The sequence below is a fragment of the Coregonus lavaretus genome (assembly GCF_964263955.1).
Source record: "Coregonus lavaretus genome assembly, contig: HAP1_SCAFFOLD_581, whole genome shotgun sequence".
NCBI lineage: Eukaryota > Metazoa > Chordata > Actinopteri > Salmoniformes > Salmonidae > Coregonus > Coregonus lavaretus.
The window spans coordinates 118,341-262,519 of NW_028156328.1; the positions used below are offsets into that span (position 1 = coordinate 118,341).

A 144,179-nucleotide genomic window follows, 5' to 3' on the forward strand; every position below is an offset into this window, starting at 1 on the left:
TGTAAGTCGCTCTGGATAAGAGCGTCTGCTAAATGACTAAAAATGTAAAATAAAAATGATATCCAGTACATACAGTGGGGAGAACAAGTATTTGATACACTGCAGGTTTTCCTACTTACAAAGCATGTAGAGGTCTGTAATTTTTATCATATGTACACTTCAACTGTGAGAGACGGAATGTAAAACAAAAATCCAGAAAATCACATTGTATGATTTTTAAGTAATTAATTTGCATTTTATTGCATGACATAAGTATTTCATACATCAGAAAAGCAGAACTTATTATTTGGTACAGAAACCTTTGTTTGCAATTACAGAGATCATACGTTTCCTGTAGGTCTTGACCAGGTTTGCACACACTGCAGCAGGGATTTTGGCCCGCTCCTCCATACAGACCTTCTCCAGATCCTTCAGGTTTCGGGGCTGAGATCCCCAAAGCCTACAAGAATTCTGATAGTGAAACTCCACTCAGCTGGGATGGTGCTGTGCCTGATGTTGTTAACTTGGTTGAAGATGCTTTGTCAGTCTGGTCTGTGACAATCTACCAGGATTCTGATCAGTCGTCTGACACTACTAGTGTTGAGTCGGAAATTGAAAGTGTGCTGGCTCCGGATATGCCGATCTGTAGTACTCCCCAACCTGAGGTTAGACCTTTGAGCACGGTTGGTGCTGTCCGTGACATTCCTGCTAGGTTTTTGGGTGAGGGTGTTCGGACTAGACTAGGTAGATTTATTAACCAGTGAATAGGCTAATCCAAACTATGTCTACACAGGAAATGAAACAATTCTTGGTTTCTCAGTGACGGTAGGATATTGCCTACCTTTTCTTTGTTGTGTGTATGTGGTAATCTAAGTGGGTTTTAGAGTGATTTGTGGGTTTGTCTAATATTTTTGACAATTCATGTAACTTTGTGTGTAGTTCATCAGCAGAAAATGTATTTGGCATTTTTTGTATAGGGTTGAATAAGGGATTAGCTACCTCTTATTTTTCCTAATCCTTCACGGGATAGCTTTCCAGCTGATCGACCATTTGTGGGTCTAGAATTAAGGGACTACACTGGGTTACTCTGTCGCCCTGTGGGTGTGAAATGTTTTTTTTCTTTCTTTGCTTTGTTACCTTCGAGGTAATGTGTTTTGTTTTGTGTTTATAATCTAGTGTAAAACAGTAGGGGTGAATGTAGTAGTGTGATGTTGTTCCCCTAGATTATGCACCAAGTTGCACACAAGGACAGTTCAAGTAGGCCAGGTCAAGAGGGGATGTTAATAAGTTAATAATAATAATAATTCAATGTGGTTTCTTTATTTAATTACAGCTCCATTGCTAATGTTATTTTTTGGTGTACAAACATTTTTATGTATCTATATTGCAAATACACCTAATTGTAAAAGTTGTGTATATTTTGGTTTGGTCCATCGCGGTTATCTGTATTTATGTACCCTCTTATTGTTCTCTTTTGCCTGACCTTCAACTAGCAATCAGCCAGTCCTTCTCCCTGGATGACCTCAAGACCCCTTTTTTTATGAGCTCTGTCTGTGCCTTTGTGGCGGACGAGGTGAAAAGCTACTTCCAGCCTACTGCAGACACCCTGCCAGTTCCCCCTGTCCTAGTGGTGGCCTTCTCCGCCACACTACCAGCTGATATCCAAGCAGGTGAGTAGCACTCATAGAGAGCACTCTGACATATGCCTTTTGTCATGACATCCTGGTGCCTTGTAGTAGTAGAGCCAATCAGGATTTTAATTGTCACCCCTAACACAGATGCAGACCAGGCTTCTTCCCACCTGGAGGTTGTGGAAATCCCCCATAACACAGAGGCAGACCCAGCTTCTTCCCACCCGGAGGTTGTGGACATCACCCCTAACACAGAGGCAGACCCGGCTTCTTCTCACCTGGAGGTTGTGGACATCACCCCTAACAAAGAGGCACACCTTGCTTCTACCCACCTGAAGTTTGTGGTCATCACCCCTAACACAGAGTTAGACCCGGCTTCTTCCTATCAGGAGGTTGTGGAAACCACCCCTAACACAGAGACAGACCCGGCTTCTTCCCACCTGGAGCTTGTGGACATCACCCCAAACACAGAGGCAGACCCGGCTTCTTCCCACCTAGAGGTTGTGGACATCACCCCAAACACAGAGGCAGATCCTGCTTCTTCCCACCTGGAGCTTGTGGACCTCACCCCTAACACAGATGCATACCCTGCTTCTTCACTCTTGGAGGTTGTGGACGTCACACCTGAAGAAAAGCCTCTCATGGTGGCCGTCTACGCCACTCTGCCATCTGACATCCAAGCAGGTGAGTAAGACTTATAGAAAGCACTCTGACAGGTGCCGTTCATCATGATAACATGTAAAGTGTTGGTCCCATGTTTCATGAGCTGAAATAAAAGATCCCATTCAACTGGCCAGTGTTTAGAACCTACGGTTTGCATTTATTTACATTCTGTCCCGCTTTTGTCCCTTTCCAGAGGATGTTGCTGTGGTCACCCTGGACGTCACCCCACACGTCACCAAGGACGTGACCCTGGATGTTCCATGCAGGGCGAGGAAAGGGGCAGTCCAGCGTTTTTTTTGCAGGCTTTGGAGGGCAGTGTGCTGCTGCGCTTGCCACAAGGAAGAGGAGGAACAATATTAATTATTCATTAGACCAGAAACAGGATTGAACCATAGACCATTAAATTCTTTGCATTATAGTTGCCTTCAATTCTGATTTTCTTCTGTTTAATTCTTAATTAATTTCAGAACATTTCTCTAAACTTTGTGGAGTAGGTTGTATAAATAAGTGGGAAACATCCCAATCCCAATTTTAATGCTTTTAATAATTAACTTATTACATTTTTTTTTGATGTATTATTTGACAAAAAAGTGGAGGGCGCGACAAAAAAACTTTAATCATCATAGAAAACTCTTGCTCACTATTAAAAATGCATTGTTTTATTTAAGCAAGGTTAAAAGATAAACGTTTCGGCCTAGTCTATGATGATATGCAAGTTGTGTTTGCCCAGTTAAAGGGGGACCCAGACTCACCCTGGTTCTTGAGGGTTGCAGACACTGAATAATTATCATTTGAAATAAATGGCACTTTTCAAGTCTTGACTAAAAATCTTTAATGAATATGAATTTAAATACAATTGACTTGAGGATCAGAGCAGGCAGGCTGACTGGCTTTCCCTGAAGGCCCTCTACCTCTACCTCTGTGTGGTTAATCTCAGCCAAGAGGTTGTATGGGTTGTCTGTCTCTCTCTGGGTGTGAATCACTATCACTATGACCTCTCGCTCCGCCTGCCCGTTGGCCTGATTAGAAGGCTTCCCCTCTCATTCCTTGTTCACAGGAGCAGGGGTGATGGCATCCGGGGTAACCTCCTCCTCTCCTGTATCTAACCCATCTTTCTGGCTGTGAGTTCGACTGAGGTCACTCGTTCTCTCTCCCAGGGTGTTGGATAGTTTCTCCTCCTCTGTGTCTTGTGTATTTTCTACATTGTAGAATAATAGTGAAGACATCAAAACTATTAAATAACACATATGGCATCATGTAGTAACCAAAAACGTGTTACACATATCAAAATGTATTTCAGATTTGAGATTCTTCAAAGTAGCCACCCTTTGCCTTGATCACAGCTTTGTACATACAGAATAATACGAAATGTTCTGAGACCAGGTTGCGCTTTCACCTCCCCCGGTAAGAGGGGAATAAGGCAACCTCAGAGTTACATTCAAGGATACTTTATTGACACACACGGATGAAATGGACATGGAATGATAGTGGTCCTGTAATGGACAGATAACAGGGGTAATGAATATGCACAATAACTGATAGCACAAGTAGAGCAACAACGCTATTAACAAAGGAAGGGCTGTATTAATGGCATAATGCTACCTGCGGAGTATTACACAGCACAGTAAAACACAGAGAGGCAACTTACAATAGGCAATGGTAGTAAATATAAAGAACAACAAGTAAGAATGATATACATGTTACAAACTCACTTTGTGCACGTACACTATCCCACGGTATCTCTGTGCATTCAAATTGTCATCGATAAAATGCTATTGTGTTCATTGTCCGTAGCTTATGCCTGCCCATACAATAACCCCACTGCCACCATGGAGCATTCACAACGTTGACATCAGCCAACAGCTCGCCCATACGCTGCTTTACAAGTGGTCTGAAGTCGTGAGGCCAGTTAGAAGTACTGCCAAATTCTCTAAAGCCGCCTTGGCTTATGGTTGAGAAATTAACATAAACGTATCTGTTAACAGCTCTGGTGGACATTCCTGCAGTCCATAAGCCAATTGCACGCTGCCTCAAAACTTGAAACATCTGTGCATTGTGTTGTGTGACAAAACTGCACATTTTAGAGTGGCATTTTATTGTCCTCAGCACAAGGTGCACCTGTGTAATTATCATGCTGTTTAATCAGCTTCTTGATATGCCATATTTGTCAGGTGGATGGATTATCTTGGCAAAGGAGAAATGCTCGCTTACAGGGATGTAAACAAATTTGTGTACACAATTTGAGAGAAATAAGCTTTTTGTGCGAATGGAACATTTCTGGGATTTTTATTTCAGCTCATGAAACATGGGACCAACACTTTACATGTTGCGTTTATATTTTTGTTCAGTGTAGTTATTAGGTTGGGAGATTGGGATCCTATCTGGGCTAGCTAAAGCCATCTTCATGGTTAGTAGTATGACAGAGAAAATATAACAAGACAAATTTAAACATCACAAATCTGAGGGAGCAAGTGACCCTGTGCCCCCTTTGGGCATGACGTCTCTGCTATCAACCACATCATTCTGTCTCCGTGAATATTCAAAACAGACACATTCATTCAGGTCTGGTACTGGTCCTACCATATAGATCAGGGATGGACAATTCCAGTCCTTGGGGGTCGGAGGGGTGTCACACTTTTTCCCCATCCCTAGCAAACACAGATGATTAAACTTATTGCATTCTAAACTGAAACCCATGAGTACTTGATTATTAGAGTCAAACGTGTTAGCTGGGGCTGGGGAAAAAGTGTAACACCAATCAGGTCCCGAGGACTGGAGTTGCCCATCCCTAATATAGATGCTCTGTTTGCACGCATCGAGGGATGTGGTGACAGTGGAGACAAGGGAGCACACAGAAACAGCTTTGTCCTTTTAGAAAGTCGTCATAATCCTTAAATAAATATGATATGTATGCAAGAAATGCAGAGCCACTTCCAAAAACATATTGACAGAGTCTAGTATCTAGTAATCTAATCAATTAGTTGTCAACCCCTTTGTTATGGCAAGCCTAAATAAGCTCAGGAGTAAAAATGTGCTTAACAAGTCACATAATCAGTTAGATGGACTCACTATGTGTGCAATAATAGTGATTTTTGAACGACTACATAATCTCTGTACCCCACACATGCAATTATCTATCAGGTCCCTCAGTCGAGCAGTGAATTTCAAACATAGATTCAACCATGAAGACCAGGGAGGTTTTCCAATGCCTCGCAAAGAAGGGCACCTTTTGGTAGATGGGTACAAAAAAAGCAGACATTGAATATTCCTTTGAGCATGGTGAAGGTATTAATTACGCTTTGGATGGTGTATCAATACACCCAGTCACCACAAAAATACAGGTGTCCATCCTAACTCAGCTGCCAGAGAGGAAGGAAAACGCTCAGGGATTTCACCATGAGGCCAATGGTGACTTTAAAACAGCTGCTTTGATAGGAGAAAACTGAGGATGAATCATCAACATTGTAGTTACTCCACAATACTAACCTAATTGACAGAGTATGCACTCACTAACTGTAAGTCGCTCTGGATAAGAGCGTCTGCTAAATGACTAAAATGTAAATGTAAAAGAAGGAAACCTGTACATGCATTGTGTTTGCAATCAGGCACTAAAGTAAAACTGCAAATAATGTGGCAAAGAAATGAACTTTATGCCCTGAATACAAAGCGTAATGTTTTGGGCAAATCCAACACAACACATCACTGAGTACCACTCTTCATATTTCCAAGCATGGTGGTGGCTGCATCATGTTATGGGTATGCATGTCATTGGCAAGGACTAGATACTTTTTTAGGATAAAAATAAACGGCATAGAGCTAAGTACAGGCAGATTCCTAGAGGAAAACCTGGTTCAGTCTGCTTTCCAACAGACACTGGGAGACAAATTCCCTCTTCAGCAGGACAATAACCTAAAACACAAGGCCAAATATTCACTGGAGTTGCTTACCAAGACGACATTGAATGTTTCTGAGTGGCTTAGTTACAGTTTTGACTTAATTCGGCTTGAAAACCTATGGCAAAAAAAAAATGGCTGTCTATATAATGTATATTGCATATATTTTACAATCCAGTTGTGCAAAGCTCTTGGAGATTTACCCAGAAAGACACAGCTTTAATCGACTCAGGGGTGGGAATACTTACGTAAATGAGATATTTCTGTATGTAATTTCCAATACATTTGCAAAAATGTCAAAAGCGTGTTTTCACTTTGTCATTATGGGGTATTGTGTGTAGCTGCGTGAGAGAAAATATTATAATTGAATCCATTTTGAATTCAGGCTGTAAGAAAACAACATGTGGAATAAGTTAAGGGGTATGAATACTTTCTGAATGCACTGTATATCTGCAAGAAAGTGATAAATAAGTGACTGTTTGAAAGGGGGTCATATAAACATTGCCTTATTTATATTTTTACATATAACATAAAGTTAATTCTGTCTGAAATAGTCATGCTATAATGGGCATCGTTTCTCAGACCAAATTTCCATTCAGGCTCAAACAAAGCAATCTGATCATGCTCCAGTCAAAAACAGCTATAGGGAATGCCTATACATTGTCCAATCTCCTTCCACACATTGATTTCATCTTATTCAGAAAAAAACAAACTTGAAATTAAGTGTTGTTTCAGTGTCTTGTTGCAGGTTGTGCAATGTTCAAAAGTGTGTGAGAGAAAAAGCATTAACTTGTGTGTGTGGTGTCAAGTGTGGATGGTCCTATGTATGCAAATAGCCGAGATTGGATATTTCAGCACCATGGACAGCAGCGACATTGGGATAGCGAGATCTGTAATTCAGCAACACATGACACTGGATAGTGGCTGTCTCAGGTGAAGTTGGCATTGGGAAAATCCCATCTAATGGGAAACGAGGCATAGGAGGCAAAAAGACTGAAGGAGAAGACTCCCACAGGAACTCTTGGCTTAACTGTTCTGCCACATTCATTTCAAATGTTACATTTTTCGATTTGTAAATAAAAGGGAACACATCTGCAAATAATGTAAACTGACTTTTCTAACTACACTGTACAGCTTTAGTGTGTCTGTGCGTCATTGGTACAACTGCAAGCAATTCGCTTCTCAAATCCTTCTCAAATGTCTGTTTAATGTGAGAAATAAAATGAAAAACAACTGTTAGACTATTACAATGCGTACTGTCATGAATTATTACTATTCCCAACAAGACAACGAAGTGATGGTCTTTACCCGCCATGGAGACTTATAAAGGCTACTTCCCCCCCACCAAAAGATCCCACGCTGAGCGATATTGTTTCTACATCATTATGCATATAATTCAAGTCATACCTTTATTGTCATTCATGCTCTTATTTTTAACCGAGTAGCTTTGCAAAAGTGTAACCTGCGTCAATTCAGAGCTAGGAAATATTGAAATAACGTGCTTAAGAGGACCACACCCGTCGCTATGGGCGGGCCATAGGGGGCCGGGCCCGCCCCCAAAAATGCTTGGCACCCCCCACTTGAGGCACAGATCTCTTAAAAAGTGAGGTGGAACTTTCTGAGGTGGAAGTTGGGAGAGTTATATTTCAGTGAAACGTAAGTGAAGGAGGCCCCGCTCTCTCGCTTTCCCAGATGTTTAGTTCATTTCATTCCGATCTCCTTTGAATTATTGTAGCCATTTTCTGTAGCCTGTCAACTATGCGTCTGTCTATCCCTGTTCTCTCCTCTCTGCACAGGCTATACAAACGCCTCACACCGCGTGGCTGCTGCCACTCTAACCTGGTGGTCCCTGCGCGCACGACCCACGTGGAGTTCCAGGTCTCCGGCAGCATCTGGAACTGCCGTTCTGCGGCCAACAAGGCAGAGTTCATCTCAGCCTATGCTACCCTCCAGTCCCTTGACTTCTTGGCGCTGACGGAAACATGGATTACCACTGAAAACACTGCTACTCCTACTGCTCTCTCCTCGTCTGACCATGTGTTCTTGCATACCCGAGAGCATCTGGTCATTGGGGTGGTGGCACAGGAATCCTCATCTCTGCCAAGTGGACATTCTCTCTTTTTCCCCTGACCCATCTGTCTATCTCCTCATTTGAATTCCATGCTGTCACAGTCACTAGCCCATTCAAGCTTAACATCCTTATCATTTATCGCCTTCCAGGTTCCCTTGGAGAGTTCATCAATGAGCTTGACGCCTTGATAAGTTCCTTTCCTGAGGATGGCTCACCCCTCACAGTTCTGGGTGACTTTAACCTCCCTACGTCAACCTTTGACGCATTTCTCTCTGCCTCCTTCTTTCCACTCCTCTCCTCTTTTGACCTCACCCTCTCACCGTCCCCCCCTACTCACAAGGCAGGCAATACGCTTGACCTCATCTTTACTAGATGCTGTTCTTCTACTAATCTCACTGCAACTCCCCTCCATGTCTCCGACCACTACTTTGTATCCTTTTCTCTCTCGCTCTCCTCCAACACTACTCACTCTGCCCCTACTCAGATGGTAATGCGCCGTCGCAACCTTCGCTCTCTCTCTTCCGCTACTCTCTCCTCCTCCATCCTATCATCTCTTCCCTCTGCTCAATCCTTCTCCCTCCAATCTCCTGATTCTGCCTCCTCAACCCTCCTTTCCTCCCTTTCTGCATCCTTTGACTCTCTATGTCCCCTATCCTCCCGGCCGGCTCGGTCCTCCCCTCCAGCTCCGTGGCTTGATGACTCATTGCGAGCTCACAGAACAGAGCTCCGGGCAGCTGAGCGGAAATGGAGGAAAACTAGACTCCCTGCGGACCTGGCATCTTTTCACTCCCTCCTCTCTACATTTTCTTCATCTGTTTCTGCTGCTAAGGCCACTTTCTACCACTCTAAATTCCAAGCATCTGCCTCTAACCCTAGGAAGCTCTTTGCCACATTCTCCTCCCTGCTGAATCCCCCCCCCCCCCCCCCCCCTCTCTGTGGATGACTTCGTCAACCATTTTGAAAAGAAGGTTGACGACATCCGATCCTCTTTTGTTAAGTCAAATGACACTGCTGGTCCTGCTCACACTGCCCTACCCTATGCTTTGACTTCTTTCTCCCCTCTCTCTCCAGATGAAATCTTGTGACTTGTGACGTCCGGCCGCCCAACAACCTGCCCGCTTGACCCTATCCCCTCCTCTCTTCTCCAGACCATTTCCGGAGACCTTCTCCCTTACCTCACCTCGCTCATCAACTCATCCTTGACCGCTGGCTATGTCCCTTCCGTCTTCAAGAGAGCGAGAGTTGCACCCCTTCTCAAAAAACCAACACTCGATCCCTCCGATGTCAACAACTACAGACCAGTATCCCTTCTTTCTTTTCTCTCCAAAACTCTTGAGCGTGCCGTCTTTAGCCAACTCTCTTGCTATCTCTCTCAGAATGACCTTCTTGATCCAAACCAGTCAGGTTTCAAGACTGGTCATTCAACTGAGACTGCTCTTCTCTGTGTCACGGAGGCTCTCCGCACTGCCAAAGCTAACTCTCTCTCCTCTGCTCTTGTCCTTCTAGACCTGTCTGCTGCCTTTGATACTGTGAACCATCAGATCCTCCTCTCCACCCTCTCCGAGTTGGAAATCTCCGGCGCGGCTCACTCTTGGATTGCGTCCTACCTGACAGGTCGCTCCTACCAAGTGGCGTGGCGAGAATCTGTCTCCGCACCACGTGCTCTCACCACTGGTGTCCCCCAGGGCTCAGTTCTAGGCCCTCTCTTATTCTCGCTATACACCAAGTCACTTGGCTCTGTCATATCCTCACATGGCTTCTCCTATCATTGCTACGCTGACGACACACAACTAATCTTCTCCTTTCCCCCTTCTGATAACCAGGTGGCGAATCGCATCTCTGCATGTCTGGCAGACATATCAGTGTGGATGACGGATCACCACCTCAAGCTGAACCTCGGCAAGACGGAGCTGCTCTTTCTCCCGGAGAAGGACTGCCCGTTCCATGATCTTGCCATCACGGTTGACAACTCCATTGTGTCCTCCTCCCAGAGTGCGAAGAGCCTTGGCGTGACCCTGGACAACACCCTGTCGTTCTCCGCTAACATCAAGGTGGTGACCCGATCCTGTAGGTTCATGCTCTACAACATTCGGAGAGTACGACCCTGCCTTACACAATGGGACAAAGATCATACTTTTTGGAGAAATGTCCTCTGGTCTGATGAAACAAAAATAGAACTGTTTGGCCATAATGACCATTATTATGTTTGGAGGAAAAAGGGAGTACATTGCAAGCCGACGAACACCATCCCAAGCTTGAAGCACAGGGGTTGGCAGCATCATGCTGTGGGGGTGCTTTGCTGCAGGAGGGACTGTTGCACTTCACAAAATAGATGGCATCACGAGGAAGGAAAATTATGTGGATATATTGAAGCAACATCTCAAGACATCAGTCAGGAAGTTAAAGCTTGTTCGCAAATGGGTCTTCCAAATGGACAATGACCCCAAGCATACTTGCAAAATGGCTTAAGGACAACAAAGTCAAGGTATTGGAGTGGCCATCACAAAGCCCTGACCTCAAATCCTATAGAAGATGTGTAGGCAGAACTGAAAAAGCGTGTGCGAGCAAGGAGGCCTACAAACCTGACTCAGTTACACCAGCTCTGTCAGGAGGAATGGGCCAAAATTCACCCAACTTATTGTGGGAAGCTTGTGGAAGGCTACCCAAAACGTTTGACCCAAGTTAAACTATTTAAAGGCAATGCTACCAAATACTAATTGAGTGTATGTAAACTTCTGACCCACTGGGAATGTGATGAAAGAAATAAAAGCTGAAAAAATCATTCCCTCTACTATTATTCTGACATTTCACATTCTTAAAATAAAGTTGTGATCCTAACTGACCTAATACAGGGCATTTCTACTAGGATTAAATGTCAGTAATTGTGAAAAACTGAGATTAAATGTATTTTGTTAAGGTGTATGTAAACTTCCGACTTCAACTGTACATCATTTGATAATTTTTTAAAACTGATTTACAAAGCTAATGTAATGGATTTTAAAAAGGGTTTTTTACCCCGGCATAGCCCACGAGTATGACCCATAGTAGGGGAGAACATTTCCTTAGTGCAATTCGATCTGAATATATAATTAATTTAAAAGGATTTGCAATTTTGCATTAGCAGTCTTTTCGTCTTCAATTTCCCGGGAACCATGGCATGGTGTTATTTCCTGTTTTTGGTGCAAGGATGCGTCTCATTTCCTTGGCTGCTTCTCCTGTCTCTGACTGTGTCTTAAATCTCCATACTTTTCCCGAAGTTTTCACTAGTACTTTTCCCGAAGTGTGCACTAGTACACTCTCGCATGGATTTAAACTCTCTCTAGCCGATGCTTACACTATTCATATAACCAGGAATCAATATCTGAGGTGGGTACTTAGACTCATTTGAAGGAATGGCGCCGGAGAAGATGGCTGCCGTTTTACAGCCCTCTAACCAATTGTACTATTGTGTGTGTTTTTTCGCGTTATTTGTAATGTATTCTGTACATAATGTTTCTGCCACCATCTCTTATGACCAAAAAGAGCTTCTGGATATTAGGACAGCGATTACTCACCTCGTATTGGACGAAGATTCTTTCTTCAACGAGTCGGACGCGAAGGATATTCTACAGACAACCGACAAGGCCCAAATCCCCGTCATTCGCATGAAAAAGAGACAGAGATATCGTGGACGTAGGTCGGGGTGCCTTGTAAAGATCTGACAGCGAGCGAGTAAACTGCCTCTTCCATCAATCCTATTAGCCAATGTTCAATCATTTGAAAACAAATTGGATGACCTAAGACTAAGGTTATCCTACCAACGGGACTTTAAAAACTGTAATATCTTATGTTTCACAGAGTCCTGGCTGAACGACGACATGGATAACATACAGCTAGTGTTGATAAAACAAGTTTACTGGAGAACGGAGACCAAGTAGAGACTTTTGGACAAGGTGGATAATTGTATAATATAAGGCAGTTTATTCAGAGGTAAAGATATCTGGAATCGCGTGCACGGACCCGTTCGTCAATCTCGTAGGGAGATATCTGAGAGAGCCCCGAAACATTGTGTGCTGACATTTTATACAATAAAATGAAGTAGGTTGATTCTAGTAGTTCTGATCTTCTGATTGGTCCTGATGAGTTGGGCGAGGTCCCCTCCAGGTTAGTATCACTGTTGCATTGGCTCTGAGTCGGGTTCTCTGTCTTCAGATGTTCAGCCTAAGAGAAGGGGATTTTTGTGTGTGTGTGTGTGTGTGTGTGTGTGTGTGTGTGTGTATGTGTGTGTATGTGTGTGTGTGTGTGTGTGTGTATGTGTGTGTGTGTGTGTGTGTGTGTGTGTGTGTATGTGTGTGTATGTGTGTGTGTGTGTGTGTGTGTGTATGTGTGTGTGTGTGTGTGTGTGGGGGTGTGTATGTGTGTGTCCTCAGAGCAAGAACTCGTGAGTTGGAAGAACTGAGAGACCTATGGCGTGGGTGTTGTCCTTAGCCACCTGCTGATAAGGCTGACAAGATAGGACTCTTTTGTGCATTGTATTGAATACAAAGGCCCAACACAAAATGGGTCATGCACAAGATTTTAGTCAGACCAAGCTATAACATTATATATTTACTACGACAAATCCCTCTCTTCACGTCTCCCCAGAGACGTGACCAAGTAACAGTAAAGAAGGAAAACTTAAGACGTGACACAAGCTAACAGTGTAATTGGCAAAATAGGGAAAACTTTATCAGAAGATAAAGTTTTAATTCCCCCTCTTCACGTCTCACAAGAGACGTGACACAAGCTAATAGTGCAATTGGCAAAATAGGGAAAACTTTATCAGAAGATAAAGTTTTACATTCCCCCTCTTCACGTCTCACAAGAGACGTGACAAAAAGCTTAAATGCTGCAATTTGGCAAAATAGGGAAAACTTTATCAGAAGATAAAGTTTTAATTCCCCCTCTTCACGTCTCACAAGAGACGTGACACAAGCTAATAGTGCAATTGGCGAAATAGGGAAAACTTTATCAGAAGATAAAGTTTTACATTCCCCCTCTTCACGTCTCACAAGAGACGTGACAAAAAGCTTAAATGCTGCAATTGGCAAAATAGGGAAAACTTTATCAGAAGATAAAGTTTTACATTCCCCCTCTTCACGTCTCACAAGAGACGTGACAAAAAGCTTAAATGCTATTCATCATCCAGATATCCTTGGTCAGCATCGTCAATAGCAAGCAAAGGAAACATCTGACCGTTATCTGCAGGATGTGGATCAATAGCGGTGGTTATAATCCTGGTTGTCAGCGTCCGTATGCATGGAATGCAACAGCATCCACAAAGCACTAGAATTGCAGCAAAAACAGAGATGGATACAAGTATAGAAGAAACAAGCGTTTTATATTTACCAAACGCATCCATCCAAGAGTCCCACATTGAAGTATCCACCCCTGAGTGGCTCTTCATTTTGCCATTAAGAGTTCGTAACCCTTCCAGGGCGACAGTCAAGCTGCCATCTGAGGCTGTATTGTTGGGAATAAAGGTACAACATTGTTCACCAAACATAGCACATACTCCTCCTTTTTCAGCCAGGAGCATGTCGACAGCAATACGATTTTGGAAAGCCATGAGAGAGGTCGCAGCCAACTGGCCATGCACCTCCTCAAAACCTTGTTGTGTCCAATTGCCTAATTTTTGAACATTAATGTATGTAGTTAATTCTATCGAGTTTTTATTAATGGTATAACAGTCAGCACCCAAAAGACACTAACTGTACTCCATGTACACATGTTCAAGGACAGTTTCACAGACAACAAAGAGAGAGTGTTTTTATCAGCCTGTTATGTGAAACAATCCATATCAGTACAGTGCTCCTCATTAATGCATTCCTTCCAAGCTATTCATCACATACAAATCCAATTAAAAATAAAAGCCAACAATTTTATGGTGTCACTCTAAACAGAGTATAATCACCCTTAAGAATAACAGGATATGGAAATTAAATCACAACATTTAATGTTAATAAAAAATAAAAATAATAATTTTAACCCTCTATTCCTCCCCTACACCTAACATGTACCGAGTTGGCTACCAGCCACCCAGGAATCCTTTACCTTCACATCAGGAAGAATAAACAATCACAGTGGTTAGTAAAAACATAAGGTAATAAATGAGCAAGAACTGAAAATAAATGCGTGTATGTATTTTACTAGGCAAAACATGGATCATCCAGCTTGGTCTCAGAGTCAGTAGCAGAGTCACCTGCATCATCCTGGGCCGGTAACAACAGCATCATACCTGACGCCTGCACCACTCCTACCACTGACCTCCTGAGACAGGGGACGATGCAAGCAGCACAACACATTAACAGCAAAAACACAATTACTAGGGTCAGAAATCCAGTAACCACAATAGAAGAGTACTCACCAAACCAGTCACTCAGCCAGGAAATAAGGCAACATCCACAAAGAACAAGTATACCCATAGAGGCCATAAGTTCACCCAGAATAGTCACAACAATAGTTTTCCATTTACCAAATATGTTATCAAACCAACCGTCTATGGAGCTATCAATACCAGAGTTCTCAACCAGTTCGTTCTCCAGCGTGGTGATGGTCACTCAAGCGCTTTGGTCACGGGCCCGTCCGGTGCTATATTGTTGGAGATGAAAGTACAGCACATATATCCAAACAGAACACAAACCCCGTCCCGCTCAGCCAAAAGCATATCTAAAGCTATTCTATTCTGCCATGTCATTAAGCTAGTTGCCGCTGTCTGCTCAGCTAATCCCTTTATTGCATCACGAGTGTGGTTTATAAATATTTTGCTGGTTATATTAAATATAATTTATCCAATCTACATTTTTATTAATTGTTGACCACCAGAAAATACTTGATTCAAACCCAGCTGCGATCTGATTGTGGATCCCATCAATATATATCCTTTCATCAAAGAAACCTGGGAGGAGGTCCTACTTTCTATGTGACAACTCACCAGTCTCTGACACGTTTGATTGTTTGCGTATGTAGGTGAGTTCACAATCAGTTATCACCACACATCCATCAGATGTCAGCACGGGTCTGGTTTTTGGCTCCTAAAATCCTCTGGCTGCAACAAAGAGGAGAGATTAGTCATGGTCTCTTTAGGTGTGACATTCTCTGTGTGGGAGCAGGAGCTAAAAGGCCCTACCCTGTATCCTATCCTTACTAGTCCTAGAAAAACAATTAGAATCCCCTTTGACTTCAAACTGAGGCAACCCAGGTCGGGATGACTTTGTTATCGGGGGAAACAGATAGTGCAAGTTACCATAAGACTCTTTCACCACATTCCCAGGTGGCTTGCATGGAGGAAAAACCTGACAGAGAGTTAAAGCCTGTCAAGGGGAACGGAGTAGTTGTTAACCCTGGTTTGGCTGTCCCACAGGCAAAACAGTCCTCTTTAGACATCGTTTTTGCCATATACTGAATCCATTCCAACCACAGGTTAAGATTTCTATACCCCGTTTCCACCTGTACTACTTCCTCCAGGTCTATAGTTTTGCACTATCTTTATCACAGCCCCGGTCTCACTACCTCCCTCAGAGAGGTTTACTCTAGAATTTCCCCTTTCCCTACGTCTAGCTGTCTCCTATGCCTTTTCAACTTGTGTTAGGTTAACTACCACTTCTGGCTGAAACAGGAGGGTCCGTGTGTGCTAGGAATATGGCCCCCACAATCAGACAGCTACCTACCGTCGGGAGACCTGTGAATCCCCACCCTTGCCCTGAGAACATGTCAGATGCCAGAGGCCAACCCATTGCTTTACCTTCTATCGAACTCACACAGGGATGATCAGACAGGGTGAGGGAATCTTCGTTAAGGAGCCAACCCCCGAGCCCTAGTGGTAATCGGATCTTTCTCCTAACTCTGTGTTTGTTCGTCAGGTGTAGCTGGTTTTGCCTTTTTACAGTGTGTGACATGGACCCAGATGGATCTCTCAGCTATTCTGCTGGCAAAGGCAGTACTTGGTAGGGCCCTTCCCGCCAGGCCTGATTCAGTCTCCTGGTTAGATAGAGTGGGTCACCTTCTCCTTTAGTTCACCTGTGGGGCACAAAACCTCTGACATACAGGTGTGGTTAATAAACTATCATACATGTTTTTGTTTTCTTTTTTAAAAGTATTTTGTCCTCTCCTTCGTATATATTTAATATTTAATCCAACCATCCCCCTTTTTGACACATGATTTGGCCATGTGTCAATATTACCACCTACCTAAACAATCACTTTAGTTAATATTGGTATTTCATTATCCAATTGCCATTCCTCCACTCTCTCTTCTGTTATTTTATGGTTCAAATCAAATATATTATTACCAAATTATAATCTTCTTCACAATTTTCACAGTACTATAAATTACCCTCAACTTAGTAAAATAAACTATCTTAAAGTCCTCCTCTCATGCCTTTAGAATTTACTAGTGTGGATGATTAAAATAACACCAGAATGTTAAAACAGAGTTCAGAGGGCATTGAAATCATTTAACGAACTGTTTAATCCCATAGTATACTAAACATTACCATTATTCTAAATATTTCATAAATGTTAGTTATCCCAAGTGTTCATTAAGTCCTCATGACATTCATTCTCATAAGAAATCATATATACCCCAAACTCAGCCAAAACCTAAAAAATCCATAAAATTCACTGTGTGCACCTTTAAGACCTATAACCCTTGACCTGCTGAAAACCCTCCAAAATTGAAACAACAAGACTTTATTAACATCATACTAGGTGTGTTGTTTTCTATTTGAAAACCCCAATTAAAAAACAACAACCAAACAGCCAGGTCATGAGGACTCCTGATTTCTCTCTTCCCCTTCTGCCTACAGTTTCTTAACTGGTGCCCTTTCCTTGCAGTAACTACACGGTTCCTCACATTCTCTAGCAAAATGTCCCGTTTTGTCACAATTGTAACACTTCCACTCACTCCTGTCTCCACTATTACTATTTCCTTCTTGTCGGCAGGTAGCTTAGTGGGTAAGAGCGTTGGGCCAGTAACCGAAAGGTCGCTGGTTCTAATCCCCGAGCCGACTAGGTGAAAAATCTGTCGATGTGCCCTTGAGCAAGGCACTTAACCCTAACTGCTCTTGTAAGTCGCTCTGGATAAGAGCGTCTGCTAAATGACCAATTATTATAATTATTCCTAGGTATTGACTAATAGTCTCACTGTCTCTAATTCAACACAAAACCCCATCATCCAATTAATTTTCATACCCATTACTGTCAATGCCAAATTAGGTTTCTCTGTTCCTGTTGAAGTGCTGAGTCAATAGTAGCCAATTCAAACACCTCACAATTTGGATCAAAAGGGTTCCTTAGTCTTCCCCCCACTAGAGTCTACTATTTCTCCCTCAAGGACTAATCACGCCTTATCTTCCTCTTTCTCACGCTCAAAGCTGGGGGATGGACTTCTCTCTCCTCTCTCCTGTCTGATGGATTGCATGTCTCTCTGAGACTATTACACAATTCAGTTATTTTCCCAACATACTCTCCGTAATCGGCCCATGGCAAAAGTGTCCTATGGGCATCCCCTGAAACCCACTTCCCTCTAACGGCAGCCCAAACCTTACTATTCCTGTCATGGGGTGGGTCATTCTTTCTACCGCTCTGGCCACGTCCTCTGTGTTCATGGCCTGTCTGCTAAATGGCATATTATTATTATTACTGTATACATCTAAGGTTGCTGGGGCCCCTTTCATTCCCCGCCAATAGATTAGGTAAGGCTATCAGTGGGTACTGGCCCCCTCCTTTGGTTATATAATGGAGATTTCTTCTATTCCTGGATTCCATTTTAATTACATCAAACATTTCTCGTCCCCAGTAAATTCTGGGACCTCTTGTGAGGATTTGCCCCTCCCCCATGGTTGGTACTGTTAAAAATCCCTTAGCCACCTCTTCTATATTATAAGTCAATTTAACAAGTAATTCAAAATAGCTTCACACAACAACCCCTCATAAGGAGTGCCCAGCAGGAGTCCAATTCCTATCAGAAAACATACATACAAACATTCAGACACTCCCAATCTCTCCCAGGGGGAAAAAGTTCTTCTTCACCCTGGGTGAGATTGTTGTTCCCATAAGGGTTTCTTCATTGTGTTGTCAGGATTGGTTCTCGCTGCTCAAATCAGCTCTTACTTCAGACAATGGTCTGGAAGGAGTGGGGGCTGGAGTGCAGTGTGTTAGATGGTGCCAGGGTGCTCCTGATTTACCTCTGACCTGGACTGAGTGTGAAGTAACCTCCTTCACTTCGTACGGTCCAGTCCACCTGGGTTCCAGCCACTTTCTTTTGTGGACTTTCACCCTCACCCAGTCTCCCACTTTTACCTTCAGTGGCGCCGGATCTCCCGTCAGCTCCCCCTCTTGGACCTTGTGAATCTGTTTGGAGAGAGCTGCAGAAAGTTCCGTCAGTTTTCTCACAATTTTACAGATTGGTATTCAGTTTCATAAGTTTCACTATAACTTCCCATCACCCATTAACGCGTTATAATACATAAAAACACACAACCCAAAAAGCCAATTGGAATTACAATGCTTAATGTATTCAGGCTATCAAAGCGTCCTAGAACACATTCTCAGTTCGACTGCCACCCTTCACACAGCCTTATTTAGGCACCTTCATTATGTGAAGTCACAGAAGCAACTGGATCCCTTAGAGATTTTTTTCTCAGGTTAACTGCACCTTTCACACAACCATTTAAATGGAATGTTTTAAATGTGAAATTACAGAGATAGCTGGCATCTCCGAGAATTTAGTACCTCTGGTCAATTTCGGTGATTCTCCCCCACCTAATGATGGGTAAAATCTTATCCACTCATACGTCAAAACACACCTACCACACAACCTATCTATTAATAGGACCTTTTAACTGTGGAAACTCACAACCTATCAGGGATAGTAGTGACGGCCATGGCTATTTCAGTATATATATATATATGTATATAGAATTTCGGGTAAGGTCCGACTATCTTGGTGTACTTAGCCCGTCACTGGCCGAGGCCAGCAATGTATTCTTGGTGCCAACACCGACTTATCTCAGGTGCCCCACCCTCGTACACAAAGAATTTTCAATAATTTATTATTAGGAATTATTTTGCAAAAGGTATTATTGTTTTTCAGTTATTCAAGTTATTATATATTTTCCCAAAAGGTATCAGAATCGCCCTTTTGGAACAATATATTAGCAAACCCGAGCGCTTCTAAAATAATTATCAATTTTATCCTAGGAATTATTTTGCAAAAGTTATTATTGTTTTTCAGTTATTCGAGTTATTATATATTTTCCCAAAAGGTATCAGAATCGCCCTTTTGGAACAATATATTAACAAACTCGAGCGCTCCTAAAATAATTATCAATTTAATTTTAGAATTTAGGGAAATACCAACACCACAAGAGGGAAAAAGTACAAGTCAGCTTTCAGCGTAGCGGCTGCATAACATGCCGAATAGGACTCGGTGGTCCTCTTAAAAGTTATCAACTAGTTAGTCTCATGAAACGGCCAATCTTACACAACATTCAGGTTAACATTTCAACATTTACATTTGCATTACATATCAGCATCAACACATTAATTCAGTTTGAGTTCCTCACAGTACATCTAGTTGAGTGCCAAGTCAACCATTGCCCGACTATCTGAACTTGTATTTTTATTTTATTTTATTGATTCTCCTCAAGGAGACTCCCAGTCGTTTAAACCATTCAACTGGCGTCTAGTCGGGAGAACCTTTTCTGGACTTGGATTCTCACGGAATTAACTCAACCCGACTATCTGAATCTTTTTATCAAGTCACCAGATCCTTCTCTTGTGGATCAAATAAAAGGGTCCATCTCTTGTGAACCAAACCTCTGTAATAGGCTCCTCACTAGAGAGCCACACTTCAACAGAAAATAAAAGTCGGTCCTTCTCTTGTGAACCACTGTAACTAGACTTCTTCTCTTAGAGTCACATTTCAACAGTAAAAACCTAAGATTTATCAGCATCAACAGCAAAAATAAAAGGGTCCTTCTCTCGTGAACCACAACCTCTGTAACTAGACTCCTCACCTAGAGAGTCACATTTCAACAGTAAAAATAAAAGTCGGTCCTTCTCTTGTGAACCACTGTAACTAGACTCCTCTCTAGAGTCACATTTCAACAGTAAAAAGCCTAAGATTTCAGATATCTTTACATATGTGCCTTTTGAGTCATAATAGATATGTTATAAATTTAACAGTAATCCATACTCACGCTCAGTACTACTGATCTTAATTTTGGTTTATCCTATAATACAATATGCAGATTTTGTTTTAACAGGTTCTGCTTACCTTTGTATTGACGGCCGTCTAGATCAGTTTCCTGAGGCGAGCTGGATTCCCGGCTGCTCCTGCGAACAGGTCACCCGTCCTTTCTGATCCGTCTCTTACCTGTCTCCTTTCTCTATCAACTTTCTATGGACCGAATTCAGAGAAGAAAACCATCCTCTGCTACCAATTTTGTTGATAAAACAAGTTTACTGGAGAACGGAGACCAAGTAGAGACTTTTGGACAAGGTGGATAATTGTATAATATAAGGCAGTTTATTCAGAGGTAAAGATATCTGGAATCGCGTGCACGGACCCGTTCGTCAATCTCGTAGGGAGATATCTGAGAGAGCCCCAAAACATTGTGTGCTGACATTTTATACAATAAAATGAAGTAGGTTGATTCTAGTAGTTCTGATCTTCTGATTGGTCCTGATGAGTTGGGCGAGGTCCCCTCCAGGTTAGTATCACTGTTGCATTGGCTCTGAGTCGGGTTCTCTGTCTTCAGATGTTCAGCCTAAGAGAAGGGGATTTTTGTGTGTGTGTGTGTGTGTGTATGTGTGTGTGTGTGTGTATGTGTGTGTATGTGTGTGTGTGTGTGTGTGTGTGTGTATGTGTGTGTGTGTGTGTGTGTGTATGTGTGTGTATGTGTGTGTGTGTGTGTGTGTGTGTATGTGTGTGTGTGTGTGGGGGTGTGTATGTGTGTGTCCTCAGAGCAAGAACTCGTGAGTTGGAAGAACTGAGAGACCTATGGCGTGGGTGTTGTCCTTAGCCACCTGCTGATAAGGCTGACAAGATAGGACTCTTTTGTGCATTGTATTGAATACAAAGGCCCAACACAAAATGGGTCATGCACAAGATTTTAGTCAGACCAAGCTATAACATTATATATTTACTACGACACTAGCGGGGTATACGCTACATCGGCAGGATAGAACGGCTGACTCCGGTAAGACAAGGGGTGGCGGTCTGTGTATATTTGTAAACAACAGCTGGTGCACAAAATCTAATACTAAGGAAGTCTCGAGGTTTTGCTCGCCTGAGGTAGAGTATCTCATGATAAGCTGTAGACCACACTATTTACCAAGAGAGTTTTCATCTATATTTTTTGTAGCTGTCTATCTACCCCCACAAACCGATTCTAGCACTAAGATTGCACTCAACGAGCTGTATAAGGCCATAAGTAAACAGGAAAACGCTCATCCAGAGGCAGCGCTCCTAGTGGCCGGGGACTTTATTGCAGGGAAACTTAAATCCGTTCTACTTAATTTCTATTAGCATGTTAAATGTGCAACCAGAGGGAAAAAACTCTAGACCACCTTTACTCCACACACAGAGACGCATACAAAGCTCTCCCTCACCCTCCATTTGGCAAATCTGACCATAACTCTATCCTCCTGATTCCTGCTTATAAGCAAAAACTAAAGCAGGAAGCACCAGTGACTCGGTCAATAAAAAAAGTGGTCAGATGACGCAGATGCTAAGCTACAGGACTGTTTTGCTAGCACAGACTGGAATATGTTCCGGGATTCTTCAGATAGCATTGAGGAGTACACCACATCAGTCACTGGCTTCATCAATAAGTGCATTGATGACGTCGTCCCCACAGTGACCGTACGTACATACCCCAACCAGAAGCCATGGATTACAGGCAACATCCGCACTGAGCTAAAGGGTAGAGCTGCCGCTTTCAAGGAGCGGGACTCTAACCCGGACGCTTATAAGAAATCCCGCTATGCCCTCCGACGAACCATCAAACAGGCAAAGAGTCAATACAGGACTAAGATTGAATTGTACTACACCGGCTCTGACGCTCGTCGGATGTGGCAGGGCTTGAAAACTATTAGACTACAAAGCACAGCCGCGAACTGCCCAGTGACACAAGCCTACCAGATGAGCTAAATCACTTCTATGCTCGCTTCAAGGCAAGCAACACTGAAGCATGCATGAGAGCACCAGCTGTTCCGGATGACTATGTGATCACGCTCTCCGTAGCCGATGTGAGTAAGACTTTTAAGCAGGTCAACATTCACAAGGCCGCAGGGCCAGACGGATTACCAGGACGTGTACTCCGAGCATGTGCTGACCAATTGGCAAATGTCTTCACTGACATTTTCAACATGTCCCTGACTGAGTCTGTAATACCAACATGTTTCAAGCAGATGTAGTGTATTAAGATTATGTCTTTGTTAATGTTTTTTAAGTGGAACTGAAAGGATGTTTATTTAGTGTCAGAGGGAATGTTTTAGTGTGACGCCACATACAACCGACAGGAAGTGTGTGTTGTAGACAGGGGATTGGACAGTAGAGGGAGCCACCCCTATCTTGGGAAGATTATATATACTGGGTAAAAGCGAAGAAGAGGTTAGAACAGACAGATTATCTTTGGAAACTGTTCTCCAGCCCTGCAGGGTCTGTAAACTTATGCTGAAATCTTGTGATATAAATAAAACTTATAATCAAAGTACAGCCTAAGCGGACTCTTTGTTTGACAGCAATAATTACCAGCATTGACACGATACTATACAGACCACCATAGTCCCTGTGCCCAAGGACACGAATATAACCTGCCTAAATGACTACCGACCCGTAGCACTCACATCTGTAGCCATGAAGTGCTTTGAAAGGCTGGTCATGGCTCACATCAACACCATTATCCCAGAAACCCTAGACCCACTCCAATTTGCATACTGCCCCAACAGATCCACAGATGATGCAATCTCTATTGCACTCCACACTGCCCTTTCCCATCTGGACAAGAGGAACACCTACATGAGAATGCTATTCATTGACTACAGCTCAGCGTTCAACACTATAGTTCCCTCAAAGCTCATCACAAAGCTAAGGATCCTGGGACTAAACACCTCCCTCTGCAACTGGATCCTGGACTTCCTGACGGGCTGCCCCCAGGTGGTAAGGGTAGGTAACAACACGTCTGCCACGCTGATCCTCAACACGGGGGCCACTCAGGGGTGCATGCTCAGTCCCCTCCTGTACTCCCTGTTCACCCATGACTGCATGGCCAGGCACGACTGGATTGTCCTCCACCCAACGCCATCTGCAGTGTGTGTAGGAGGCTGAGCTATGGCGCTTTGGGGATTGTGGCTCAGATGAATATTTATGTGCCACCTGTGCAGTGAGAACACACAGCACTCCCAACATTGTCCACCATTTGGAGTTATGGAAGGGAATGTATTTTATGTTATGTCAACAAACCTGTCAACTTCTGGCTTACAAAATTGCTTCCCAGTCAAGAATGTTGATCATGTACAGTGAGGGAAAAAAGTATTTGATCCCCTGCTGATATTGTACGTTTGCCCACTGACAAAGACGTGATCAGTCTATAATTTTAATGGTAGGGTTATTTGAACAGTGAGAGACAGAATAACAACAAAAAAATCCAGAAAAACGCATGTCAAAAATGTTATGAATTGATTTGCATTTTAATGAGGGAAATAAGTATTTGACCTCTGCAAAACATGACTTAGTACTTGGTGGCAAAACCCTTGTTGGCAATCACAGAGGTCAGACGTTTCTTGTAGTTGGCCACCAGGTTTGCACACATCTCGGGAGGGATTTTGTCCCACTCCTCTTTGCAGATCTTCTCCAAGTCATTAAGGTTTCGAGGCTGACATTTGGCAACTCGAACCTTCAGCTCCCTCCACAGATCTTCTATGGGATTAAGGTCTGGAGACTGGCTAGGCCACTCCAGGACCTTAATATGCTTCTTCTTGAGCCACTCCTTTGTTGCCTTGGCCGTGTGTTTTTGGTCATTGTCATGCTGGAAATCTCATCCACGACCCATTTTCAATGCCCTGGCTGAGGGAAGGAGGTTCTCACCCAAGATTTGACGGTACATGGCCCCGTCCATCGTCCCTTTGATGCAGTGAAGTTGTCCTGTCCCCTTAGCAGAAAAACACCCCCAAAGCATAATGTTTCCACCTCCATGTTTGACGGTGGGGATGGTGTTCTTGGGGTCATAGGCAGCATTCCTCCTCCTCCAAACACGGCGAGTTGAGTTGATGCCGAAGAGCTCGATTTTGGTCTCATCTGACCACAACACTTTCACCCAGTTCTCCTCTGAATCCTTCAGATGTTCATTAACAAACTTCAGACGGTCCTGTATATGTGCTTTCTTGAGCATTGGGACCTTGCGGGCGCTGCAGGATTTCATTCCTTCACGGCGTAGTGCGTTACAAATTGTTTTCTTGGTGACTATAGTCCCAGCTGCCTTGATCATTGACAAGATCCTCCCGTGTAGTTCTGGGCTGATTCCTCACCGTTCTCATGATCATTGCAACTCCACGAGGTGAGATCTTGCATGGAGCCCCAGGCCGAGGGAGATTGACAGTTCTTTTGTGTTTCTTCCATTTTCGAATAATCGCACCAACTGTTGTCACCTTCTCACCAAGCTGCTTGGCGATGGTCTTGTAGCCCATTCCAGCCTTGTGTAGGTCTACAATCTTGTCCCTGACATCCTTGGAGAGCTCTTTGGTCTTGGCCATGGTGGAGAGTTTGGAATCTGATTGATTGATTGCTTCTGTGGACAGGTGTCTTTTATACAGGTAACAAACTGAGATTAGGAGCACTCCCTTTAAGAGTGTGCTCCTAATCTCAGCTCGTTACCTGTATAAAAGACACCTGGGAGCCAGAAATCTTTCTGATTTGAGAGGGGGTCAAATACTTATTTCCCTCATTAAAATGCAAATCAATTTGACATGCGTTTTTATGGATTTTTTTGTTGTTATTCTGTCTCTCACTGTTCAAATGAACCTACCATTAAAATTATAGACTGATAATTTCTTTGTCAGTGGGCAAACGTACAAAATCAGCAGGGGATCAAATACTTTTTCCCTCACTGAACATACAGTTCAGTTTCTATAAAAGTTACAGTTCCCTGCAGCGGTAAAATAAATGTGACAAAATCTGTTGTGCCAAGCACTGAATTGATTTGGAATTTTCTAACAATTTGCGGAATGAAATATCCCCCTGATATTGTAGTTTCAAATCTGCAGCTACTGTAGTCTGTTCTACAACAACTTTGTGTCTGTCAGTCTTATTCATGGCAGTTTATCCCATGTATTCCGGTGGGCCTACGATGGGAGTGGAGGAGACAAGGTGGCCATGACTGTCACAGCCAGTACAACCGTCTTCTGACTGTTGTTGATGTTAGAGGTCGGCCTTATATCAAAATCGGAAACTAAGATATCTGGCTCCTTTACCGTCTTGCAAACTGTATTTAGAGCATCAAGTGTAGCAGCACCATGCTCAGAGACAGTTTCTCCCTCCAAGCCATAAGACTGTTGATGAAAACTGAACTGACCCTTTGCTGCTATGGCAACTACTGCATTGTACTTAATATACTATAGTTATCTACTTTTTTCATTGTATTGTGCACACTACATTGTATTCCTGCGCAAATGACAACTTTGATTTAGATTTCATTTGATCTATATTACCATAACCCTGTTCACTTTTATGATGAAAATATGGAGTCATTTCGAAAGTTCACAAAATCAGTCATTTGAAGAGTTCAAACACTGGCAATTTGAACGAGAGACTGTCAGGAAGTTGGCATCACTGACCTTGGACGGAACAAATTGTCCTCTGTCCACAGGGATGTCAATGACAACAGTTAAGGAACAACTATAAAGTCTCAGTAAGCTAGGGTTCTTATTTGAATTCAGTGTTTATAATTGATAAGGGGAAATATATCCAACCTCAGTTGTCTTTCTTATATAAACTCAGCAAAAATAGAAACATCCCTTTTTCAGGACCCTGTCTTTGAAAGATAATTTGTAAAAATCCAAATAACTTCACAGATCTTCATTGTAAAGGGTTTAAACACCGTTTCCTATGCTTGTTCAATGAACCATAAACAATTAATGAACATGCACCTGTGGAACGGTCGTTAAGACACTAACATCTTACAGACGGTAGGCAATTAAGGTCACAGTTATAAAAACTTAGGACACTAAAAAGGCCTTTCTACTGACTCTGAAAAACACCAAAAGAAAGATGCCCAGGGTCCCTGCTCATCTGTGTGAACGTGCCGTAGGCATGCTGCAAGGAGGCATGAGGACTGCAGATGTGGCCAGGGCAATAAATTGCATTGTCCGTACTGTGAGACGCCTAAGACAGCGCTACAGGGAGACAGGATGGACAGCTGATCATCCTCGCAGTGGCAGACCACGTGTAACAACACCTGCACAGGATCAGTACATCCGAACATCACACCTGCGGGACAGTGCTCAGACTGTCTGCAATAGGCTGAGAGAGGCTGGACTGAGGGCTTGTAGGCCCGTTGTAAGGCAGGTCCTCACCAGACATCACCGGCAACACCGTCGCCTATGGGCACAAACCCACCATCGCTGGACCAGACAGGACTGGCAGAAAGTGCTCTTCACTGACGAGTCGCGGTTTTGTCTCACCAGGGGTGATGGTCGGATTCGCGTTTATCATCGACGGAATGAGCGTTACACAGAGGCCTGTACTCTAGAGCGGGATCGATTTGGAGGTGGAGGGTCCGTCATAGTCTGGGGCGGTGTGTCACAGCATCATCGGACTGAGCTTGTTGTCATTGCAGGCAATCTCAATTACAGGGAAGACATCCTCCTCCCTCATGTGGTACCCTTCCTGCAGGCTCATTCTGACATGACCCTCCAGCATGACAATGCCACCATCCATACTGCTCGTTCTGTGCGTGATTTTCTGTGTTCTGCCATGGCCAGCGAAGGGCCCGGATCTCAATCCCATTGAGCACGTCTGGGACCTGTTGGATCGGAGGGTGAGGGCTAGGGCCATTCCCCCCAGAAATGTCCTGGAACTTGCAGGTGCCTTGGTGGAAGAGTGGGGTAACATCTCACAGCAAGAACTGGCAAATCTGGTGCAGTCCATGAGGAGGAGATGCACTGCAGTACTTAATGCAGCTGGTGGCCACACCAGATACTGACTGTTACTTTTGATTTTGACCACCCCTTAGTTCAGGGACACATTATTCAATTTCTGTTAGTCACATGTCTGTGGAACTTGTTCAGTTTATGTCTCAGTTGTTGAATCTTGTTATGTTCATACAAATATTTACACGTTAAGTTTGCTGAAAATAAACGCAGTTGACAGTGAGAGGACGTTTCTTTTTTTGCTGAGTTTATATTCTATCATTGCCTTGCCAAACAGTAGTAATGTTATGCGGCAATACCATTGCAAGTCTCTCAAAAACCCAACCCCTCGTGCAAGTCGTGGGAGCCGGAAACAGGTAAAGTATGGGATTGCCAGACAGGGCAAAGTTTTGTGGGTGGCTTTGCCACCCAGGCCACTACGGTTGCCATGAAGGCCTGTCTGGATCCACAACACACTTGATAACGGGGCTCTGGTAAAGCTAGGTGGACCAGTCATCTGCTTAGTGGTTACTACCGATTTAACAGATACATTCACGAAGAAACTGCAGCGTAAATGACCTATGCTTCCCAAAGAGCAAAAGGGTTTAAGTAATACCCTTGCAAATGTCCCTTCCCTTTATCCCTAATAATTTTGTATCATTAATTATTTGCATCATTGTTTTAAAGGAAAACGTTCATGAAATTATTGCAGCTGATGCCCTATTTGGGCTTCCCAGGAAAAGATTGTCTGGGATCAGCATTGAGGGACCCAAACATGCTGGGCAGTTATTTAATGACCAATACAAAGTCGACTGCTTTGTAGGAGGGGCATCAGACGCACCAACTGAGGTATACTGGATTTTGAAGAATGGGATGTATCTCACAATCAGTTAGTTTCACTAGCCCTCTTCTGTGTGACGTTTGTTTGTGTGTATAACCAACAGCTGGGTTAATGTTGGAGAAGTTAAAAGGTTTGATTGAAATCAGGAGAAGCCATTTATCCTTGGTGATGTGACTCTAGCATTGGACTATTCTGTCCTTTTAAAATATTTTTAAAGTTGAACAGATTAGATGAAACATGAACTGCTTTTCACTCATGCTTATTCACTTCTTTTTACAGGGGTGCCCGGGATTTCAAGCCGGGGATGCGCTGTGATCAAAACCCAGAAACTGGACATAACTGGTATGTTTGGGATGGCGTGCAGGCACGAGCATCCACTGAAGTTCCTGGACCTGAAGAGGAGAGAAGTATGTGGATGGATGCATGTGGATGGATGGATGGATGCTTCAGATGTATAGCTGATGTATTTTAGTTATAACATTGGCTGATGTTGAACTGTCATTTCAGGCTTGCAAATGCTGTGTTCCTGCTGGGGGACCTGAAAGCAATGCAGGGACCAAACATCACAACGTTTCTTCACTTGCCAGCTGAAGCCTCATTTACAGGTAAAATTGATAGATCAATCTATGTTAGCTATAATAATACATTAGATCATATATTTAATATTTAACCACCACCCTGTAATAAGAGATTCATGAATCGCTTGATACGGTTTTATGAATGGCTTGAAACGGATTGCTCCATACTTGCTTTGTAATCATAAGTAATGTTTTGCACAAAAATGTTTTTCTTTATCATTTATTCTGTTAAACACCACTTATTTGTAGTTGCAGCCAGTTGCCCTAACAGTATTAAGAAACAGCTAGTTGTCATTTGTTCTAGTCCCTTAATTAATCATCATCACCCATTGTAATGCTCATTATGGTTTCTGATTGTACTTTAAATTACAGGTCACTGATGGTACCAGGTACAGTGAGGGGAAAAAGGTATTTGATCCCCTGCTGATTTTGTACATTTGCCCACTGACAAAGACATGATCAGTCTATAATTTTAATGGTAGGTTTATTTGAACAGTGAGAGACAGAATAACAACAAAAAAATCCAGAAAAATGCATGTTATAAATTGATGTGCATTTTAATGAGGGAAATGAGTATTTGACCCCTCTGCAAAACATGACTTAGTACTTGGTGGCAAAACCCTTGTTGGCAATCACAGAGGTCAGACGTTTCTTGTAGTTGGCCACCAGGTTTGCACACACCTCAGGAGGGATTTTGTCCCACTCCTCTTTGCAGATCTTCTCCAAGTCATTAAGGTTTCGAGGCTGACATTTGGCAACTCGAACCTTCAGCTCCCTCCACAGATTTTCTTTGGGATTAAGGTCTGGAGACTGGCTATGCCACTCCAGGACCTTAATGTGCTTCTTCTTGAGCCACTCCTTTGTTGCCTTGGCCGTGTGTTTTGGGTCATTGTCATGCTGGAATACCCATCCACGACCCATTTTCAATGACCTGGCTGAGGGAAGGAGGTTCTCACCCAAGATTTGACGGTACATGGCCCGTCCATTGTCCCTTTGATGCGGTGAAGTTGTCCTGTCCCCTTAGCAGAAAAACACCCCCAAAGCATAATGTTTCCACCTCCATGTTTGCCGGTGGGGATGGTGTTCTTGGGGTCATAGGCAGCATTCCTCCTCCTCCAAACACGGCGATTTGAGTTGATGCCAAAGAGCTCCATTTTGGTCTCATCTGACCACAACACTTTCACCCAGTTCTCCTCTGAATCATTCAGATGTTCATTAGCAAACTTCAGACGGGCCTGTTTATGTGCTTTCTTGAGCAGGAGGACCTTGCGGGCGCTGCAGGATTTCAGTCCTTCACGGCGTAGTGTGTTACCAATACTTTTCTTGGTGACTATGGTCCCAGCTGCCTTGAGATCATTGACAAGATCCTCCCGTGTAGTTCTGGGCTGATTCCTCACTGTTCTCATGATCATTGCAACTCCACGAGGTGAGATCTTGCATGGAGCCCCAGGCCGAGGGAGATTGACAGTTCTTTTGTGTTTCTTCCATTTTCGAATTATCGCACCAACTGTTGTCACCTTCTCACCAAGCTGCTTGGCAATGGTCTTGTAGCCCATTCCAGCCTTGTGTAGATCTACAATCTTGTCCCTGACATCCTTGGAGAGCTCTTTGGTCTTGGCCATGGTGGAGAGTTTGGAATCTGATTGATTGCTTCTGTGGACAGGTGTCTTTTATACAGGTAACAAGCTGAGATTAGGAGCACTCCCTAATCAGCTCGTTACCTGTATAAAAGACACCTGGGAGCAAGAAATATTTCTGATTGAGAGGGGGTCAAATACTTATTTCCCTCATTAAAATGCAAATCAATTTATAACATTTTTGACATGCGTTTTTCTGGATTTTTTTGTTGTTATTCTGTCTCTCACTGTTCAAATGAACCTACCATTAAAATTATAGACTGCTCATTTCTTTGTCAGTGGGCAAACGTACAGGTTGAAGAAACAGGCTGGGCATCTGGAGATGGAAAACACAGAGTCAGGATAAATGCACTTATTATCATCATCATCATCATCATCATCATCATTTATAGAGACATTTAGAAGGATACAGGTGACAATGATAACATGCCAACAAAGCTACCTTACTGCCAAGGCATCTTGCTAAACTAAATTATAGCTATTACGGGGGTCTCTCCAAGCTTGTGTACGTCGGGGAGGTCGTCGGGTAAGCTTGGCGTCGGGTAAGCTTGGCTTTACACATAGCTTGGGCTTTGTCGAGTAAGGCTTAAACTATGTATTTAGATTGTAGTTAGGTATTGTGGGTTGTTGTATGTAATTATTGTAGGTTAGCATTGTATTCACCTGTGCCCAGCGTAGCATGAAGCTAGCTAGCTAACCCACCACCGGGACTAGCTGGCGAGTAGCTATTAGCAACGGTATAGTTATTTCACGCCTGAGAGTGCCTGTAATTACGCCAGCTGGCTGCCTACAATAATTACATACAATAATTGCCTACCATTCAGCTGTTTCCTAACCTCATTGTCTGAACCGTTAACGTTAGGTAGCAAGTGGCTACTGTGCTTGAAATATTAGCTAGCTTGTTGCTACCTGGATAGCTACTAGTAAACAATAGCTGGAACGACCGTGCGAACAGACGCAAACTGGCTGAGTCAATTCAGTGGCTAGCTTTGCACTTGGCTAGCTAACAGTAGCTGCTAGGGGTAAGTCATAACCTACATTTGTGTTTTGTTTTTTACATATTGATAGCCCGAGTCGTTCAAGGAATTTGGGACATGGGTGACTAGTTAACGTTAGTTTGGCTCTCTCTGTGTGTTCGTGCCGTGAAAGGAGGGGTTCTTCTTTGTCTGAAAGCAATGGCTAGCTAGTTTGCTAACTATTCTAGCTAACTAACTGGCTGAATAAGTTGACGACGGACTCGCTCAAGCTGTCGGGACTAACCCACAACGTTAGACACGGACACGAACGATCTGCTTGCGTGTTGATACACTGGTGGTTTGTTGTGGCAGAGTATTGGCGCTAAACCGTGTTGCTGGAGTCCGGCATGCTAGCTGGCTGTGGCGTCATATGACTTGATGCCCGGACGATTTTCACGGAATAATACTGCACCTAGTTAGCTAGCTGAATAAACTGAGTTAGTCTATTCCTAGAAACATTGAACCGCTGTAGTTTACAACAATTATAGTTTCTGAGGTGGAAGTTGGGAGAGTTATATTTGGGAGTTGTGCTGAGGGAGGCCCCGCTCTCTCCTTTCCCAGATGTTTAGTTCATTTCATTCCGATCTCCTCTGCATTATTGTAGCCATTTGCTGCAGCCTGTCAACTATGCCTCTGCCTATCCCTGTTCTCTCCTCTCTGCACAGGCTACACAAACGCCTCACACCGCGTGGCTGCTGCCTCTCTAACCTGTTGGTCCCTGCACGCACCACCCACCTGGAGTTCCAGGTCTCAGGCAGCCTCTGGAACTGCCGTTCTGCTGCCAACAAGGCAGACTTCATCCCAGCCTATGCTACCCTCCAGTCCCTCGACTTCTTGGCGCTGACGGAAACATGGATTACCACTGAAAACACTGCTACTCCTACTGCTCTCTCCTCGTCTGACCATGTGTTCTCGCATACCCCGAGAGCATCTGGTCAGCGGGGTGGTGGCACAGGAATCCTCATCTCTCCCAAGTGGACATTCTCAATTATTCCCCTAACCCATCTGTCTATCTCCTCATTTGAATTCCATGCTGTCACAGTCACTAGCCCATTTAAGCTTAATATCCTTGTCATCTATCGCCCTCCAGGTTCCCTTGGAGAGTTCATCAATGAGCTTGACGCCTTGATAAGTTCCTTTCCTGAGGATGGCTCGCCCCTCACAGTTCTGGGGGATTTCAACCTCCCTACGTCTACATTTGACACATTTCTCTCTGCCTCCTTCTTTCCACTCCTCTCCTCTTTTGACCTCACCCTCTCACCGTCCCCCCTACTCACAAGGCAGGCAATACGCTTGACCTCATCTTTACTAGATGCTGTTCTTCTACTAATCTCACTGCAACTCCCCTCCATGTCTCCGACCACTACTTTGTATCCTTTTCTCTCTCGCTCTCCTCCAACACTACTCACTCTGCCCCTACACAGATGGTAATGCGCCGTCGCAACCTTCGCTCTCTCTCTCCCGCTACTCTCTCCTCTTCCATCCTATCATCTCTTCCCTCTGCTCAATCCTTCTTTCTCCAATCTCCTGATTCTGCCTCCTCAACCCTCCTCTCCTCCCTTTCTGCATCCTTTGACTCTCTATGTCCCCTATCCTCCCGGCCGGCTCGGTCCTCCCCTCCAGCTCCGTGGCTTGATGACTCATTGCGAGCTCACAGAACAGAGCTCCGGGCAGCTGAGCGGAAATGGAAGAAAACTAGACTCCCTGCCGACCTGGCATCTTTTCACTCCCTCCTCTCTACATTTTCTTCATCTTTTTCTGCTGCTAAGGCCACTTTCTACCACGCTAAATTCCAAGTATCTGCCTCTAACCCTAGGAAGCTCTTTGCCACATTCTCCTCCCTGCTGAATCCTCCCCCCCCCCCTCCTCCCTCTCTGTGGATGACTTCGTCAACCACTTTGAAAAGAAGGTTGACGACATCCGATCCTCGTTTGTTAAGTCAAATGACACTGCTGGTCCTGCTCACACTGCCCTACCCTATGCTTTGACTTCTTTCTCCCCTCTCTCTCCAGATAAAATCTTGCGACTTGTGACTGCAGGCCGCCCAACAACCTGCCCGCTTGACCCTATCCCCTCCTCTCTTCTCCAGACCATCTCCGGTGACCTTCTCCCCTACCTCACCTCGCTGATCAACTCATCCTTGACCGCTGGCTATGTCCCTTCCGTCTTCAAGAGAGCGAGAGTTGCACCCCTTCTCAAAAAACCAACACTCGATCCCTCTGATGTCAACAACTACAGACCAGTATCCCTTCTGTCACGCCCTGGCTCGGGGGACTCTCGTATGGTGAGCCAGGGTGTTAGTTTCTATGTTTTGTTGTGGGTCTAGGTTATTGTATTTCTTTGTGTGAGTGACTCCCAATCAGAGGTAACGAGTGTCAGCTGTTGGCTCGTTGTCTCTGATTGGGAGCCATATTTAAACTGTCGGTTTTCACTTTGTGTTTTGTGGTTTCTTGTTCTCGTTGGGTTGTGTTCAACTGTAGACGTCACGTTTCGTTTGTTATTTTGATCGTGTGATCATTTATCTAATAAAAGATGTTCACCTTCAACGCTGCGCATTGGTCCTCATTAGACGATCGTGACAGAAGAAACCACCAAGATGGGACCAAGCAGCGTGTCCAGGAGCCATCGCCAGGGAGATCCCTCACAGATCTCCTTCGCCTCCTGGACTGGGTCAAGCCGAGTGAGGAAGAGAGGGGCTTGACATTATGGCAGAAGGGCGAGAAGCTGGCGAGGGATATGGAGACCTGGTCCACGGGTAGGAGAGACGCCCCGAACATTTTTAGGGGGGGGCTCACGACGTCGGACCAGCGGGAGGCCGCGATAGAGCGGCCCAGTGGGTTGCCGGAGAAGGCCGCCGGGTTACGGGGGCCACTGGTCGAAGAGGGGATGGAGGAAGTAGAGGCACGGCGAGAGGTACTGGCGTGTGTTGCCAGTCCGGTCCGGCCCGTTCCAGATCCCGGTGTAGGGCCAGTGGTGTGTGTCCCCAGTACAGTCCGGCCCATCCAAGCTTCCCGCACCAAGCCAGTGGTGTGCGTCGTCAGTCCGGCACGGCCCGTGCCTGCTCTCCGCATCAAGTCTACGGTGCGTCTCGTCAGCCCGGCTCTGCCCGTTCCTGCTCCCCGCACCAGGTCTGTGGTGCGCGTCGCCAGCCCAGTCCGGCCCATTCCTGCTCCCCGCATCAAGCCTGTGGTGCGTCTCGTCAGCCCGGCTCTGCCCGTTCCTGCTCTCCGCACCAGGTCTGTGGTGCGCGTCGCCAGCCCAGTCCGGCCCATTCCTGCTCCCCGCATCAAGTCTGTGGTGCGTCTCGTCAGCCCGGCTCTGCCCGTTCCTGCTCTCCGCACCAGGTCTGTGGTGCGCGTCGCCAGCCCAGTCCGGCCCATTCCTGCTCCCCGCATCAAGTCTGTGGTGCGTCTCGTCAGCCCGGCTCTGCCCGTTCCTGCTCTCCGCACCAGGTCTGTGGTGCGCGTCGCCAGCCCAGTCCGGCCCACTCCTGCTCCCAGCACCAAGTCTGTGGGGCGTTTCGTCAGCCCTGTCCGGCCCGTGCCTGTTCCCCACACCAAGCCAGTGGTGTGCGTCGTCGGTTCGGCACGGCACGTGCCTGTTCCACTGGAGCCGGATCCCCCGCCTAGGCGGAGTGCCCACCCGGTCCCTCCCCTGTTGTGTTTCGTTGGCGCGGTCGGAGTCCGCGCCTTTAGGGGGGGGTACTGTCACGCCCTGGCTCGGGGGACTCTCGTATGGTGAGCCAGGGTGTTAGTTTCTATGTTTTGTTGTGGGTCTAGGTTATTGTATTTCTTTGTGTGAGTGACTCCCAATCAGAGGTAACGAGTGTCAGCTGTTGGCTCGTTGTCTCTGATTGGGAGCCATATTTAAACTGTCGGTTTTCACTTTGTGTTTTGTGGTTTCTTGTTCTCGTTGGGTTGTGTTCAACTGTAGACGTCACGTTTCGTTTGTTATTTTGATCGTGTGATCATTTATCTAATAAAAGATGTTCACCTTCAACGCTGCGCATTGGTCCTCATTAGACGATCGTGACACCTTCTTTCTTTTCTCTCCAAAACTATTGAGCGTGCCGTCTTTAGCCAACTCTCTTGCTATCTCTCTCAGAATGACCTTCTTGATCCAAACCAGTCAGGTTTCAAGACTGGTCATTCAACTGAGACTGCTCTTCTCTGTGTCACGGAGGCTCTCCGCACTGCTAAAGCTAACTCTCTCTCCTCTGCTCTTGTCCTTCTAGACCTGTCTGCTGCCTTTGATACTGTGAACCATCAGATCCTCCTCTCCACCCTCTCCGAGCTGGGCATCTCCGGCGCGGCTCACTCTTGGATTGCGTCCTACCTGACCGGTCGCTCCTACCAAGTGGCGTGGCGAGAAACTGTCTCCGCACCACGTGCTCTCACCACTGGTGTCCCCCAGGGCTCAGTTCTAGGCCCTCTCCTATTCTCGCTATTCACCAAGTCACTTGGCTCTGTCATATCCTCACATGGCTTCTCCTATCATTGCTACGCTGACGACACACAACTAATCTTCTCCTTTCCCCCTTCTGATAACCAGGTGGCGAATCGCATCTCTGCATGTCTGGCAGACATATCAGTATGGATGACGGATCACCACCTCAAGCTGAACCTTGGCAAGACGGAGCTGCTCTTCCTCCCGGGGAAGGACTGCCTGTTCCATGATCTCGCCATCACGGTTGACAACTCCGTTGTGTCCTCCTCCCAGAGTGCGAAGAGCCTTGGCGTGACCCTGGACAACACCCTGTCGTTCTCCGCTAACATCAAGGCGGTGACCCGATCCTGTAGGTTCATGCTCTACAACATTCGGAGAGTACGACCCTGCCTTACACAGGAAGCGGCACAGGTCCTAATCCAGGCACTTGTCATCTCCCGTCTTGATTACTGCAACTCGCTGTTGGCTGGGCTCCCTGCCTGTGCCATTAAACCCCTACAACTCATCCAGAATACCGCAGCCCGTCTGGTGTTCAACCTTCCCAAGTTCTCTCACGTCACCCCCCTCCTACGCACACTCCACTGGCTTCCAGTTGAAGCTCGCATCTGTTACAATACCATGGTGCTTGCCTATGGAGCTGTGACGGGAACGGCACCTCCGTACCTTCAGGCTCTGATCAGTCCCTACACCCAAACGAGGGCATTGCGTTCATCCACCTCTGGCCTGCTGGCTCCCCTTCCTCTGCGGAAGCATAGTTCCCACTCAGCCCAATCAAAACTGTTCGCTGCTCTGGCACCCCAATGGTGGAACAAGCTCCCTCACGACGCCAGGACAGCGGAGTCACTCACCACCTTCCGGAGACATTTGAAACCCCACCTCTTTAAGGAATACCTGGGATAGGATAAAGTAATCCTTCTACCCCTCCCTTACCCCAACCCCCCCCCCCCACCTAAAAAAATAATAAAAAAATAATAAAAAATAACATTGTAAAGTGGTTATCCCACTGGCTATAAGGTGAATGCACCAATTTGTAAGTCGCTCTGGATAAGAGCGTCTGCTAAATGACGTAAATGTAAAAATGTAAATGTACAAAATCAGCAGGGGATCAAATACTTTTTTCCCTCTCTGTACCTGAGATAGATACACATTATAACACTCTATTTCCACTCCTTGTTAAATAATTACATCCCTAAACTATTCATGCTTTAAGAATTCAACCAAAATAAGATCATATAAAAATAGCATAACCCCATGATAGGTACCAATTAAATACTTGCATAGCAACATAGATATTTACCACTCTAAACATCCATATCAATATCACCCAATACTTCAAATGTATATAATGACTAATATGCTAATACGTTAACCCAATTAATCAACATATTCATGATTTCATTCACAATCCTCACCTTAACTTCCATGTTTCAAACAGTATGATTCACTATATGAATGGTGCAGGAGAAGATGGCTGCCGTTTTACAGCCCTCTAACCAATTGTACTGTTATGTGTGTTTTTCCGCGTTATTTGTAATTGATTCTGTACATAATGTTTCTGCCATCGTCTCTTATAACCAAAAAGAGCTTCTGGATATCAGGACAGCGATTACTCACCTCGTATTGGACGAAGATTTTTTCTTCAAGTCGGACGCGAAGGATATCCTACAGACACCCGACAAGGCCCAAATCCCCGTCATTCGCATGAGAAAGAGACGGAGATACCGTGGACGTAGGTCGGGGTGCCTTGTAAGGATCCGACGGCGAGCGAGTAAACTGCCTCTTCCATCAATCCTATTAGCCAATGTTCAATCATTTGAAAATAAATTAGATGACCTAAGATTACGGTTATCCTACCAACGGGACATTAAAAACTGTAATATCTTATGTTTCAACGAGTCGTGGCTGAACGACGACATGGACAACATACAGCTGGCGGGATATACGCTACATCGGCAGGATAGAACGGCTAACTCCGGTAAGACAAGGGGTGGCGGTCTGTGTATATTTGTAAACAACAGCTGGTGCACAAAATCAAATACTAAGGAAGTCTGGAGGTTTTGCTCACCTGAGGTAGAGTATCTTATGATAAGCTGTAGACCACACTATTTACCAAGACAGTTTTCATCTATATTTTTCATAGCTGTCAATTTACCACCACAAACCAATGCTGGCATTAAGATTGCACTGAATGAGCTGTATAAGGCCATAAGTGAACAGGAAAGCGCTCCTAGTGGCCGGGGACTTTAATGCAGGGAAACTTAAATCAGTTCTACCTAATTTCTACCAGCATGTTAAATGTGCAACCAGAGGAAAAAAAACTCTAGACCACCTTTACTCCACACACAGAGACGCATACAAAGCTCTCCCTCGCCCTCCATTTGGCAAATCTGACCATAACTCTATCCTCCTGATTCCTGCTTATAAGCAAAAACTAAAGCAGGAAGCACCAGCGACTCGGTTAATAAAAAAGTGGTCAGATGAAGCAGATGCTAAGCTACAGGACTGTTTTGCCAGCACAGACTGGAACATGTTCCGCGATTCTTCAGATAGCATTTAGGAGTACACCACATCAGTCACTGGCTTCATCAATAAGTGCATCGATGACGTCGTCCCCACAGTGACCGTACGTACATACCCCAACCAGAAGCCATGGATTACAGGCAACATCCGCACTGAGCTAAAGGGTAGAGCTGCCGCTTTCAAGGAGCGGGACTCTAACCCGGACGCTTATAAGAAATCCCGCTATGCCCTCCGACAAACCATCAAACAGGCAAAGAGTCAGTACAGGACTAAGATTGAATCATACTACACTGGCTCTGACGCTCGTCGGATGTGGCAGGGCTTGAAAACTATTACAGACTACAAAGGGAAGCACATCCGTGAGCTGCCCAGTGACACAAGACTTCCAGACGAGCTACACCACTTCTATGCTCGCTTCGAGGCAAGCAACACTGAAGTATGCATGAGAGCACCAGCTGTTCCTGATGACTATGTGATCACGCTCTCCGTAGCCAATGTGAGTAAGACTTTTAAGCAGGTCAACATACACAAGGCCGCAGGGCCAGACGGATTACCAGGACGTGTACTCCGAGCATGTGCTGACCAACTGGCAAGTGTCTTCACTGACATTTTCAACATGTCCCTGACTGAGTCTGTAATACCAACATGTTTCAAGCAGACCACCATAGTCCCCGTGCCCAAGGACACTAAGAACCTGCCTAAATGACTACCGACCCGTAGCACTGACGTCTGTAGCCATTAAGTGCTTTGAAAGGCTGTCATGGCTCACATCAACACCATTATCCCAGAAACCCTAGACCCACTCCAATTTGCATACCGCCCCAACAAATCCACAGATGATGCAATCTCTATTGCACTCCACACTGCCCTTTCCCATCTGGACAAGAGGAACACCTACGTGAGAATGCTATTAATTGACTACAACTCAGCGTTCAACACCATAGTGCCCTCAAAGCTCATCACTAAGCTAAGGATCCTGGGACTAAACACATCCCTCTGCAACTGGATCCTGGACTTCCTGACGGGCCGCCCCCAGGTGGTAAGGGTAGGTAACAACACATCTGCCACATTGATTCTCAACACGGGGGCCCCTCAGGGGTGCGTGCTCAGTCCCCTCCTGTACTCCCTGTTCACCCATGACTGCATGGCCAGGCACGATTCCAACACCATCAAGTTTGCCGACGACACAACAGTGGTAGGCCTGATCACCAACAACGATGACACAGCCTATAGGGAGGATGTCAGAGACCTGGCCGTGTGGTGCCAGGACAACAACCTCTCCCTCAACGTGACCAAGACAAAGGAGATGATTGTGGACTACAGGGAAAAAAAGAGGACTGAGCACACCGCCATTCTCATCGACGGGGCTGTAGTGGAACAGGTTGAGAGCTTCAAGTTCCTTGGTGTCCACATCACCAACAAACTATCATGGTCCAAACACACCAAGACAGTCGTGAAGAGGGCACGACAAAGCCTATTCCCCCTCAGGAGACTGAAAAGATTTGGCATGGGTGCTCAGATCCTCAAAGAATTCTACAGCTGCACCATCGAGAGCATCCTGACTGGTTGCATCCCTGCCTGGTATGGCAACTGCAACAGCCTCCGACCGCAAGGCACTACAGAGGGTAGTGCGTACGGCCCAGTACATCACTGGGGCCAAGCTTCCTGCCATCCAGGACCTCTATACCAGGCGGTGTCAGAGGAAGGCTCTCAAAATTGTCAAAGACTCCAGCCACCCTAGTCATAGACTGTTCTCTCTGCTACCGCACGGCAAGAGGTACCGGAGTGCCAAGTCTAGGTCCAAAAGACTTCTCAACAGCTTCTACCCCTAAGCCATAAGACTCCTGAACAGCTAATCATGGCTACCCGAACTAGTTGCACTGCCCCCCCACCCCCACCCCATCTTTTTACGCTGCTGCTACTCTGTTAATTATTTATGCATAGTCACTTTAACTCTACCCACATGTACATATTACTTCAACTACCTCAACTAGCCGGTGCCCCCGCACATTGACTCTGCACCGGTACCACCCTGTATATATAGCCTCCCTACTGTTATTTTATTTTACTTCTGCTCTTTTTTTCTCAACACTTTTTTGTTGTTGATTTATTTTACTTTTTTTATTAAAAAATAAATGCATTGTTGGTTAATGGCTGTAAGTAAGCATTTCACTGTAATCTCTACAGCTGTTGTATTCGGCGCATGTGGCCAATAAAATTATATTTGATTGAATGTCTACTCAAGTGTGTATCCTAAGACATTACCATAATTTACCACTGTTTTTAATCCATACTATATAAAACATTTCTCCATTGAACAATCAATATCCTTCATTTTGAAAATAATTATACTAATACATACTAATGATTTACTTAAATCACTCATTCATGTTATAAATTATAACCAACCAAATTACTTAACTCAACCAAATGTATAATGACAATTGTTATTGATTCACTTTATCCTTACATTTTACATTTTAGTCATTTAGCAGACGCTCTTATCCAGAGCGACTTACAGTTAGTGAGTGCATACATTATTTTTTTTATTTTTCATACTGGCCCCCCGTGGGAATCGAACCCACAACCCTGGCGTTGCAAACGCCATGCTCTACCAACTGAGCTACATCCCTGCCAGCCATTCCCTCCCCTACCCTGGACGACGCTGGGCCAATTGTGCGCCACCCCATGGGTCTCCCGGTCACGGCCAGCTACGACAGAGCCTGGATCCGTATCAATGAAAATGAAACCCTGAACTTTATCACCCATTATAACTGTCAGAATGTACACTTATATTAACATACAGTATAAACATCCATAATTCAATTGACTTTCCTCATCCTGATAATAAATACAGATCATTATCTCAATGCATTCTTAATACTATTAATTTAGCAGTGTATATACCTACTACCCAAATTAGCAAATTTAGATACATCCAATTTTATTATCAACACAGCTAAGCAACCCCTCTTTCTCCCGGCACTAAAATCTTCTGGCGTCTCTTCATTATGTTCTTCAGACATCTTCACATTTCAAAATGACTTGCCCATGACAAGTCACAACTACAATGTCTCATTCCATTCACCACCTTTTCCACAACCTCATTGTCTTGTCCATTTGCCAACCATTTTGCCCACAACATAAACATTGCATTTGAACATATCTTTCTCCATTCTCACTCAATGGTGGACTCCTTTCCCACTCCTTCAATATAAAAACATGAGAAAATCCTTTGATAGCTTCGATTGGTTGTTGTAGACCAGTTGCATGTAGAAGTGGTATTTTACAAAAACATCTTCAACGCCTCTGATATTTATCTTCAGCCAGTTCATCATTTGTTACTTTTATTTATTTAGGTTCACACCATGCTAGGCCAAATTATCCCTGCCATGCATCAAGACACCATCTGTATTTATCTCACTAGAAGACAAACTTAACAGTTTAATTGAGTACATTTCTAATCCAATAAATCCATACAATCATTGACTATATGACAAATTATTATGTTTTAGTCCTCCACTTCCACATAGTCACCCATGCGCAGAAAATGCCCAGATTCTCCTTTCATGTTGCCTTCACCTTTTTGAAAGAAAGTCTGCATAACATTGTTAGTTGAGACACAATATGCTACTTTACACTGTCTTCTTCTCAGTCAGTCAGGAAAAGTCTATTAGGAAGTGCACATTCTTGCATCTTGTTATAGTCACTAGTTTCCATAGACATACCTACACTACATTCTACCTTATACCACAAATACATTTTCACCTAAAACATTTAATCTAACCCATAACACATTAATTACTACTGCTCATATTCTTACTACAATATGCAAAAGTGCCAATAAATCCTCTTAACATCGTTACTATCCCCTTTTCTGAACACATGAGTCACAACGTGATTCATGCTTTCAAAAAGAAAACACCAACATTGCCTAAATTAAAATGACAACATTTGATAATACCTCAGCTTACTTCTATCCCGTAAAGTAATCCAAGAATAGTACAATTGACTAGCAACAGGTATCCCTCATTCAAGGAAAGCTCTCTCTCTCTTGTTATTTTATGGTTCGAATCACATATATTATTACCAAATTATAAACTTCTTCACAATTTTCAGTATTATAAATTACCCTCAACTCGGTAAAATAAACTATCTTAAAGTCCTCTTCTCATGCCTTTAGAATTACCAGTGTGGGTGATCAAGTCACACTAGAAAGTCAAAACAGAGTTCAGAGGTCATTGAAATCATTCAACGAATTGTTCCATCCAATAGTATACTAAACATTACCAACATTCAAAACATTTCATAAATGTTACTTATCCCAAGTGTACATTAAGTCCTCATGACAGTTCTTCTCATAAGAAATCATGTGTATACCCAAAACTCAGTCAAAAAAGAAGAAACGTCATAAAATTCACTGTGTGTGCTCCTTTAAGACTTATCACCTTTGACCTGTTGAAACCCCCCTAAAATAACAACCCTTTATAAACATCATACTAGGTGTGTTGTGTTTTATTTGAAAAACCCAATTGAAAAACAACAAACAAAAATAGCCAGGCCTTAGTTAATTTGGCAGCTCCCTTTTACGACCTAATACTGCCTAACTTCACTAAACTGCTCCCCCTAGCCCTGGGCAACATTCCAATGAGATAAGGAAATCCCCTTTCTCCTGGAAGAGAAATTATACATTTTGTTAACATTCAATTACAATCAGTAATCCAAAGATAGTAAGTACACACAAAACATGATACAGATATACACAGTCCTATCTCGTCAATAATCGTTTGTATCAATCTAATTCCTCATAACTACTCCATAAAAAGATTATATAAAATCTCTCAAATGATGAAAACCACTCAAAATTCCTTGAGTATACAATGATTATTTTTTATTGATTACTCTTCATACTTTATCCTCTTTAAATATCACAATGATTATTAAACCCCTAAATCTGCTCCATGTGATCCCATATCAAATGATCCATTATCGTTTACTTGATCAACAACATAGGAAATATCTGTTTTCCCTTCTATTGTTCGTGTCACCCCTGTAAATGTCATATTTCATTCATTATCCAATACAATCACGTACTCCGCATAAGTAAGACGTGATATTTTATCCCAGGCATCTATTTAAAAATGGTTTGATACGTTGTCTCCTACTCTCCCCTTAACATAATGCTATAGGAGACTTCCATCAATCCTGGAGAAAAAAAACTCCCACTCAGAAGACACTAGATAATACCACGTTTCATTAAGTTCACTACACCTTCTACTATAAACCTATATCCCCTTTCTAGTAATTTAATCATCGCAACCTGTTGCATTGATGTTTTAAAATATAAACCTATTGTTTAATAACTTCATAATTTACAAAAAAATTTTATTTAATCCATCATCCTAATAGTAACAACTATCTCCCATTGTTCAACATACCATAAACAGATTATCATTTTTAGAATTAATGAACTGTCTGCATAACTCACTGTTGTTTAAACAAACTATATAATGTAATAATAATAATTACCAATGATCAAATAACATTCCATATTCAACTATCTAGACATGTTCTTCATATCATCCCAACGCTTCCTACATACAGTGGGGAGAACATGTATTTGATACACTGCCGATTTTGCAGGTTTTCCTACTTACAAAGCATGTAGAGGTCTGTAATTGTTATCATAGGTACACTTCAACTGTGAGAGACGGAATCTAAAACAAAAATCCAGAAAATAACATTGTATGATTTTTAAGTAATTAATTTGCATTTTATCCATCCTGTCCAGTCTTCTATTTGGTCCAGTACCCCCCCTACCTATTTTTTTAGCCATTACACTACACAGCCCTTTTGGATCCCAGCACGGATCCTCCATCCTACTCTTAATATTTCCCTTTAACATACTTAAACCCTTTGTTGAACTTAAAAATAAAATAAAAAATCCAGCACATCATCCCACACTCACACCGGGGCTAAACCCCTGTTCAGTCAATTAGTAAATCACACAACTCTCACATCCACATTCACTTAGTACTATTCCCAAACACACTCAGTAATCTCCCTTATTATTCCTTATGCATCTTCAACGGTTCTCTTGCCGCTACTTCCTATGCATACACCATGTGCTCAATAACACCTTGTGCTATTACCAGTGGTTCTCAGACCACATAGACACTTCTCATAAATGCCTACAAACAATTGTCAGTGGGGCTTTTCCTGCCCTCACTCTAGCCTTCTTCTAATACTAGCTCTAGCCTTCTTGTAAGACTATGGTACCTTTCTTCATTTTTATGTTTAGTTTTATTGGATTTTTTTTATTTATTTTTTATACAAATTCATTTAAATTAACTTAATGAAACTCAGTAAACGTGTCCCTCAGAGGTTTGCGGATCAGGTATCTTCCTCCGGGCAGCTCACAGTAAAAGTCTGGTCTGGGCGGGTCCACGTCGTCTTTGGTCATTTCACATGGAATGCGCCACCGGTGTTCCCTCTCAGAATTTCACTGGGATGCTCCACAGGTGGAATCATTGATCCTGTTCGGTGACGCCAAGATTGTGGTGGAAATTCAACACCAGGGACACCTGAAGTCAATATTAAATGAATCCCTCTTTATTATCAGTTAACTGGAGAGGTTACAACAAACACACGTACAAAGTACAAGTCTGCCACAAGCTCCTCCAGGGCGGTCCCTTCAGTCCTCTTATATACTGCTACACAAAAGAGCTACATAGGCATGGTTCATAGGGTTGGTTCCTGCAGTTGACTGGCTGTTATCGCGCGGGCTCAGTTTCCTGAGCAATGTCTCCTATCTTAACTTCCAGAACATATTCTGGGAGTTCTGCCAGTTGGTCTGAGGAGGAGATCACAGTCACCTGCACGAACCAAGATAGAGTGTGAGCAGATGTATACTGTGTGCAATTCAAGGCTAGCTCTTCAGACAATAACATTTTCCCTTACAACACATTTACCCAATTTCTAATTCTGATCTGACTCTTTCTACGCGAGAAAAGATTCTGGTCATGACTACAATTACTCTTTTATCTTTTACTCTTTTGTCATGCAGTACATACAGTGGGGGAAAAAAGTATTTAGTCACCCACCAATTGTGCAAGTTCTCCCACTTAAAAAGATGAGAGAGGCCTGTAATTTTCATCATAGGTACACGTCAACTATGACAGACAAAATGAGGGAAAAAATCCAGAAAATCACATTGTAGGATTTTTTATGAATTTATTTGCAAATTATGGTGGAAAATAAGTATTTGGTCAATAACAAAAGTTTCTCAATACTTTGTTATATACCCTTTGTTGGCAATGACACAGGTCAAACGTTTTCTGTAAGTCTTCACAAGGTTTTCACACACTGTTGCTGGTATTTTGGCCCATTCCTCCATGCAGATCTCCTCTAGAGCAGTGATGTTTTGGGGCTGTCGCTGGGCAACACGGACTTTCAACTCCCTCCAAAGATTTTCTATGGGGTTGAGATCTGGAGACTGGCTAGGCCACTCCAGGACCTTGAAATGCTTCTTACGAAGCCACTCCTTCGTTGCCCGGGCGGTGTGTTTGGGATCATTGTCATGCTGAAAGACCCAGCCACGTTTCATCTTCAATGCCCTTGCTGATGGAAGGAGGTTTTCACTAAAAATCTCACGATACATGGCCCCATTCATTCTTTCCTTTACACGGATCAGTCGTCCTGGTCCCTTTGCAGAAAAACAGCCCCAAAGCATGATGTTTCCACCCCCATGCTTCACAGTAGGTATGGTGTTCTTTGGATGCAACTCAGCATTCTTTGTCCTCCAAACACGACGAGTTGAGTTTTTACCAAAAAGTTCTACTTTGGTTTCATCTGACCATATGACATTCTCCCAATCCTCTTCTGGATCATCCAAATGCACTCTAGCAAACTTCAGACGGGCCTGGACATGTACTGGCTTAAGCAGGGGGACACGTCTGGCACTGCAGGATTTGAGTCCCTGGCGGCGTAGTGTGTTACTGATGGAGGCTTTGTTACTTCGGTCCCAGCTCTCTGCAGGTCATTCACTAGGTCCCCCCGTGTGGTTCTGGGATTTTTGCTCACCGTTCTTGTGATCATTTTGACCCCACGGGGTGAGATCTTGTGTGGAGCCCCAGATCGAGGGAGATTATCAGTGGTCTTGTATGTCTTCCATTTCCTAACAATTGCTCCCACAGTTGATTTCTTCAAACCAAGCTGCTTACCTATTGCAGATTCAGTCTTCCCAGCCTGGTGCAGGTCTACACTTTTGTTTCTGGTGTCCTTTGACAGCTCTTTGGTCTTGGCCATAGTGGAGTTTGGAGTGTGACTGTTTGAGGTTGTGGACAGGTGTCTTTTATACTGATAACAAGTTCAAACAGGTGCCATTAATACAGGTAAAGAGTGGAGGACAGAGGAGCCTCTTAAAGAAGAAGTTACAGGTCTGTGAGAGTCAGAAATCTTGCTTGTTTGTAGGTGACCAAATACTTATTTTCCACCATAATTTGCAAATCAATTCATAAAAAATCCTACAATGTGATTTTCTGGAGAAAAAAAATCTCAATTTGTCTGTCATAGTTGACGTGTACCTATGATGAAAATTACAGGCCTCTCTCATCTTTTTAAGTGGAAGCCAAGCATCATTCATAACATACAAAACATACATACTGTAGCTACATAAAATACACTGAGATTACACAACATTAAGAACACCTTCCTAATATTGAGTTTCACCTGGTCAGTCTATGTCATGGAAAGAGCAGGTGTCCTTAATGTTTTGTACACTCAGTACATATGCATATATTATTACCAACCTCCGGGGAATTAGACACAGGTCCTGGTGCAGCCCAACGTCCAGTTAAAGGCCCAGGCCTAGCACCAACTACAGGCCCCGTTCCAGCTCCAGCTCCACTCCCATCTCCAGCTCCAGGTCCAGCACCACCCCCAGCAACAAACATATATTCTAAAATCAAAAAATTGCTCCAACTTTTCCATATCTCAGACTGGCCAATAAAAAGAAATGATTAAGATCGGCAGTCTGAGATATGGCTTTTTCTTTGCAACTCTGTATGCTCCAGATACTCAACTAGTCTCAAGAAGGCCAGTTGTATTGCTTCTTTAATCAGCACAACAGTTTTCAGCTGTGCTAACATAATTGCAAAAGGGTTTTCTAATGATCAATTAGCCTTTTAAAATGATAAACTTGGATTAGCAAACACAACGTGCCACTGGAACACAGGACTGATGGTTGCTGATAATGGGCCTCTGTACGCCTATGTAGATATTCCATTAACAATTAGCTGTTTCCAGCTACAATAGCCATTTACAACATTAACAATGTCTACACTATATTTCTGATCAATTTGATGTTATTTTATGGACAAAAAAATTGCTTTTCTTTCGAAAACAAGGAAATGTCTAAGTGACCCCAAACTTTTGAATGGTAGTGTATGTTTTTATAAATCAAATGTCAGCCCTTGCATCCAGAACTCTGCCTGTGAATTTGAATGGTTACATTTTTTAAGCTTGCTTAAAAGCAGCGCAGGACCGTTATTTAATTGTTGAATCACAGATATACAGTACATTTTAATAGTTATTTCAAATAAAATGATACATACTATACTTCTGGTTGAATAAGGCTTGTACTCATTGCACCCTAGCCTTGTCAAACCCCTTGAACTTTGACTGTGAAGCTGCAGGTTTTCCTAGACGTAACAATAAAAGAGGCACAGTACTGTATAAGTGTATTTAAAGGCATTATAGATGTACAGATGTGGGATCATAATTTGAGTCCGTTTTCTACAGCAGGAAAATAATCCTGCATTAACAGGAAATGTGAATTGTTATGTGGATTATAATAAATTGACATTTTTAATAAATTGATAAATTTTTTGTAAGGGAAAATCAAGTCTGAAATTTCAAAGTGGAAATTACATACTTCAGAAGCCTTTTCAAACATCAAATACACTACAAGTTAAAAATGTCCTGCACTGCAGAAAAGTTGTCCTGCAACAGGGTGATCAAATTAAGATCCTACATCTGTATGCTTGAGGTTAAGTGTTACCAAAGTTATTTTTAAAATATGTGTACCAGAAAAGTGTACAGAAAACTTGGCGATCAGATCCTGGCCCTCAACAAATTCCCTTCCCCTCCCAGATGAGGCTGTGCTGACTGGTATGGGGTCCTCAGGGTTGTGGACAAGGAATGTTGTGTCGACCCCCATACCTTCCAACTTGATAACCTAACAAAAAAGTATGTAGAAATAGACAAGATAAATATTAAATGAAATTAGATGTCAAAAAGACAATACCTAAAAATGCTTATAGTAAAAGAGTTGGTGAAAAGACTGAAATCCTTCCGTAAGAAAAATGCCTGTTCTCTGTATCTTAAACTGTATCTCAACTCTAACTCCAACTATTAAATCCAAATCCATTACTTTTTAAAAAGTTAAAGTAAAAAAAATCCATTATTTACTATTGTGACCCTATATATTCCCACCATTGATTTCAGACGTCTTAAATAATCTTTGACTTTTAATGCCTTCAGGTTCCCCTCCAACTCCTGACCTCCTGCCTATAGCTTGTCTGCCTCCTCACTGTAATGGGCTTTTGTGGCAGGTGGTAATGCCTGCCATTTGCCCTGTGTACCTGCCATAACTCCTGACATACAACAGAGAAAATGGCAATGTCAGTGATTTGTTTTATCTATCTATTCCATCAAGGCACTACAACAACAAAACATTTACTTGTTGAAACAAAGTAGAAATATGTGTCAGATGGAGTCAGTAGACTTTAGAATTTGTTGTTAGACCCATAACGTTCTGAAGAGAGACTCCTTTGATAATTCATCTAAAAATATTAATAATTAACCTACATCAAAGACACACCGATTGAGAAATGCATACAGTTCACAATACTTGAATGCCCGCCTTGCTCTTGTAATTGCAAACAGGTAATTAAAGCCAAACCTGCACAAACCTTTTGCTTTAAGGTGGTCCCTCATGAACAGTTTTTGAGCTGACACATTATGTTTGTAGAGCTTAGTTGTTGTTTTTTGAGGGACAGCTTGACTCTGGGACAGTTTTCTTATTTAATTCCCTAAACAATTCTACAGGAAACAATAGGAAGATAACACAATAGTAAAGACTACTGCATCACATTTTCAAATCAGAGTAATTGCATGTAATACTTTATTAAAAGAGTAGACACAAAAATATTGCTCCACCAACTCAGCTTTTTATCTTGCAGACGATTGAAAAAGGAGCCCTTATATACTATGAATTATCTGTATTGTGTCACAACCAGAGGGGCAGTGAGGGGTGTTTTGAATCTGGGTTTTACCAGGGAATATGAAACTAGAGGCAAAACACACATAGCAACTGGAAAAAGTTAAAATAACATAAGAATCAACATAAGAATCAATATTATTATTACAACAGCAGAGGAAAGTATCCAGGATTTGCATGTTATTTATTCATGAATCTGAAGTGATATCCCTTTGATAGCTAGCCAAGGGGAAGGGGTAGGGAGTGCATTGGGACCAGGTGAGGGAATCCAATAGCCCAACAACAATGGACGAATGAATACGTAATTGTTCCATAGCGGCATTTGTTTGGGAATAATGGCACACATGTAACACATCACAGGACATACTTCACAAGACAAGGTCAGACAGACAAATAGATAGACGTATACTGTAGGTGGTGGGCTACAGTTTAGTCTTCCTGGATTTAGGAACCTGATGCTGGTTGATATGAATGACTTGTGTGCCCTGTTTATTCTACAGAGTGGGGTTATGAACCTTTGACCAGACAGCAGCAGTCGGTATTGGTCGTATAGTGTGGGTGTCTTAGAAAAATTGTATGGATTTATGGATGGTTCTTGATTTGTAGAGTGATGGGATGCTTTGAGACTTGACGCTGCCAAACCATACCACCCAAGGAAGCAGAATGTTAGGATGCTTTCAATGAATGTCTTATATAAAAGCTGAATCATCAGTAAGGCCATAGGAGGTTTCCTAAGTAATCCTAAACCAAATGTTTTGCCCAGAACCCAGGGAGATTTTACAAAAAGACAAAACCCTTTCTTATGTTGACAGAATACAAACCCTCACCTCCACCACTCTCCGACAGTCCAGTTTTGGTTGCTGCCTTAGCCAGCAGAAGCAACCCTCTCCTGGTCATTCGCTGGTTAAATAAGGCTTTCAAAACCTCTCTTTGATCAGGAAAAATGTACGATCTTCTTCGTCCTAAGAACAGAATTACACTTGTTAAGACATATCCTAATCCATTGTTATATATGGCTCAGTATACATATCACAGACTTCATATAAGAAGTGGGCCATAATCAGCTAAAACTCACTAAGGCATAATACAAGATTACACGCAAGGCAAGCCCCATGGCAGATGATACTGACTTCACATATTTCACATCCAGCCATAGGTACCGTATGATGCAATAAGGCATGTTTCAGTATAAGCTTTGTGCCCTTAACCATTAACACACTAAAAACCTACTCCACTGACTATTGCTAGGAATTACTAGTGAGGTTGTTTCCATGATATGTTGGCTGATGCGGTACACTGTTGTTATGTTACTGTGTTGTGTTGCTATTGACATGGTGATTTTGCTTTGGTTTGTAACTAACTTTGTAACAATGTGCAATAAAATCAGAACAAACTTTATTCACCAAGTACATTTACATGTACCAGGAATTTGACCTGCTGATATACAGTTTATTATAACAATATTATAACAATATTACAAGGGCTCATGTATTCAAGTATGTTGTGCTGGAGTATGCTGATGTTCAGCTTGTTAGTTGCACCAAAGAGCTAGAGAAGGAGCTTGAGTGAGTACAATGCAGATGACTCTATTTTGCCACCCTGCTCCCCAGCGCTACCCTCACGTTTTTGGCCATGGATGGTGACTTTAGCGGAATGTAGATAGGAAGCCACAATTTTACTCCTCAACGACATGAGAGATCCATCGCACCTCCTTCACGACCTCCCTCCACTCAGAGAGCACTGACAGTTCACAGCTTCTCAGTTCCGCCTGCTAGGACAAAGCCATTCTAACTATTTCCTACAGCCTGCTATCACTCTATACTGGTAGAGATACATTTAACGTCTACATGATTCTACGATATATTACAGCTGTATAATGTCTGTTTTTTCCATGTATTTTTGCTGTTCTATATTGTTTTTGTAAAAAAGGCTGTCCTGCTCCTCTCCTCTCTACCTAACTTCTCCTCACAGTCCCTTCAGTTTCCCTTAAGTCCCGTTAGTTTGGCTGCTTAGTTATCCCTCACCCATCAGAGCACTGCAATTCCTAACCAATCAGAGCGCTTGGAAATGCGCATTCTGGACACTGCACCCGCCCACTCAGGTCAGAGTGTTATCGTTGTCGAAGGGAGAAGACACATGTTTCGGAGGACTTTTTATTGTCGACAGTAACACGAATGTCTGAATGTTGTGCGTGCATCGAAATGTAAGTTGCAGGGGATTTTACATGCTGTGTAACAATAGGTAATTACCACTAATTACTTCATGTAACTTTGATAAATCTCAGCCATATGTCATAATATTCTTTAATGATAGAGTTCCCAATACTGCTTTGCGTATTGTTTATCATATGGGTCAATATCACCATAAGGTGCCTTTGAGACTTCCCCATTTCCCCCCCAAAAAGCTGAGATTTTCCATTGAACTTCATATTCATTGTATTAAGTATATGTTATGCTGTTAGAAATGCATATTGGTCAAGCTCCCACACTTTTTATAAATTAACTGCAAGCAGATAATTTACATGCAAACAGCAAAATATGTCCACCCTGTCATGGACAATTTCAAAGCAGAATAAATACATTGTAATTACATAGTGATTATAAAAAGTACATTTTCAGAAAACTATTTAGTCACTTTCTCAACAATATATTTTAGTTTATGGGAAAAGTATTTGGATAATAATGAAATTATGGCAAACTATTTGTTTCTCTATAAAATCTGCGAGAGTTGCACTTTCTTTTCTAAATAAAATCTAACAAAAAAGATATCTGGTCAAACTTTCAAACAATACTATTTGGCCCTCATTTGTTTATAAAGGAATCACACAAAAGATTTTGCTAACTTGTGAAAATAATTTGTTTATTTTCATAGAACATGAAAATAACAGGGTGGACAGTGACATGACAGGGTGGACCCTGGGCATGACAGGGTGGACACGTTGTGAAATGTCATTGAATGGCCTCATAAATGCAAGGAACAATGCAAGAAAATGATGTAAAAAATGCCTTTTCCCATGTAGGGGGAAATTACAAGTTGAACAGACTGTTTTTGATCCACTCTACCTGCATGCAGCCACTGAATAAAGATGCCCAAAATGAGACATTAATGTGGCCTTCTAGCGTTAAACTCTGTACATCATTCTGCACAGTGAAAGTCAAACATTCAACTGTAGAACAAGAAGAAAAATGTTTTTTAAGTGGAGAACAGTTGATTTGAAAAAACAGAATATTACAGAAAGATCACTTGGACGCATCTCCAAACAGTCTCTCCCTTTCTGCAGAGACATGGCTCAGTTCTGCAGTTGCTGTTCCACATACTTCCATGCAGACACTTCAATCTGTACAGAGCGCTTGTTCAGAGCCTGTGGTTCTGGTATTAGGCAAAGTACCTGCCAGTCATGGTACCAACAGATGTCGTCCCGAAGACTTGGCCATTTGAACTTGTTTATGCCATGGCGTTGCATACACTTAACTTTCACACTGTGCCCTTCTGCATCCATGATGATACCTGGTTATGCTTCATTGTCATAATTAACGACGCACCACTCTCCAATGTGCGTTACCTCAATCATTTCTGGTCTCCTAGGATTATCTGGTGTCTTTCCACATGCTGGGGACTTGTCAGATGAAACAGGAACATTAGCTAGAGTGAAATCTTGAAGGTTAAAGCAGGAGCAGTCCAAAACACCTTCCTCCCTTTTACACAGACATGAAATGTCTCTGTATTTCATTTGGCCGGGTGTCAGACTGATAGCTTGGTGGATTCTCATAGTGCCTTTTATGGCAGCTATTGCAGGTACCTCAGGCTTTGATTCAACATCCCTCTCTGGGATGAAGAACAGCTCGACAGATGTGTCCAGGCTTTTCAGCTTGATATACAAGCTCTGGGCATCAGGAATGTCCTGATCTAGAGTGAATCTGGAGGGCCCTGGCTCATGCTGATTTTCAGGAGTTTCAGCAGGGGAGTTGGGTGGTGTCTCTGACTGTAGCAAAGCACTGGCCCTGTTTCTGGCTCTGGCTTGACTTTTTGCCTCTCTCCATTTCTATGTTTTTGCCCTCTTCTCTCTCTCACTGAGCTCATTGACACCCTTCTTCTTTCCAGTCTCTCTGTCTTTTTTCCATTTGACCCTTTCTTTCTCAAGGTACTTTCTTCTTCTGTCTGGGTCAGCATCACGACGTTCCCGATATCTCCTTGCTATCTCAGTTCCTTTTGATCTCATTCCTTGAAAAAGACGATTCAAAATGTTCCCTTACACACTTTAATTGGCAGTCCCGGTAAACTAGGCTTGCATTATCAAACTAGGTTTGCTGATACCGATATCGCCAAAAAAATTGTCCATATTGTCCATTCTTACTATGTATAGCATGTACTGTTATAAAATGTGTGTAATAGCTGTTGTAATATGTGTAACATTATCAGTATGTGGCCTAAACTATGCACATGTCCTTCCTGTCATGAACCATGTCCACCCTGTCATGGAAGGCTTGCTGACAGGGTGGACAATGACAGGGTGGACATTTTTGGCTAATGTTAGCATTTAATGAGCACATGGTGGACCTTCACTTAGCAACATACTACAGTTAGCAAGCTGACTGTGTACTGTTTTACAAATATATTTCAAAGTTCTGATAGGTTTTTCTATCAATTGATATTTCACTATGACAGAGTGGACATGTTAAGCTTGACAACATCCAACTACACACATAATATGATGAAAATTATGAAACATAAGTGTAAATACTTACTCTGCAACTAGACACTGCTTCAGCCTTCATTGAAGAAAGACAAAATGCTAGTAGTGATGTCACTGAAAACATCAGTGGGTTTTTTAAAGGGGCAGTTACCCCATAATGACAGGGTGGACAGCAATTTAAGGGATACATGCAAAATGTTCAATATGATTATGAAAATACAATATACAAGATCAAAATTACTTGTTTTATCAAATAACTTATTGTGGACAGTAAAACCATGTACATTTTTTTTGGGATTTAGTATCATTTAACCACTTATTACACACACTGTAGTTAGCAGAGCAGTGTGTGGGACATGCCAAAATCACGTACATCCAATGAAAAAAATTTAATAAAATGAAGGAAACACTTTTTTAAAGACTTATCATTCTACTGATATGTGTGCAAATGTTTGGCCACTTATAATAAGACCTCAGACTTTCATTATTCTGCTACATTTTCATGATGACTGAGTGAGTCTGATGAGGACACCAAAGGCACCTCATAGTGATATTGACTCATATGTAGTATTATTCCGTACTGCCATACGTGTTATTGCATTGGTTGCACAAGTACTTTTGTAGAAGTGGTTTAATTGTTTTATTGATAAACATAGTATTTTGCATGCACACGCTATCACAGCGTTTTCCATAGTGGCCTTTATTAAGGTATTTTATTGCGCTGCCATGAGCGATCTTCTCAGCCCGGCAGATTCTTACACAAGGCTGGAGAGAGAGGGTGCCATAAATCTTGACACTTTGTCAATCCAAGTAATTAGTTTCTCTCTCTCCAAGAGGTGAATGTTTATGTTTATATTGATGCTGTGTTTATAGCCCTTTATATACATGTTATAAGTGTAATGCATTTGCCATTAATATACATATATGTATATTGCATAGTTATAACCCTTAACTAATACTGTTTACATGTGTGCATATCTTTGTCTTATAGAACCACAACAATAAGATTCCAAGTCATTCGGATTACCAAAATCATATAAACATTTTCAAATGGAAACAGCTGTGTCTGTGTGTGTGTGGTTGTGACTATCAAAAGTACAGTGATGGGCCTCAACATCATGTTCTAACTGGACAGCACTATAGAGGGCAGAACCAAACCAATCAGTTATACAGTGGGGAGAACAAGTATTTGATACACTGCAGATTTTGCAGGTTTTCCTACTTACAAAGCATGTAGAGGACTGTAATTTTTATCATAGGTACACTTCAACTGTGAGAGACGGAATCTAAAACAAAAATCCAGAAAATCACATTGTATGATTTTTAAGTAATTCATTTGCATTTTATTGCATGACATAAGTATTTGATCACCTACCAACCAGTAAGAATTCCGGCTCTCACAGACCTGTTAGTTTTTCTTTAATAATAATAATAATAATAATTATTATAATATAATATGCCATTTAGCAGACGCTTTTATCCAAAGCGACTTACAGTCATGCATGCATAAATTTTTTTGTGTATGGGTGGTCCCGGGGATCGAACCCACTACCTTGGCGTTACAAGCGCCGTGCTCTACCAGCTGAGCTACAGAGGACCACTAATAAGAAGCCCTCCTGTTCTCCACTCATTACCTGTATTAACTGCACCTGTTTGAACTCGTTACCTGTATAAAAGACACCTGTCCACACACTCAATAAAACAGACTCCAACCTCTCCACAATGGCCAAGACCAGAGAGCTGTGTAAGGACATCAGGGATAAAATTGTAGACCTGCACAAGGCTGGGATGGGCTACAGGACAATAGGCAAGCAGCTTGGTGAGAAGGCAACAACTGTTGCCGCAATTATTAGAAAATGGAAGAAGTTCAAGATGATGGTCAATCACCCTCGGTCTGGGGCTCCATGCAAGATCTCACCTCGTGGGGCATCAATGATCATGATGAAGGTGAGGGATCATCCCAGAACTACACGGCAGGACCTGGTCAATGACCTGAAGAGAGCAGGGACCACAGTCTCAAAGAAAACCATTAGTAACACACTACGCCGTCATGGATTAAAATCCTGCAGCGCACGCAAGGTCCCCCTGCTCATGCCAGCGCATGTCCAGGCACGTCTGAAGTTTGCCAATGACCATCTGGATGATCCAGAGGAGGAATGGGAGAAGGTCATGTGGTCTGATGAGACAAAAATTGAGCTTTTTGGTCTAAACTCCTCTCGCCGTGTTTGGAGGAAGAAGAAGGATGAGTACAACCCCAAGAACACCATCCCAACCGTGAAGCATGGAGGTGGAAACATCATTATTTGGGGATGCTTTTCTGCAAAGGGGACAGGACGACTGCACCGTATTGAGGGGAGGATGGATGGGGCCATGTATCGCAAGATCTTGGCCAACAACCTCCTTCCCTCAGTAAGAGCATTGAAGATGGGTCGTGGCTGGGTCTTCCAGCATGACAACGACCCGAAACACACAGCCAGGGCAACTAAGGAGTGGCTCCGTAAGAAGCATCTCAAGGTCCTGGAGTGGCCTAGCCAGTCTCCAGACCTGAACCCAATAGAAAATCTTTGGAGGGAGCTGAAAGTCCGTATTGCCCAGCGACAGCCCCGAAACCTGAAGGATCTGGAGAAGGTCTGTATGGAGGAGTGGGCCAAAATCCCTGCTGCAGTGTGTGCAAACCTGGTCAAGACCTACAGGAAACGTATGATCTCTGTAATTGCAAACAAAGGTTTCTGTACCAAATATTAACTTCTGCTTTTCTGATGTATCAAATACTTATGTCATGCAATAAAATGCAAATTAATTACTTAAAAATCATACAATGTGATTTTCTGGATTTTTGTTTTAGATTCCGTCTCTCACAGTTGAAGTGTACCTATGATAAAAAAAATTGCAGACCTCTACATGCTTTGTAAGTAGGAAAACCTGCAAAATCGGCAGTGTATCAAATACTTGTTCTCCCCACTGTAAGTACATAGTGGGTGAGGGCATTCACAGCCGACCGCTCAGACCGGTGAGGGCATACCAGCCAACCGTTTTTACCTGGTCCTTCTAGTCCGTCATTTCTCCGTATTTAGCGACCAATCGTTTTTACAGTTTTGTCTCTTGCAATTCACGAGTAAATGCAATTCACACTGTGCCTTAAAATGTTCTACTTGTCTACTAATAAATTCTAACTAAAACCTTGTGAGAGTTTGTGCCTATCATGCTGTACCAAAAGCAATTACCACCAACACTGATTGTGTAGCAATCAAGTCTTGCTGCGAAAGGTGTAACAGACCAATCTAAAGACACCACACACAGACGAGATGGGAGACCACGACCAGTCCGTCACATCATTCCCTTTGATCTTTCCGGTGAGCAGTGTCAGTCTTTCTGAATTCATAAAGTAGAATCTGGGTAGGTCATCGGTCAACGATCAATGCGCGACACTGCTCTCTACACATGAAAACAAAACTGAAACTATAAAAGTGCAAATGAGCCGTCGTCGGGCAGTGTGTCCACAAAAGCCTGGGACTTCGTTGGAGGCAGTACAGGGTCGTATTCCCTAGGCTCCAAACAGAATGAAAACTGACTGAAACTGCAAGGGACGACTTGAACTTGTCCTATAGGAAACTCTTGTTTTGAGTTTCCATCGCAAATGGGAGTTTTGCTACGGTCCGCACCAACAAATACAACCTAGTACTTACATAGGTTACAACAGCGCTACCTAACACTCTTCCTGGAGATCTACCATCCTGTTGGTATTCAGTCCAACCCTAACCTAGCATTCATTACCTGATTCAGATAGTTGAGGGTCATGTTCCAGGCCCTGACCAAATTGCAGAAAATGCATTGCATGAACCAATAGTTGCATAGCACGTCATTTGTGATTTGTAAAAAATACAAGTAGAGGCTAATAAATCATCAAATAATGTGAACCAATTATGCTAATATATTATGTTAACTATCCAAGCGTTGTAATACACCCATAAATTAAGAAGCAGACACAATTAAGTCCACCTAGAACGCGCCCGTGGGCTAGCAATGTCAGTCAAACTAGCCAGCTGGCCACGAGTTGCCGGAGCATGTTCAGAGGTAACGTTTAAAACTACGTTTTAATGTTTTTATTAATTTATGAGCTGCAAATGCAATGCTCACTTATTTCTTAATTACCATTTTGTTTCCTCTGGCGGAAAGGAGGTCTGGTTGTCCGCCATGCTGGAAATGTGATCTCGCGTTATTGTGTCATTGTCAACACAGTACATCTACACCACAATATGAAACGTTGATTTGATGATGGTTCTCGATTTTATCGACTGATTGCTATTGTATTGGGTGCTCAGACAAGTCTGGGCGTGGTGCTAGTTTCAGTACACTTGGGGGCTCAAGAGGGCGTTATGCCAACCACAGTTATCTCAAAGATCGAATCTCTCAAACGCTACTACTACAACTACAATATTTGCTGCTAGGCTACTTGCTGTCAAGAAACTAATGTACCATTTAAATTCAGTCCATTCTAGAAGAGAACTGATAATCCTATTTAAAATGCATAAACCAATAATTTTGGGATTTAGGATTTCAGTTAAAATTTCCCCATTTCATAAATGTCCCCATTTCATACCTTCCCAGGTTCGCTGCCTACATACACCTCCCATTCCACTGTCATCCATAAGCAGAGCAGTAACTTTATATTACATTATTACTGTATTAGAACATTTTTGTTTACAGGACATTTCAGATCTGAAATGTCATCACGACTAATTTACATAACAAAAGTTTAATGCATTCTCATTACATGTCACAGTTCTCAGCTTTCCTCAAGTATACTATATTACAGTGTATTCCTAATGAATTAGTCTTACAGTAAATGTAGTACCCATCCATTGAGAAATGTAGAGATACTGGTTCACACATACAGTATAAGGACATATTTAACCTGTGAAGGGTTAGTAAGCACAAAGTACATACAGCACAGAGACGGACACTAAACATCACCTACTTAACATGAATAAAACGCCAATAACCTCGGAACCCAGAACCAATGTATGTCACAACATTATATCGCCTATTACTCACTTAATGTATAATATATCACCCATCTCAGTAGCCAGGGTACAACAAACTGTTTTCAAATATCACAGAGTTAAATGTTTGAACACAAAGGTAGAAAAATATGGCAAATATAAAAGGTTTGAAATATTTACATTCTGTTAAAATTGGGGTGTGAGGTTTTTCCTGTACACATGATCGGACCAGGAAAACTTCAGGTCCTATACTTTCCTAGTCCGGTCACATTGTCAAGGAAAACTCCAGGCCCTAGTTATAACACCTTATAAAACTGCTTTGATCTTCAGCAGTGTGCCGTCATGATCGGGTGAAGCTCATGATACAGGCATCTCTCATGGCAGACCTGGCAGTCCTCACCGCTTCAGTCTCTCTCTGCAGATCCTTCAGTCTCTTCTCCATTTCTGAACAAAGGAAAATAAACAGGGCATTAGGGTGAAATTAATTCTCTGGGCACTGTGTCTGTCTACTGGCCAGTGCTGAGGTCATAATGCATGCATGGAGGTGTTACCGGTCAGAGTATGAGTACGACGGGTCTCCTGCATGCCACATAACTGTGTTAGCCCACCGAGCTTAAGCCTTAGCTCGGGGAGCTAACGTAGGTCTTCTGGTGTCAGGCAAGGTTACTCGTGCTTCCGAACCAGAATTCCTATGAGGAACTAACTTATGGGGACTTTATTCCACGCGCCACAAAGAGAGTGTATTTTGTACTTTATGTGGATGTTTAAATACTTTACCTTGGTCTCTCTTAGCAAAGATCTCTGGCAGCATCCTAGAGGCCTCCAGCACGTTCAGGGTGAGGTTGAAATCTGTGGACACAGGATATTATTTTTTGTTAATCTCTATACTGGCCTTATCATGAAAATATTGCATTACAAGCACACATCCAACAAGGTGCAGTTTCACAATGGACAACAGTACAGCAAACAGTTTTCCAGTCCCAATTCAATAACATTGTTTGCAATTGCTCTTTATAAATTGCATGCTCCGGTTTAGTTAGCCAACACTACAGTCCCATTCGGAAAGTATTCAGACCCCTTTACTTTTTCCATGTTATGTTAGTGTCTTATTCTAAAATTGATTAAATTGTTTTTTCCCCCCTCATCAATCTACACACAATACCCCATAATGACAAAACAAAAACAGGTTTTTAGAAATTTTTGAAAATGTATTACAAATAGAAAACTGAAATATTACATTTACATAAGTATTCAGACCCTTTACATTTACATTTACATTTTAGTCATTTAGCAGACGCTCTTATCCAGAGCGACTTACAGTTAGTGAGTGCATACATTATTTTTCATACTGGCCCCCCGTGGGAATCGAACCCACAAGCCTGGCGTTGCAAACGCCATGTTCTACCAACTGAGCTACATCCCTGCCGGCCATTCCCTCCCCTACCCTGGACGACGCTGGGCCAATTGTGCGCCGCCCCATGGGTCTCCCGGTCGCGGCAGGCAACGACAGAGCCTGGATACGAACCAGGATCTCTAGTGGAACAGCTAGCACTGCGATGCAGTGCCTTAGACCACTGTGCCACTCGGGAGGCCTACTCAGTACTGTTGGAAGGTGAACCTTCTCTCCAGTCTGAGGTCCTGAGCGCTCTGGAGCAGGTTTTCATCAAGGATCTCTCTGTACTTTTCTCTGTTCATCTTTACCTCGATCCTGACTAGTCTCCCAGTCCCTGCCACTGAAAAACATCCCCACAGCATGATGCTGCCACCACCATGCTTCACCATAGGGATTGTGCCATGTTTCCTCCAGATGTGACACTTGGCATTCTGGCCAAAGAGTTCAATCTTGGTTTCATCAGACCAGAGAATCTTGTTTCTCATGGTTTGAGAGTCCTTTAGTTGCCTTTTGACAAACTCCAAGCGGGCTGTCATGTGCCTTTTACTGAGGAGTGGCTTCCGTCTGGACACTCTACTATAAAGGCCTGATTGGTGGAGTGCTGCAGAGATGGTTGTCCTTCTGGAAGGTTTTCCCATTTCCACAGAGGAACTCTGGAGCTCTGTCAGAGTGACCATCGGGTTCTTGGTCACCTCCCTGACCAAGGCCCTTCTCCCGTTGCTCAGTTTGGCCGGGCGGCCAGCTCTAGGAAGAGTCTTGGTGGTTCCAAACTTCTTCCATTTAAGAATGATGGAGACCACTGTGTTCTTGGGGACCTTCAAAGCTGCAGAAAGGGTACCCTTCCCCAGATCTGAGCTCTATGGACAATTCCTTTGACCTCATGGCTTGGTTTTTGCTCTGACATGCACTGTCAACTGTGGGACCTTATATAGACAGGTGTGTGCCTTTCCAAATCATGTCCAATCAACTGAATTTACCACAGGTGGACTCCAATCAAGTTGTAGAAACATCTCAAGGATGATCAATGGAAACAGATCAATGGAAACAGGATGCACCTGAGCTCAATTTTGAGGCTCATAGAAAAGGGTCTGAATACTTATGTAAATAAGGTATTTCTGTTATTTATTTTTAATAACTTTTCAAAACATTCAAAAAATACGTTTTCACGTTGTCATTATGGGGTATTGTGTAGATAGATTTTGTTAATTAATCCATTATAGAATAAGACTAATGTAACAAAATGTGGAAAAAGTCAAGGGGTCTGAATACTTTCCGAATGCACTGTATTTAATAGTAGTCTATTGTATTATTCTGTCTCACCTTCTTCGCTGGCCTGCTGGGATGAAATCCTCTCAGTGACGGTGTTGAGGCGGGAGGCGAACTCAGAGAAGATGAACTGTGTGCAGCCTGCCTGGTGGCATTTCCTGAAGAACTGTGCAGCTGGACTCATACTGGACCCAAAACCAGATGAGCCAGGAGGCCCAGAATCCCTAGGTGACCCAGAACCACAGCTGGAGTCTGGGGAAAGAATTGAGTTGACTCCTGATAAGTGCACATTGGATATGTAGACAGGTTGACCTATCCCAGTCCAAACCAAGGAGCCAACACACCTCCTAATATGATGGTCCTTTATTCTCCTTCTGTTATAGTAGACATGCACACAAACGTACTGTTTTGGTCAGGGAGAAGGGGGTCCAGTTGTTCCACTTTGATGATGGACAGATGGCTCTTTGAGCACTGCACAGAAAAAAGAAGGGGTCAGAGTAGAAGAAAAGAGCAAAAGTACTGTAGCTAACTACAAGAGTGAAAGAGGTAGGGGACAGCGAAAAAACCCTGCTCATTCAATCACTACTTTGCGTTAAGTGCCAACTCACCTCCCCATTCTCATTCTTAAATGTTGCTCCCTCCAGTCCATACTGAAACTCAAACTGCTCTGCAGCCCCGTCTACAGCATAAAAACAGGAATATTGTGAGTGACATCATAACCACAGGGTTCGTCCTATGAGACCATCTGAAAGTTGACATAAGTGACTATAGAGGACATCTTAGATTGAAACTGATACAACAAAAAACAACAGAAAACAACCTTCTGTCATGGCTACCTCTGAAGTATTGGGATCTTGCCTGGGGGAAGGTAGGAACACAGAAATACAATGTTAACAAACCATCAGAACACTGAAGAACAGTCTTGCAAAGGCTTGGCCATTTTTAACTGTAAAATCAAACTTTTATATGAACTAAATATATAACCTATAGTCTGTCATAACAGACAAGATTTGGTTCTGGGCTCTGAGATAATCTAATACAGTGGGCCTATTACCAATGTTATCTTCCAATATACATGATACCCACTGACATCCCAGTCTTTGGGCGCTGCCCCTCCTCCTCCTCCTCATCTTCCTCATATGTGCTCTTGGACATGGTCTTCTCTGCCTCTATTGCAGCTTCTCTTTTTATTGCAGCTTCTCTTTTTAACTTTAATGTCTGAAGAAAAACAATTCATACCACACAACCATTAAAAAAAATAACATTATGGTATGTCACATTTCAATAAGATTTGCAATTGCTATTAACCATGTAAATTTATGCAGAAGATAATATTTCTGTGTTGCATTTCCCCCACCAGATGTATACGAAAACAAGTGGTGGAACTGCTATTTCGTTTTTAAATGTTTTATTGAAGCTTTACATTTGACATGTTGTCCCCTGTAGTAGTCTATTTGTTGGGTGGTTTTATAGACTGTCAATAACAGTATTCATTTTCAAAATAACATGTAGTGGATTAGGGCGGCAGGTAGTTTAGTGGTTAAGAGCGTTGTGCCAGTAACCGAAAGGTCGCTGGTTCTAATCCCTGAGCCGAATAGGTCAAAAATCTGTCTATGTGCCCTTGAGCAAGGCACTTAACCTTAATTGCTCCTGTAAATTGCTCTGGATAAGAGCATCTGCTAAATGAATAAAATGTTAATGTAAAGTGATGCCGTTGTTGTATTTGAATACTGCTTTGCATAGCCGACATGTACATATATCGTGCTACTTTTAGCGCGTCCCATCGCTTCCTATTTATGCTCTCTCTACAGTCAAAGCCTTTTCCTTCAGATCTATGCTGGACTAGCCAAATTAGCAAACTACACGTTTGATAAAACTGTTAATAAATACGTTTTATTTCACATCAGGGTCTGTTGCGTTTCTCAACGGACACCGTTTACTTCAAACGGAACGTTTATACTAGAGTTTATATTGGACCATTTCAGGTTGGTCACTCCACGTTTCCTTACATTTGGTTCCTAGAGTTAACGCTAAACGGGTTTCCGTTGCGAAACGTTTTGCAAAGGTCTGCAACTAATGAATAAACCCCAGAACGTCAAACGATAAAGCAACACAACCGGCGCTTATTAGAGACCGGCTTCTATTGGAGCCAAGTGTCTACTTCCTTAATGTACACAGATTTTGCTCAATAAAATGTTGAAGACTACCACACTGTTGTCCGTCGCAGATCAGGGGTGTAATCATTAGTCCAACAGTTGCTAAACGGAACGTTGGTTGGAACTAAAACGAGAGTTTCTATTGGACAAAATCCGGTAGGTCCCTCCCCGTTTGCTTCCGTTTAAGAACCGTTTTGCAACTGTATTGGCGTAATGAATACGCCCCAGACTTGCAAAGACTAGCCTCCAGCTACTCGCTAACCTTTTTCCTCCCCCCACCTTGCAGTCTCGCCCTCTTCTGATCCACCTCAGACAAACGTTGAAGTTCGAATTTTTGACTTCGCCATTCTCTCACTCGTTTTGGATCAATTCCAAAATGCCTGGCTGTTGCCTCGCCCGAATTTTGCTCTGTGAATTTGATCACTGCTAGCTTGAATTTGATGTCGTATTTTCTTCTTGGTGGCGCCATGGCAATCAACATGATATTTTTTTTATGTACATGACATCACATGACATGGTAACCTCGTAAACAATTCATTTAATGGGGCGTTTATTTGAAACAGGCGTTTATTTGCTGAAATGTGTACCGATGCCCTGGCTATTAAAAAGGGACAGGCGGCTATTTGAGAGTCAGCATTTAATTGAAATTTTACATAACTGGGAACCAAAACAGCATTTCCCGGTTAGTATAATATGCGGAAATCCTCGAATCCGTTTAGCTAAATGTGCGCATTCAATCGATAGATTCGTCATGAATGTATGTAGCCTAACTCAGTTCTTTATTGATTGTTACTCAAATGTTGTAACATCATAACGTTTATATTTTGTTCCCACTCGTTTTAATACCTGTCTCTGGCGCTCCATTGCTTTTGTCTGTGGAGGTCTCGAATTATTTGTTTAAGTAGAGCCCATTCGGAGGTCCAGTTTTCCTGATGACGAGACTAAATGCCTTTTCATGCCACCTCCTTTACATCTGATATTTTGGTCGCAGGGTTTACATTTATCCAGTGAAGCTTTAATTCTGTCGGAGCTGTGCGACAGTTGAACCAAAACTGGGTGAACTTGGTGTTGACATTTTGTGAATGAAAGGAACCAATGGACAACCAAACCAGATAATCTTACAACTGACTAGAACAGCAGACTCGCCTGGTTCTTCTCGGAAATAGTTGTTAGCAATCCTCTGCTCTGACTAAATATCGGCCATTTACCGTATTAACTGTATTTGGGGTTAAAACAAATGCGAGGCACACTTTGAAATGGCAACCTCGTGAAGAGTATATACGGTACAAACTGAGGAAGCCGAGAAACTTGCCGAGGGGGGACCTGTCCAGCTATCAACAGGAATTTGCTATAGTAATCGCCTAAGAGTTAAATAAAACACTTACAGGAGTCTTACCTCTAACGGCAGCCATCAGCTCTCGCTGTGTTTTTATATGTCTTAACGACAGATGATGGATCCTTTCTAAATGGTTTAACATGGATGTTGTGCTTCCGCTCGTCCGCTTCAGAACAGCCGCACACAGCTTGCATGTCACACTTTCGGACGAGATTTCATTGAAATATTTCCAGGTGTGACTTTTTTTACGGTCTCTGCTTCTACTTTCCATATCTCACAACCACAGCTTCTCACTGTGTAATTAGCTAATGGAAGGATATTTTGCGCTACCTCGCCTGAACGTACTGTTTCTAGCTAGCAGTCTGGAATCTAGACTGACATTTACTTGCGCATGCGCGATGATTAAATGCGAACGTCTTCACCACTCCACATAGCAGACACAGTTTACAAATGCAAAATGTAACTATAGAATCAAGCATTCCGTTTCACAATAGCCCACATATTATTTTAATTCTCACACAAACAAACACTATGTGTCTGCAAGACGACAGTCAACTTTTCCATAATTCTCCACAAACGGATCTATCTGGACCCGACTGCAAACCGCCATTAGGAAAGACTGCTACCCCAACCCGAACCGCATGGAATTGAATCGCAACCCGACGGCTTCGACCCGAGCGAACTATATTTGTCATTCATAGGGTAACGCTACTGGGCTCCTTGTTCTACACTACAGTCGGCTACTGTGTAATCAATCAATAGCCGTCTTACCGTGCATCTCCCAATGTGTTTTTTCAAGCTGGAAGTGCCCGTTCTTTGACTATCATAGGCTAACACCCGTTTGCACTTTTTGCATGCTGCGAATCCATCCACAAGTTGTTTGTCAGCGTTAACGATTACTCCAAAATGATCCCATACATTTGATTTGACATTTGCCCTGTTTTTCACGATTCTGAGCTCCCTACTTTTAATTTTTTGGGTCAAATTCTGATTTTCCGTGGTATGCTTTTTGCTTTCCATTTTTTTCTCTATCTTATATATCTGGTTGTGCGGGTATAGAGGTTTGTTGCTTTGGGTAGGCCTAGTCGATGTCACTGTGTTTGTGCACAACCTGTGCTAGCTGGTTGGGTATAGGCTGGCTGAAATTTAGCCAGCAGATCCGACCCGCTTGCTTAGGCTACAGCTGCACTAGGGTCAGACAGACTTTGTAGGGTTTCCCAAAATCGGTCCAGGGGCCACCCCTGGGTGCAGGTTTAGGTTTTTGTCCTAGCACATCAAAGCTAATTCAAATAATCAAAGCTTGAAGATTAGTTGGTTATTTTAATCAGCTGTGTAGTGCTAGGGCAAAAACCAAAACGTCAAATTTGTAAGCTGCTCTGGATAAGACCGTCTGCTAAATGATGTAAATGTGCACCCGGGGGGAGGGGAGAGTTGACCAAATTTGGGAAACCCTGGATTAAGACACTGCGGGGTGCAAAATATGTCTCTGAAAACGTACCTCAATCCAGGGATGAGAAATGCGTTATACTCTGAATTGTCCCATTATCCCGACTGTTACACAGAGAAGATTGAACGACTGCTATTTTTTTCATGCAATCTCCTCGGTGTAACAGTTGGGATAATGGGACAATTTGGAGTCCACGCATTTCTTATCCCTGGATTGAGGTACGTTTTCAGAGACATAACTCACGCCGGCTCTGCAGTGTCTTAATCTACACAGGAAGCCTGTCTGACCCTAGTGCAGCTGTAAGCAAGTGGGTCGGATCTGCTGGCTAGCTGCAGCTGTACTATAGCAAAGAACAGAGCTGTAGGCAGACTTCTCCCATAGGCAGTCTAAAATGACATTTACAAGAAATACAATATTATTTTATAAGGCTACCCAACCCGATACAGGAAATACACACAGAGAGAGAATTACCTGTACCACAAGTGCTTTAATAGAAAAAACAACAGACTGATAGAGAATTTCTGATTTCATAAAGAAAATAGTGAGTTAATAAACAATATAAAAAATATGATTGCTTTACAATAAATAAGTTATGACTATACACTGAGTTATTCACAAAACTAGGAAAGCTCACAGTACACATGGAGAAGACACCTGTAATGACTAAAGTCATGTTTAATAGATGTCTGAACGGCGAGCCGGTGGAATGGATGAAAAAGGGATCTCATAATAAAGTTATTTGACGAGGAAACAAACAGTGATACTGTGACTGCTCTGTCTGAACCATATACAAAACTAATGTTGCAGGACAGGGTAGGCGATGAGAACAAGAGGGAGGGAGAGAGAAAGACGAGAGAGAGATTACATTATAGAGAGACAGACGTAGAATAACATCTTTATCACAGTACATAAGTCATTCCCTTCCTTCTGCTTTCAAATAAACAGTAACTCCTCACTTTCCAAGAGGCAATAAGATAGTCACAGGCCTACCAAAGGTCATATTGGTTACTTACAGTGGGGGGGAAAAAAGTATTTAGTCAGCCACCAATTGTGCAAGTTCTCCCACTTCAAAAGATGAGAGAGGCCTGTAATTTTCATCATAGGTACACGTCAACTATGACAGACAAAATGAGAAGAAACATTTTCCAGAAAATCACATTGTAGGATTTTTAATGAATTTATTTGCAAATTATGGTGGAAAATAAGTATTTGGTCAATAACAAAAGTTTCTCAATACTTTGTTATATACCCTTTGTTGGCAATGACACAGGTCAAACGTTTTCTGTAAGTCTTCACAAGGTTTTCACACACTGTTGCTGGTATTTTGGCCCATTCCTCCATGCAGATCTCCACTAGAGCAGTGATGTTTTGGGGCTGTCGCTGGGCAACAAAGACTTTCAACTCCCTCCAAAGATTTTCTATGGGGTTGAGATCTGGAGACTGGCTAGGCCACTCCAGGCCCTTGAAATGCTTCTTACGAAACCAATCCTTCGTTGCCCAGGCGGTGTGTTTGGGATCATTGTCATGCTGAAAGACCCAGCCACGTTTCATCTTCAATGCCCTTGCTGATAGGAGGTTTTCACTCAAAATCTCACGATACATGGCCCCATTCATTCTTTCCTTTACACGGATCAGTCGTCCTGGTCCCTTTGCAGAAAAACAGCCCCAAAGCATGATGTTTCCACCCCCATGCTTCACAGTAGGTATGGTGTTCTTTGGATGCAACTCAGCATTCTTTGTCCTCCAAAACGACGAGTTGAGTTTTTACCAAAAAGTTATATTTTGGTTTCATCTGACCATATGACATTCTCCCAATCCTCTTCTGGATCATCCAAATGCACTCTAGCAAACTTCAGACGGGCCTGGACATGTACTGGCTTAAGCAGGGGGACACGTCTGGCACTGCAGGATTTGAGTCCCTGGCGGCGTAGTGTGTTACTGATGGTAGGCTTTGTTACTTCGGTCCCAGCTCTCTGCAGGTCATTCACTAGGTCCCCCCGTGTGGTTCTGGGATTTTTGCTCACCGTTCTTGTGATCATTTTGACCCCACGGGGTGAGATCTTGTGTGGAGCCCCAGATCGAGGGAGATTATCAGTGGTCTTGTATGTCTTCCATTTCCTAATAATTGCTCCCACAGTTGATTTCTTCAAACCAAGCTGCTTACCTATTGCAGATTCAGTCTTTCCAGCCTGGTGCAGGTCTACAATTTTGTTTCTGGTGTCCTTTGACAGCTCTTTGGTCTTGGCCATAGTGGAGTTTGGAGTGTGACTGTTTGAGGTTGTGGACAGGTGTCTTTTATACTGATAACAAGTTCAAACAGGTGCCATTAATACAGGTAACGAGTGGAGGACAGAGGAGCATCTTAAAGAAGAAGTTACAGGTCTGTGAGAGCCAGAAATCTTGCTTGTTTGTAGGTGACCAAATACTTATTTTCCACCATAATTTGCAAATAAATATATTAAAAATCCTACAATGTGATTTTCTGGATTTTTTTTTCTCAATTTGTCTGTCATAGTTGACGTTTACCTATGATGAAAATTACAGGCCTCTCTCATCTTTTTAAGTGGGAGAACTTGCACAATTGGTGGCTGACTAAATACTTTTTTCCCCCACTGTACATGGTCACCAGTTGAGGTGACTGGTAGCACTCATAGAGCAACAATCTGAAAAGCTACACATGGTATACTTTTCAATCATAGCATTCATAATCTTTTTTATTTACAGTAACTTTCTATAAAAAAAAATACAAACAGTCTTGTCTATTTGTAGACAATCAAGGGGACCATGATGCAGACCAACAGCATTGTAACATAGGCTTACAGTACAACAAAAAGGGCTCAACACAATCCATGTCCACCACTCTATTGCAGATGGAGGGGTGGCTATATCACTGATACCTGATCAGGTTAATCTTAGAATTAGAATTCATAACAGAATTGTATTGTATTTCTATGGGTTTTGTCAGGTTCTTGTCCATAGCATTTTGTCTGCTTGCATAGCTGACGGTTAGATCTAGGATCAGCTCACCCAACCCCCAATCCTAACCTTGACAATTTTAAGAAGGATAAATGCAAAAGTATCAAACTGACCTAAAATCAGTGTCTAGGTGTAGCTGCTGCCAACCTACACTGCTGTGTCTCTTCAACTACACAAGGGCGCCAGAGTCCATTCTCTAGTCAACGACATTTGATTTAGTCTATTGTTGGCATCTTCTTGAAGTTGATGACCAGTATCCTAATCGAGGGGCTTGCCTCTGGGTAAGGTGGGGGGAAGTTGTGTTTAGGGTGGGGGGAGAAAGTGCTGTCTTGCTGGGGGAGCCACCAGCTGGTGCTGTTGGGTTTGGGTCTGGAGACAAGGGGCCTGGGGTGGCCTGATGGGGCCAGGGAAGGGTGGAGGGTTCAGGGCTTGATGTCAGAGAAGCTGGTGTAGGTCTCACAGCAGCTGGATGAATTGCTGAGGTTCCCTGAGCCACTGCCCTCTGGAATACACACACATACACAGGGAGACCAGAGGTTAGAGGAGATGGTTTAGGAGAGATACACACACACACCCCGTTCCACATAATTCTACATGGAGAGGAGGTTTTACCTGAGCTGGTGAGAGACTGGCAGGACTTGGACTCTCCAATCAGGGTGAGAAGGTTGGCTGCAGCCACCCAGCCCTCCTGCTTGGTCTTCAAGTTCTTCACAAACCTGCACCAACACACAAACACACACAACCCCTTGATCACCACCTCACCCCAACTCAACACTGCTCAGATTTGAATACTGGGTCATATTCATTAGGCACAGAAGAAAAGGGACTGCAACAGGGATGTGCTACCTGAACTTGTCCAATAAGAATTGCTTATTTTCGTTTCCTGTTTCAACATGTTTTGTTACGTTTCACTATGGCAGGTCTCTCCAACCCTGTTCCTGGAGAGCTACAGTCTTGTAGGTTTTCACTCCGACTCTAACCTAGCACACCTGATTCTAATAATTAGTTGCTAACATGAATCATGTTAGTTACAAGTGGGGTTGGATCGAAAACCTACAGGAGGGTAGCTCCCCAAGAACAGGGTTGGAGAGACCTGCACTATGGTACTCCCTATTGAATATGAGCCTGTTGGAATAGGTTCTGACTGTTAAAGTGTGAAGCCCAATCAAGTGTAAGGGCGTCGAGGTAATATTCTCACCACTGTCCATCATCTCTCTCCTTGATCAGCTGCACCGTTTCACCACTCTTGACTGACAGGTCCTGGGCCTCTCCCTTCTCATAGTCAGACACCACTGTGTACTTCCCTGCACACTGTACACAGTCACGATATGGTGTTAGATTGTATGTATGATTGTAAACAATTATTTAGAAAAAATGTTTATACGTGGAGCCACATCCCAGCTTGGAGTGGATGAGTATCCTCACGCACGCACGCACCCACACACACACACACACTCACTAGTTTCTTTCCCCCCTCGTCCTCGGGGTCTGAGTTCAGGGGCTCTTCAGGGCTAGAGTAGCCATCATTCTCCTCATTGGCGTCCAATGAGAGCGAGCCCTTGGTCCATCCTAGAGGAGGGAGAGAAGGGACATAACCCAGTTTGGTGTCTTGTGTAGCCTGAAACACACACTCGCTCAGTCGCGCACACACACACACTGGGGGGGGGATTGAGAGTATGAATTTCCAGCAACCTGTCTGACCAGACACTGTCAGGATGGACCGCAATCAGAAAGAACAGGACCAAGTGAGACTACAGTAATCGTGTGGACCATTCAGAACCACAACACTACTCAGCAATAAGGAACGTGACGTTTTTTTGGATAAATATATCAACATATGTATTTAGGTGGTCATGTGTATGCACAGACTCAGGCAGGGGAACAGTGTGTAGGGAGTGAGAGGGGCCAATCTCTCAGTGAAATTCGGCAGCCATTTTGTGATCACCACACATCTTAATCCAGTCTAAACCAGTCTAAAACAGTCCAGTCCAGTTGAATGCTGTACGGTACCTCTCCTCTTGGCCTGTAAGAGACTCGAGGTGCTGAGCCACCTGACTCTGCCCAGGTGGAGGTGAGCGTGAGTGCCTGGGTCTGAGAGAAAGATACATACAACCCTATTGAAACATGGTCAAAGAGATCGACTGCAGCGAACGTGCTCAACCACAATGAATGACCGACCATGGTAACTATGACTCCTGTTGCCTGTCAGTCAACACAGCGTATCATACATTCCCTGATTAACCTTATTCGCTTGTCTGAGGGGAGAAACCGCTGTCTGTAAATCAACACACCCTGACCAACCACGGTTGAAATGATCAAATGCAGCGACCATGGTCGACCACAGATACAGTGAATAGGATTATTATGGGAAGGTGTACCTTTAAAGCCAAACGGAGTAGGATCACTCTTTATCTCATGACGTTTGGTTTTATGGTCAGGGCTTGTGGGAGATCCTAGCCATCACAGGAAGACAGGAATAAAATAGGAAAAGAGAGGAGGAAGAGAGACAAAAGGAGTAGCAAAACACTCAAATAAGACAAATATCAGTAGTAACATATCTTTAAAGTGGAAGTTAAAGTAAGCACAGACAAAGAATGAAGAGAGCAGAGGACATTCAAAGGAGCACCACACACTGTATGTTCTAACTGTATGTTCTGTTTACTACCATTGTTATCCTACAGCACACACTACTCTGAGACAGACTACAGGGGTGAAAAACAGAGATACAGGCTCCCTAAAGCAGTCTATTCACTATCAGCTACACAGTACAACTCTAATTGGTCGTCACTTAAGCAAGCGTTTCCCAACTCTGGTCCTCAAGTATCCCCAACCATACACATTTTCGTTGTAGCCCCGGACAAACACACCTCATTCAACTCATCAAGGGCTTGACGGCAGGTAGCTTAGTGGTTAAGAGCGTTGTGCCAGTAACCAAAAGGTCGCTGGTTCTAATCCCCGAGCCGACTAGGTGAAAAATCTGTCGATGTGCCCTTGAGCAAGGCACTTAACCCTAATTGCTCTTGTAAGTCGCTCTGGATAAGAGCGTCTGCTAAATGAATTTTTAAAAAAAGAAATAAAAAAAAGAAAGTTGAATCAGGTGTGTTCTGTGGCTACATTACAAATGTGTACTGTTGAGGGTACTCGAGGACTGGAGTTGGGAAACACTGACTTAAACTATGGAACAAAGTTACCTCTCTAGATTCTAATCTATGGTCACTTTAGCTAAATTGTCAGGTACCTGATGGAGAGAGGGGCATCCTGGGTAAAGTTAAGCTTTTATTGTCAGGAGGTGAGAGGTCTGTAGAAGGAAGCATGCCATGTATTATCCTATTTAAGTCTATAGTGCTGACATATAGTAACAATGTACAAGAGTACTATGGCAACCCCCTGGTGGCCAGCTAGGGCTGTTACCTTTGTTGTAGTTGCTGAAGCCCTGCAAGGTAAAACGCTTTTTAGCCACAGCTGCTCTGTCTGAGGTAGGACTAGTCGCTGCTTCTTCTGGGCCAGGAGAAGGAGAGGAGCAGGGGAGAGAAGGAAGGAAGGAGAGGTGAGTGGGATGAGAAAGAGGAGAGCGACAGGGAGAGGTGTGTGAGGCATAAAAGAAGGAAGGGATGGAGAGAAGGAAAGTGCAGTGAATAGAAAGAGATAGAAAGAAGTGAAGAGAAAGATTAGTCAACTCATCACAGAGAGAGAAGCAACATTTAGTTAAGAGTCAGTCAGAAGGTAGTATAGTTCAGTGTTTGGCTGAAACAAGAAAAGCTTTAGGAAAGTGATGACTATTAAACACAGTTGAGAGTAAAGAATAGCTTTGAATTTAGCATTGGACCCAGTTTAAAGGTGGTGGTGTCTGAGCGGTCTTTATGTTATACCCTCCTCCCCTCTCTCGCTCTCTGCTCACCTTTGGTCTTTGGGAAGGAGCGGGAGTTAGCATCGGGGCTGCTTGGTTCTCCCTTCTCCTTCATGCTCCTCTCCCCTCTTCTAAATGGACTGAGGAGACAGGAGGATGAAACAGGTCAGTCAGAAACTCACACTGCAACACACTTCGGTAAGACAACATGTTGTATACATGATACATTTCTGTCTGAACCTTCTGTTACATCCCCCTAAACAGGCCCCATTATTCCATGTAATATACAGTGCATAACATTCGGTGGGTCTTTGATTACTTCTCATTTGTGAATGAGAGGCTCTGACTCTGTAATAGGTCAGTATGGGTCAGGTGACTGACCTGAGGCTGACAGGTCCTCCAGCACCAGGGGGGAACTGGAACAGTCCGTCTGATGGCCTCTGTTGGCTGGCTTCTGGAAGACACGCAGGGAGATCAACTACAGTCCCACTAAATCATGACCAGTGAATGTAATACTCAATGTAATTACAATACACTCAAAGTATTAGAAAGAAAACAAATACTATTTGACACCAGGTCTGCCACAGACAGACACTCTACCTACCTCTGTAGGCCTCCAGCTGTGTTGTCAGAACCTTCCGGATCTCCTTCACCCACGTCGTTTTTACCTCAGATGTTGGGGCCTGAAATACAACGATGAAACCCATTTCTGTTTTTTTATCTAAATAGAGTCTGATATGATTTCTGTATCATTGTAAAACAAACTTGTAGACATGTAGTCTGTAGCTGTCGTTTGGGCAAAACCACTCACTTGAACGATGTACACCTCCTCCCGTGAGTTGCACCAGACCTCAAACTTCTTGTTGTCACCTTTGGCGTTCTCAGTGATGCCCACAGCACTCATCTGGTAGAGGGCATACCATTTTGGAAAATGTTAGCTTCTAAAAGCTCAATTTTAACTCACTTGCAATATCAAACACTGTTAGACCTACTACAAACACACATACTGGCGGGCAGGCAGACATACGGACAGACAGACAGACTCACGCTGAGGGACTGTTTAAAGCTGTAAGAGGGGGCTTTCTCATAGCCCTCCCCGTTCTCCTCCCGTCTCTTACAGAAGAGCAGGGCCTTCTCATGCAGGAACAGGTGTCTCTGCATGGGCTTGAAGCGGGCCAGGTCCTTGACCTTGGCGTGACCTTTCTTGTGTTCTGTCCACACACTGAATGACCCCTGCATCAGCAGCCGGCCCAGGTCGCCCATGTTACCCTATCAGAAGAAGGGTCACAGGTCAAGAGAAAGTTAATGTCTCATCAGAAGCTATGGTGCTGCAGTCTTATGTAATATTGACATGTTGACACAATCTCTAAAATAATATGATGTTGACGCCATGAAAGGAATATGCAGTACATTTCAGAGAATGTGAAGTTTGTCGATGATGAACTCACATCATATCCAGTGATAGCGATGAGGTGCATGGAGTCGTTGACAGCCTTCAGGATGCCCAGGATAGAGGTGAGCGCCTCCTGCAGGTCCTCTGACCCCTCACAGCCCTTACTGTACTTCAGCAGCTCCTACAACATACACATATTGAGTTATGTCGATCTGCAATGAGACATTATGAATATAAAGGAGTGGACCAGAATGCTCTTGTGAATCATGAGACAACGTATAGAAGGACAAGTACCGGTCCTACCTTCAACAGGAGCTGGTATTTGGTGATCCTCTGGACAGGTTTCAGGAGATAGGAGTCCAAGCCCAGTTTATGTTCCAGCTTCTTCTGACACTCCTGGTACAGACCAGAACAGGGAAAATACATGAATAGGGGATAACAACCACTTAGGCCTGAAGCTGTTGGGTGTGTGTAACTTAGGGGAGGTGTGGATATGGTGTGTACCTGGAAGAAGGCGCAGTCGGAACATTGTCTCCACAAGCTCTCAGAGCGAGGTTTATTCTGACAATACTTCTCATAAATCTGCAGGTCTGTCATCTATGAGAGAGAGAGAGAATAAAGAAAAGAGAGAAAGGTTGAGAGAGAAATACCCCTGCATCACAAATGCTTCACTACAATCAGAGTAGTGATTAAGACAACATATCCCAGTTCAATCTCCAAACACTCACCCTCTCCAGAAAACACCGACCTACAAGTTCCGGGCAGTCTTCGTACTCTTCCAACTCCCTCAGAAAGGTCCTGGGAGATCATAAGGAAGAGGGATGCAGAGAGAAAGAGATGATGAGTCAGTCAGTACAATGCCTGGGTAATCCTATCACTGTGTAAACACCATTAATAACCGCTAGGGGCGCTCATTTACCTCTTGTGGAAGTGGTAGATCTCAGGCATGTTGCCAAACAGCACATCTTTTTTGTTTTGCAGAGGAATGGGCATGAGGCTGGTCATGGCTGGGTTGTCCATCTCTGAGGCATAGCCCTGAAACACACATTAGGACTAACACAGTTAAGACCGATACACGTGTGAGAGGAGGACGGAGAGGTTTCAGATGGTCCAGGGGAGAGGGATAGAGAGATACACACCTGTAGAACACAGAGCAGCTCCTCCACGTATGCCTTCTCTGTCTCCAGCAGCTCATTCATTACATGTCTACATAGAGAGAGCACAGTCAGACATAATGTAGACAGTTCAGGCTTACATGATACAGACACCAGATGATAAGGGAATCTTTATAATTATTATTTCTATGGGTGAAACACTACACACAGAAGTCAGAGAAACACCACAGACTCACAGATATGCAGCCAGACATAACATCGGACAAAACACAAACAAACGTACTTTCTGAGGATGGCCAGGTTCTCGTCTTCCTCTGACAGAGAGGCACTTCTGTTGCTCTGTAGCTGGCCCTCCACCTGAGAACACACCACAGGATGAGTGTCTGCTGAAGCTACTGGAGCTAGTGTCTCATTTGACATGCATACTGCAGGTATGATAATACTATCCCACAGTAAAACACAGACCAAAGTAAGAGGGACCTCAACTTACTTTTCTACAGCTGACCCCGTTTACAGAGTCTCCCTCTGAGCAGCTCTTCTCCAGCACTCTCTTTGCTATGGGCGAGAGAAAGAGAGAGTGGAGGAGGTGAGGTGGGATAATAACACTATACACATATCTAAATATATATTGACCGATCTAGTTAAAAGAACATTAACCCTATGTCAGGACTGTATTTGTGAGGACAGGGTGCTGATGATGTGTAAACACATGTGGTACGTCAGGACAGGTGTTATACAAGGACATATGGTACATAAGAACTGGTGGTACTTCAGGACAGGTGGTATATAAGGACATATGGTACATAAGTACTGGTGGTACTTCAGGACAGGTAGTATTTATGGACTCACCTGGCGAGGACAGTGGGGACTTGATGGCTTCAGGCCTTGGGGCCACAGGCTGGACTGGCCTGGTCTGTTTGGCTGCCAGCTTCTTCAGACTGACCCTTCTCTTCTCAAACATCTCCTGCATGGACACCTGCTTCTGGAACACCTTCTCCACTTGGTCCTGAGGGAGGAGAGGAGAAAGGATGAGAGAGGAGGAGAGGAGAGAAGAGGAGGAGAAGAGGACCCAGGAACAAAATTACACTCTGGGACACTCACAGGTTTTGATAGCTGTTTGTTTGCTGTGTCATCTTTTCGTTACATTTAATTGATCACATTATGAATCCAGGTCTGAGTGCATGTCCAAGTCAGAGAGATGGATCCCCTTACCTTGAACTCGTGGTTGAGCACTGTCTCGTAGTCCCTGCAGATGGCACTAGGATCAGTCAGTTTGTTCTGTCCCGCCGTATCCAGGTAACGCTCAATCTCCTGCAGCGCTGACTCTGCCCCGTCATGTGATTGACACTTGTCAACGGGCTGAGAGGCCAGCAGGTAGATGCCATCATCACACCACTTAGCAGCCTAGAAGAGGGGGGGGGTTGAGAGTGTGCTTTTAGGGGTTTATGGGGTGGTGTGTGTGTGTTTCTGCATGCATTTGATTGACTTTATTGACTTTGTGTATGTGTGTATATATGTGTGTGTTTACGTCCCCCTCACCCTCTCCAGGCTGTGGTGCAGCTCCATAGCTCTGAGTAAGTGGTCTTTCTTTGCTCTCAGGTAGGCGCTCAGTTCCTCGTTCACGGCTCGGAGCTCGATGCATTTGGGCTGGATGGAGTCCTCAGCATAGTGGGAGCTCTGGATCAACTTGTCACCCTCACGTGCCAGAGCCTGGGCTTGGTCCAATACCTCCTACAGAGGGAGAGGGGGAGAGAGAGAGGAAGTGAGAGAGGGCATGGGGTAGGAGGGATGGAAAGATAAAAGGGAGACATTATTGATTTCTATACGTACTCTGGATAATACATGTCTATCAGTGTGTTTGTTTACTTACACAGACTCTCTCCTCGTGGCTGCTCAGCTCGCGGAAGATGTGATCAGCGTGGGCGGGGCTTATTCCCACCTCCGAGAAAGCTGTCAATCTCTCTGCCACCTGGTCCAGCAGACACCTCACCTGGAACAGCAGCACAACAGTTAGAACACACACAGGTTTGACACATACAGACAGATGTAATGACATTTGGTATGACCTATACACAATATATACTCAGATCCGGTTGTACATGCACACACAGACATGGTATACAAAGATCAGGTGTGACATGCACACACACAGGTGGCCGTGTCAATGTCCCATAGGTGTACCAAAATCAGGGCTGTAATTGCCTCAATGATCTACTTAGTTTGGTAAGGTGTATGTTGCTCTCTGGCGTATTGCTCTCAGGTACTGTAACTAGTGTATTTTACCCAAGGTGTACAGATGTCAGGTGTGTGTAGTCATGTGTTGTCCCACTCACCTCTCTATAATTGTGTTCAAAGTGGCGGAGCAGCAGACATTGCTCCAGCTTGGTCTGATGTCTCACCCAGAACTCATCAAACGCCCGTTCTGTCTCATTCAACTGGGAAAGCAGTCTGATGGAGGAGAGGGAGAGAGGGATGGAGAGGGGGTGGAGGGAGAGAGGAGAAGATGGATAGAGGAGAGGGGAGGAGAGAGATGGGGAGGGAAAGATGGTGAAAGGGTAAGAGAGAGAGGGAGAGATGGGGCAGAGGGGGTGAAAGAGAGAGATGGGGCCAGGAAAAGAGAGATTGAGAGAAAGAGGGAGAGAAGATTAGAAAAGAGGAGACACTTTCTGCTATTCCTATGTGTGTGTTTTGCTCACTCTACTGAGTTGAATGTGAAAGGTGCCAGCCTGTGTTGGCTTCTCTGTCACCGGTGTTCACCAAAATACTCCTTCTGACCTCAGATGACCCAGCACTGCCAGTCCTTATCATGGTGATGAGCAAAAGCTGGTGTGTGTTCTAACCTCTTGCGTTCATCAAGTTCTCCAGTGTTCTAGATTTCCTGTGTATCTCTGAACCATGTGTTCTAGGTGCCCTGAGTGTGTTCTAACCCCAATGTTCTAGAATCCTAGTGTGTGTGTTCTACCCAAATGTTCTAGGCTCCTAGTGTGTGTTCTAACCCCAGTGTTCAAGGTCCCTGAGTGTGTTCTAACCCCAGTGTTCTAGGTTCTCAGTGTGTGTTCTAACCCCAGTGTTCTAGGTTCCTAGTTAGTGTTCTAACCCCAGTGTTCAAGGTTCCCAGTGTGTGTTCTAACACCAGTGTTCAAGGTTCCCAGTGTGTGTTCTAATCAAATCAAATATTATGTCACATGCGCCGAATACAACAGATGTAGACCTTACAGTGAAATGCTTACTTACAAGCCCTAAACCAACAATGCAGTTTTAAAAAAGAATACCCCCCCAAAAAAATCACAAAAAAATACAATATAAAATAATACGAAATAAAAGTAACAAATAATTAAAGAGCAGCAGTAAAAATAACAATAGCGAGGCTATATACAGGGAGTACCGGTACCAAGTCAATGTGGCTAGTCGAGTTAATTGAGGTAATATGTACATGTAGGTAGAGTTATTAAAGTGACTATACATAGATAATAAACAGAGAGTAGCAGCAGCGTAAAAGAGGGGGGGGGGGTGGGCAATGCAAATAGTCTGGGTAGCCATTTGATTAGATGTTCAGGAGTCTTATGGCTTGGGGGTAGAAGCTGTTTAGAAGCCTCTTGGACCTAGACGTGGCGCTCCTGTACCGCTTGCCATGCGGTAGCAGAGAGAACAGTCTATGACTGGGGTGGCTGGAGTCTTTGACAATTTTTAGGGCCTTCCTCTGACACCGCCTGGTATAGAGGTCCTGGATGGCAGGAAGCTTGGCCCCAGTGATAATAATAATAATAATATGCCATTTAGCAGACGCTTTTATCCAAAGCGACTTACAGTCATGCGTGCATACATTTATTTAAAAAATTTTGTGTTTGGGTGGTCCCGGGGATCGAACCCACTACCTTGGCGTTACAAGCGCCGTGCTCTACCAGCTGAGCTACTGAGGACCACGTGATGTACTGGGCCGTACGCACTACCCTCTGTAGTGCCTTGATGTCGGAGGCTGAGCAGTTGCCATACCAGGCAGGGATGCAACCAGTCAGGATGCTCTCGATGGTGCAGCTGTAGAACCTTTTGAGGATCTGAGGACCCATGCCAAATCTTTTCAGTCTCCTTAGGGGGAATAGGTTTTGTCGTGCCCTCTTCACAACTGTCTTGGTGTGCTTGGACCATGTTAGTTTGTTGGTGATGTGTACACCAAGGAACTTGAAACTCTCAACCTGCTCCACTACAGCCCTGTTGATGAGAATGGGGGCGTGCTCGGTCCTCTTCTTTTTCCTGTAGTCCACAATCAACTCCTTTGTCTTGATCACGTTGAAGGAGAGGTTGCACCACACGGCCAGGTCTCTGACCTCCTCCCTATAGGCTGTCTTGTCGTTGTCGGTGATCAGGCCTACCACTGTTGTGTCATCGGCAAACTTAATGATGGTGTTGGAATCGTGCCTGGCCATGCAGTCATGAGTGAACAGGGAGTACAGGATGGGACTGAGCACGCACCCCTGAGGGGCCCCCGTGTTGAGAATCAGCGTGGCGGATGTGTTGTTACCTACCCTTACCACCTGGGTGCGGCCCGTCAGGAAGTCCAGGATCCAGTTGCAGAGGGAGGTGTTTAGTCCCAGGGTCCTTAGCTTAGTGATGAGCTTTGAGGGCACTATGGTGTTGAACACTGAGCTGTAGTCAATGAATAGCATTCTCACATAGGTGTTCCTTTTGTCCAGGTGTGAAAGGGCAGTGTGGAGCGCAATAGAGATTACATCATCTGTGGATCTGTTGGGCGGTATGCAAATTGGAGTGGGTCTAGGGTTTCTTGGATAATGGTGTTGATGTGAGCCATGACCAGCCTTTCAAAGCACTTCATGGCTACAGATGTGAGTGCTACGGGTCGGTATTCATTTAGGCAGGTTACCTTAGTGTTCTTGGGCACAGGGACTATGGTGGTCTGCTTGAAACATATTGGTATTACAGACTCAGACAGGTTGAAAATGTCAGTGAAGACACTTGCCAGTTGGTCAGCGCATGCTCGGAGTACACTTCCTGGTAATCTGTCTGGCCCTGCGGCCTTGTGAATGTTGACCTGTTTAAAGGTCTTACTCACATCGGCTACGGAGAGTGTGATCACACAGTCGTCCGGAACAGCTGATGCTCTCATGCATGTTTCAGTGTTACTTGCCTCGAAGCGAGCATAGAAGTAATTTAGCTCGTCTGGTAGGCTCGTGTCACTGGGCAGCTCGCGGCTGTGCTACCCTTTGTAGTCTGTAATAGTTTGCAAGCCCTGCCACATCCGACGAGCGTCGGAGCCGGTGTAGTACGATTCGATCTTAGTCCTGTATTGACGCTTTGCCTGTTTGATGGTTTGTCGGCGGGCATAGCGGGATTTCTTATAAGCTTCCGGGTTAGAGTCCCGCTCCTTGAATGCGGCAGCTCTATCCTTTAGCTCAGTGCGGATGTTGCCTGTAATCCATGGCTTCTGGTTGGGGTATGTAGGTACAGTCACTGTGGGGGCGACGTAATCGAAGCACTTATTGATGAAGCTAGTGACTGATGTGGTGTACTCCTCAATGCCATCGGAAGAATCCCGGAACATATTCCAGTCTGTGCTAGCAAAACAGTCCTGTAGCTTAGCATCTGCTTCATCTGACCACTTCTTTATTGACCGAGTCACTGGTGCTTCCTGCTTTAGTTTTTGCTTGTAAGCAGGAATCAGGAGGATAGAATTATGGTCAGATTTGCCAAATGGAGGGCGAGGGAGAGCTTTGTATGCGTCTCTGTGTGTGGAGTAAACGTGGTCTAGAGTTTTTTCCCCTCTGGTTGCACATTTAACATGCTGGTAGAAATTAGGTAAAACAGATTTAAGTTTCCCTGCATTAAAGTCCCCGGCCACTAGGAGCGCCGCCTCTGGATGAGTGTTTTCCTGTTTGCTTATGGCCGTATACAGTTCATTGAGTGCGGTCTTAGTGCCAGCATCGGTTTGTGGTGGTAAATAGACAGCTACGAAGAATATAGATGAAAACTCTCTTGGTACATAGTGTGGTCTACAGCTTATCATGAGATACTTAACCTCAGGCGAGCAAAACCTCAAGACTTCCTTAGATATCGTGCAACAGCTGTTGTTTACGAATATACATAGACCGCCACCCCTTGTCTTACAAGGCTGCTGTTCTATCCTGCCGATACAGTGTATAACCAGCCAGCTGTATGTTATTCATGTCTTCGTTCAGCCACGACTCAGTGAAACATAAGATATTACCGTTTTTAATGTCCCGTTGGTAGGATATTTGTTCCTGTAGTTCGTCCACTTTATTATCAAGCGATTGTAAATTGGCCAATAGCATCGATGGCAAAGGCAGGTTAGCCACTCGTCGCCGGCTCCTTACCAAGCACCCCGTTCTCCTTCCGCGATATCTCCTTTTCTTTCTACTGCGAATGACGGGGATGAGGGCCCTGTCGGGTGTCTGGAGAAAATCCCTCTTGTCCGACTCATTTAAGAAAAATTATTCGTCCAGTTCAAGGTGAGTAATCGCTGTTCTGATGTCCAGAAGCTCTTTTCGGTCATAAGAGACGGTAGCAGCAAAATTATGTACAAAATAAGTTACAAACAATGCGAAAAAACACACAAAATAGCACAGTTGGTTAAGAGTCCATAAAACGGCAGCCATCCCCTCCGGCGCCATCTTTTCCAACCCCAGTGTTCAAGGTTCGCAGTGTGTGTTCTAACCCCAGTGTTCATGGTTCCCAGTGTGTTCTAACCTCTGTACGGTGGCCAGGTTCTCCAGTTCGTCCTGGTTCATGTTGTGGTCTGGGTCTCTAACCACTGGTTCATTAATACTCTCCAACAGTCTGCTGCCCTGTCCTAAAGCCACCAGCAGATCCTCCTGGAGGCACAAACACATCAGGGGAATCAGATACACACACCAACACCATCACGCTGATATCAGTGGTGTGGGATAAAGACAATAAGACAATGATTTACGTAGATTTAACCCATCATATTATTTTGTGTATTCATCTTCCTGGAGGAGAGTGTGTGTGTGTGCTCTGTACCTTCATCTTGCTCTTCTTGTTGGTGTGTGTCCCCAGTAGGTTGCTGGTAGCCTGGATGTCGTTGGGTAGTTCAGTCTCTGCTAGCTCTGTCCCAAACGACTGCAGGATCTGAGCTGTTCTCTTTACCATCAGAGCAAAGCCCTCAATGGCCTTCACACAGATGGATATAATACATTGTTAGATAATAACATGCATAGCTTGACTGGGAAAAAGGTTATTAGTCCAACACTAGGGAACTGGGCCATGGTTCTAGTGTTTATGTTGTGTGTTCACTGTGTATTTGTTGGTTGTTTGTTTGCTGGATGTGTATCTCTGTGTGTGTGTGTTTGATTTTGATGAATTAGGATCCCCATTAGCCCATGCCAGAGTATGTGAGCGGAGCGGAGCAGAGCGTGCCCAATTTGACTGGAGAGTGGAGTGAGATTCCCAAAGGCTGGAGCGTCGGCCTTCTCGCCCGCTCCAATTTCGCTCCAGTAGCGCTCACTTCAGTTCAGGGCATGCACGGCCCAGCATGCAGTTGTAGTCTTCTTGTGTCCTGCTATAGCCCCTTGCTTTAGCTACTGTCATGGAGTTCGCTAAATATTTTCATAAAGAAACTGATAAAACACACAGGTGCTAAATCAAGGTGGCTTACAAAAATGAGGACCAAGAGCTGTGATGGAGTGTCCACATCTAAAGAATCATTGTGGAATCTGAAAAGACACTTATCCCAAAAGCATGATGGTCTACTTACTATGTGTACATGCTAAAAGAAATGAACGAGGTGGGTAGATAACTAAGTGTGTCATTGTAGCAAAGTATTTATAAATCAGATCTCTTAAACGTTTCGTTCTATTATCTTTACAGTAGGCCATCATTGATTTTGGCCCAATAGGCCTGGCATATTCCAAACGTTCAAGGAGATTTCCGTTTTGATTGGGTTATTTTGCCTAAAAACCTTTAGGCCTATCTAAATAAAAAGAAAACTGCATTACTGCATCCCTGCCCAGCCTGGCAGAGTGGCCAAAAGGGTGTTTAGCATCCCCAGTGGCTCTGCAAGTGTGGAGATGATATTCTCCGCTGCTGGCCTGAAGCCACAGACTGGCCAAACTTGTGTTTCTAAAAATGAATTCTAAAAATGAATTCAAAGGTACTAATAAGTAATTTTTCGTTTAATTTGTATTTAATTCTAAGTAAGTCACAGCCTATATGCGCATTTACAGTGGGGGAAAAAAGTATTTAGTCAGCCACCAATTGTGCAAGTTCTCCCACTTAAAAAGATGAGAGAGGCCTGTAATTTTCATCATAGGTACACGTCAACTATGACAGACAAATTGAGAAAAAAAATCCAGAAAATCACATTGTAGGATTTTTAATGACTTTATTTGCAAATTATGGTGGAAAATAAGTATTTGGTCACCTACAAACAAGCAAGATTTCTGGCTCTCACAGACCTGTAACTTCTTCTTTAAGAGGCTCCTCTGTCCTCCACTCATTACCTGTATTAATGGCACCTGTTTGAACTTGTTATCAGTATAAAAGACACCTGTCCACAACCTCAAACAGTCTCACTCCAAACTCCACTATGGCCAAGACCAAAGAGCTGTCAAAGGACACCAGAAACAAAATTGTAGACCTAAACCAGGCTGGGAAGACTGAATCTGCAATAGGTAAGCAGCTTGGTTTGAAGAAATCAACTGTGGGAGCAATTATTAGGAAATGGAAAACATACAAGACCACTGATAATCTCCCTCGATCTGGGGCTCCACGCAAGATCTCACCCCGTGGGGTCAAAATGATCACAAGAACGGTGAGCAAAAATCCCAGAACCACACGGGGGGACCTAGTGAATGACCTGCAGAGAGCTGGGACCAAAGTAACAAAGCCTACCATCAGTAACACACTACGCCGCCAGGGACTCAAATCCTGCAGTGCCAGACGTGTCCCCCTGCTTAAGCCAGTACATGTCCAGGCCCGTCTGAAGTTTGCTAGAGTGCATTTGGATGATCCAGAAGAGGATTGGGAGAATGTCATATGGTCAGATGAAACCAAAATAGAACTTTTTGGTAAAAACTCAACTCGTCGTGTTTGGAGGACAAAGAATGCTGAGTTGCATCCAAAGAACACCATACCTACTGTGAAGCATGGGGGTGGAAACATCATGCTTTGGGGCTGTTTTTCTGCAAAGGGACCAGGACGACTGATCCGTGTAAAGGAAAGAATGAATGGGGCCATGTATCGTGAGATTTTTAGTGAAAACCTCCTTCCATCAGCAAGGGCATTGAAGATGAAACGTGGCTGGGTCTTTCAGCATGACAATGATCCCAAACACACCGCCCGGGCAACGAAGGAGTGGTCTCGTAAGAAGCATTTCAAGGTCCTGGAGTGGCCTAGCCAGTCTCCAGATCTCAACCCCATAGAAAATCTTTGGAGGGAGTTGAAAGTCCGTGTTGCCCAGCGACAGCCCCAAAACATCACTGCTCTAGAGGAGATCTGCATGGAGGAATGGGCCAAAATACCAGCAACAGTGTGTGAAAACCTTGTGAAGACTTACAGAAAACGTTTGACCTGTGTCATTGCCAACAAAGGGTATATAACAAAGTATTGAGAAACTTTTGTTATTGACCAAATACTTATTTTCCACCATAATTTGCAAATAAATTCATTAAAAATCCTACAATGTGATTTTCTGGATTTTTCTTTCTAATTTTGTCTGTCATAGTTGACGTGTACCTATGATGAAAATTACAGGCCTCTCTCATCTTTTTAAGTGGGAGAACTTGCACAATTGGTGGCTGACTAAATAGTTTTTTCCCCCACTGTATTTAGTGTGTTTAAATGCAGTTTAATATCACATGTAGCCTATTTGAAATGATGTTCACTTCTTACATTCACCTTTTCAACAGCTAGTCTTACTGGGGTCCGACACATAACAAAAAAAAATTACAGACAAAATACTTTACAATTTACATACATTAAAAAAAATAAACATGTAGTGTGTGTATGTGTGTATCTATCAGTTACATATACAGTGCATTCGGAAAGTATTCAGACCCCTTGACTTTTTCCACATTTTGTTACGTTACAGCCTTATTCTAAAATTGATTAAATAGTTTTTTCCCCCTCATCAATCTACACACAATACCCATAATTACAAAGCAAAAACAGGTTTTAATAAATTTTTGCTCATTTAAAAAAACAAAATAAAACTAAAATAGTTCATTTACATAAGTATTCAGACCCTTTACTCAGTACTTTGTTGAAGCACCTTTGGCAGCGATTACAGTTCGAGTCGTCTTGGGAATGACGCTACAAGTTTGGTACACCTGTATTTGGGGAGTTTCTCTCATTCTTCTCTGCAGATCCTCTCAAGCTCTGTCAGGTTGGATGGGGAGCGTCGCTGCACAGCTATTTTTAAGTCTCTCCAGAGATATTAGATCGGGTTCAAGTCTGGGCTCTGGCTGGGCCACTCAAGGACATTCAGAGACTTGTCCCGAAGCCACTCCTGCGTTGTCTTGGCTGTGTGCTTAGGGACGTTGTCCTGTTGAAAGGTGAACCTTCGCCCCAGACGGAGGTCCTGAGCACTCTGGAGCAGGTTTTCATCAAGGATCTCTCTGTACTTTGCTCCGTTCATCTTTCCCTCGATCCTGACTAGTCTCCCAGTCCCTGCCGATGAAAAACATCCCCACAGCATTATGCTGCCACCACCATGCTTCACCGTAGGGATGGTGCCAGGTTTCCTCCAGATGTGACGATTGGCATTCAGGCCAAAGAGTTCAATCTTGGTTTCATCAGACCAGAGAATCTTGTTTCTCATGTTCTGAGAGTCCTTTAGGTGCCTTTTGGCAAACTCCAAGCGGGCTGTCATGTGCCTCTTACTGAGGAGTAGCTTCCGTCTGGACACTCTACCATAAAGGCCTGATTGGTGGAGTGCTGCAGAGATGGTTGTTCTTCTGGAAGGTTCTCCCATCTTCACAGAGGAACTCTGGAGGTCTGTCAGAGTGACCATCGGGTTCTTGGTCACCTCCCTGACCAAGAACCTTGTCCCCGATTGCTCAGTTTGGCCAAACGGCCAGCTCTAGGAAGATTCCAGAGAATTATGTCATGGCTTTAGAAGCTTCTGATAGGCTAATTTACATCATTTGAGTCAATTGGAGGTGTACCTGTGGATGTATTTCAAGGCCTACCTTCAACTCAGTGCCTCTTTGCTTGACATCATGGGAAAATCTAAAGAAATCAGCCAAGACCTCAGAAAAAAATTTGTAGACCTCCACAAGTCTGGTTCATCCTTGGGAGCAATTTCCAAACACCTGAAGGTACCACATTCATCTGTACAAACAATAGTACGCAAGTATAAACACCATGGGACCACGCAGCAGTCATACCGCTCAGGAAAGAGACGGGTTCTGTCTCCTAGAGATTAACGTACTTTGGTGCGAAAAGTGCAATCAATCCCAGAACAACAGCAAAGGACCTTGTGAAGATGCTGGAGGAAACAGGTACAAAAGTATCTATATCCACAGTAAAACAAGTCCTATATCGACATAATCTGAAAGGCCGCTCAGCAAGGAAGAAGCCACTGCTCCAAAACCACCATAAAAAAGCCAGACTACGGGTTGCAACTGCACATGGGGACAAAGATCAAATTTTTTTGGAGAAATGTCCTCTGGTCTGATGAAACAAAAATAGAACTGTTTGGCCATAATGACCATTGTTATATTTCGAGGAAAAAGGGGGTGCTTGCAAGCCGAAGAACACCATCCCAACTGTGAAGCACGGGGTGGCAGCATCATGCTGTGGGGGTGCTTTGCTGCAAGAGGGACTGGTGCACTTCACAAAATAGATGGCATCATGAGGAAGGAAAATTATGTGGATATATTGAAGCAACATCTCAAGACATCAGTCAGGAAGTTAAAGCTTGGTCGCAAATGGGTCTTCCAAACTTCCAAAGTTGTGGCAAAATGGCTTAAGGACAACAAAGTTAAGGTATTGGAGTGGCCATCACAAAGCCCTGACCTCAATCCTATAGAGGCCTTCAAACCTGACTCAGTTACACCAGGTCTGTCAGGAGGAATGGGCCAAAATTCCCCCAACTTATTGTGGGAAGCTTGTGGAAGGCTACCTGAAACGTTTGACCCAAGTTAAACAATTTAATGGCAATTTTACAAAATACTAATTGAGTGTATGTAAACTTCTGACACACTGGGAATGTGATGAAAGAAATAAAAGCTGAAATAATTCATTCTCTCTACTATTATTCTGACATTTCACATTCTTAAAATAAAGTGGTGATCCTAACTGACCTAAGACAGGGAACGTTCCCTAGGATTAAATGTCAGGAATTGTGAAAAACTGAGTTTAAATGTATTTGGCTAAGGTGTATGTAAACTTCCGACTTCAACTGTACATGTCAGTACATACACACAACAAGTAGGTCACATTGGGGAAGAGTCATTGTGCCGTGAGGTGTTGATTTATTTGTTTTTTTATACCAGGTTTGCTGTTCACTTGCGCTACATAAGATGGAAGGGAGTTCCATGCACTCATGGCTCTGTATAATACTGTACTTTTCTCCTTGAATTTGTTCTGTACCTGGGGACTGTGAAAAGACCCCTGTTGGCATGTCTGGTGGGGTAAGTGTGTATGTAAGTTGACTATGCAAACAATTAGGAATTTCCAACACATTAATGTTTCTTATAAAAACAAGAAGTGACACAGTCAGTCTTTCCTCAACTCTTAGCCAAGAGAGACTGGCATGCATATAATTAATATTAGCCCTCTGATTACAATGAAAAGCAAGACGTGCAACTCTGTTCTGGGCCAACTGCAGCTTAACTAGGTCTTCTTTGCAGCACTTGTGTGTGTGTTTACTCACAGTGCGGTGTGAGATCCACTTCTCGTGGCAGTACTCCTGGGTTCCTCCCAGCTCAGTAGTCAGTTGTGTCCGGTCTATGTAGGAGTGGAGCTCAGTCACAGAACTCAGCATAATCACCTACACACACACAAGCATAAATTTAGGATAGAAAAACGTAAATGGTGAATGTAGTCTATGAATGTGTCTGTGTGTGTGTGTGTGTGTGTGTGTGTGTGCGTGTGTGCGTGCGTGCGTGCGTGCGTCCGTCGGCTGCTGTCTGTACGTACCGGCACCTTCATCTTGAACTCATCCTTGTTGAACTTGAACAGGATGTCTGAGAGAGTCCTCTGGAATAAGGTGGTGGGCCTCAATACCAGAACCAACTGCAGGTTCCCTGGGAACGAACCCTACACACAGAGAGGGGGGAAGAAAGAGAGGGGAGAGGGGTAGAGAGTGGGATGAGGTAGAGAGAAGGGTGGATGAACTTCTATAATACAGGAGTAGACTGCATCCCCCTTTGCTCTCAGTCTAGACAACCCAATAGTAAGAGACATCCTGTGAGACACATAGGCATGGACACACACACACACACACACACACACACACACACACACACAGGTATCAGTGAAAGGCATAATAAGGACATTTGATACCTCAGGAGAGCAGGCAGTGACATTTACCAAGATGCCACTGCATTCATAATGTAGCAGCTATCACTCACATGCACGCGCACACACACACACTTTAAGGGTAGAATAAAGCTGAGAGACAAAGACCTTGGCGGGTCAGAGAGAGACTATTAAAAAGCAGACCCCGAGACATTATAATTCAGAGCCAAATTAGCATACAGTGTATATCCCTGAAGCCTGCTAGTTCTGATGAGGTAAGACTCAAACTGTACACATAAAGCCACAGCAAGATCAATATTATTGCTTTAGCCGGTGGTGGGGACAGATTCCCATTACAGAATTGATGCGTAAGTTAATGTAGCACACACACACACACACACACACACACACACACACACACACACACACACACACACAGGGGTTTGATTGATTGGAGAGAGACAGAGAACGCTGGCCTAAGCAGAAATGACAGATCTAAGACTCCAGTAGGGAATACACAAACTTAATGGAATGAATGAATTTATAAACTGTTCCTCTCTGCAGCCCAACTAGAGAGAGCTCTTAATGACCTTTGACACTACAGTACAGTCACTATGAAAGAAACTGGCCATTCACTAGCAATGTACCCTACAAAACCACAACATCCGCTGGAAACAAGCAAGGCAGAGGAAGAAATGAATGTAATGCAATTCAGTAGAAGTTGTTTTGAAAAGGGTGGTTGGGTGGATTTAGAAGACCGTATATATAAGGAACTAGTCTGACTCCCAGATGAGGGTTGTAACCGTTCGACCGTAACCTTCTGACTGGACGCCTCTGGTGGGTTGGTAATTGCGGTCATGGCCCACTGGTTCTGGTCGAAAACAGTAGAAACAGACAGGTATACACACGCACACGTGCACACACATCAGGCTGGTGAGTGGGAGTGTAGACAGTATGTCTCTAGGGAGTGAGTGAAACCAAAGTAACCCTATAGGCTTTTAATTAGGGACCACACCATAAACAACTGCTGCTCTCTCCCCATCTCTCTGCCTGTCTCTCCCAGTCTGAAAACCACCCATGCATGGCAATGCACTACATGCCTCCCATTACCAGCCTGTCAGGCTGTAATGCCCCCCCTTGTGGGATTAATAAAGCTTTCAATTTGAAATGAGGGAGGGAGCATTCCATGTCCCAGTGGAGCCTGGGTGTTCATATTCATCGCTCTCTATATATCTTCCTCTGTCTAGGATAATCATCTCTCTGCCACACATTCTCTTCAGTTCAGTGAAACTCTAAGATGAGGCTTTCGTGTCAATTATTCTGTGTGTGTGTGTGTGTGTGTGTGTGTGTGTGTGTGAGTGAGACAGCTCTGTCCACATAACGGTGGTGCTGAAACCAAGAATGCAGTCATATGGGGTTAAACAGCACTTAGGATATACAGTGGGGAGAACAAGTATTTGATACACTGCCGATTTTGCAGGTTTTCCTACTTACAAAGCATGTAGAGATCTGTAATTTTTATCATAGGTACACTTCAACTGTGAGAGACGGAATCTAAAACAAAAATCCAGAAAATCACATTGTATGATTTTTAAGTAACTAATTTGCATTTTATTGCATGACATAAGTATTTGATACATCAAAAAAGCAGAACTTAATATTTGGTACAGAAACCTTTGTTTGCAATTACAGAGATCCTACGTTTCCTGTAGGTCTTGACCAGGTTTGCACACACTGCAGCAGGGATTTTGGCCGACTCCTCCATACAGACCTTCTCCAGATCCTTCAGGTTTCGGGGCTGTCGCTGGGCAATATGGACTTTCAGCTCCCTCCAAAGATTTTCTATTGGGTTCAGGTCTGGAGACTGGCTAAGCCACTCCAGGACCTTGAGATGCTTCTTACGGAGCCACTCCTTAGTTGCCCTGGCTGTGTGTTTCGGGTCGTTGTCATGCTGGAAGACCCAGCCACGACCCATCTTCAATGCTCTTACTGAGGGAAGGAGGTTGTTGGCCAAGATCTCGCGATACATGGCCCCATCCATCTTCCCCTCAATACGGTGCAGTCGTCCTGTCCCCTTTGCAGAAAAGCATCCCCAAATAATGATGTTTCCACCTCCATGCTTCACGGTTGGGATGGTGTTCTTGGGGTTATACTCATCCTTCTTCTTCCTCCAAACACGGCGAGTGGAGTTTAGACGAAAAAGCTCTATTTTTGTCTCATCAGACCACATGACCTTCTCCCATTCCTCCTCTGGATCATCCAGATGGTCATTAGCAAACTTCAGACGGGCCTGGACATGCGCTGGCTTGAGCAGGGGGACCTTGCGTGCGCTGCAGGATTTTAATCCATGACGGCGTAGTGTGTTACTAATGGTTTTCTTTGAGACTGTGGTCCCAGCTTTCTTCAGGTCATTGGCCAGGTCCTGCCGTGTAGTTCTGGGCTGATCCCTCACCTTCCTCATGATCATTGATGCCCCACGAGGTGAGATCTTGCATGGAGCCCCAGACCGAGGGTGATTGACCGTCATCTTGAACTTCCATTTTCTAATAATTGCGCCAACAGTTGTTGCCTTCTCACCAAGCTGCTTGCCTATTGTCCTGTAGCCCATCCCAGCCTTGTGCAGGTCTACAATTTTATCCCTGATGTCCTTACACAGCTCTCTGGTCTTGGCCATTGTGGAGAGGTTGGAGTCTGTTTGATTGAGTGTGTGGACAGGTGTCTTTTATACAGGTAACGAGTTCAAACAGGTGCAGTTAATACAGGTAATGAGTGGAGAACAGGAGGGCTTCTTAAAGAAAAACTAACAGGTCTGTGAGAGCCGGAATTCTTACTGGTTGGTAGGTGATCAAATACTTATGTCATGCAATAAAATGCAAAATTAATTTCTTAAAAATCATACAATGTGATTTTCTGGATTTTTGTTTTAGATTCCGTCTCTCACAGTTGAAGTGTACCTATGATAAAAAATTACAGACCTCTACATGCTTTGTAAGTAGGAAAACCTGCAAAATCGGCAGTGTATCAAATACTTGTTCTCCCCACTGTAGGTATTGATTAAAATAAATATGAATGATGCAGGTCCATATAGTTACTTACTTAATAAAGTTCTGAAGGATCTCATAAATGGTGTTGTAATTGTGAACAAAAAAAGCAATTGGAAATCCTGTGCTATTAATAAGGCGCTAAAACCATGTATCAACTCAGCACAAATAAACAAACACACTTTGAAAGCTAATCACCAATGCAGAGATAATATCCCTCACAGCTCACACACTGTATTCAGCTGCCAGCAATCTGTCATCTAGCAGGAAACAGGGAGTGAGAGAGCAAGAGAGACACCAGTTGTGACTGGAGAGGAAACAACAGGCTGAAGAGAAAGAGAGAGAAAAGACTCCCTCGATCATCTTTTCTTTTACACATTCTCCTCATTCTGAACCACAAAGGCCTAAAGGAGAGAGCAATGGAAAGATAAGGGGTGATATACAGATCTGCTGACAACGTCACGAAAATGATGCACGCGCATTGATGTGGCTGCAAGGCGTGCGTTGGTATGATTCTTAACGGTCAGATATCTGGCAACAATGACAAGAAGCTGCCATGTGGGGAATAGTAGGTGGCTAGTTTCAGCTCGTTGTATTTTGTTATTGATACCATGTCTTGTTTTGAGGTGTTTTGACTGATGTCAAGTCTATGCTAATACGGCTCAAATTTGCTAGCTAGCTAACCAACAACTGTAACGATGTATTTGAGAGACAACAAGTGCTCATTGTGCAAATGTATTTGTTTTCAACAAACGTTTGGAGACAAAATATAGTTGACCTGTTATCAACAATCTAAGCCAACCCTGTCTGTTTTGCCCCATAGTTGCGCACATGTTGGTTTTGTTGCTAAACTACCAATGCGTCTATCTTAATTTGATCACTTTGTTGTCACAGAGAATTTTCCTGCACAGCAGGAAATGCAAACTGTAGTGTATTAAAGGTTTAAAACGGCTTCTAAAGTTGGTAATTTCCACTTTAAAATGTCAGACTTGATTTATCGTAACAACCCCTACACAAATGTCCATTAAATTGCAACTGCCCCTAAAACGCAACTTCTCTTTTTGAAAACAGCCTATGTCGCATCGATATAAGTCAGAAACATTTATTCTAATGTCAAAATTGACTACAAACTTTGTAAATAGGATAGTTTTGGTCATAAAGTCAGTCTCGTCCAAAACTGAGATTTATGAGATGATAGGAAAAAATGGTATGTCACGGAATGAAGGGTACCGTAACAGTTTTCCTAGGTTGGGTTTATTTGAATCCTGGCCACATGCCCACAGCTGGCAGCACCCAAGTAATTATCAATTCAGAGCGCAGCTGCACACGCCCCGATCATAATGCCCATGGTCAATTTGGTGTGACATTCGATTTCCCTATGGGGCTAGTTAGGGACCATCAGTAAATTACACAATGTACATGGGACAATATTTTTAAAAGGTCAATAGCTCCAAATTTCAATGATTTAAAAACCTCAAACCAACTATAAAATTGTAGAAATTCATATACAAATATTGAAAGCATTTAATGAGACAACTAAAATATGTGCAACATTAAAATATTGTCCCATTTACATAGTGTTATTTATTGATGGTCCCTAACTATACCCAGAGATAGGCTATCCAAAGTCAAACCAACTTTGCCACAGTCGCACACCAGCCGGCTGAAGCTAATTGCCAAAATATTTTGGCTAACTCTTACCACATGTGAACACACGCGAGACACCCACATCAAACCACACCCCGATACCAACTCACATTTGAATTCAGCCATGGTCACTAGCATGAGGCTAAATCACGAAGGGCAGTCAGCCTTTATTTATAATCCACATTTCTTGTTACTGTAGGATTATTTTCCTGCTGTGAGAAACTGGTCAAATTAAGATAGTATATATCTGTAAAGTGGCATAAATGAATTGAAAGAGAGAGAAAAGGGATGAAGGAAGATATGAACAAAGAGATAGTAGCTGAAACAAAGAGAGTGAGTGAAATGAGGAGAGAGAGTTTAGTGGGGCTCGAGAGAGATACAACAGCTACCTCATCACTATCACAGCATGGGAAACACACACAGACCTAAGATTTCTTTCCATCTTTATCCATTAAAGTCAGTGTCAGTGTTTTCCTGTGGAGTAAGCTTTGTGCCATTTGTCCCCATTCTGTATCTACACATTTTCTATAGATTATTCATACAGTATTCATCAAAACATGGTTTACAGTGTGAAACTAAAAAGACACTATCCTTCCAGCATGCTTTCTTGTAATGTGGGGAGAACACATCTCTCTCATCTCTCTCATCCTCCTTGTTTTGGCTGTTTATTCTGCCCCCGAGGCAGGGGAGTAACAGGGCTGAATCGGCTGGTGCCTGTGTGTGTGTGTGTGTGTATGTGGGGGGGTAGTTCATATCTGCCCCCTAGGGCAGTTGTGATATTAATCCCTCCATTGTGGCACAGATGTAGAGCTCTGAGAAGAGGAGGAGGTGTTCTGACACCTCTTGTCTGCCAAACCCCCTCTGCCCTCTGGCTGACAGTGTAAGGATGGGGCCTCTCAAACCTGGTGCTCCACTCAACACATGATTAAAGAAATGTATTTCACACACATAGAGGCATAGACACAAAAGACACACTCCCCCTTATAAAGCCAGACACACACGGTTACTTACTGCAATGCGGAGCAGGGTCGCCTTGACGGCTGTCCATCGGTCCTGTCGCCGGTCAATGACCAGGATAAAACCCACTCCTGCTGCAGACAGACTGGGAAAAAAGAGATGGGATCACGGTCAACACAACCACTAACACCTGACTCCACTGCACACATGACCATAACAAGACCGCAGATGGAGACTGGAGAGAGAGAGGAATAAGGTTCAGTAGGACCACAGTGACTGGACATGACCATAGAATAAATGAACAGTGTCACTAGTATGTATAGTACTGTATGTCCCGTGTGGCTCAGTTGGTAGAGCATGGCGCTTGCAATGCCAGGGTTGTGGGTTTGATTCCCATGGACAAGTACAAAAAGTATGAAAATGTATGCACTCACTACTGTTAGTAGCTCTGGATAAGAGTGTCTACTAAATACTAAAATGTTAAATGTAAAAATGTATCAGTCAGGCCTGAGTAGAGACCTACCCTCAGCTCAGTCCACTTATGTACAGGCAAGGTAAAGATGCTTCAAAAACACTGTCCTAATCCACGGTGAGAGGGGATGACAGTTTGTTCAACTATACGCTCCTTCAAGATACTGGTCCAATCCACACAGAGAAAGATAAAGAGTTGTAAGACCAGCACCCTCTCTCACAGTTGCCTGCTGTAGTTTCAGGAAAGGGGTTCAGGTAGAGGAATCAAAGTCAATCCCAAGTGTAGCCAGTCAGTAGAATCAACTATACACACAACACACCTTTTAGAGGTGACATGAGTACTCACACCTCAGCAGCAAAACACACACACTGCCTGATCACAGCAAACTGATGAACAGAATGTCTCCACTCCTCCTCAATGGTTCCTCTCCTCCTCACACGACAACAACTCTGCTATTCTAAATCCTCCAATAGAGAAAAAGGGATAAATAATTCCATTTTGAAACTGAAAACAGAAGGAGAAAAGAGAAAAACAGATGCCTGAGAGTCAGATCTGCCGGTGTCTCTGTGTATGTGGTGCTGTGTTGTGTTGGAGGGAGAGCAAGACCATCACAGAAACCAGCCTCCGCCACTGCACCGATCAACCAATGACGTGCCAGGAACTGCCGTGCCACTAGCCAATCCCAGCCTGGCTGAGGGGTGACAGACAGCCCCGGTGGCCAGTCAGCAGACCTGGGGATGTGAGGGAGGGATGGGCTGATGGAGAGGAGGGTAGCTGCAGTGTCTCTCTCTCTCTCTCTGTAAAGGTTTTTCATTCTCACTCTCTCAATTCATCCCCTCTTTCTCCCTTTCATCATCCTCTCTCGCTCTCTTCTACCTGCTCAAGCATTCAAAAGAGCAGACCAGTTCTTTTCAGCAACAGAGACGGAGGAGGGGAGAGAGAGGGATGGAGGAGGAGGGAAGGGAAAAAAAGGAGAGAGAAAAGGAATAGAGATGGTCTAGCACTGGGACCTTTATGAGGACCGAAATGGTTTAGTCATTTATGCTGAAAAGACAGTACGAGAGAGCAAGAGAGAGACAGAGAGAATCGGGCAGAGAGAGAGAGTATAGATTATGTGATAAACTAGGCTTGCTACTTAGTCTCAGAACACAAAGAATCACATACTCTACATGGCCAAAAGTACACTACATGGCTAGTCGAACATCTCATTCCAAAATCATGGGCATTAATATGGAGTTGGTTCCCCTTTTGCTGCTATAACAGCCTCCACTCTTCTGGAAAGGCTTTCCACTAGATGTTGGAACATTGCTGCGGGGACTTGCTTCCATTCAGCCACAAGGGCATTAGTGAGGTCAGGCACTGATTTTGGGCGATTAAGCCTGGCTCGCAGTCTGTGTTCCAATTCAACCCAAAGGTGTTCGATGGGTTGAGGTCAGGGCTCTGTGCAGGCCAGTCAAGTTCTTCTACACCGATCTCGACCTCGCTTTGTGCACGGGGGCATTGTCATGCTGAAACAGGAAAGGGCCTTCCCCAAACTGTTGCCACAAAGTTGGAACCACAGAATCGTCTAGAATGTCATTGTATGCTGTAGCGTTAAGATTTCCTCTCACTGGAACTAAGAGGCCTAAACCATTATTCCTCCTCCACCAAACTTTACAGTTGGCACTATGCATTGGGGCAGGTAGCGTTCTCCTGGCATCCGCCCATCCCAGATTCATCCGTCGAACTGCCAGATGGTGAAGTAGTGATTCCTCACTCCAGAGAACTTGTTTCCACTGCTCCAGAGTCCAATGGCGGCGAGCTTTACACCACTCCAGCCAATGCTTGGCATTGCGCATGGTGATCTTAGGCTTGTGTGAGGCTGCTCGACCATAGAAACCCATTTCATGAAGCTCCCGACCTACAGTTCTTGTTCTGACGTTGCATCCAGAGGCAGTTTGGAACTCGGTAGTGAGTGTTGCAACCGAGGACACACGATTTTTACGCGCTACGTGCTTCAGCACTCGGTGGTCCCGTTCTGTGAGCTTGTGTGGACTACCACTTTGTGGCTGAGCTGTTATTGCTCCTAGACGTTTCCACTTCACAGTAACAGCACTTACAGTTGACCGGGGCAGCTCTAGCAGGGCAGAAATGTGACTGACTTGTTGGAAAGGTGGCATCCTATGACGGTGCCACGTTGAAAGTCACTGAGCTCTTCAGTAAGGCCATTCCACTGCCAATGTTTGTCTATGGAGATTGCATGGCTGTGTGCTCAATTTTATATACCCGTCAGCAACGGGTGTGGCTGAAATAGCCGATCCACTAATTTGAAGGGGTGTCCACATACTTTTGTATAGTGTATGTATGGTTTCAGGGTTTGGAAAAAAACTGCCAGAAAGGGTAATCTATACACAGAGGAATTGATTCACCACTTCTAGGATTTGATTGTTTCTGCCATACAAGCAGTTTCTGCAACACACACTCACACAGCTGAATGGACACAGAAACATATTGAAGAATAATGCATGTGAAATTAGATTAATTTAAATATTCATGGTGGAGTTTATAATTGATTTGTGAAGGAGTCACTTGGAGGGGTGTCTAAATAATTGGATTTCTTGCGGCGGTTGTCTGACGTATGTGGAACCCTTGCTAGCTGTGTTTTGGAATGGGACTGCTTAATCCTGCATGGGTGCGCACAAACACACACTCCCCCTCTATGCCATACTCCACCCCTTCTAACTGCCTGAAGCCAGGCAGACTGTAAATCAAATTAAAAACAGATTAAAAAAGCTTTATAAGAGCTCTTTAAGTTTCAGTCACTCTCAAATCCTCCTGTCATTGTTCTACCTCAACCTGCAGCCACTCTGAACTAGACCCAGAGAGGATTGGAGCATAAAGGGAGAGAGGGAGAGAGGAAGGAAAGAAGGAAGGGAGAGAGAGAGAAAGAAACCTGGTCTGCCCAAGGACACAGGCGGCTAATTAATTTAGTGAGTGTTTGGCGATCCGCAGCGTAAATGGGCTTTTCCCATCGGAGGGGAAAAAGGGATTAGAATACGGATAAATTCCATGCCGGCAGACCAAGAAACAGGAAAAATCATTCAAATTTGGGAATGCCTTCAAAAGGAATTTGAAACTGTGGAATTTTATGCACTCACAGTCCCCCTCCAAAAACCTTCATTTTGAAATGGACATACTTTGTCAAATTATTTTCATGAATATATACATTTATCAAAATGTATTCTGGTTGAAATTGAAGTGGAAAATATTGAATAGTTCTGTATTCAAGGTCAAGACACACACACACACACACAAAATTGCCCTGAGGAATTCCTGGCCATCTGTCTGTCTGCTCTGAGCAGCTTTAGCCTCAGGCCCTCTCTCTATCAGCTCAACTTTGACTTTTTGTAAGTTTGTGATGTCAGCAGTGACCTCAAAGAGTCACAGGAGAGAAGCCATGCAGGGGTTGCAACACATCTCTTCTACACCAGTTTAGAATGTGATGTGGATATGTGGACCAGGTGTGCCTTACACAGGAAGCGGCACAGGTCCTAATCCAGGCACTTGTCATCTCCCGTCTGGATTACTGCAACTCGCTGTTGGCTGGGCTCCCTGCCTGTGCCATTAAACCCCTACAACTCATCCAGAATGCCGCAGCACGTCTGGTGTTCAACCTTCCCAAGTTCTCTCACGTCACCCCGCTCCTCCGCACACTCTGGCTTCCAGTTGAAGCTCGCTTCTGCTACAAGACCATGGTGCTTGCCTACGGAGCTGTGAGGGGAACAGCACCTCCGTACCTTCAGGCTCTGATCAGTCCCTACACCCAAACGAGGGCATTGCGTTCATCCACCTCTGGCCTGCTGGCCCCCCTACCTCTGCGGAAGCACAGTTCCCGCTCAGCCCAGTCAAAACTGTTCGCTGCTCTTGCACCCCAATTTTTTTTTTTTTTTTTTTGGTGGAACAAGCTCCCTCACGATGCCAGGACAGCACCTTCCGGAGACACTTGAAACCCCACCTCTTTAAGGAATCCAGTTATCCCACTGGCTATAAGGTGAATGAACCCCGTGTAGCTCAGTTGGTAGAGCATGGCGTTTGCAACGCCAGGGTTGTGGGTTCGATTCCCACGGGGGGCCAGTATGAAAAATGTATGCACTCACTAACTGTAAGTCGCTCTGGATAAGAGCGTCTGCTAAATGACTAAAATGTAAAATGTAAATGTAAATGAACCAATTTGTAAGTCGCTCTGGATAAGAGCGTCTGCTAAATGACATTAATGTAAAAATGTAAATGTGTGTAAGTGGCTTCAACCCTGTATGCCACCGTTAGGTGCAGGAGTATGTGTAAGAGCTTGTCTGTTGGCTGGTGTATTCACGCGCATGTACTGCAGCTCAGCTCTCTGCAAGCATTATTCAAACCTAAACAGTCAGGTCCACTGCAGTTTCTATTTTAGACCCACTACATGCCTCAACGGACAAGGATGGAGTGAGGAAGAGAGGAAGGAGAGAGAAAGGAGCTATACAAGGAAGGAAGGGGAGCTGGAGAAAGAGAAAGAAAGGGGCAAAGGATAAGAAGAGAAAAGGTAGACGGGAAAAAAAGAGGGAAAGGTTGACAGAAATCCCTGTGAGGAGGATATTGAGAAGATGGGGGGGGGGGGGGGTCTCATTTATTCTCCCCCTTCCCCAGTCTCTCAGTACACAAAGACATTCTGCAGTAATATGATAACAGGCTGGGGTTATTGCATTGGCCAGCTAATTAGGAGTGTATTGAGACCTCCCCTCCTCCCTCTCTACTAAGAGATCTCTACAGGGGACAGCCCAGACACATCCATTTACCCACCACTCTCACTGACACACTAAACAAAATAATAATAATATAATAATAATAATAATAATAATAATAATAATAATAATAATATGCCATTTAGCAGATGCTTTTATCCAAAGCGTCTTACAGTCATGCGTGCATACATTTTTTGTGTATGGGTGGTCCCGGGGATCGAACCCACTACCTTGCCGTTACAAGCGCCGTGCTCTACCAGCTGAGCTACAGAGGACCACATAATAGTAAGGCAGAAACCCAAGCCCTAAGGCAGAGAAAAACATGACCTTTTTTAACCAGTGTAGCTAGAGAATGCCCCTAACCATTGACACAGGGTAAGATGTTTACAATACCCCCCAATGGTTGAGGTTAGGATTGGGGGGAAGGGGGAGATCAGTGGTTAAAAGGGTCTACCTCAAGCTTAATGTAACAGCATGCAGTGTATATGAGCTGCTAGTGACACCTGCTGGCCATTTCTATACAGCAGTCAACAGGAGCTGAGGATAACACTTGGTTTGCACTGAAAATATGTGATATACCATGAGCTGAACCTACAGTATAAACAATATTGTATGGCAGGGGTAGGACACCCTGTTCCTGGAGTGCTGCAGGTACTGCAGGATTTTGTTCTATCTAGGCGCCACACCTGACCAACTGATCAGTTCAGTGATTGCCTAAATTCAACACAATTGGTCTTCCAAGTCGGTTAAATCAAAACCATGAAGTGCAGTACTCCAGGACCAGCGTTGCCTACCCGTTGTATGGTGAACAAGGAAGCTTCTCTTCCCAGAATCTTTTCACGTGTCTGTTTTCAAAGGGTATGGAGCTAAGAACATTAACAACTTCATAGTTAAGAACACTGATGATATGGAAGAAAATAAAAGGGATTCTACAAGAACTAATATCACTCCCTAAAAACACACCCCTATGGAACAATCATTGGATAGCTTTTCAGAATTGATCGATAAATTGTCCCACATGGAAAACTAAAGGCATAGAAACCGTAAAGTACATAATAATAGGAAATACAATTATTTCCATAACAGAATTAAAAAGCCATTTTGGACTGACCAATGTAGACATTTTCTAATACATGCAACTTAAAAGTTTTATATCAGAAAATGTCGATCTGAAATCTTTCGGACATCAGCTTAATGTTGAGGGACATTTTTTTTAGTCAGAAAATGATATTCATATGATAGGTAAGATATACAAAACCTTGCAGAAAGCCTATCCAACTGACAATCTCTCAGAAAAAGAATATAAACTATTGGAACCAAGAACATAACTAACGACAGTTAACGAAAATGTACGCTTAATCCAGTATAAACTAATGTACAGAATATATTATACAAGAGACAAAATTCACAAATTCTATAGCACAACGACAGAGTCTTAAGTGTAAAACTAAGAGGAATTCAATGATTCATGCCTTGTGGGAGTGCTATAAAGTCCAAAAGTATTGGGCGGAATTAGAAAGTTGGCTGTCACAAGCTTTACAGTATAAATGTACTTAATCTGTATCTGCATATTTCAAGACATGGCATATGAGGATGAGGTGAGATATGTACCCAATGGGTTGGACTGTACTTTTCTCATCAATCATTTAGAACATGTTTTTGCTTAAAGAAACTGGAAATCAAATGACCCTCCATCGTTAAGACAGTGGATAAATCAAATGTATTATTATTTAAATATATGGGCTACAGAGAGAAACAGAATAGCGCAACTTGAGGTCATATGGAACAGCCCTCAAACTGAACTCTGGACCTCGAAGCCAGTCCCACTGCATTTTTCATTGTTCCCCTCTAGTCAGGGACTTATTTAGACCTGTGACACCAGGTGTGTGCAATTAATTAACAGAAAACCAGCAGGCGCCGGACCTCGTAGGGAAAGAGTTGAATACCCCTGGATAGAGTCTTACATGCACTGGAAATGGAAGCGGTGGGAACATGGGTCTGAGCAGGTGTGATGTCAATGATGTTTGTGTTTGTCTGTCTATTGTCTTTTGTCTATGTATGGTTTATATTGTTAAACAATAATCTTACACAAAAAAAAAGAAGTTTCAACTGCAGTAGATGTTACCGTCTTCTGCATTCATCTGATATCTCCTAAATTCCCCCTAGCATGTTCAATATTCATCTGCCACTCCTCAATTCCCTTCCTGTAAAATAGACTGATCTGACTGGTTAGCATGGGAATAATACATGCAGGGAGCTCGGACACAGGAAGTGTCTGAAGAAGCAAGGGTGTGTGTGTCGTATGTAGAATCTCACCTGGGGATGCTGGTCAGGTATGTGAGCACGTTGTGGAACTCCCTCTCCTGGATCTCTCCGAACGCAGGGAACTCTGGGAACACGATGATGGGGCTGCCGTTCTGCCCTCGCCCCCCTGGGAAAGAAACATGGAAGAGTTAAGAACAGAGAGTTCACTAAAACAGAGAGTTCACTGGAACCGAGAAGACTCACATTCCTTGGTAATTTTCTTTACATAACTTCGACAGGGATTACCACAAGAGGGCGCCAGTGGAACTGGCAAACCAGTCTAGTTTGATAGGGCAATAGGGTAAAGTGAGAGAGAAAGAAAGAGCAACAGACACACCGAGAAAGAGAGAGAGGAGGGGAGGGTGAGAAAGACGGGTATGTTCTGCAGTGTTTAAACCCACACACAGACACTTAGAAAATGGGGGAAATAGTCACACAAATACACACGCGTGTACTATTAGCCCATGTGATCAGAATATTTTCCCTCTTCTATTATCACCCTAGCAACAGCAAATGCTCGGTCACCGTTTAGCTGTCTGTTTTGATTCTGCTGCATCTGAGAAGAGGCAAGCTCTCCGCAAAATGGACGCCGACAGGCAGAGAACATCCAATAAACACTCTGCCGCAGTCCCCAAGGTGACCTTCCATGTAGAACATAGAGGGGGACAGAGAGGGGGCAAAGTGTCGGGGGTGGGGGTCTTCTGTTAAATGAGGTGAATTCGGTGAAGGAATCAATGCTACAACACTTGTATCCGTTATATTATCCATTTAGTTTTTCAATTAAGTAACATTTGTGGAAGTCTGCTCACAAGCCTAGGTGATTTCTGTAAAGCTTCTACCATGCATGCAGTACAGACACACTGAATTGACAAGACAACTTGAAAAACAGAAACTCCATATTTGGCTCATACGCAACAGAAACGGATTTACACATATGTAAATACACACTAAACAAACACACAGTCGTGAAGAGAAGGAGCCCCAGTGTACTGTAGCCGGACTAACGCTGATAAACAAATGATGAGCAGGAAAACAGGAGAAGAGAAATTTGAATGGCAAATCCTGAGGGGTGAAGCAGACCGTTCCTCTGAACTATATCAGGTAGAAGAACAGTACAGTCCTGTGTTATAGCAGACATCTGTATTATGGCAGACAGACAGACAGAGAGACAGACAGAGACACACAGACAGACAGGAAGTGTTACCTGAGAGGAAGGCAAACTGCTTCCTGAGGTCAGGGGTGATGTCGATTGCACAGAGGGGACTGCTCTCCTGCTGCATGATCTCATCTGGAGGAGCAGCAGAGCAACAACACAGTCAGAGTCACAGTCAGAACAGAACCTATCCCATTGAATGAAAGAACCATCACAAAAGTAGAGAAGAGCTAGACATACTCACACAAAAACAGTACATTAATTTAGTACAGCATGTAGTCTGAGCAGTATAAAGACGTGCAGAATAGTGAAAAAATGATCATCTGAAACGCAGACGAGAGACCAGAATGCTACAAACACTTTGGGTCCTGACCCACCATTAGTGAAGCAAGTCTTCAGATAAAAGCCACAGCCATCCAAATGACTCCTTACGCCCCAAGTACCTTCCCAGCTCTATCAACCCATCAACTCCCATCATTGGTATTAGAATAATTAGATAATGGGCCTGACCCCCCGCAGGGAGCAGCATAGCCCCAGCCAGGTAGTGAAGGTGAAGATGGGGTGACAAAACACTGTGGGCCCAGGCTGCTTTGACTCAGAGGGCCATGTCAGCAGGGAGGGAATGGCTAGGTCTGTATTCATTGCTGGTACACAGGAACAAAACTAGTTCAGAGACACTGATACACAGCCCCAAATCGCTCATTCTTCAGTCAGCATATTCTACCTATAACTGCAGTTTCCTAAAAGCGGAACAGAATTCTGTCAATCACAGGAGGTTGGTGGCACTTTAATTGGGGAGGACAGGCTCGTGGTAATGGTTGGAGCGGAATCAGTGGAATGGTATCAAATACATCAAACACATGGTTTGATGCCATTCCATTCGCTCCGTTCCAGCAATTATTATGAGCCGTCCTCCCCTCAGCAGCCTCCACTGCTGTCAATGTTATTGTTCTGTAGTACCTGAAGGTATGTACTTCCTCTATAACTAATATACTGTATCTGTCCAGTTTTCACAGGATATGCGTAGCTGTTGGCTAATATTTATGTTGTTCATTTGTAATAATAAAGAGCACTGGTAGCATAATACTTCATTATTTATTTATATATTATACAGTTGCAACCTGCTAGCATGCTTACTTGACATAGCTCTAGTTTGGGAGACTGGATCATTTCTACACAGAGAGACTAGACTCCTGGTCAATAATTCAGCTCAAATGGTCTTCTGGTAAATCATTGATATCGATTTAACCCCAAACCCTCACAGCCAAGTCAGCACAAATACAGGTTACATACAGAACATACAATACTCCCATGCTCCCAGTCACTCACAAAAAGAGGTTAATCTGCATCCATTTATAAACAGCTACATATAGTTAGTTATACAGTGTGATCAAGCAGTTATCTTTATGCAGGTAGTGCCTATACTGTGGGAGTCTGGCAAAAGTCCTACTGTTGAAACTGAGGGCATAACAGTACAGAGCACAACAGATCGATGGAACAGAAAGCCACAGTGACGCTCTACGCTATAGGATTACATATCACACACGCTAACTCTTAAGTCGCTCTGGATAAGAGTGTCTGCTAAATAACTAAAATGTAAATGTAATGTTAGAAACCAGCCTGGCAGACTTTCTAGGGCCACAACACTGTTTATCTCAACGATGTCACGTCAGACCACTAACCAGGGCTAACCACTCTCTCGTCTCTTGAATTATTCAGTGGCCAAGCCTTCCTTTTTAGACAGGACATCAGTTTAACGGTAAAGGAGCACTGCTGTTACGCAACACTCCCACAGTAACATTTTCTGAAGAAGAGAATGTCTAAGAGCATGTATGTCTCTCCATCTCCCTTCATCCCATCTTTTCCAGTGAGATAAAGTGATGATTTACATCTAAAGGGACAAAGTATTAAGCATATAAAGCAACAAGGTCGAAGAGATGGAAGGGGAGCTACAGAGAGTAATATTGACTTTTCTCTGAGGTTCCTGTGAGTGTGTTCCTGTCACTTCAACACTATGTCAACACAGAGACTGACACGCTCTAAACTGACATGTTACATTGTTCACCATTTTTTGGACAGTAGTGTCAGCATTAGTGCAGCAAAGACAGTCTACTTCAACATTATTACAACACCAAAACAGCATAAGTCACTTCACCTAGGTCCATTGTCTACTGTAAGCAACATGTACACTGGTAGATAGACAGACCGAGACAGACAGACAACCGACCAAATGAAAGACAGACAGTAAGACCAACCAGTACCTGTCCTGTGCTGGAGCTCCAGCCACAGGTTGGTGATGTCGTGGCAGAGCAGGGACACTTGGTTCAGGGCCATGCCGAGCCAGGCTCACCTCCTCTGGGTACTACTCATACTGTAGACGGTTGTTTCAGCCGTATCCTAAAACACACGCTATCATGTCTGTTTCACTCTCTGTCTCTACAGACACTCCCCTTACACACAAACACCACAAATATCGAAGCTCTGCTGTGGAGATTTTTACCCCCCCCCCCCCCTTCCCAACAGGGTTCATTGTTTGGCCATGAGAGGACCTTTCAAGTGACAGCCTTGGCCCCAGGGTATCACTGCACAGATCTCTCATACACACAAGCACACACACATGCAAACACTCGCACACAGTATGTATTGAAATATGAAGCAAAATATTGAAACATATAGATGATCTAACATGCTGGTTGTGTTATTGTGTACACCTTGTGTCTTTTGTGTGGAGCAAGCCATGGATTAGTTGGGCTGGATTAGAGTGCTGTCTAGGTACTTTCCCTCAACTGTGTTATCATATTCCCCTAGTGTAATGGAACCGCCTAATACACTCCTCTCTGTCTGGGGAGAGGAGAATTACTTCACTGGGTCAGCCTACTCAATTCTAATATATTCTCCCGCTCTCCCTACCAACCTACAAATGAATGGGCTCAATCAACTAATACATCCCTAAAAAAAAGCCTGTTCAGTGACATCACAGAAATATTGTATGTGCATGTGCACATAATGCTTCGTGACATCACAAAGAGAGCAGCGCATATGCCCGTGTTTAGGGTGGCAGGTGACAGCAGGCCGGGCGACCCACAGAGGTTGTGGCGATAGATTACACTAATCTATAGCACATGAATCTACACAGCACCCCACACACACTAACGCATAGGAACGATAAGTAGAGATCAGAGACAACCTATAACCTCCTTCACACCGTACAGATCCCACTAGAACCATCACCTACTACTGTATAGTCTAGACACTCCATCTCACTATCCCACCAGGAAGCAGAGATTTATTCTATTTCCTTCTAGAGCTGAGAGGTCAGAGCTACTTCCTCTCTGGGTCAACTCTACTGGGTACATGTAATGATTATTGATCTAAAGCAGGGTTCCTGTTACTGCTGTATGAGCCTATCACCCCACCCAGACAGGTGACTCTGTCCACTGTGTGGCTCAGTGGCTGCTAACAGATGTTCATGGTATTAAGTGATTGATCATTGGAGAGAGACAAAAGCTTCTTCCTTTCATCATGAGACTTCAAAGCTGCAAACTGAGCTGAGGGAGTAGAGACTAGGGGAACAGGAACACTAGAAGTTACGCGGATGGGTTTCTGACGGTTGGAAACTCACAAGATTGAAAATCGTTAACTAAGTACGCTACACACCCATGTAATTGTCACTTTCTGTGATATAGGGTTTCTTCCCTGGCAATATTGGTTACTTCTGCCCTGAGGTGATTGGACAGCCCCAGCGTTAGTCAAGCAGCTGCTGACAATGACACACAGACACGTAACAGCACTCATCCATCCACTGACTGCTCAGGGGCACTCACACGGTGAGCATTGTCCCCTCTCACACAACAAATACACACCCATCACACCCCTGGCAGATCCCACAGAGATATCATCTCTCCCTCTTCCTGCCCTCATTCTCTTTTCCATTCGCCTCGTCTCCCTTTCACTTTCCCTTCCTCCTCGTCCTCCCTATCGCTCTTCCCTTCATCTACACAATACAATACATCAATACAATACATCATGGGTATGGCTGGCAGCAGGTGTATTAGTTGATGATTCCCACCAGGAGCAAAGACACATACACTACCAGTCAAAAGTTTGGACACACCTACTCATTCAAGGGTTTTTCTTTATTTTTACAATTTTTTACATTGTAGAATAATAGTGAAGACATCAAAACTATGAAATAACACATATGGAATCATGTAATAAACAAATAGCCACCCTTTGCCTTGATGACAGCTTTGCACACTCTTGGCATTCTCTCAACCAGCTTCACCTGGAATGCTTTTCCAACAGTCTTGAAGGAGTTCCCACATATGCTTAGCACTTGTTGGCTGCTTTTCCTTCACTCTGCGGTCCGACTCATCCCAAACCATCTCAATTGGGTTGAGGTCGTGGGATTGTGGAGGCCAGGTCATCTGATGCAGCACTCCATCACTCTCCTTCTTGGTCAAATAGCTCTTATACAGCCTGGAGGTGTGTTGGTTCATTGTCCTGTTGAAAAACAAATGATTGTCCCACTAAGCCCAAACCAGACGGGATGGCGTATCACTGTAGAATGCTGTGGTAGCCATGCTGGTTAAGTGTGCCTTGAATTCTAAATAAATCACAGACAGTGTCACCAGCAAAGCACCCCCACACCATAACACCTCCTCCTCTATGCTTTACGGTGGGAAATACACATGCGGAGATCATCCGTTCACTCACACCGCGTCTCACAAAGACACGGCGGTTGGAACCAAAAATCACAAATTTGGATTTCCACCGGTCTAATGTCCATTGCTCGTGTTTCTTGGCCCAAGCAGGTCTCTTCTTCTTATTGGTGTCCTTTAGTAGTGTTTTCTTTGCAGAAATTCGACCATGAAGGCCTTATTCACACAGTCCCCTCTGAACAATTGACGTTGAGATATGTCTGTTACTTGAACTTGAATTTATTTGGGCTGCAATTTCTGAGGCTGGTAACTCTAATGAACTTATCCTCTGCAGCAGAGGTAACTCTGGGTCTTCCATTCCTGTGGCGGTCCTCATGAGAGCCAGTTTCATAGTTTTGATGTCTTCACTATTATTCTACACTGTAGAAAATAGTTAAAATAAAGAAAAACCCTTGAATGAATAGGTGTGTCCAAACGTTTCACTGGTACCGTATGTCGAAATAGAATCTATCTAAACTCAGCAAATAAAGAAACATCCTTTTTTCAGGACCCTGTCTTTCAAAGATAATTTGAAAAAAATCAAAATAACTTCACAGATCTTCATTGTAAAGGGTTTAAACACTGTTTCCCATGCTTGTTCAATGAACCATAAACAAATAATGAACATGCACCTGTGGAACGGTCGTTAAGACACTAACATCTTACAGACGGTAGGCAATTAAGGTCACAGTTATAAAAACTTAGGACACTAAAAAGGCCTTTCTACTGACTCTGAAAAACACCAAAAGAAAGATGCCCAGGATCCCTGCTCATCTGTGTGAACGTGCCTTAGGCATGCTGCAAGGAGGCATGACGACTGCAGATGTGGCCAGGGCAATAAATTGCAATGTCCGTACTGTGAGACGCCTAAGACAGCGCTACAGGGAGACAGGACGGACAGCTGATCGTCCTCGCAGTGGCAGACCACGTGTAACAACACCTGCACAGGATCGGTACATCCGAACATCACATCTGCGGGACAGGTACAGGATGGCAACAACTGCCCGATATACACCAGGAACGCACAATCCCTCCATCAGTGCTCAGAATATCCGCAATAGGCTGAGAGAGGCTGGACTGAGGGCTTGTAGGCCTGTTGCAAGGCAGGTCCTCACCAGACGTCACCGGCAACAACGTCGCCTATGGGCACAAATCCACCGTCGCTGGACCAGACAGGACTGGCAAAAAGTGCACTTCACTGACGAGTCGCAGTTTTGTCTCACCAGGGGTGATGGTCGGATTCGCGATTATCGTCGAAGGAATGAGCGTTACACCGAGGCCTGTACTCTGGAGCGGGATCGATTTGGAGGTGGAGGGTCCGTCATGGTCTGGGGCGGTGTGTCACAGCATCATCGGACTGAGCTTGTTGTCATTGCAGGCAATCTCAACGCTGTGCGTTACAGGGAAGACATCCTCCTCCCTCATGTGGTACCCTTCCTGCAGGCTCATCCTGACATGACCCTCCAGCATGACAATGCCATGAGCCATACTGCTAGTTCTGTGCGTGATTTCCTGCAAGACAGGAATGTCAGAGTTCTGCCTTGGCCAGCAAAGAGCCCGGATCTCAATCCCATTGAGCACATCTGGAACCTGTTGGATCGGAGGGTGAGGGCTAGGGCCATTCCCCCCAGAAATGTCCGGGAACTTGCAGGTGCCTTGGTGGAAGAGTGGGGTAACATCTCACAGCAAGAACTGGCAAATCTGGTGCAGTCCATGAGGAGGAGATGCACTCTAGTACTTAATGCAGCTGGTGGCCACACCAGAGACTGACTGTTACTTTTGATTTTGACCCCCCCTTTGTTCAGGGACACATTATTCCATTTGTTAGTCACATGTCTGTGGACCTTGTTCAGTTTATGTCTCAGTTGTTGAATCTTATGTTCATACAAATATTTACACATGTTAAGTTTGCTGAAAATAAACGCAGTTGACAGTGAGAGGACGTTTCTTTTTTTGCAGAGTTTATCTACCTACCTACCTATCTATCGACACAGTCCCAGGTCTCTCTCTATCTCTCTGCCTCTAGAAACATCTGCCAGTATCGGTGATGATGTCACATTGACATAGCCAGTGACACAAAAAGAGTGGATTTCTGCTGAATGCTGTTTTTGAGGCCGGTTTGGATATATAGGAAGTATTTTGACTTACAGTACATACATCATGTACAGTGCATTCGGAAAGTATTCAGACCCCTTGACTTTTTCCACATTTTGTTAAATTTTTTCCCCTCATCAATCTACACACAATATCCCATAATGACAAAGCAAAAACAGGTTTTTAGACATTATAAAACATTTATTACAAATAAAAAACAGAAATATCATATACGTAAGTATTCAGGCCCCTTACTCAGTACTTTGTTGAAGCACCTTCGGCAGCGATTACAGCCTCGAGTCTTCTTGGGTATGACGCTACAGTGAGGGAAAAAAGTATTTGATCCCCTGCTGATTTTGTACGTTTGCCCACTGACAAAGAAATTATCAGTCTATAATTTTAATGGTAGGTTTATTTGAACAGTGAGACAGAATAACAACAAAAAAATCCAGAAAAACGCATGTCAAAAACGTTATAAATTGATTTGCATTTTAATGAGGGTAATAAGTACAGTGGGGAAAAAAGTATTTAGTCAGCCACCAATTGTGCATGTTCTCCCACTTAAAAAGATGAGAGGCCTGTAATTTTCATCATAGGTACATGTCAACTATGGCAGACAAAATGAGAAGAAAGAAAATCCAGAAAATCACATTGTAGGATTTTTAATGAATTTATTTACAAATTATGGTGGAAAATAAGTATTTGGTCAATAACAAAAGTTTCTCAATACTTTGTTATATACCCTTTGTTGGCAATATAATATAATAATAAATAATATGCCATTTAGCAGACGCTTTTATCCAAAGCGACTTACAGTCATGCGTGCATACATTTTTTTTTTTTTTGTGTATGGGTGGTCCCGGGGATCGAACCCACTACCTTAGCGTTACAAGCGCCGTGCTCTACCAGCTGAGCTACAGAGGACCACTAATAAGAAGCCCTCCTGTTCTCCACTCATTACCTGTATTAACTGCACCTGTTTGAACTCGTTACCTGTATAAAAGACACCTGTCCACACACTCAATAAAACAGACTCCAACCTCTCCACAATGGCCAAGACCAGAGAGCTGTGTAAGGACATCAGGGATAAAATTGTAGACCTGCACAAGGCTGGGATGGGCTACAGGACAATAGGCAAGCAGCTTGGTGAGAAGGCAACAACTGTTGCCGCAATTATTAGAAAATGGAAGAAGTTCAAGATGATGGTCAATCACCCTCGGTCTGGGGCTCCATGCAAGATCTCACCTCGTGGGGCATCAATGATCATGATGAAGGTGAGGGATCATCCCAGAACTACACGGCAGGACCTGGTCAATGACCTGAAGAGAGCAGGGACCACAGTCTCAAAGAAAACCATTAGTAACACACTACGCCGTCATGGATTAAAATCCTGCAGCGCACGCAAGGTCCCCCTGCTCATGCCAGCGCATGTCCAGGCACGTCTGAAGTTTGCCAATGACCATCTGGATGATCCAGAGGAGGAATGGGAGAAGGTCATGTGGTCTGATGAGACAAAAATTGAGCTTTTTGGTCTAAACTCCTCTCGCCGTGTTTGGAGGAAGAAGAAGGATGAGTACAACCCCAAGAACACCATCCCAACCGTGAAGCATGGAGGTGGAAACATCATTATTTGGGGATGCTTTTCTGCAAAGGGGACAGGACGACTGCACCGTATTGAGGGGAGGATGGATGGGGCCATGTATCGCAAGATCTTGGCCAACAACCTCCTTCCCTCAGTAAGAGCATTGAAGATGGGTCGTGGCTGGGTCTTCCAGCATGACAACGACCCGAAACACACAGCCAGGGCAACTAAGGAGTGGCTCCGTAAGAAGCATCTCAAGGTCCTGGAGTGGCCTAGCCAGTCTCCAGACCTGAACCCAATAGAAAATCTTTGGAGGGAGCTGAAAGTCCGTATTGCCCAGCGACAGCCCCGAAACCTGAAGGATCTGGAGAAGGTCTGTATGGAGGAGTGGGCCAAAATCCCTGCTGCAGTGTGTGCAAACCTGGTCAAGACCTACAGGAAACGTATGATCTCTGTAATTGCAAACAAAGGTTTCTGTACCAAATATTAACTTCTGCTTTTCTGATGTATCAAATACTTATGTCATGCAATAAAATGCAAATTAATTACTTAAAAATCATACAATGTGATTTTCTGGATTTTTGTTTTAGATTCCGTCTCTCACAGTTGAAGTGTACCTATCAGTGGCGGCTCCTGAAAAAATTCTCAGGGGGGGCAATTTTTCTGATGATTTAGGTGACCTACACACATTTTAAAAAAGATATGTCCAGCAACAACATGAAGACAGGGGCAGCATATAAGTCAATACCAGAAGCATTTATTGACTGATCTCAAAAGTGTTGGCTTACCAGGGTTGGTGGAGCCCTCAGTTTCATCTTTGCCTCGCAAAGCTAACTCAATGACACAGGTCAAACGTTTTCTGTAAGTCTTCACAAGGTTTTCACACACTGTTGCTGGTATTTTGGCCCATTCCTCCATGCAGATCTCCTCTAGAGCAGTGATGTTTTGGGGCTGTCGCTGGGCAACACACACTTTCAACTCCCTCCAAAGATTTTCTATGGGGTTGAGATCTGGAGACTGGCTAGGCCACTCCAGGACCTTGAAATGCTTCTTACGAAGCCACTCCTTCGTTGCCCGGGCGGTGTGTTTGGGATCATTGTCATGCTGAAAGACCCAGCCACGTTTCATCTTCAATGCCCTTGCTGATGGAAGGAGGTTTTCACTAAAAATCTCACGATACATGGCCCCATTCATTCTTTCCTTTACACGGATCAGTCGTCCTGGTCCCTTTGCAGAAAAACAGCCCCAAAGCATGATGTTTCCACCCCCATGCTTCACAGTAGGTATGGTGTTCTTTGGATGCAACTCAGCATTCTTTGTCCTCCAAACACGACGAGTTGAGTTTTTACCAAAAAGTTCTATTTTGGTTTCATCTGACCATATGACATTCTCCCAATCCTCTTCTGGATCATCCAAATGCACTCTAGCAAACTTCAGACGGGCCTGGACATGTACTGGCTTAAGCAGGGGGACACGTCTGGCACTGCAGGATTTGAGTCCCTGGCGGCGTAGTGTGTTACTGATGGTAGGCTTTGTTACTTTGGTCCCAGCTCTCTGCAGGTCATTCACTAGGTCCCCCCGTGTGGTTCTGGGATTTTTGCTCACCGTTCTTGTGATCATTTTGACCCCACGGGGTGAGATCTTGCATGGAGCCCCAGATCGCGGGAGATTATCAGTGGTCTTGTATGTTTTCCATTTCCTAATAATTGCTCCCACAGTTGATTTCTTCAAACCAAGCTGCTTACCTATTGCAGATTCAGTCTTCCCAGCCTGGTGCAGGTCTACAATTTTGTTTCTGGTGTCCTTTGACAGCTCTTTGGACTTGGCCATAGTGGAGTTTGGAGTGTGACTGTTTGAGGTTGTGGACAGGTGTCTTTTATACTGATAACAAGTTCAAACAGGTGCCATTAATACAGGTAACGAGTGGAGGACAGAGGAGCCTCTTAAAGAAGAAGTTACAGGTCTGTGAGAGCCAGAAATCTTGCTTGTTTGTAGGTGACCAAATACTTATTTTCCACCATAATTTGCAAATAAATTCATTAAAAATCCTACAATGTGATTTTCTGGATTTTTTTTCATCAATTTGTCTGTCATAGTTGACGTGTACCTATGATGAAAATGACAGGCCTCTCTCATCTTTTTAAGTGGGAGAACTTGCACAATTGGTGGCTGACTAAATACTTTTCCCCCCCACTGTATTTGATCCTTCTGCAAAACATTACTTAGTACTTGGTGGCAAAACCCTTGTTGGCAATCACAGAGGTCAGATGTTTCTTGTAGTTGGCCACCAGGTTTGCACACATCTCAGGAGGGATTTTGTCCCACTCCTCTTTGCAGATCTTCTCCAAGTCATTAAGGTTGAGGCTGACGTTTGGCAACTTGAAACTTCAGCTCCCTCCACAGATTTTCTATGGGATTAAGGTCTGGAGACTGGCTAGGCCACTCCAGGACCTTAATGTGCTTCTTCTTGAGCCACACCTTTGTTGCCTTGGCCGTGTGTTTTGGGTCATTGTCATGCTGGAATACCCATCCAAGACCCATTTTCAATGCCCTGGCTGAGGGAAGGAGGTTCTCACCCAAGATTTGACGGTACATAGCCCCGTCCATCGTCCCTTTGATGTGGTGAAGTTGTCCTGTCCCCTTAGCAGAAAAACACCCCCAAAGCATAATGTTTCCACCTCCATGTTTGACGGTGGGGATGGTGTTCTTGAGGTCATAGGCAGCATTCCTCCTCCTCCAAACACGGTGAGTTGAGTTGATGCCAAAGAGCTCGATTTTGATCTCATCTGACCACAACACTTTCACCCAGTTACATTTACATTTTAGTCATTTAGCAGACGCTCTTATCCAGAGCGACTTACAGTTAGTGAATGCATACAGTTCTCCTCTGAATCATTCAGATGTTCATTGGCAAACTTCAGACGGGCATGTATATGTGCTTTCTTGAGCAGGGGGACCTTGCGGGCGCTGCAGGATTTCAGTACTTCACGGCGTAGTGTGTTACCAATTGTTTTCTTGGTGACTATGGTCCCAGCTGCCTTGAGATCATTGACAATATCCTCCCGTGTAGTTCTGGGCTGATTCCTCACCGTTCTCATGATCATTGCAACTCCACGAGGTGAGATCTTGCATGGAGCCCCAGGCAGAGGGAGATTGACAGTTATTTTGTGTTTCTTCCATTTGCAAATAACCGCACCAACTGTTGTCACCTTCTCACCAAGCTGTTTGGCGATGGTCTTGTAGCCCATTCCAGCCTTAGTGTAGGTCTACAATCTTGTCCCTGACATCCTTGGAGAGCTATTTGGTCTTGGCCATGGTGGAGAGTTTGGAATCTGATTGATTGATTGCTTCTGTGGACAGGTGTCTTTTATACAGGTAACAAACTGAGATTAGGAGCACTCCCTTTAAGAGTGTGCTCCTAATCTCAGCTCGTTACCTGTATAAAAGACACCTGGGAGCCAGAAATCTTTCTGATTGAGAGGGGGTCAAATACTTATTTCCCTAATTTAAATGCAAATCAATTTATAAAATTTTTGACATGCGTTTTTCTGGATTTTTTGTTGTTATTCTGGCTCTCACTGTTCAAATAAACCTACCATTAAAATTATTAGACTGATCATTTCTTTGTCATTTTCTTTGACAACTGTATTTGGGGAGTTTCTCCCGTTCTTCTCTGCAGATCCTCTCAAGTTCTGTCAGGTTGGATAGGGAGTTTCGCTGAACAGCTATTTTCAGGTCTCTCCAGAGATGTTCGATCAGGTTCAAATCTGGGCTCTGGCTGGGCCACTCAAGGACATTCAGATACTTGTCCCGAAGCCACTACTCCGTTGTCTTGGCTGTGTGCCTAGGGTCGTTGTCCTGTTGGAAGGTGAACCGTCACCCCAGTCCGAGGTCCTGAGTGCTCTGGAGCAGGTTTTCATCAAGGATCTCTCTGTACTTTGTTTCACTCAACTTTTCCTCGATCCTGACAGTCTCCCAGTCTCTGCTAATGAAAAACATCCCCATAGCATGATGCTGCAACCACCATGCTTCACTGTAGGGATGATGCCAGGTTTCCTCCAGACTTGACGCTTGGCATTCAGGCCAAAGAGTTCAATCTTGGTTTCATCAGACCAGATAATCTTGTTTCTCATGGTCAGAGTCCTTTAGGTGCCTTTTGACAAAATCCAAGCGGGCTGTCATGTGCCTTTTACTGAGGAGTGGCCACTCTACCACAAAGGCCTGATCGGTGGAGTGCTGCAGAGATGGTTGTCCTTCTGGAAGGTTCTCCCATCTCCATTTTAGAATAAGGCTGTAACGTAACAAAATGTGGAAAAAGTCAAGGGGTCTGAATACTTTCTGAATGCACTGTATAGTCTTGTACCTGTAGATGATATGTTTGAGAGTGAGAGACATGTTTCTCAGTCTTTGACCTTATTTTACTGTACACCATCACCAAAAACTCATTACCTAGAGTAAATACCAGTGGCTTAGGTAAACATCAGATGTGAAATACAGTCCTTATGGGGTCATCCACTAAACAGAGAGCCATAAAACATGTGTAGACTCCATTTAAAGCTCTAAAACATGTATCTTAGCCAGTCCAACACCAAATATATGATCCTATTCATCCCTGAGCAGCCATGCTAACTCACTATATGATGACAACAAAGATTTATAGAGAAGCTCATCCAACACAGTAGTAAATGAACCCATTGCTTCACAGCATCTGGTTCCTCTTCTGTATGGTCATACTGATTCATATTCAGTTCTCTTGATCCTGTTCCTTTTTCCTTGGCTTCCTCATGTAGATATTTTACGTCTCAAAATCGTATTCTCACACACTATTTCCCATACAGTACACCACTTTTGACCCCTCATAGGGCTCTGGTCAAAAGCTATGCATCATATTGGGAATGGGGTAGGATTTTAAATGCAGCCCATTGAAAGCTTTGTCTGAGATAATACTGAAGGAAATGTTAAATGCGTCAATGTCAACACTGGATTTCCATAGTCACAGTGGACAGAAAATACAACCGGCCATTTCCTTATCATCCACAATACACACCAACAAGACAGTCTGTAGAGAGGGATTCAAATTGAATGGGGGAGAGATAGAACGAGAGAGGGAGAAAATAGAACCTTGGCATAAAAGACAGATCACAGCCAAAAATAGAGAGAGGGATAGGGAGAGAGAGGTTTAGTTGATGAGAAACAGAGTGATAGAGATGGACAGGGAAAGATAAATGGTAAAGTAAGACAGATGGGGAGAGAGAAAGTGTGTGAGAGAGAGAAAGTGTGAGAGAGAGAGAGATAGTGTGAGAGAGAGAGAGAGAGAGAGAGAGTGTGAGAGAGTGAGAGAGAGAGAGAGCGAGAGAGAGAGAGAGGAGCTCTATGCTTTAACACTCACTTAGTAACCAGTAGCAGCAGCGGGAGAAACAGTAGTATCTCTCCACCTCCTCCAGAGAAATGCGTACAGACATCCCTCTTTTCTCCTCCACCGGCCTTAAACACACCTTCAACTCTCCCTCCATACTTCTGTCCTCCGTCTCTCCCTCCATCCATTTGCCAGATTCCACCCTCTCCCCCTCCACCTCTATCATTTTATCCATCTCTGTCCCTCTCTTCATCTTTTCCCATGAATATACATCTGATCGTTCCTTCATGTGCGATTCCTCCATTCTCTCCCCTGTCAACCTCGAGTCCAAACCTAACTCTAACTCTCCCTGACGTCCAGGTAAACACTCTAGCTGTCCCTCCATGTTAAGCCAATGATCCTCCTCCTCCTTCTGTCCCTCTATTCGTTCCCCTGCGTCTAGCCCCATCTGTCCTATACTCAGCTCTGTCTCCCCCTCTACACACCCTCCTGAGTCCAACTCTACCTCATACCCTTCCTCCATCACAAAGCCTGAATCGGCCTCTTCCTCCTCTCCTCCCAGTTCAGATACCTCTCTCCCCTCCTCTCATGTAGTTCCCCCTCTCCCCTTCCCCTCTTCCAAGAATCCCTCTCCACTCCTTTAGGTCCAGTTCCATGCAGCTCAGTCCAGGTACGACTGCTGCTTTCCCTCTGTGTCGCTTCCTCACTCTCTCTCTATCTCCGCCCGCTCTCCCTCTCTCTGCCCTCCCGCTCTCGTTCCCACACTCCCTCCCTCCCTCTCAGGCTATCAGTGCCTGCAGCATGTCACTCAGTCATTACTCTGCCCTGACTTCCTCCTCCCACCTCAGGTCACCTCCCCTACCTACTACACTACAGGACAATAGATGACCCTCCCTGCTCAATACCATTTTCTCCTCTACCTACCCATTTAACTCATGTGTGTTTACCTCAGGATATGTGACATTTCATGTAATCTGTTACATGAGCTAAGCTGGGTCTGCCCCTGTTACTGAAACCATAAAAATAGTATTTGTAATTCTAGTTCTATGCCTGAAACACTCATACCAGGACATGTGTATACTAGTCCCCTACCCGAGGCAGCGCAGGTACACAGGTATCACAGCTCTGGGCCTGTATTCACAAAGCATCTCAGAGTAGGAGTGCTAGGATCTAGGAACATGTCCCCTTATCTAATTCATTATGATCTGAAATGCCAAATTGATTCTAGATCAGAACTCCTACTCCGAGACTTTGTGAATACAGGCCCAGGGCTCCTTTCCATGTCCTCATTTACCTGCGCTAACAGAGCATGGCCTCTCCTTCTGTCCTGCCTACTGTCCTGTCCTGTCTTATCTCAGCTAATCAGGACCAGCAGGACAAAGACTCTATTCTGACCAGCTCCATTCAAATACCCTAGTCCCATTTAACCATTCACACACTGCATTCAAAGAGTCTTTTCTAACTATCTATCTCACTCAAAGAGTTCATTCTTACAAAACCACTGAAAGACCTGATTCTAAATGGACCTCTCAATGACAGAGACTGTTCTGACTAAATATAGTAATACAGACCCTATTGATAGATGGCATGTTGAATGATGCCATTCTACCACAAATTAGGCCATTCTTACCCATTCTATTTAAATGATCAAACTATTATCTGGCCCTATATACAGGTGCTGTAGCAGTAAAACAGTTAGGTCTCAAACGCTATACAACCATATGAATGTTTGTGTGTGAGACGTGTGTTTTCTCTCTATGACCCGAGGGTGGTTAAGGTTATTCGTGTTTCAGTCATAAAGCCAGAGACATGTATGTCACAAGAGTTCTACTGCTCAAATGCTCTCACTTTCTGAGGAGAGAGAGAGGGGAGAAGAGGAGTACAGTGGACTACGGAGGTATTTCAGCTTTGTAATGAAGTAATGAATAATGAAGGGTGAAGAGGGAGAGAGGGAGGGAGAAAAGGAGAGAGAGAGAGAAGAGAGAGAACACCACACTTATACAGCACTATTCAATACAGAGTGATACAGAGAGTATTTACTGATGGATACAAAGAGACAAAGCTAGTACAGTGTGTGTGTGGAGTGAGGTTGCAACAGATACCTGTCAATACCTACGTAGAAAAGCCTGACATTTGACAACCCTTAGTCAGCGATAGAGAGAGCGAGAGAGAGCGAGAGAGCGAGACTCATTATGGGCAAAGTCTTACTCTGTTCATGAACCTTGGAAGGAAAGCGAGGTGACAACAGTATTTTCCCCTTTACTCTGCAACATAGTGCTCAGAAACCCAGGACGCCATTTCAGGGAGTAAACATAAGGTCTGGTTTTCACTCCCAGATAATGGGTTTAACAGAGCTTCTGGGAGAGAGAGGAGACATACAGTAAAGTACAGTACACACTAGCCATACACCAGCCCCTTCCATTTCATACAGCCCATAACGTTGAGTACTAGGCACAGCAAGAGGTTGCAATGAGCAGTGATATTTAGTGAGATCTGGACTCTGTCACTCAGGGCTAAATGTCTGCAAGACCTTCGTGGAGAAATAGACTGGCACACATAAACAAGAGTCATGGAGCAAGGCTGAATACATTACAGCAAGGCAAGGTTATACATGCAGCATAGCCTCACACTTTAGACTCACTCACACACACACACACACACACGCACGATCATGCACAGAGAGACACACACACACACACACACACACACACACACACACACACACACACACACACACACACACACACACACACACAGCTAAGCCCAGAGCTGACCCAATGATTGACTCACGCGATCTCAGTGTCACCAGGGGTAGCTTTTCCAAACTGCTGCTACACCGCCTCAGAGGGCACCTCCTGGGCTTCCTCAGCATGTCTCCCCCTGTCTGAAGACCAGACTCTGGAGGTCCTCAACGGATGCTATCGCTAACGCTACAGCATGCACTTTATTAAACTACCCCCCACTGTGCAACTACTATAAAAATGCCCTCAATAGCTTACTTGTATTCCTTCTTACACTGTGCTGTGCTAATGCACTCCCTAATTGTGATGTATCACTTCTGAGTCACTGCTACAACAACCTCTATTGCTGCAACTACAGCAACTGCTCAGTCTACTGTGTACTGTCCAGCTGATGAGACTACTGTGTATTGTCCAGCTGATTAGACTACTGTGTACTGTCCAGCTGATGAGACTACTGTGTATTGTCCAGCTGATGCGACTACTGTGTACTGTCCAGCTGATGAGACTACTGTGTATTGTCCAGCTGATGAGACTACTGTGTACTGTCCAGCTGATGAGACTACTGTGTATTGTCCAGCTGATGCGACTACTGTGTACTGTCCAGCTGATGAGACTACTGTGTATTGTCCAGCTGATGAGACTACTGTGTACTGTCCAGCTGATGAGACTACTGTGTATTGTCCAGCTGATGAGACTACTGTGTACTGTCCAGCTGATGAGACTACTGTGTACTGTCCAGCTGATGAGACTACTGTGTACTGTCCAGCTGATGAGACTACTGTGTATTGTCCAGCTGATGAGACTACTGTGTACTGTCCAGCTGATGAGACTACTGTGTATTGTCCAGCTGATGAGACTACTGTGTATTGTCCAGCTGATGAGACTACTGTGTATTGTCCAGCTGATGAGACTACTGTGTATTGTCCAGCTGATGAGACTACTGTGTACTGTCCAGCTGATGAGACTACTGTGTATTGTCCAACTGATGAGACTACTGTGTACTGTCCAGCTGATGAGACTACTGTGTATTGTCCAGCTGATGAGACTACTGTGTATTGTCCAGCTGATGAGACTACTGTGTACTGTCCAGCTGATGAGACTACTGTGTACTGTCCAGCTGATGAGACTACTGTGTACTGTCCAACTGATGAGACTACTGTGTACTGTCCAGCTGATGAGACTACTGTGTATTGTCCAGCTGATGAGACTACTGTGTACTGTCCAGCTGATGAGACTACTGTGTATTGTCCAGCTGATGAGACTACTGTGTATTGTCCAGCTGATGAGACTACTGTGTATTGTCCAGCTGATGAGACTACTGTGTATTGTCCAGCTGATGAGACTACTGTGTACTGTCCAGCTGATGAGACTACTGTGTATTGTCCAACTGATGAGACTACTGTGTACTGTCCAGCTGATGAGACTACTGTGTATTGTCCAGCTGATGAGACTACTGTGTATTGTCCAGCTGATGAGACTACTGTGTACTGTCCAGCTGATGAGACTACTGTGTACTGTCCAGCTGATGAGACTACTGTGTATTGTCCAACTGATGAGACTACTGTGTACTGTCCAGCTGATGAGACTACTGTGTATTGTCCAGCTGATGAGACTACTGTGTACTGTCCAGCTGATGAGACTACTGTGTATTGTCCAGCTGATGAGACTACTGTGTATTGTCCAGCTGATGAGACTACTGTGTATTGTCCAGCTGATGAGACTACTGTGTACTGTCCAGCTGATGAGACTACTGTGTATTGTCCAGCTGATGAGACTACTGTGTACTGTCCAGCTGATGAGACTACTGTGTATTGTCCAGCTGATGAGACTACTGTGTATTGTCCAGCTGATGAGACTACTGTGTACTGTCCAGCTGATGAGACTACTGTGTACTGTCCAGCTGATGAGACTACTGTGTACTGTCCAGCTGATGAGACTACTGTGTACTGTCCAGCTGATGAGACTACTGTGTATTGTCCAGCTGATGAGACTACTGTGTATTGTCCAGCTGATGAGACTACTGTGTATTGTCCAGCTGATGAGACTACTGCTTGGCTGCCTTCTTTTATACCTTTAAATGGGTCCCAGGATAACTTTGGGGTTTGTAATCTACACACGCATTCCAGAGAGCGGGGAAGCCCACTAAAACCCTGTGTGTGATGATCTGAACTCACTGCCCTAAATCCTACCAGAACCTCAACCCTAGAGGAAATGACCCATGGAACACCCCCCTCACACACACACACCCCTTAACCTCACCCCACATCCCTTCCCCCACCATCCCTCACAACACACTTTCCTACCGTTCCAGTTCCAATCCCTCCAGGAGTTCCTTCGGCTGGCTTCGGGGGTGACGGGGGAGGCCAGTCCAGAGATGTCCAGGCTCTGGATCATCTGACTCAGTCTGTTCATAATCCGGGTGGGCACCTCGCCTGCCCCCTCCCACAGAAACTCATGGACAGACATGAGGGACCGCGCTGCTCCCACACACACAGAAACACACACACATCCAGAGGTACCCCGACCCGGACCCAGGCAGACCGCTCCAGTAAACACTACAAAAGGTAAGTGACTGGTTCTGGTCCGATACACACGCAGGAGAAGATTCGGATCAGTTGCAATGTACTATCACTCATAGGAGTGATTCAGCACACACACACACGCAGGCTGTGTGTAGATGTATGTCTGGATGTATAGCGTAGAGTGCACACACAAGTGTACAGATAAGTCAGCCAGAAACAGGAGTCCAGTTCAATCCAAGCAGAGCAGAGCCGAGCCCCAGAGCTAAGTCCTTGTCTGTCACTCCTGCCTCAGCCAAGACTGATTTCAGCTAAGAAAGTGCAACAGGCCCGGCACTGAACACACACTCCTCATCAGACCGAGCCAGAGTGAAGCATACACACTTTGAGGGGGGGGGGGGGGGGGAAGAGGAGAGAGAGAGAGAGAGAGAGAGAGAGAGAGAGAGAGAGAGAGAGAGAGAGAGAGAGAGAGAGAGAGAGAGAGAGAGAGAGAGAGAGAGAGAGAGAGAGAGAGAGAGAGAGAGAGAGAGAGAGAGAGAGAGAGAGAGAGAGAGAGAGAGAGAGAGAGAGAGAGAGAGAGAGGAAGGACAGAGGGAGAGGAGGAGGGGTAGAAAGAGAGGGCAGCAGTTTAAGCACAAATCCCCTTCTGCTGGGGCTAATTATATCAGCCATTGCTTCTATCACTAATCTCTCTCTCAAGTCTATCCCTTGTTCCATGGTGTACCGTTCTAAACATTCTGAAATGCAAACACAATCAGACATGCCAGTGAATCACACATGGCTCAATAGTTCAATGAAAGCTCTGGACTATTGGAGGATTTAAATCTTTAGTTGAGAAAGCGGAGTGTCGTGGCTAGTCATTGAGTGAGGGAGCTGGTCGTATTGGCAGACTCTCCGTCTCTTGCTGTGTATAGATGAGGAAAATGGCCGCCGGTTGATGTCTGCTGAGAGTTTGTGTTTAGGCATATAAACTAGGAATAAGTCCTATTAGTTAGTGTGCAGAGATGCGGTGATAGTCGACAGGCAGAAAGGCTGACAGACTGTGGCTGCTACTGTAGGCTGTGAAAAGAGGTGAGAGAGGAGCGCCTCTCTCTCCCGTACTGATGAGGACACTGCAGAGGAGAGAGGCACGACACACCACCATTGTCGTCTCCTCCTTTCCATCACACTCCCACTCCATACACCCCCTCCCTCCCTCGTTGAGCTTGACCCCTCATACTCTACCTCCTCCCATCTTCTGTATCTCTTATGCACATGCGAATACACACACACCATTGAAACTCAGTTCCCTGTGTGTCAGGCTTGAGACTGAGTTGTGGCTAGTCAACTAGGAATAAGTTGAGCAACACTGATCTAAAACAAGCATGGGCTCCTGGCAACCCTGCTGGTCATAAACCACAGAAACAGGAGTCAAGGTAAAGCTGACCTGGATGGCTTTTCCAGCTGGCTCAAATCATGCAACCAGCAAACCAGGAAGACTGTCAAGACACACTCCCTGTGTTATAATGTTGTAACATGATCTGAAACCAGTCAAGCATGTAAACCCCATGAGCAGAAATAGAAGCATAACTATTAACTAGAATTACTAGGCTTTTCACTGTCATGCACAATATCAACCATTATTCAGATGATGGACACTGTAATAAACCAGATTAGTGACACTATTATAAAAAACAGATGAAACAGTGCCAGCATGTGTCCATGGCCCACTATGTATAGACTAAACTGCACAGATATCCTAACCCTCCATGCCCATGGCTGCTAGAGGCTGGCAACCTGTTAATCCATCTGGCTGTACAGGCTGGGCAGGCGGGCACCTTCTACCCAGAGCTTTGAGTGCAGCTGTGCTTCCTGTTGGATGGCACCAGGTAACTCCTCCTAAACCTGGGCATAAATCCTGGCTCAGTTATAGAAGGCTTTACTACCAGTCTGTCTATATAGGGCTGCCCAAAGCCTTCACACACGCGCACCTACATGCATGTACACTGGCCCACTTACACACACGTATGTATGCACGTGCACTCAAACGATCACGCACACACACAGACACACCCAAGATACCACCGCTCTGTCTCAAGGTCTACACAGCAACATATTCCAATAGAAAATGCCCAGTCAGTGTTTCTGTGATCTAGATGTGTCAGTGTGGATGTGGATTGACTAGAAGTAGGTCAAATCAGCCAGTTAGGAAATAGAGGTGAGGACAGAAGTGATTGCTGCCCAACATCTCTGCCCCCTCTCTGCTGATTACAACACTTTATATTCCTGATGAGAGAGAGTCTTTCTGCAGTGAGGCGCAGTTTAGATCAGAAATCACATGAAGAGCAAACACGCACTGATCAATCGGAGCTCAGTCAGCAAGGTCAGCGCTGTCTGGTGAGTGAGTGAGTGAGTGTGTGTGTGTGACACACCGTAGTTGGAGTTTAATTGTACAGTGCAGAACACACAGTATACAGACAGTAATAGATAATGACTAAATCTGTATCTTTCTGACTCTACTTTGTCGCAGTAATCTCTCTCAGTAGCCTCTCTCTCTCTGCTGTCTCAGTAACCTCTCAGTAACCTTTCTCTCTGATGGCCAGAGGGAAGTCACATTCTCCCTAACAACAGACCACAAAAAGAGAGATAAAAACAAGACCAGAGAGACAGGTGATTTGTCTAGAGAAACACACAGGGAGGTATTAGTCTCTGTGAGGCAGTCTTGGCCCAATAATATAAGGAATGGAAGACCCTGGGGGCTAGGAGGGGTGGATCTCTCACCTGTCCATGACTCCTTCCTCAGTATATATATTTTTTTTTTTTTCACCTTCATTTAACCAGGTAAGCCAGTTGAGAACAGGTTCTCATTTACAACTGCGACCTGGCCAAGATAAAGCAAAGCAGTGCAATAAAAACAACAACACAGAGTTACACATGGGATAAAACAAAAACATACAGTCAATAACACAATAGAAAATCTATATACAGTGTGTACAAATGTAGTAAGTTAAGGAGGTAAGGCAATAAATAGGCCATAGTGCAAAATAATTACAATTTAGTATTAACACTGGAGTGATAGATGTGCAGAAGAAGATGTGCAAATAGAGATACTGGGGTGCAAATGAGCAAAATAAATAACATGGGGATGAGGTAGTTGGGTGGGCTAATTACAGATGGGCTGTGTACAGGTGCAGTGATCGGTAAGCTGCTCTGACAACTGATGCTTAAAGTTAGTGATGGAGATAAGTCTCCAGCTTCAGAGATTTTTGCAGTTTGTTCCAGTCATTAGCAGCAGAGAACTGGAAGGAATGGCGGCCAAAGGAGGTGTTGGCTTTGGGGATGACCAGTGAGATATACCTGCTGGAGCACATACTACGGGTGGGTGTTGCTATGGTGACCAATGAGCTAAGATAAGGCAGGGATTTGCCTAGCAGTGATTTATAGATGAACTGGAGCCAGTGGGTTTGGCGACGAATATGTAGTGAGGGCCAGCCAACGAGAGCGTACAGGTCACAATGGTGGGTAGTATATGGGGCTTTGGTGACAAAACGGATGGCACTGTGATATACTACATCCAATTTGCTGAGTAGTGTGTTGGAGGCTATTTTGTAAATGACATCGCCGAAGTCAAGGATCGATAGGATAGTCAGTTTTACGAGGGCATGTTTGGCAGCATGAGTGAAGGAGGCTTTGTTGCGAAATAGGAAGCCGATTCTAGATTTAACTTTGGATTGGATATGCTTAATGTGAGTCTGGAAGGATAGTTTATGGTCTAACCAGACACCTAGGTATTTGTAGTTGTCCACATATTCTAAGTCAGACCCGCCGAGAGTAGTGATTCTAGTCGGGCAGGTGGGTGCAAGCAGCGTTCGATTGAAGAGCATGCATTTAGTTTTACTAGCGTTTAGGAGCAGTTGGAGGCTATGGAAGGAGTGTTGTATGGCATTGAAGCTTGTTTGGAGGTTTGTTAGCACAGTGTCCAATGAAGGGCCAGATGTATACAAAATGGTGTCGTCTGCGTAGAGGTGGATCTGAGAGTCACCAGGTGGCCGGGGTAGGGGTAGCCAGGTGGAAAGCATTGAAATTCTCGATTATCGTAGATTTATCGGTGGTGACAGTGTTTCCTAGCCTCAGTGCAGTGGGCAGCTGGGAGGAGGTGCTCATATTCTCCATGGACTTTACAGTGTCCCAAAACCTTTTGGAGTTAGTGCTACAGGATGCACATTTCTGTTTGAAAAAGCTAGCCTTTGCTTTCCTAACTGATTGTGTATATTGGTTCCTGACTTCCCTGAAAAGTAGCATATCGCGGGGGCTGTTCGATGCTAATGCAGTACGCCACAGGATGTTTTTGTGCTGGTCAAGGGCAGTCAAGTCTGGGGTGAACCAGGGGCTATATCTGTTCTTAGTTCGGAATTTTTTGAATGGGGCATGCTTATTTAAGATGGAGAGGAAAGCACTTTTGAAGAACAACCAGGCATCCTCTACTGACAGAATGAGGTCAATATCCATCCAGGATACCCGGGCCAGGTCAATTAGAAAGGCCTGCTCGCTGAAGTGTTTTAGAGAGCGTTTGACAGTGATGAGGGGTGGTCGTTTGACCGCGGACCCATTACGGATGCAGGCAATGAGGCAGTGATCGCTGAGATCCTGGTTGAAGACCGCGGAGGTGTATTTAGAGGGTAAATTAGTCAGGATGATATTTATGAGGGTGCCCATGTTTACGGATTTAGGGTTGTACCTGGTAGGTTCCTTGATAATTGTTGTGTGAGATTGAGGGCATCTAGTTTAGATTGTAGGACGGCCGGGGTGTTAAGCATATCCCAGTTTAGGTCACCAAGCAGTATGAACTCTGAGGATAGATGGGGGGCAATCAATTCACATATGGTGTCCAGGGCACAGCTGGGGGCTGAGTGGGGTCTGTAGCAAGCGGCAACAGTGATAGACTTATTTCTGGAAAGGTAGATTTTTAGAAGTAGAAGCTCAAACTGTCTGGGCACAGACCTGGATAGTATGATAGAGCTCTGCAGGCTCGCTCTACAGTAGATTGCAACTCCGCCCCCTTTGGCAGTTCTGTCTAGACGGAAAATGCTGGGGATGGACATTTCAGAGTTTTTGGTGGTCTTCCTAAGCCAGGATTCAGACACTGCTAGAACATCAGGGTTGGCGGAGTGTGCTAACGCAGTGAGTAACTCAAACTTAGGGAGGAGGCTTCTGATGTTAACATGCAAAAAACCAAGGCTTTTACGGTTACAGAAGTCAACAAATGATAGTGCCTGGGGAGTAGGAGTGATACTGGGGGCTACAGGGCCTGGGTTAACCTCTACATCACCAGAGGAACAGAGGAGGAGTAGAATAAGGATACGGCTAAAGGCTTTAAGAACTGATTTCCGGGCGTTGTAGAATAGATTCAGGGCATTATGTACAGACAAGGATATGGAAGGATATGAGTACAGTGGAGGTAAACCTAAGCGTTGGGTAACGATGAAAGACATAGCATCACTGGAGGCACCGATTGAGCCGGTCTCCGCGTGTATGGGGGGTGGGACAGAGGAGCTCTCTGAGGCTGGTTGAGCGGGACTAGGGGCTCTACAGTGAAATTGCATAATAAGAACTAACCGGAACAGCAATAGGCAAGGCATATTGACATGGGAGAGAGACATAAAGCAATCACAGGTGTTATTCGAGAGAGCTAAGACAACAACTGGTAAAGGCGACGAATGTTTGGGCTGAGGCTAAACAGATAAACAGGACAGATAGACAGGATGGGGGTACCGTGTAAAGGAACAGTCCAGCAGGCATCAGCTGTGCAGCTGAGTGATCATAAGGTCCAGTGAACAGCAATAGGTGAGACCGGGAGCAGTTCGAATGGCTGCTACAGCACAGGCGAGCAGGAAGCACGGCTGTTGATTGCGTGTCCTAGCGGGCCGGGGCTAGCAGATGGATCTTCGTGGTCGTCGCAACGGGAAGCCTGTTGAAACCACATCAGACGATTACGTCGGCAGACCAGTTGTGATGGATCGGCGGGCTCCGTGTCGACTCTAGGCGGTCCCGTCCGGTTGACAGAGAGGTAGATAGCCGGGAGATTGGCCTGGCTCGAGGCTAGTTCAAGGCTAACTGGTACTTGCTTCGAGGGCGGTGGTGATTAGCCAACAACATCCATTCGGTTGCAGCTAGCTAGTTGCGATGATCCGGTGTTAAGGTCCAGTGATTCAGTGATTCCGGCAGAAAATCTGATATGTTCTTGGTCGATAGCGCGCTGTGCAGACAGTGCAGACTGGCCGATAATAGTCCAGGCTAGAGCAGGCTGGTAGGTAGTGCAGGCCACGGACAATGGTGAAAACTGCTAACGGTGGCTAATAGCAAGTAGCTAGTTAGCTGGCTTTCTAGGCTAGTTTCAACTGGAGGTTCTGGATAAAAAGGTAAAATACCGCCACACATTTTTGGGGGGTTTTGTGCCCAGCAAATGTACATGTAGGCTTACAAATGGAACACCAGAGTCAAAGCAAATTAACGTTGTCTTCAAGACAAAATGTAACTTGCCCATTCGGGCAGCCACAAAGCACATTCCACCAAATAGGTGTAGCCTACAGTCAAATAAAATCAAATGTAATATGCCACATGCGCCGAATACAACAGGTGTAGACATTACAGTGAAATGCTTACTTACAAGCCCATAACCAACAATGCAGTTTAAGAAGAAAAAAAAAGCAAATAATTAAAGAGCAGCAGTAAAATAAAACAACAGTAGGGAGGTTATATACAGGGGGTAATAATAATAATAATAATAATAATAATAATAATAATAATACTGGTACAGAGTCAATGTGCGGGGGCACCGATTAGTCGAGGTAATTGAGGTAATATGTACAGTTGAAGTCAGAAGTTTACATACACCTTAGCCAAATACATTTAAACTCAGTTTTTCACAATTCCTGACATTTAATCCTAGTAAAGATTCCCTGTTTTAGGTCAGTTAGGATCACCCCTTTATTTTAAGAATGTGAAATGTCAGAATAATAGCAGAGAGAAGGATTTATTTAAGCTTTTATTTCTTTCATCACATTCCCAGTGGGTCAGAAGTTTACATACACTCAATTAGTATTTGGTAGCATTGCCTTTAAATTGTTTAACTTGGGTCAAACGTTTCGGGTAGCCTTCCACAAGCTTCCCACAATAAGTTGGGTGAATTTTGGCCCATTCTTCCTGACAGAGCTGGTGTAACTGAGTCAGGTTTGTAGGCATCCTTGCTCGCACAAGCTTTTTCAGTTCTGAACACAAATGTTCTATAGGATTGAGGTCAGGGCTTTGTAATAGCCACTCCAATACCTTGACTTTGTTGTCCTTAAGCCATTTTGCCACAACTTCGGAAGTATGCTTGGGGTCAATGTCCATTTGGAAGACCCAAGCTTGAACTTCCTGACTGATGTCTTGAGATGTTGCTTCAATATACAGTGGGGAAAAAAAGTATTTAGTCAGCCACCAATTGTGCAAGTTCTCCCACTTAAAAAGATGAGAGGCCTGTAATTTTCATCATAGGTACACGTCAACTATGACAGACAAAATGAGAAGAAAAAAAATCCTGAAAATCACATTGTAGGACTTTTTATGAATTTATTTGCAAATTATGGTGGAAAATAAGTATTTGGTCACCTACAAACAAGCAAGATTTCTGGCTCTCACAGACCTGTAACTTCTTCTTTAAGAGGCTCCTCTGTCCTCCACTCGTTACCTGTATTAATGGCACCTGTTTGAACTTGTTATCAGTATACAAGACACCTGTCCACAACCTCAAACAGTTACACTCCAAACTCCACTATGGCCAAGACCAAAGAGCTGTCAAAGGACACCAGAAACAAAATTGTAGACCTGCACCAGGCTGGGAAGACTGAATCTGCAATAGGTAAGCAGCTTGGTTTGAGGAAATCAACTGTGGGAGCAATTATTAGGAAATGGAAGACATACAAGACCACTGATAATCTCCCTCAATCTGGGGCTCCACGCAAGATCTCCCCCCGTGGGGTCAAAATGATCACAAGAACGGTGAGCAAAAATCCCAGAACCACACGGGGGGACCTAGTGAATGACCTGCAGAGAGCTGGGACCAAAGTAACAAAGCCTACCATCAGTAACACACTACGCCGCCAGGGACTCAAATGCTGCAGTGCCAGACGTGTCCCCCTGCTTAAGCCAGTACATGTCCAGGCCCGTCTGAAGTTTGCTAGAGTGCATGGATGATCCAGAAGAGGATTGGGAGAATGTCATATGGTCAGATGAAACCAAAATATAACTTTTTGGTAAAAACTCAACTCGTCGTGTTTGGAGGACAAAGAATGCTGAGTTGCATCCAAAGAACACCATACCTACTGTGAAGCATGGGGGTGGAAACATCATGCTTTGGGGCTGTTTTTCTGCAAAGGGACCAGGACGACTGATCCGTGTAAAGGAAAGAATTAATGGGGCCATGTATCGTGAGATTTTGAGTGAAAACCTCCTTCCATCAGCAAGGGCATTGAAGATGAAACGTGGCTGGGTCTTTCAGCATGACAATGATCCCAAACACACCGCCCGGGCAACGAAGGAGTGGCTTCGTAAGAAGCATTTCAAGGTCCTGGAGTGGCCTAGCCAGTCTCCAGATCTCAACCCCATAGAAAATCTTTGGAGGGAGTTGAAAGTCTGTGTTGCCCAGCGACAGCCCCAAAACATCACTGCTCTAGAGGAGATCTGCATGGAGGAATGGGCCAAAATACCAGCAACAGTGTGTGAAAACCTTGTGAAGACTTACAGAAAACGTTTGACCTGTGTCATTGCCAACAAAGGGTATATAACAAAGTATTGAGAAACTTTTGTTATTGACCAAATACTTATTTTCCACCATAATTTGCTAATAAATTCATTTAAAATGCTACAATGTGATTTTCTGGATTTATTTTCTCATTTTGTCTGTAATAGTTGACGTGTACCTATGATGAAAATTACAGGCCTCTCTCATCTTTTTAAGTGGGAGAACTTGCACAATTGGTGGCTGACTAAATACTTCCCCCCCCCCACTGTATCCACATAATCTTCCTTCCTCATGATGCCATCTATTTTGTGAAGTGCACCAGTCCCTCCTGTAGCAAAGCACCCCCACAGCATGATTTTTCCTCCAAACATAATGATGGTCATTATGGCCAAACAGTTCTATTTTGTTTCATCAGACCAGAGGACATTTCTCCAAAAAGTACGATCTTTGTCCCCATGTGCAGTTGCAAACCGTAGTGTCTTTTTTATGGCAGTTTTGGAGCATTGGCTTCTTCCTTGCTGATCGCCCTTTCAGGTTATTACATTTACGTCATTTAGCAGACGCTCTTATCCAGAGCGACTTACAAATTGGTGCATTCACCTTATAGCCAGTGGGATAACCACTTTACAATATGTATTTTTTTTTTTTGGGGGGGGGGGGGGGGTTCCACCATTGGGGTGCCAGAGCAGCGAACAGTTTTGACTGGGCTGAGCGGGAACTGTGCTTCCGCAGAGGTATGGGGGCCAGCAGGCCAGAGGTGGATGAATGCAATGCCCTCATTTGGGTGTAGGGACTGATCAGAGCCTGAAGGTACGGAGGTGCCGTTCCCCTCACAGCTCCGTAGGCACACACCATGGTCTTGTAGCAGATGCAAGCTTCAACTGGAAGCCAGTGGAGTGTGCGGAGGAGCGGGGTGACGTGAGAGAACTTGGGAAGGTTGAACACCAGACGGGCTGCGGCATTCTGGATGAGTTGTAGGGGTTTAATGGCACATGCAGGGAGCCCAGCCAACAGCGAGTTGCAGTAATCCAGACGGGAGATGACAAGTGCCTGGATTAGGACCTGTGCCGCTTCCTGTGTAAGGCAGGGTCGTACTCTCCGAATGTTGTAGAGCATGAACCTACAGGATCGGGTCACCGCCTTGATGTTAGCGGAGAACGACAGGGTGTTGTCCAGGGTCATGCCAAGGCTCTTCACACTCTGGGAGGAGGACACAACGGAGTTGTCAACCGTGATGGCGACATCATGGAACGGGCAGTCCTTCCCCGGGAGGAAGAGCAGCTCCGTCTTGCCGAGGTTCAGCTTGAGGTGGTGATCCGTCATCCATACTGATATGTCTGCCAGACATGCAGAGATGCGATTTGCCAGCTGGTTATCAGAAGGGGGAAAGGAGAAGATTAGTTGTGTGTCATCTGCGTAGCAATGATAGGAGAGGCCATGTGAGGATATGACAGAGCCAAATGACTTGGTGTATAGGGAGAAAAGGAGAGGGCCTAGAACTGAGCCCTGGGGGACACCAGTGGTGAGAGCACGTGGTGCGGAGACAGATTCTCGCCACGCCACTTGGTAGGAGCGACCGGTCAGGTAGGACGCAATCCAAGAGTGAGCCGCGCCGGAGATGCCCAGCTCGGAGAGGGTGGAGAGGAGGATCTGATGGTTCACAGTATCAAAGGCAGCAGACAGGTCTAGAAGGACAAGAGCAGAGGAGAGAGAGTTAGCTTTAGCAGTGCGGAGAGCCTCCGTGACACAGAGAAGATCAAGAAGGTCATTCTGAGAGAGATAGCAAGAGAGTTGGCTAAAGACGGCACGCTCAAGAGTTTTGGAGAGAAAAGAAAGAAGGGATACTGGTCTGTAGTTGTTGACATCAGAGGGATCGAGTGTTGGTTTTTTGAGAAGGGGTGCAACTCTCGCTCTCTTGAAGACGGAAGGGACATAGCCAGCGGTCAAGGATGGGTTGATGAGCGAGGTGAGGTAAGGGAGAAGGTCACTGGAGATGGTCTGGAGAAGAGAGGAGGGGATAGGGTCAAGCGGGCAGGTTGTTGGGCGGCGGGCCGTCACAAGTCGCAAGATTTTGTCTGGAGAGAGAGGGGAGAAAGAAGTCAAAGCATAGGGTAGGGCAGTGTGAGCAGGACCAGCAGTGTCATTTGACTTAACAAACGAGGATCGGATGTCATCAACCTTCTTTTCAAAATGGTTGACGAAGTCATCCACAGAGAGGGAGGAGGGGGGGGAGGATTCAGCAGGGAGGAGAACGTGGGAAAGAGCTTCCTAGGGTTAGAGGCAGATGTCGATATAGGACTCATTTTACTGTGGATATAGATACTTTTGTACCCGTTTCCTCCAGCATCTTCACAAGATCCTTTGCTGTTGTTCTGGGATTGATTTGCACTTTTCGCACCAAAGTACGTTCATCTCTAGGAGACAGAACCTGTCTCCTTCCTGAGCGGTATGATGGCTGCTTAGTCCCATGGTGTTTATACTTTCGTACTATTGTTTGTAAAGATGAACGTGGTACCTTCAGGCGTTCGGAAATTGCTCCCAAGGATGAACCAGACTTGTGGAGGTCTACAATTTTTTTTCTGAGATCTTGGCTGATTTCTTTTGATTTTCCCATGATGTCAAGCAAAGAGGCACTGAGTTTGAAGGTAGGCCTTGAAATACATCCACAGGTACACCTCCAATTGACTCAAATTATGTCAATTAGCCTATCAGAAGCTTCTAAAGCCATGACATCATTTTCTGGAATATTCAAAGCTGTTTAAAAGGCACAGTCAATTTAGTGTATGTAAACTTCTAACCCACTGGAATTGTGATACAGTGAATTATAAGTGAAATAATCTGTCTGTAAACAATTGTTGGAAAAATGACTTGTGTCATGCACAAAGTAGATGTCCTAACCGACTTGGCAAAACGATAGTTTGTTAACAAGAAATTTGTGGAGTGGTTGAAAAACAAGTTAATGACTTCAACCTAAGTGTATGTAAACTTCCGACTTCAACTGTATCTGTGGGTAGAGTTAAAGTGACTATGCATAAATAATAAACAGAGTAGCAGCAGCGTAAAAGAGGGGGTTGGGGTGGCAATGCAAATAGTCCGGGTAGCCATGATTAGCTGTTCAGGAATCGTATGGCTTGGGGGTAGAAGCCTGTTAAGAAGCCTTTACAGTAGGCCTATTTGAATTTTTTTAAATCTCTGGTTAAAGATAGAGCTTTGTTGTCCGTTCGAGTACTACAGTAGTACTTGATTACTCATGCCCATCCCTACTACACACGAACTACAGCCCCTCTGAATAATATCTCAAAAGCTTGTACGATTCTAACGAGCTGACAGCCAAACCATTGACACTGGTGTTGCCATGGTAACAGTTATCTCTGTATTGACAGTTACAGCAGGAGGATATATCATCTCTCTAAGTCTGTCTGACCGACGTCCATTTGGCCAATATCAACACTGGAGAGCAGTCCCCCTGGGCCTAAAGCTGATATTGAGCCTGTGTGTTTGTGTGTGTGTTTGAGGATGCCTTTGTTTGCGTGTGTGTGCGCGTGTGTGCTCCTACATGTGTGTGTGTTTCTAGTGTCTGTACTCAGAGCTAGCTAACAGGATCAAGCCATAGATGTGTAACTCAATAGATGGCCATAGAGAAGGCCAGTCCAGCAGGAATCACATTAATAGGATGAGATGGATTGAGAGGATTATTGTCCGTCTAATAAGTACAGGTCATCCTGTGGCTAGGGAGGATCATTTCTAATAAAGATATTAAATCATATCTGATATTATATCTATATAAGTACATGGTGTTCATAATACACAAAAAATGCACAACTGATTTAGCCCACCATCTTTTTAACTCACAAAACTCCATGACAACCAGGCTTAGAACACTCACAGCAACAGTTCATGTTTGCAATCTGTGTGTAAACCTGCATCAAAAGACCATAGAAATGTATGATGGATATACATTATGACCAAAACCCTTTTACACATACACGACATATAGTAAAAACATGACTATGGTAGGAAGGAATGCCAGTGTCAGAGGGGATGTTATGTATACCTCTAAGTTAGGTAAGATACTGAGCGATACAGACGTGAAGTAACACGTTCTGGGTCACCTTGTCTCCTATTACAGACCTATACATTTACTGTTATTAAATAAATACTGGTAACTTCAGGACAGTGGTGAAAGAAATAGGGCAATGAGGTAACAGAATACAATCATCTGTTTACATCCATGTTTGAGTCCTATGACATGGTTAGTGTAATACAGTAATAACCATGTAATACAACAGGTATGGTAGTTATGTAGAGAAAATCTTCTATGTATCTATCTTATGAAAGTATCTATCATTTGATATAAACTGGTCAACCAAAGTATTCCAAAGCTGCAGGGGTACTGACATTCTAAAACAAATAAATGTAAAGACACGACGTCACCCCTGACAACAACAGGCAGGAAAAATCAAGCCAATTCCAGAGTCATTACATCCCCCTGCAGAGGTTCCGATGACTTAGGTCAATATCACACTGCACACACACACACACACATTACATTTTAGCTCCAAAACACAGCTTCACAGAACATAGCTAAGTGTCCTCCCATACCACAGTGATGGTGTGTCATTGACAAGGATGACATACAAACCTATATATATGTACAACTATGCCACATATAGCAATGTTTTAATAGCCATACTGTTGTTAGGTAAGGCTACCCATCTTCTCGGACGTTTAAGATAAGCATGCTCGTTACCTACGTTTTAGCTAGTCATGCTCTTGCTGTACATGCGTACATGTTTCAGAAAACCATTTCTTACAACAGTACCTACTGTATGTTATTCAGATAGTCATTCCTATAGATAGCGATGCTGTTGATACACACCTATGTTTTGGGCGACCAGTCGGAGTCTCTCCAGCATCGTTCCTAGGGCCATCTCCTCCGTCTTCATCCACAGGATCATCCTCAGGAGGGGGAACGGGAGCCCTGCTACCCAGAAAGGGGACGCCGTGGCTGGGGAGGGATGGAGCCTGCTTGCCTGTCTGTCTGTCTGCCTGGTGCTTCAGACAGCCGATGCTGTGGAGGAGGGAGAAAGGGACTGGTGTAGCTGCTTATCTCAGGGGAGAGGAGGCAAGAGGGGGGAGACTGCAGAGTCACTAGCCCAGGGTAAGGATGTTATGGGGGGAGAAAGAAACATGAGGCTTGCCTGGCTGGCTGGCTCGCACTACAGATCGTGTGGAGGGAGTGAGTGGAGAGAGGGGTGCTGCAGAAAGGAGAGAGAAGAGAGGGATGCTTTAGAGAAGAGATAGGATGCTGGCTGCAGAGAGGGGATGGGAGGATGCTGAAGCTGCGATGGATGCAGACGTCCCCAGCTGCAGTGACAGAGAGATGCAGAGTGGAGGATGCTGGCACTGGAGAGGGAGAGGAGGAAAAGAGGGGGCTGGCTCACAGATGCACTGTACACGTACACATGCACCCTCAACCCTCAACATACACACACACATGCAAACCTAGACAGGAGGAGGGGAGAGGAGGGGGATTGCAGGCAAGTCAGATTTTTGCAGACTCACACACACGACTGATGCTTGGCTGCAGTCACAAGGAGAGATGTCAGTTTGATTTAAAGTCTCACTGCAGCTCTGAGAAAGGAAATCACTGCAATAAAGATGGAGAGAGTGAGGGGGGGAGAAAAGGTAAAGAGAGAACAACAACATAAAAGAAGGGTTTACCTCATCCTCATTAACAGCATGATGGTTATCACTTGCTGTTATCATTCATTCCCTGTGGTTGTTTTCTATGTGGGCTCTGAGATTAGCTGTCCTCCATCACCACCATGTTGCCACTATGTGCTATTACAACACATTACTGTGGCACACTGGGCCAGAACACTGGGCCCGCTCAACTTAGTCAGGCCACCTATATCCTCCAATAAGAATGCAGATACTGTGTCATATAGGAAGACAGGATGGAGTCTGACAAACCGGTGTGTTTAATAATGTATTTATTACAAGCAGAATGACAGTACAGAGCTTTGCCCTCATTCGCAAAATGTCAACAGAAAAACTTATTTAAAAATCTTTGTAGAAAAACGACCTTGAAAACTGCTCATGGATACAAACAATGTAGGTTTGTATGTTACGCAGAATACCGTTTGCCTTTGAGGGCACAGTACAGTAGTTGACATTTCATTTGTGAGAGTATCACAAGTTCAGGAGCAGTATGGTGAAAGCACCTAAAGTTGTGCTGATAATAATGTTTATAAAAGCAGTGGACATTCTGGTCAGCAACAGTCACAAGGCTGGTGAGGTTAACCAATGAGAGAGAGACAGAAATCCAAAATCTTCATTGACCAATCAAGTTATTTGGTCCTACTTTTTCACTCACTATGATATTTAAAACAAAAGTTGAATACATATGGAGATGAGTGATGGTGACTTGTAGAAATATAATCTAGCCTACTTATAAAACTCAGTGCACCTCAGGCTGAGTAAAGTAATATACCTTATTGAGGGAATGAAGTCATCTGGTGTGTAACTGACTTCTAGTCTTCAGTGGGTTTATTCTGTGGTCTACTTCATCACAAAACAAAAAGCAATATCTAAATAAATAGAATCTTCTCCCCTGGATACAAAAGTATCAATAGAATATATTTTGATTAATATATATTTTCAATAACATGGATAAGATAATAATAATAATAATAATAATAATAATAATAATGTGTGACAACGTGATGATTTGACCTCTCATCCAATGTCTTGACACAGTAACACGAACAGTGAATACTCTCCCCATAACCACCAGCCTGAGTGTTCCAGCGGCATTGTATTTAGGCCAGCCTCTAGTAATGATAAGAACATCAGACAATGCATGACTTCCAAAAGAACATGACCAAGTCCTCTTTACAGTGGCTATTTGACATTGATGATAACACCTTTGCAATCCATTTCAATAAGCTCAACCGAAGGCATCTAGTCATAACACAACAAACAAAAAACCTGAACTCTGACCTTCTGAGTTTAGACACAGAAGATATACAGGCATATAGATATTGACACAGAAGAGATACTGGCCTATAGATATTTGTTGTGCGTGTGTATCAGCACTCAGCAGACATATAAACATACAAAGATGCTTACGATCCAATGACTTTTAGTCTCTCACTAACACCACAGATGCACTTTGGACAAATTTAGAGGATGTGGCGAACCAATCATTTATATGACATTCTAGAAAGATGGATTTGATTGTGACACAGCCGTTTGATTCAAGTCTCTCTCAAAAAAAATCTCCCAAACCATACTCCCTTAATACAGCTACCTCCATTTGTTGAATTTACACCCATACATGATAAACAACCTACATTCATTATATACCATATAAAATACCTAATTTGATAATCGAACATATATAAATAGTCATAACCCGGCACAATAAAGACATACCATACTAGGAATACAGACAAGAACCTTTGCATAACAGAGAATACAATCTTTAGATAACATAAGCATAATGCAAGCAACACTGACTAATCAGTCATTGAAACATCCATGAAATAATCCTATCAGCCTGTGTACAGTGCATAGCTACCATAGCTTTCTGTCTGACCCAAACACAGTGCTGTTACAGTGTATGGCCACATAGTGCCGTGAGTAGAAAGATCATTTATAGAGTACCACAGTATGATTTTTACACCATTCATTTTTCCCATAGGGGATGTTAGAAACACTTAAAATAAGCGCTGTGTTTCGTGTAGGCTTACCCTGGCGTGATGTTTTGATAACCGTGTAAATCTCTCTAGGACAAGGTGACTTGTATCAATATATTCGCCTGTATTTACCCCCCCCCCCCCCCAAATGAAACGCTAATTAGCTGCTAATGTGGCTATCATAAAGAACTACAAATGCCATGATCTGGACGAGACTGCCGAATCAAGGTAAAGTTAAGAATCTCTATATTAACTATCTAATGTTAACTAAATTTAGTAATTAATACATTGGCAACATTTATTTAAATTGACAAGTCTGTGAACTGTCTTGTGCACATTTTAAATTGACAATACCTATTAGCAAATGTGTCAGCTAGAGATGATGCGCAAGAGCTTGTAGGGATTTGTAGTCTTACATGATGTCTACTTTGATGCTAATTAGCATTTTCGAATCAAAGTAAATGGGGCCAAATATATTGATACAAGTCACCTTGTCCGAGAGAGATTTACATGGTTATCAAAACATCACGCCAGGGTAAGCCTACATGAAACACATCCCTTATTTTAAGTGTTTCTAAAATTCCTTATGGGAAAAATAAATGGTGGAAAAACGATTGGAACCATTTCCCTGTTTGACCGCTAGGTTTTATGGGTATTATGATGACACCTCCACTGTGGGGCTCTATGGGGGATAGTGGTGTAGGGTTATGATAGATGATGGGTAGGAGAGAGGTTGTGTATGTGTGATGAAGAGAAAGAAAATAACACTGACTGAATAAGAGTGAGGGAACATGGAGAGATGGAAGATGCTCTATCACACACACACACACACACACACACACACACACACACTCACAGGTCAGGCCAGTTCCCACACTCACCAGCCACTAAACAAGTTGAACAGCTCCTGTTGGCGGTACACATAACATCTACACCAATGGAGATGAGAGATTGTGGATTAAGGCAGGGTGGCTTGTATTCTACACCGCTCTTCTGATCCTCTTCTATCCCCTCTTGCCCAATCCCAAATTGACCACTAACCTCCCATCCCCTAGGCCCTTGTGTACATCTATGCTAGTAGCTCCATCTTGTCCCTTGAAAGGCTTGGTGGAATCTTCACCATACTACATACACCTCTTCAATGCTTTCAGACCTACAGTGCCTAGCAAAAGTATTCATCCCCCTTGGCGTTTTTCCTATTGTGTTGCATTACAACCTGTAATTTAAATTGATTTTTTATTTGGATTTCATGTAATGGACATACAGTGGGGAAAAAAAGTATTTAGTCAGCCACCAATTGTGCAAGTTCTCCCACTTAAAAAGATGAGAGAGGCCTGTAATTTTCATCATAGGTACACGTCAACTATGACAGACAAAATGAGAAAATAAATTCCAGAAAATCACATTGTAGGATTTTTAATGAATTTATTTGCAAATGATGGTGGAAAATAAGTATTTGGTCAATAACAAAAGTTTCTCAATACTTTGTTATATACCCTTTGTTGGCAATGACACAGGTCAAACGTTTTCTGTAAGTCTTCACAAGGTTTTCACACACTGTTGCTGGTATTTTGGCCCATTCCTCCATGCAGATCTCCTCTAGAGCAGTGATGTTTTGGGGCTGTCGCTGGGCAACACAGACTTTCAACTCCCTCCAAAGATTTTCTATGGGGTTGAGATCAGGAGACTGGCTAGGCCACTCCAGGACCTTGAAATGCTTCTTACGAAGCCACTCCTTCATTGCCCGGGCGGTGTGTTTGGGATCATTGTCATGCTGAAAGACCCAGCCACGTTTCATCTTCAATGCCCTTGCTGATGGAAGGAGTTTTTCACTCAAAATCTCACGATACATGGCCCCATTCATTCGTTCCTTTACACGGATCAGTCGTCCTGGTCCCTTTGCAGAAAAACAGCCCCAAAGCATGATGTTTCCACCCCCATACTTCACAGTAGGTATGGTGTTATTTGGATGCAACTCAGCATTCTTTGTCCTCCAAACACGACGAGTTGAGTTTTTACCAAAAAGTTATATTTTGGTTTCATGTGACCATATGACATTCTCCCAATCCTCTTCTGGATCATCCAAATGCACTCTAGCAAACTTCAGACAGGCCTGGACATGTACTGGCTTAAGCAGGCGGACACGTCTTGCACTGCAGGATTTGAGTCCCTGGCGGCGTAGTGTGTTACTGATGGTAGGCTTTGTTACTTTGGTCCCAGCTCTCTGCAGGTCATTCACTAGGTCCCCCCGTGTGGTTCTGGGATTTTTGCTCACCGTTCTTGTGATCATTTTGACCCTACGGGGTGAGATCTTGCGTGGAGCCCCAGATCGAGGGAGATTATCAGTGGTCTTGTATGTCTTCCATTTCCTAATAATTGCTCCCACAGTTGATTTCTTCAAACCAAGCTGCTTACCTATTGCAGATTCAGTCTTCCCAGCCTGGTGCAGGTCTACAATTTTGTTTCTGGTGTCCTTTGTCAGCTCTTTGGTCTTGGCCATAGTGGAGTTTGGAGTGTGACTGTTTGAGGTTGTGGACAGGTGTCTTTTATACTGATAACAAGTTCAAACAGATGCCATTAATACAGGTAACGAGTGGAGGACAGAGGAGCCTCTTAAAGAAGAAGTTACAGGTCTGTGAGAGCCAGAAATCTTGCTTGTTTGTAGGTGACCAAATACTTATTTTCCACCATCATTTGCAAATAAATTCATTAAAAATCCTACAATGTGATTTTCTGGATTTTTTTTTCTCAATTTGTCTTTCATAGTTGACATGTACCTATGATGAAAATTACAGGCCTCTCTCATCTTTTTAAGTGGGAGAACTTGCACAAATAGTGGCTGACTAAATACTTTTTTTCCCCACTGTATACACCTGTTCTGAAAGGCCCCAGAGTCTGCAACACCACTAAGCAAAGGGCACCACCAAGCAAGCTGCAACATGAAGACCAAGGAGCTCTCCAAACAGGTCAGGGACAAAGTTGTGGAGAAGTACAGATCAGGGTTGGGTTATAAAAAAATATCAGAAACTTTGATCATCCCACGAAGCACCATTAAAAGAACACCATCCCCACAGTGAAGCATGGTGGTGGCAGCATCATGCTGTGGGGATGTTTTTTATCGGCAGGGACTGGGAAACTGGTCAGAATTGAAGGAATGATGGATGGTGCTAAATACAGGGAAATTCTTGAGGGAAACCTGTTTCAGTCTTCCAGAGATTTGAGACTGGGACAGAGGTTCACCTTCCAGCAGGACAATGACCCTAAGCATACTGCTAAAGCAACACTCGAGTGGTTTAAGGGGAAACATTGAAATGTCTTGGAATGGCCTAGTCAAAGCCCAGACCTCAATCCAATTGAGAATCTTTGGTATGACTTAAAGATTGCTGTACACCAGCGGAACCCATCCGACTTGAAGGAGCTGGAGCAGTTTTGGCTTGAAGAATGGGCAAAAATCCCAGTGGCTAGATGTGCCAAGCTTATAGAGACATACCCCAAGAGACTTGCAGCTGTAATTGCTGCAAAAGGTGGCTCTACAAAGTATTGACTTTGGGGGGGGGGGGGGGGGGGGGGAATAGTTATGCACGCTCAAGTTCTGTTTGTTTCACAAAAAATACATATTTTGCATCTTCAAAGTGGTAGGCATGTTGTGTAAATGAAATGATACAAACCCCCCAAAAATCTATTTTAATTACTTGTTTTAAGGCAACAAAATAGGAAAAATGCCAAGGGGGGTGAATAATTTCGCAAGGTGCACTACGGACTGGGGGCAAAGGGAAGATTAGGAATGGGATTTAAATCTACTGTGTAAGGCTTTATGGAACCCTGACCTGTTCACCGGATGTGCTACATTGTCCCGGACCTGCTGTTTTCGACCCTCTCTCTTTTATAATCTCCACTGGCCACCCCTTAGAGCCTGGTTCCTCTCTAGGCTTCTTCCTAGGTTCTTGCCTTTCTAGGGAGGTTTTCCTGGCCACTGTGCTTCTACATCTGCACTGCTTGCTGTTTGGGGTTTTAGGCTGGGTTTCTGTATAAGCACTTTGTGTCGTCTGCTGATGTAAAAAGGGCTTTATAAATAAAATGTTATTTGATTTAGAATAGATAGATACACCACTATAGTGAGAGTTATACAATTCCATTATTCTCCTTTGGCTCCTAGCCTGCTGTTATTGTTATATTAAGGCAGAGGTATCCCCCAGGGTTTCTGTTAGGAAAATGTGATGCCGGAAACATTAGCTTCTTTTAAAAAATTGCTGTGGATTATTTCAAAATCACAAGCTCATAGGCCTAGGCTATGCCTATTTGGGAAGGCCGCAATTTGGGCAGCGCGCTTGTAAATAGGCCTAGCTGATTATTGAGTTGTAGCTGTCAGTGAAAAGCATCTAAAATGTGTGAAGATAATGTGTCTCGAGTATAATTTAAAATGTTGAGACAAGGGGCGAAGATATAGGCGCGTCTCACTCCAGAATCGCTCTGCTGTCACCCGCCAACTCTTGCACATTCATTGTTTCATTGTGTGAATTGTTCAATTCCCCATTACATATGTCACCAGTAGTAAATGTACCGTTAATCCCAATCATTTGTTTACATTAATTTCTGTTAATGAT

The 144,179-nt window shown here is 44.0% G+C and overlaps 2 protein-coding genes across 15 annotated transcripts; both read right to left on the minus strand.

The window, feature by feature from the left end:
* Nucleotides 1–59,045: 59,045 nt before the first annotated feature.
* On the minus strand, nt 59,046–66,657 carry LOC311126457 (uncharacterized protein). Of its 10 annotated transcripts, none has more exons than XM_084200457.1 (8): nt 66,327–66,657; nt 63,154–63,281; nt 62,884–62,921; nt 62,672–62,742; nt 62,468–62,534; nt 62,118–62,315; nt 60,182–60,253; nt 59,046–59,848 (listed from the first exon to the last, which is right to left on the minus strand). In XM_084200457.1, exons 1-8 carry the CDS (start codon nt 66,573–66,575, stop codon nt 59,745–59,747), a joined length of 927 nt encoding a protein of 308 aa, XP_084056583.1. In that variant the 5' UTR covers nt 66,576–66,657; the 3' UTR covers nt 59,046–59,744. The 10 variants fall into 10 exon arrangements, 9 of the variants coding, with proteins under 9 accessions (XP_084056583.1, XP_084056584.1, XP_084056591.1 ...); XM_084200458.1 differs by having other exon boundaries at nt 59,068–59,848; nt 62,900–62,921; nt 63,150–63,281; nt 66,327–66,389; XM_084200465.1 differs by lacking the exon at nt 66,327–66,657 and adding an exon at nt 65,616–65,931 and having other exon boundaries at nt 59,068–59,848; nt 62,900–62,921; nt 63,150–63,281.
* A 2,941-nt stretch (nt 66,658–69,598) lies between these two features.
* LOC311126456 (guanine nucleotide exchange factor DBS-like) lies at nt 69,599–106,529 on the minus strand. Of its 5 annotated transcripts, XM_084200452.1 has the most exons (34): nt 106,381–106,529; nt 104,171–104,254; nt 102,979–103,093; nt 95,488–95,578; nt 89,468–89,587; nt 89,202–89,318; nt 83,348–83,497; nt 83,054–83,178; nt 78,667–78,781; nt 78,204–78,323; nt 77,873–78,064; nt 77,546–77,737; nt 77,183–77,339; nt 76,824–76,888; nt 76,617–76,690; nt 76,358–76,424; nt 76,138–76,253; nt 75,947–76,016; nt 75,723–75,815; nt 75,522–75,614; nt 75,274–75,399; nt 74,873–75,094; nt 74,637–74,729; nt 74,430–74,508; nt 74,207–74,279; nt 73,877–73,965; nt 73,390–73,476; nt 73,217–73,276; nt 72,357–72,431; nt 71,989–72,069; nt 71,438–71,547; nt 71,177–71,289; nt 70,591–70,694; nt 69,599–70,480 (listed from the first exon to the last, which is right to left on the minus strand). In XM_084200452.1, exons 1-34 carry the CDS (start codon nt 106,451–106,453, stop codon nt 70,401–70,403), a joined length of 3,621 nt encoding a protein of 1,206 aa, XP_084056578.1. In that variant the 5' UTR covers nt 106,454–106,529; the 3' UTR covers nt 69,599–70,400. The 5 variants fall into 5 exon arrangements, with proteins under 5 accessions (XP_084056578.1, XP_084056579.1, XP_084056580.1 ...); XM_084200453.1 differs by lacking the exon at nt 71,989–72,069; XM_084200454.1 differs by lacking the exons at nt 71,989–72,069; nt 73,217–73,276.
* Nucleotides 106,530–144,179: the final 37,650 nt, after the last annotated feature.

Excerpts from the sequence above, each read along its gene's own strand:
- LOC311126457 (XM_084200457.1), bottom strand. The coding sequence starts at position 66,575 with ATGGAAAGCAAAAAGCATACCACGGAAAATCAGAATTTGACCCAAAAA. Across the intron at positions 62,743-62,883 it reads AGAGGTAGCCATGACAGAAG|ACGGGGCTGCAGAGCAGTTT; the intron begins GTTGTTTTCTGT and ends TTTATGCTGTAG. Across the intron at positions 62,535-62,671 it reads TTAAGAATGAGAATGGGGAG|TGCTCAAAGAGCCATCTGTC; the intron begins GTGAGTTGGCAC and ends TTTTCTGTGCAG.
- LOC311126456 (XM_084200452.1), bottom strand. The coding sequence starts at position 106,453 with ATGGCCCTGAACCAAGTGTCCCTGCTCTGCCACGACATCACCAACCTG. Across the intron at positions 89,319-89,467 it reads AGTTCAAGATGAAGGTGCCG|GTGATTATGCTGAGTTCTGT; the intron begins GTACGTACAGAC and ends GTGTGTGTGTAG. Across the intron at positions 73,477-73,876 it reads CTCCTTCCCAAAGACCAAAG|AAGAAGCAGCGACTAGTCCT; the intron begins GTGAGCAGAGAG and ends CTCCTGGCCCAG.